Raw genomic sequence first — 144179 nt, 5'->3', positions numbered from 1 at the left:
GGTGACAGGCAGCATACGGAAGCGTCCCATCCCCCCCCCCCCCCCCCTCAATCTGCTTTGACCCATGACGTCACAAATATGGCAGAAACGACCATAAACCACAATTCCAATATGGCGCATACAAAGTCGTTACCACACACACCCACACACACACTTTCCACAAAAAGCCTAACAGCACTAACGGGACAAACACGGAAAATGGGGTGTTTTTGGGTGGGAGCAAACTAAATATAAATACAAAACACAAAAACATCACAAAACTCCCCAAATACCACTAAACACAATATCATCTGGAATCAGACACTTCCCTTGACCTATATAGTTTAACAGCAGCTCCCGATCCCATAAACTAGGATCAAGCACTTCCCTTCCGGCCTATATAGCTCAAAAACATCTCCCGATACCAATACAGACATACACAGCCACACATTGAGATCAAACACTTCCTTTGACCTGCGCACTGTTAATTTTATCCATCATAACCATTCCTGGGGAAAAAAAACAACTGATTAATTTTACTAAAATTACCACACGACATACAACGAACAACACTAAATTAACCTTCACACAAAATCGTTAGCTCACTGAAACGAATTCCACTACAACCACAGCCAACACTCGAACAATTCTGGATAATGAGCAAAAGCAAACTGTGCCCATTACACCACACAAATGAAAACCCTGAACATACCACCAGAGAGCACAACAAACCACAACACGACAACATCTACAAACATGCCACACTCACAAACCACACTCCGCGCCGTCATGACATCACATACGACAACAAAGCAGACGCGTGGGATCGGACGCTTCTGTCAACCCTGACAGGATGATAAATAGCACAGCCTACGGTTTAATTTAAGTTATGGAGTGACAATTTGGTTGAAGATTGGAAAAGCCAATGAATGTGAATGAAATGTAAAGGTTCTGCCAACAGACTGCACTCCAGTGTGACCCAGTGTCTACAGTCATGACATTTGTAACATAATTTGCATTATAAAAATTAAGACCTCAAGGTCAAGTCAGAAAAGATGCATTAGATGAAAGGTGAATCTCTGCGTATTCTGGTGCTTATTATGTACATATATCATACAAAATGTGAAGAATGCAAAAGGAGCAAGGAGGGAGAGGGAACACGGACTAACACTACATAACTGTTGCCAGGCTTATCATAATTCTGCCATCTAAGACCAATTTTATGTTATTGTTTACTGACTGTCAACGTCTTTACTGAGTTTCAATGTCAATATAACCCACGCTACATGTTCAAATAATCAGCACAACATACAGTACAAACAAGTTGGATAGGAGAGACTCAAACAATGGAAAATCCAGGATGGAATGTAACAACTCGAGAGAAGGAAAGTTGCTACTCACCATATAGCGGAGATGCTGAGCCGCGATAGACACAATAAAAAGATTCATACAACCATACCTTTCGGCCATTAAGGCCTTTGTCAGCAGTAGACACACACACACACACACACACACACACACACACACACACACACACAACTTGCACACACATCTGCAGTCTCGAGCTGAAAAGTTTCAGCTCTCTGAGCTCTGAGACTGTAGACATTTGTGCAAGTTGCACTTAAGTGTGTGTGTGTGTGTGTGTGTGTGTGTGTGTGTGTGTGTACTGCTGACAAAGCCCTTAATTGTGTGAATCTCTTTGTTGTGTCTATCGCAGCTCAGCTTCTCCACTATATGGTGAGTAGCAACTTTTCTTCTCTCGTATTGTTGGATAGGACAGAGATATTTAAACTAATAACAAATGTTACTTAATGTGTACCAGCAAATTTTTTTTTTCTTTATTAGTACCTATGGATATGAACATGTTTCTCAGACTTCAATACGCCACCTGAAGTCACAGAACAGAATGAAGAATAACGTCTTCTAAAAACAGAATAACCAAATTATTTTACCGAATTCCACAGTACTTGCTACTCTGCATACTTCTCTTCCTGCCATTTTGTGTTTTTATTATCTATCAAAACATGAATGATCCTGTCCAGACAAAACATTATGTGGAAAGAGACAGCTGTTTCCTTCATTAATGTGCCACTCCTGCCACCCAACTAACACACTTTGACCAAAAAAATTGTTGACATTGCTGAATAGTGATTTGAACATACAACATAATCTCGTCATAAATAAGAGCTGACATCATTCATCAGTGTCTACAAATAACAATTGCAAGTAGATCCAAATTTATATTTTTATAACTCCTATAAATTTAAAAATAGTTATCACCATTTGAAGTATCACCAAGATGCAATTTTATTCACATGAAATATCTGTCGATAGCAGAAGTTGAGCACATATGTTATCAGTGCTGAAAACTTCTATGGTACTCATGTTGTTATAATACGTGATTGCAAACATCAACTATATAAATTACTGTTATTAAAACATAGACTGGTCCATGCACGGAAATTATATTTTTTACATAAATGAGGGTATAAACAGATATATTTTTCTGCTTCATAACTAGGCATTTCGTTTATTACAGCAACAACCAATACCCACACGAAGAAAGTTAGAGTTACATGTGGTGCAGAAAAAGACAGCAGCAATGTTGTGATTTTCTAGATCAGTACAAACAACAAATTATACATATGACATCAGTTTATGTGAAAGCATAATTACACTACTGTTGTTCTATAAGGTATGCCACCGACTTCTCATACTTTCATGGTATAATATTTGTACAAAAAATTAAAAGTGAAACAAGAAGAATATCGGAGATAGCATTAAGTGCCAAAAGAGCTGGCAAAATAACAGCATGAACGCCATGTCCCATGTGTTATAGAAATGGTAGTTTGACACAAAACGTGATTTAGGGATGAGTGACAAGTTATAAACTAGAGCTACACCGTTTTCGCAACAATTTCTTTAACAACACCAAAAGAATGGTTAACAATCTTACATATCAGTCATGTATTTGTCAAAAGTAGTGTACTGCATACTACTGAGCATCTCGTGAACAGAAAGGTAACCCTCGTAAATAATAGTTGCACACAAGTCTCCAACAAACAGCTTTTAAATTTGTTTATGAAACTAAATAGCTGTCAACTTCTCTGGAAAATTTCTCCGTTTAAGACTATATGTGGAATCAAGTACACGGTACCCAAAAGATGGTACTATGTATCTTAAGTTATGTGCATAGCTTATCGCGTAAAAAGGCAACAGTTTGCTAGTAACCTTTCCTACCGCGAAATCTGGTGCGATTATCAAGCAATGATCTTTTGCACTCAAAAAATGTTGTTCGATAGGCAAAACATTCATCTGGTACCGTTCCATCGTAGGTTCTCAGGCATTCGCGTGGAGTTTTCTTGTGTATTTTCACACAGTCACTCTTCAGGAGGCACATTTTAAGATCTGCACGTATTCCAGCACAAGGAGACTTGTCTGCCAACTGCTCTTTATCGTCGGCGTATTCGATCATAATCAAAATTTTCTGCTAGCGACAATAACAAACACCACCATAACAATATGTCGCCAAAGTTATCACTCATCGGCTTGCGTTGGGCATCATCCAAAGGTATTCTACCTCCTCGGTGATATATCGAGAGTGATATCTACTACGATCAACACCGCGAATCTCGCCGAACTATGTGTGATGTAAGAACGCAAATATTTCGAAGATATAAAAGAAAACCAAATGAAATTAGGATGTCACTACAAAACAATAACACAAGAAACAGTCATGAGACTGGAAAGCCATATGCCACATTAGCAAAGATCCACACCAGCTACAAAACTGAGAGTATCAATTGAAAACAAATTACTCTTACAAATTGTGTGATTATCTGTTTACAATGACTGGATATTTTTGTTAACCGCATGAAAAGAAGCAGCCTGTTCTTGCAGTATACCTATCGCGGTTTATCTACAAGAAAATCCATTATAATCACATCGACATTAAAATTTACCAAGAAGTGTGCAAACCAATACAATGGAGGGATACATGAATCTACAAATTTACATCTACATCTACATTCATACCCGGCAAGCAACCTGACGGTGTGTGGCGGATGGTACCTTGAGTACCTCTATCGGTTCTCCCTTCTATTCCAGTCTCGTATTGTTTGTGGAAACAAGGATTGTCGGTATGCTTCTATGTGGGCTCTAATCTCTCTGATTTTATCCTCATGGTGTCTTTGGGAGATATATGTACGAGGGAGCAATATACTGCTTGACTCCTCGGTGAAGGTATGTTCTCGAAACTTCAACATAAGTCCGTACCGAGCTACTGAGCGTCTCTCCTGCAGAGTCTTCCACTGGAGTTTATCTATCATCTCCATAACGCTTTCTCGATTACTAAATGATCCTGTAATGAAGCGCGCTGCTCTCCGGTGGATATTCTTTATCTCTTCTATCAAGCCTATCTGGTACAGATCCCACACTGCTGAGCAGTATTCAAGCAGTGGGCGATTAAGCGTACAGTAATCTACTTTCTTTGTTTTCGGATTGCATTTCCTTAGGATTCTTCCAATGAATCTCAGTCTGGCAACTGCTTTACCAACGATCAACTTTATATGATCATTCCATTTTAAATCACTCCTAATGCGTACTCCCAGATAATTTATGGAATTAACTGCTTCCAGTTGCTGACCTGCTATTTTGCAGCTATATGATAAGGGATCTATTTTTCTATGTATTCGTAGCATATTCCCTGCACCATGCGTTAATCGCTGCAGATCCTCCTGCATTTCAGTACAATTTTTCATTGTTACAAACTCTCGATACACCACAGCATCATCCTCAAAGAGCCTCAGTGAACTTCCGATGTCACCCACAAGGTCATTTATGTATATTGTCAACAGCAAAAGTCCTATGACACTCCCCTGCAGCACACCTGAAATCACTCATACTTTGGAAGACTTCTCTCCGTTGAGAATGACATTGTGTGTTCTGTTATCTAGGAACTCTTCAATCCAATCACACAATTGGTCTGATAGTCCATATGCTCTTGCTTTGTTCATTAAACGACTGTGGGGAACTGTATCAAACGCCTTGCGGAAGTTAAGAAACACGACATCTACCTGTGAACCCATGTCTATGGCCCTCTGAGTATGGTGGACGAATATCGCTAGCTGGGTTTCACACGACCGTCTTTTTCGAAACCCATGCTGATTCCTACAGAGTAGATTTCTAGTCTCCAGAAAAGTCATTATACTCGAACATAATACGTGTTCGAAAATTCTACAACTAATCGACGTTAGAGATATAGGTCTATAGTTCTGCACATCTGTTCGACGTCCCTTCTTGAAAACGGGGATGACCTGTGCCCTTTTCCAATCCTTCGGAACGCTACGCTCTTCTAGAGACCTACGGTACACCGCTGCAAGAAGGGGGGCGTACTCTGTGTAAAATCGAACTGGTATCCCATCAGATCCAGCGGCCTTTCCTCTTTTGAGCGATTTTAATTATTTCTCTATCCCTCTGTCGTCTATTTCGATATCTACTATTTTTTCATCTGTACGACAATCTACAGAAGGAACTACCATGCAGTCTTCCTCTGTGAAACAGCTTTCGAAAAAGACGTTTAGTAATTCGGTCTTTAGTCTGTCATCCTCTGTTTCAGTACCATTTTGGTCACAGAGTGTATGGACATTTTGTTTTGATCCACCTACCGCTTTGACATAAGACCAAAATTTCTTAGGATTTTCTGCCCACTCAGTACATAGAACTTTTTCTTTCGAATTCATTGAGCGCCTCTCGCATAGCCCTCCTGACACTACATTTCGCTTCACGTAATTTTTGTTTGTCTGCAAGGATTTGGCTATGTTTATGTATGCTGTGAAGTTTACTTCCGCGGCAGTTTTCTAACTCGGCTGTTGCACCAGGGTGTGTGATATTCTGTGCAGACTCGACGGGGAGAGAAATATTTGAAAGACATTCATGGTACGAAGGGACAGGATTCTGGGACATGTTTTAAGACATCAAAGTATAAGATATATATCTGGTACTTGAGAGAACTGCGGCGGCCAAAACTAGTAGGGGAAGACAGATATTGTAATAGATCCAACACCTCAAAGACACTGCCAAGAAGAAGGGACAGGATGATAGTACATATTTTAAGATATCAAGGATTAACTTCCATGGTATTTGATGGAATTGAAGGGGATAAAAACAGAAGATTAAGACAGAGTTTGGAATACATCCCACAAATAATCCAGGGCACTTTGTGCAAGTGTTGACCTAACACGAAGAGAAGATGAGAGGAATTCGAGGTGAGCTGCATAAAACCAGTCATTGAACCGATGACCCCCTTCCAAATAAGTATTGTTCTATTAAGAGCAGTACATTGTACCCACTGTGTATATTACATCACCTTTAGATGGTGAGATCATATTGAACTGCACTGATTACAATTAAAGTCCATTGCTGAATACATTTTCCTACTGTGCCTTTGAAATTACTCACAGACAGTTTGGTAAGTTAACTAAAGAGAAGAGAACACTGTCGATATGAGACAAACTATTGTGAACTCTGGCCAGCTTAACAAATGGCTCATCTACAGTATCTCAGTTCATGATATTATCATAACATGGAGAGATTTTTAAGGAAACCTTTCTGATAGTCTTCTGAACATGAACTAAGTTGCTTTAGACATATAAATAAAGGTCAGTCATTATATTAAACTTTTTAAAACGCTGATTACATTATTGTCATTGGAAAATTTGGAAAACCATCGAAAAGCTATTCCCGCTATTTTCAGAGCAAATTTGAGCCAGTGAAATTATATCATACAAAACTATCGTAAGTTAGTTGAAAATAAAACCAGGCACGATATGCATGATGTGATATCACAGTTTATTATGTAGATAAATAACGTTTTAAAACCAGGTATGTACTTCATCAAAGTGACCAGCTAAGTCTCTGATCAGTAAAGAAACCTAGAAATTTAACTGATATACTAATCTGATTAGTAATACACACATCAAAAAGAGTTTTTCATCACCTCGGTTCCTAGAGTTCGGGAATCTGTACAGAAAATTGGAACAGAGATCAACATAAACATCATTTCTGCCCTTTTTATTGCTCATGAAAACCACACATTGCATGTTGCACCACCATACAGCAAGACCTTCAGAGGTTGTGGTCCAGATTGCTGTACACACCAGTACCTGTAATGCACAGTAGCACATCCTCTTTCACTGATGCATTCCTGTATTCATTGCACGTACTATCCACAACTTCATCAAGCCTCTGTTGGTCCAGATTGTTCCTCTCTTCAACGGCGATTCGGTGTACATCCCTCAGAGTTGTTGGTGGGTCTCATCGCCAATAAACAGCCCTTTTCAATCTATCCCAGGCTTGTTTGATAGGGTTCATGTCTGGGGAACATGCTGGCCACTCTAGTCGAGCGATGTCGTTAGCCTGAAAGAAGTCATTCAAAAGATGTGCACGGTGTGGGTGCAAATTGTCATCCACGAAGATGGATGCCTTGCCAATACGCTGCCAGTTTGTTGCACTATAGGTCGGAGGAAGGCAATCACATATTGCACAGCCATTACGGCGTCTTCCATAGCCACCAGTGCCGTACGTTGGCCCCACATAATTCTGCTCCAAAACAGCAGGGAACGTCCACCTTGCTGCACTCGCTGGACAGTGTGTCTAAGGCGTTGAGCATGACCGGATTGCCTCCAAACATGTGTCTGACGATTATCTGGTTGAAGGCATATGCGACAGTCATCGTTGAAGAGAACATGATGCCATTTCTGACCGGTCCATTCGGCACGTTGTTGGGCCCATACTTGCCATGCAGCATGGTTTCGTTGTTGCAAAGATTGACCTCGCCATAGACGTTGGGAGTGAAGTTGCGCATCATGCAGCCTATTGCTCACAGTTTGAGTTGTAACACGTCATGTGGCTGTATGTAAAGCATTATTAAACAGGGTAGCGTTGCTGCTAGGTTTCCTCCAGGCCATAATCCGTAGATGGAAGTCATCCACTAGAGTAGTAGCCCTTGGGCAGTCTGAGTGAGGCATGTTATCGACAGTTCCTGTCTCTCTGTATCTCCTGCATGTCCGAACAGCATCGCTTTGTTTCACTCCGAGATGCTTGGACACTTCCCTTGTTGAGAGCCCTTTCAGGCACAAAGTTATAATGCGAATGCGATCGAACCGCGGTATTGACAGCGTAGGCATGGTTGAACTACAGACAACACGAGCTGTGTATTGCCTTCCTGGTGGAATAACTGGAACTGATCAGCTGTCAGATCCCTCCATCTAATAGGTGCTGTTCATGCATGGTTGTTTACATTTTTGACGGGTTTTTTAGTGACATTTCTGAACAGTCAAAGGGACTGTGAGTGTGTGATACAATATCCACAGTCAACGTCTATCTTCAGGTGTTCTGGGAACTGGGGCGATGCAGAACTGTTTCTGATGTATGTATTTAAATTAAAAACAATTTATATTATAATGAGTTAGTGTTTTTGAAACACCTTCTGAACATCAGATGGAAAATATGTGTTGGTGACTGATATATAAATTTTTATTACTGTTACAAATTTTTCAATCTGTGCAATAGTCACCCACACTATCAGCTAAGTTTTCATCATTTTATTATTATTTATTATCATTTTATTATTATTTATTATCATTTTATTATTATTTATTATCATTTTATTATTATTTTAATTATTTCCACTGTGGGGAAAATTAGATTCAAGGAAAGTAAAGTAAATTTAAACTTTCATATGTATTTTAGAAGTCACAGTGTTCAAAAAAACGGATAACACATGCTATGTCCGTTTCAAAGCTGGTGCCTTATTTAGTATTGCAAATTAATTTAAAAAAGTGTTACTCAGAGGTGTCTGAATTAACATAAAACATGATTTTCTAAGAACAGGAAACAAAGAATAGGCAACGGGATTGGATACCGTATTCAAACAAGCACAAGAAGATAGTTCAAGGGTACACAAAAAGGAACTGAACTATCACCATTCCATTCTATTTAGACAAAGAAATTCCGCTCCTAGTGTAGTCTTGTTCCCAATGGATAACCACAGGCTAGTATTGGAAGATAAGACAAAGATCATGTGGTTCAATATAATCACAATCTTCCCAAAATGCTCTATAAAAATGTTTCTAGAAATCCTGAAATAGCGAAACTGCTCGCGATAGCGATTAATTACGTTTGAATACTCGAAATATTATGCAAAACAGCAGCTGAGGGCTAGTTTTGTTACTACCGACACGTACGATGTGTGCAAGTACATTAACAGAAAATACGTAATTCTACAACTATTTTAATCAGGGAATCAAATCCAAACACATTAGTTACAGAAAACTTCCAAAGTGTGTTAACAACGCCATAGTATTGACCTGATGGCTTGTTAAACAATTTTTACGAGCGCACACTATGTGGGTTGACAACAAAGAGAATTTATTAGTTCGAAGAATTTCAATGAGAAAAAACCTTACACTCACACGTACATACATACTAAAGGGCGATGATTTTAATTGGAATTACACATGACTTAACGTGCTTCCACATTCCATACTGAAGTGGAAACAAAGTAACTACCGCAATAAACTCTGAAACCAACACTGAAATCGCACTGCATCCCGATTTAAAATAATATAAAAAACATTTTCGATATAAATCTATAAGAAAAGTAATTAATATTTCAGTTAGGCTGAAAATTTCATTGTCCTTTGGACTCACCAACCACATGCTTACCCAACGATGTTACCACCTGAGAAACTGCCCACAGACCGACTAGCGTGGGCCCCGTCAGAGGGTATCCCACAGATACAATAGGAAGTGACCAGAGAGGTTTCCTTTACCAACTCGGCATGGGACGAACACAACCACACCAAGGAGACAAACCTCTTTGCCTTAGGAATTGTATCTATGTACTCAGACGCTGGTATTGCTGTTTTCTAGCAGACAAAACTTCTCTGCTACCACCAAGCATGCAACTACAAATACTCTCACTCATTCATCCATTCACACCAGAAGACAAGGAGATGACAATGTCTTAAGACATCACATACACTACGTAAAGGAGGCAGATGTGGGTATCATAGGAAACTCTGTATGATAAGAAATACATATAAAAATGTGTTTGAAAATGTTGTATGACAAGTTGTTTTTGTTTGTTGTTGTTGTTGTTGTTGTCTTCAGTCCTGAGAGTGGTTTGATGCAGCTCTCCATGCTACTCTATCCTGTGCAAGCTGCTTCATCTCCCAGTACCTACTGCAACCTACATCCTTCTGAATCTGCTAGTGTATTCATCTCTTGGTCTCCCTCTACGATTTTTACCCTCCACGTCGCCCTCAGATACTAAATTGGTGATCCCTTGATGCCTCAGAACATGTCCTACAAACCGATCCCTTCTTCTAGTCAAGTTGTGCCACCAACTCCTCCCCAACCCTATTCAATACCTCCTCATTAGTTACGTGATCTACCCATCTAATCTTCAGCATTCTTCAGTAGCACCACATTTCGAAAGCTTCTATTCTCTTCTTGTCCAAACTAGTTATCGTCCATGTTTCACTTCCATACATGGCTGCAATCCAAACAAATACTTTCAGAAATGACTTCCTGATACATAAATCTATATTCGATGTTAACAAATTTGTCTTCTTCAGAAATGCTTTCCTTGCCATTGCCAGTCTACATTTTATATCCTCTCTACTTCGACCATCATCAGTTATTTTACTTCCTAAATAGCAAAACTCCTTTACTACTTTAAGTGTCTCATTTCCTAATCTAATTCCCTCAGCATCACCCGACTTCATTCGACTACATTCCATAACCCTCGTTTTGCTTTTGTTGATGTTCATCTTATGTCCTCTTTTCAAGACACTGTCCATTCCGTTCAACTGCTCTTCCAAGTCCTTTGCCGTCTCTGACAGAATTACAATGTCATCGGCGAACCTCAAAGTTTTTACTTCTTCTCCACGAATTTTAATACCTACTCCAAATTTTTCATTTGTTTCCTTTACTACTTGCTCAATATGCAGATTGAATAACATCGGGGAGAGGCTACAATCCTGTCTCACTCCTTTCCCAACCACTGCTTCCCTTTCATGCCCCTCGACTCTAATAACTGCCATCTGGTTTCTGTACAAATTGTAAATAGCCTTTCGCTCCCTGTATTTTACCACTGCCACCTTCAGAATTTGAAATAGAGTATTCCAGTCAACATTGTCAAAAGCTTTCTCTAAGTCTACAAATGCTAGAAACGTAGTTTTGCCTTTTCTTAATCTTTCTTCTAAGATAAGTAGTAAGGTCAGTATTGCCTCACGTGTTCCAACATTTCTACGGAATCCAAACTGATCCACCCCGAGGTCCGCATCTACCAGTTTTTCCATTCGTCTGTAAGGAATTCGCGTTAGTATTTTGCGGCTGTGACTTATTAAACTGATAGTTCAGTAATTTTCACATCTGTCAGCACCTGCTTTCTTTGGGATTGGAATTATTATATTCTTCTTGAAGTCTGAGGGTATTTCACCTGTCTCATACATCTTGCTCACCAGCTGGTAGTTTTGTCATGAATGGCTCTCCCAAGGCCGTCAGTAGTTCTAATGGAATGTTGTCTACTGCGAGGGCCTTGTTTCGACTCAGGTCTTTCAGTGCTCTGTCAAACTCTTCACGCAGTATCTTACCTCCCATTTCGTCTTCATCTACATTCTCTTCCATTTCCATAATATTGTCCTCAAGTACATCGCCCTTGTATAAACCTTCTATATACTCCTTCCACCTTTCTGCCTTCCCTTCTTTGCTTAGAACTGGGTTGCCATCTGAGCTCTTGATATTCATACACGTGGTTCTCTTCTCTTCAAAGGTGTCTTTAATTTTCCTGTAGGCAGTATCTATCTTACCCCTAGTGAGACAAGCTTCTACATCCTTACATTTGTCCTCTAGCCATCCCTGCTTAGCCATTTTGCACTTCCTGTCGATCTCATTTTTGAGACGTTTGTATTCCTTTTAGCCTGCTTCATTTACTGCATTTTTATATTTTCTCATTTCATCAATTAAATTCAATATTTCTTCTGTTACCCAAGGATTTCTAGCAGCCCTCGTCTTTTTACCTACTTTATCCTCTGTTGCCTTCACTACTTCATCCCTCAGAGCTATCCATTCTTCTTCTACTGTGTTTCTTTCCCCCATTGCTGTGAATTGTTCCGTTATTCTCTCCTTGAAACTCTGTACAACCTCTGGTTCTTTCAGCTTATCGAGATCCCATGTCCTTAAATTCCCACCTTTTTGCAGTTTCTTCAGTTTTAACCTACAGGTCATAGCCAATAGACTGTGGTCAGAGTCCACATCTGCTACTGGAAATGTCCTACAACTTAAAATTTGATTCCTAAATCTCTGTCTTACCATTATATAATCTATCTGATACCATTTAGAATGTCCAGGTTCTTCCATGTATACAACCTTCTTTTATGATTCTTGAACCAAGTGTTAGCTATGATTAAGTTATGCTCTGTGCAAAATTCTACCAGACGGCTTCCTCTTTCATTTCTTAGCCCCAATCCATAATCATCTACTATGTTTCCTTCTCTCGCTTTTCCTACTGACGAATTCCAGTCACCCATGACTATTAAATTTTCGTCTCCCTTCACTACCTGAATAATTTCTTTTATCTCATCATACATTTCATCAATTTCTTCATCATCTGCAGAGCTAGTTGGCATATAAACTTCTACTACTGTAGTAGGCATGGGCTTTGTGTCTATCTTGGCCACAATAATGCGTTCACTATGCTGTTTATAGTAGCTTACCCACACTCCTATTTTTTATTCATTATTAAACCTACTCCTGCATTACCCCTATTTGATTTTGTATTTATAACACTGTATTCACCTGACCAAAAGTCTTGTTCCTTCTGCCACCGAACTTCACTAATTCCCACTATATCTAACTTTAACATATCCATTTCCCTTTTTATATGTCAATATAACATATTCCACAGCTTCGTTTCCTCCCAGATAAATTTAGAATTTAATTTAGAGGTGCAAATGTATGACGTAATCAATAAATCGAGCAAAATAGCATGAAATGAGTCTAACAGAGACCTTTCATCACAACAACACTTTGGGGAAAAACTGTGAGGGGAGTGTCCTAGCCATGCTAGGACATTCCCAAGCAGGCTTTTCCTCACAATTCAAACCAATTATAAAATGATAAAAGGGCACCAGCTATTTGATAAAAGACAATAATTTCATATCAAATATTTTTAGAATTTACTAAGTTAAACACAAATCTCTGACACCTATTTAAAGGATAATGTAGACCAAATTCAGTCAGCAAGTAAAGATAATGGTCCCAGGGTCATTAATATTAAAAACGAGTGTATGATGGCTCTCACATTTATGGGGTTCACCAGTATCTGCTCAATGCAAGAGCCAATTGATCAAAGGCAAATCTAGGATTGATTATTGACATACAGATTAGTGAAAGTAGCAAAGGTGCCACAGCAATTAATAAAAACAAAAACAAACATGAGTATTATACAATGGAAGATTAAAATCCACAACCATGTGGCAAATAGAAAAAAATATCGTTTTGCAAAGAAGTTAACTCAATAACAATGGTGCAATATTCTATAAATAAAATAATTTGCAGATTTAATAAATTAGTGGCACTGATTTAATTAGTTTACTATAGATCAGTCAGTCAGCAAAACAAATGGTCACTGTGCCCTTAAATAGAATCTAAAAATAATTAAGTGATTGTTATCCCTTATGGGGTTCACCACTATAAATATGCTCCATGCAAAGGCCAGTCGACCACAGCCCAATAAAAATGCATTTTACTTATCAAACATAGAATCAGCAATGCCACAGCAATGAATTTACGAAAAACAATTTGTAGTGGTAGTAACCTAGTACATTTACACAAAAAGAACATCAATAGATAAAAAGACATAAAAAGAATACAAGGATCAATAGCAATTCACATTAAAACATCATTGCACCAAAAATCTAATAGTTTACAGATTTAATAAATGTGTGCTACTGACAGTCAGTCAGTCAGCAAAACAAATGGTCAATGTGCCAAATTTAATCCAAAAAGAATTAAGTGATTGTTACCCTTATGGCGTTCATCAACATAAATATGCCCCATGGAAAAGCCAATCGACCACAGCCCAGTAAGAATGAATTTTAATCATCAAACTGATAAAATCAGCAATGCCACACCAATGAATTTACAAAGAACATTTTGTAATGCTACTAACCTAAAACATTACACAAAAACAACATCGATAAATGAAAACACATCCTAAAATACTAAGATAATAGCAATTCATATTAAAACATCATAGAACCGTAAAAACTGTAACTGAGCAGTCTTGACAAGATATTTTTAAGTAATTTAAATGAATAACATTGGAGCTTCACATTAAAGTTTTTCTTTCAAGTGTTCCTTGAAATAATTTTCAAAGACAACAATAGACGAATTTCCATGCAATAGCACAATAATATGAATTCTGACAATTTAATAAGATATTCAGTCTTGCTGAAAGGAACACACATACAGGCGTTGCACTATTGGACATGCAATAGTTCCACTGTAGCAAGGTACAATATAAGGGGAGGGGTTCATTGCCACAACTGTCAGTAGGGAATGGTGTCCATATGTTATGCTCGATCTCGCCGCCATTTGTGCATCTCATGGAAGTTTCTCAAAGTAGACTGTGTTATGTACATCTCGAAGTGGTTCATGTTTGTGTCTCTATTGCGATCTATTCGTCGTAGGTGTCTGTTGTACCAATGGTCGCTTGGGTGTTCCTGCACAAGGATGGCACTTTAAGAGTTCTTCTGTGTGCCCTCCTTAGCAAGCAGAGAACACCCACCAATATTTATGGTAGCTTGACAGCAAGGATGTCATTCCTGCATCTCACAGAGTCGAACGATTCCTCTTTGTGTTGTCAAATCCATGAAGTTTCGTCATTGGACTCGCTGGTTTTGATGATTCCTGCACAAGGATGGCACTTAAAGGTTCTTCTGTGTGGCAGCTTTAGCAAGCAGAGAACATCTACCCAGGGTTTACTGCTGCTTGACAGTAGGCATCCAGCAGGAAATGTTAATAGGTACCACTGATGTCTGTAAGTTCCATAAGACGATACCTGTCAAAGGGCTCCATGCCCCTTTATCACCAGTCTTCTGTTGTTTCACTGCTGTTGTGAGTGCTCTTTGACAGTTAACCTAGGCGTGTGCATGCACTTCCTGGCCGATTTTTCACTCATTATCGGTCTGTGATGGTACCAACCACTTGCTCACTTGCCGCATGGTGTGCTGCCAGCATATGGATTCCTGAGTGGCTGACCACTCTGATGTAAGAAAATATTATTATTATTATTATTAGTATTATTATTATTATTATTATTATTATTATTATTATTATTATTATTATTATTATTATTATTATTATTATTATTAACCATCAGACTGAGGAAGGGAAACAACATTTACTTGTGTGGCTCCCTTCCCCATTTAGAAAGAGCTGTGTACCATTGTGGAACAGTGAGGCTTTGTGCAAGTGATGTTCGGTTGGACAAGTAAAGTTTGCTAAGAAATTCCCGGACGTCACTCGCACTGAAAATGTACCTAAGGGCCAGTTTAAAACTGAGTTTGAGGAATATTACAAGAGGGAATATAAGTAGTATGTTAACATCAGCCTCGACTGTTCTATCCACTCAATGACACATCAGACACGGTCAGCTTTTTAAAAACGTTGGCACATGGAAATTAAATGAGTAAGCAAACACGAATTTAGAGTAACTGACACTATAATTACGAACTAGAACTTAATGTACATATAACATATTACTACTTACATAAATAACAATGAAATAGCTTGAGTGGTTTGATAAGTTTAGCAATCACATACAAATGTCCATTCATTCTGTTTTTTTTTCACATGTGCTAGTCCCACATGCAACAAAATGACAGTATTTATCTGTAGGGTTTAACAAATTACAAGTCTAATAATGAAGCCTATGTAATGGTGTGTCCATATTATACAGGGCATAAAAAAGAGTGATATTGTCCAGCAGTGGACGACAGGTTGCAGGCTTGTTTTTTTGTTTTTTAAATATTCAAATGTCTTCAGAGTCTGTCTTTAATATCGATATTTTTACATACACTTTGAATTAGTCTATACTTTCTTAAGCATGTCAGTGGAGCAGGATTCATTTCTCCTTGTAAATCGTCAAAATACATCATTACAATGAGTAGTTAAATATTATACATTGACAAATAAATGGCTCTTGGCCTCTTCCATTACTCAAACCAGTGTTTTATGTAACAAGATGTGGCTGTCAATAGACAGGTGATCTTCGTTCTTTGAAAAATTATTGTGCAACAGATTGATCTAGTTTTTATATTCTTAAATTTAATAAATTCAGTTATGTTGAAAAGAGAAATTTATGATCTAACATGAAAATCAAAGGTAAATGGCTTATACACTAATCATTGTCTGTACATGTGTACAAAGTTCTAGTTAGTTCAGGAGTTTTGTCTCTTTTGTATAGTTTCTTACGTGCGAATTGCACAGCATTTGCTTATCGCTTAAATTTACACTAATAAACTTTCATGTTGCACAGGAACACAAAACACTTTGACATTCTTCGCTGTGGATTGTCAATGGTAGTTTGTGGTCTTATCTCACCTCATCTCGACATGGTTTGATGGGCAAGACTAGGATGTTGCGAAGCTGGAGTCTCATTATGTTTAATATTCGTCCATGTAGATAAATGTCCGTGACATGTGTTCATCTTGGTGCATTTTTGTTATCATGAAACAATAAAGAAAACCCAAGTTAGGTTCTGCTTAATACTAAGCTTACATGACTCATAGGGTAAGGGATAAGGATGTGAACATCATATTTACAAACCTATCGTTAATATTAGTTCACTTCATTTATACATTGTTCAGTAATATCTTATTTTCACTCCGAAATGACTATACCACTGTTCGTGTTTCGTGTACACTCGGTACTTAACATAAGTCCTTATTTTGAAGGGTCTCTATATTCGGGAAAATGTCCATACTTTGAATTGCCACTGGGCACGCGGCCATTAAAGTCAATCAGCATTGTCAGAGGCGACACATGCCACTGTTGCCATAACTTGCCTAGCCGTTCGCGCGCAATGCAGGTTTGGAGGCTGTCGCCGGTATACATGGGTTAGCTAAGCTACTTTCGACGTATTGTCTTTTTGTTGATAATTCATTACTTGACTGCATCATGATTGTGTTCGACACATCTGCAAAGCTCACTACAGAGCTAGCCTCACTTTGTGGTCCTTGGATCGCTGCTGTGGTTCATTGTCTGCAAGCTGCAAGACTCTCCTGCAGGCAAGGACATTTCAAATTTTCAGCATGTACGCTGGAGTGAAAATATTTGTACTGGTTAGAATTCTCACTGCCAAACAAGTCTTGTGATGTTTTATGTTAATTGGAAATTGTACACTTGAACTTAATCACTTCCATATGTAGTGCCAAGAGTGAAGTATGGAGGAGTTGGTGTTAAAATATGGGGAAATCATTGGTGGTTAGGATATGGTCCCCTTATTGTACTTGACATGTCCGCCTGCTTAGCTAAGTGGTATCGTGCTTGCCTCCCATGCTGTAAGGAAATACTATTATTATTGTTATTAAGCATCAGATTGAGAAGGGGAAGCAACATATACTTGCGTGCCTCCCCTTCCCATTTCGAAAGTGCTGTGTACCATTGTGGAAAAGCGAGGCTTTGTTCGAGCGATGTACTATTTGAGAAGTAAAGTCTGCTAATAAATTCCCGAACGTCACTCGCACTGAAAATGTACCTAAGGGCCAGTTTACAACAGAATTTGAAAAATATTACAAGTAGGGGTGGGGGATAAAAGTAGTATGTAAACGTCAGTCTCGACTGCTCTGTCCACACAATGATATGTCGGACACGGTTGGATCTGTGAAAAAAAACTTGCCACATAGAAAGTAAATGATTAAGCAAATACAAATTTAGACCTTTTGATGCTATAATTAAGAACTTGGACATACGTATAACATGTTAACACTTACGTCAATAACAATGACAGAGCTTGAGTGATTTGAAAAGTTTAGAAATCATGTAGAAATATCCATTCATTAACCACTCTGTTTTTCACACATACTGGTCTCACATACAACAAAATAACAGTATTTATCAATAGATTTAAACAAATTACAAATCTTACAATGACACCTTTGTAATGGTGCGCCCGTATTATACAGGAGATAAAAAGAGAGTGATGTCGTCCGACGCAACGTTAGCGACAGCCCCAGACGGTGCACAAGTCCCGCCTTATCAAGCCCCTCCACACCAATCCATATCCTAAGCTCCATGTATGGTCTGCCGCATGTTCCAACATCAAAGTTGTTCGTATAACAGATATGCCAGTCATATCAAGGGAGAAAATCAGTAGTTAGTACGAAATACAGTTTTTCCGGTACCATTGTGGAAAGAATTAGAAATATGTTCATTGAATATGCATGTTGAAAAATCATCAATAAGAATGAAAAATAAAAATGGTATCCACGCTGTCTTTTTTATTTAATGAGCTTTCATCTGCACTGTATCAAAATATCTGATATTTGTTAATTGCAGTGAGCTCAAATTTCCATCACCTCGCGTAGTGTACGAAATACTGTTGGGAAATATTAATTGGTGCTGTCCATTATCTCGATTGTCTTAAGTCAATGTTGTGCACAAACAAGGCAAAGTCGATATCTTGGTTTGTTTCTGATTACCTCATTAAGACTAAAAAATATAAGATGGGATAATGCAGAAATGCGTAATGCAAGCAGTCAGATATTTATACAGTGACGTCCTTCATTAATATTTGCCTGTGTAATGGGTGAATTTTTGCTGGTGAACTCTTATGACTTCTTTCTTATAGCATACACGTGATTACTTTGAGTTCTTCTTCAGTGTTTAAGAGCTTTAGAGCTGCCTATTGTTAAACATATGTACATAATTTCGACAGTGTCATTCCAACACATCTTATTGTACTTTAATGTCTGTTAGATATCAGTTTTGACAGCAGTTGCCCACTACATTCAAGATTAGGTACCTTGTGTATAATAACTTTATAATATCTATGTCTCATTTTGACAGTATTACACAAACTGCTAAGAAGTACTAACAGCACAACACTGCTGGTATGAACTACTGTGGTTAAACAAAAAAGTCCATTGTTTTCACACTATTATGATTCAGTCCATTGTGGTCAGTGCCATGGTCATTTGTGTTCATCTGTATATGGACAGACAGTGACCTTCATTCCTTGGAATATAAATGTTCAACAGATTGATTTAGTTTTCATATTCTTAAATGTAATAAATTCAGTCCTGCTGAAATGATAGAAACTTATAATCTGACATGAAAATCAAAGGTAGATGGTTTATGCACTAATCATTGTCTGTACATTTCTAAGATGTTTTAGTTAGTTCAGGGGTTTTGTCTTTTTTGTAGAGTTTTTGTGTTTTTTTATGTGTGAATTTCATGGAATTTGCTTACTGACAAAATTTGCACTAAAGAACTTTCATGTTACACACAAACACAAAACACTTTGACGTTCTTCGCTTCAGGTTGTCGATGGTAGTTTTTGGTCTTGTCTCACCACATCTTTACATGGTTTGGTGGGCAAGACAAGGACATTGCGAAGCAGGAGTCTCATTATGTTAAATGTTCGTCCATGTAGATACATGACCTTGACATGTGTTCATCTTGGTGAATTTTTTTATATCATGAAACAATGAAGAAAACCTGAGTTAGGTTCTGCTTAACACTAAGCTTACATTACTGATAGAGTAAGGGATAAGTATATGACCATCAGATTTACAAACCTAGCGTTAATATTCGTTCACTTCATTTATACACTGTTCAGTAAAATCTTATTTTCACTCCGAAATGACTATACCACTGTTCGTGTTTAGTGTAGACACGGTACTTGACATAAGTCCTTAGTTTGGATGCATTATTGTTATACAGGTCTCTATATTCGGGGAAATGTCCATGTACATATTTTGAATTGCCGCTGGGCACGTGGCCATTAAAGTCAATCAGCCAGCATTGTCAGAGGCAACGCATGCCATTGTTGTCATAACTTGCCTAGCTGTTCGCGCAGTGCAGGTTTGGCGGTTGTCGTCGGTACGCGCAGGTTAGGTAAGCTGCCTTCGAAGTATTGTCTTTTCGTTGATAAATCATTACTTGACTGCATCGTGTGTTCGACGCATCTATGAAGCTCACTACAGGGTGAACTTCACTTTCTGGTCCTTGGATCATTGCTGTCGTTCGTCGTCTGCAAGCTGCAAGACTCGCCTGCAGGTAAGGACATTTAAAATTCTCAGCATGTGCTCTGGAGTGAAAATTGTAGCACTGGTTATAATTATCACTGCCCAACGTGTCTTGTGATGTTTTGTGTTAATCGATGATTATACACTTGAACTTAAGTCACTTCCGATTCACATAAGTAAATTACAAGTTTATAATTTTGGCACTCGTTGATTCACATGAGCAGTGCACATGTCCATATTTTGTTCGTTTCAATTTACGAAAAAAATTTGCTACTAGTTACAATGTTAGCTTAATCACTAGTATGTACAGTTTATTTACTAGTCAGTTCCTTTGGTGTCGGTATAGCCATTCGGTTTCGCTATCAGACTAATTTTAATTCTGAATTCTGTCTCAAAGATACTCTTTAAAATTAATAGGGTTTTTACAGATTTCTGTTACTTTCTTGTTTATGGTTTTTAAACCACTTACTTTCATTGACTGTGCATTAGAGAGAATTGTGTGCCAACAGATAAATTGCCTACTTGTAGTAGCCAGAAAGTGACTTTATCCAACTGGAACTGTCACAGCATTCGAATTTTCAATTTCATGTGTTCCAGTCGATAAAAATAATAAAGAAGACAAATGACCGATAATTGACTATTCACCGTAAAATCATATCATAATATACGCGCTCATGAAACGAAAGTTATCGAAAGGGTTAAAAGAAATTTGGAAGATGCGCGGTGTTATGATGTGTGAGAATTCTTTGGATCCAGTGTGTGTTCGCTATCTGTTTATTTGTCCTCTGTTCAACTACTAATGCTCTCTTAGGGTGGGAATAGGATAGGTAGGAATTCATGGATATATACATACATACATAGTGAGAAGAAAATGTTAAAGTTCCTTGAAATCTTGAAGACAAAATAATTTCGGTGACACTTCTGCCACATCAAAAGTATCAATGAAATCAAATTTCATCTAGATTTATTTATAATACTATTTTCTATCTATTTACTTTTTATTTACAATGTCTATATTAGGTTGCCTCCTCGTGGGTCGTGGTATTCACATTAGGCTTCTAATAGTAGAACAGTACAGATTTAAATGCGAGAGACGTTCATCGAATTGGAAAGTAAAGTTCTATGTACTGACTTGGCTGAAAATCCTTAGAAATTTTGCTCTTATGTTAAAGAGCTAGGTGGATCAAAACAAAGTGCCTAGACATTCTGCGACTGAAACAGAGGATGACAGACTAAAGGCCGAAATACTAAATGTCCTTTTCCAAAGCTGTTTCACAGAGGAAGACTGCACTGTAGTTCCTTCTCTAGATTGTCGCACAGATGACAAAATGGTGGATATCGAAATAGATGACAGATGGATAGAAAAGCAATTAAAATCGCTCAAAAGAGGAAAGGCCGCTGGATCTGATGGGATACCAGTTCGATTTTACACAGAGTACGCGAAAGAACTTGCCCCCTTCTTGCAGCGGTGTACTGTAGGTCTCTAGAAGAGCGTAGCGTTCCAAAAGATTGGAAGAGGGCACAGGTCATCCCCGTTTTCAAGAAGGGATGTCGAACAGATGTGCAGAACTATAGACCTATATCTCTAACGTCGATCAGTTGTAGAATTTTCGAACACGTATTATGTTCGAGTATAGTGTCTTTTCTGGAGACTACAAATCAACTCTGTAAGAATCAGCATGGGATTCGAAAAAGACGATCGTGTGAAACCCAGCTAGCGCTATTCGTCCACGAGACTCAGAGGGCTATAGACACGGGTTCCCAGGAAGATGTCGTGTTTCTTGACTTCCGCAAGGCGTTTGATACAGTTCCCCACAATCGTTTAATGAACAAAGTAAGAACATTTCGACTGTCAGACAAATTGTGTGATTGGATTGAAGAGTTCCTAGATAACAGAACACAGCACGTCGTTCTTAATGCAGAGAAGTCTTCCAAAGTAAGAGTGATTTCATATGTGCCACAGGGGAGTGTCATAGGACCGTTGCTATTCACAATATATATAAATGATCTTGTGGATAACATCGGAAGTTCACTGAGGCTTTTTGCGGGTGATGCTGTAGTGTATCGAGAGGTTGTAACAATGGAAAATTGTACTGAAATGCAGGAGGATCTGCAGCAAATTGACGCATGGAGCAGGGAATGGCAATTGAATCTCAATGTAGACCAGTGTAATGTGCTACGAACACATAGAAAGAAAGATCCTTTATCATTTCGCTAAAATATAGCAGGTCAGCAACTGGAAAGAGTTAATTCCATAAATTATCTGGGAGTACGCATTAGGAGTGATTTAAAATGGAATGACCATATAAAATTATCGTCGCTAAAGTAGATGTCAGACTGAGATTCATTGGAAGAATCCTAAGGAAATGCAGTCCGAAAACAAAGGAAGTAGGTTACAGTACACTTGCTTGCCCACTGGTGTGGGATCCATACCAGATAGGGTTCATAGAAGAGATAGAGAAGATCCAACAGAGAGCAGCGCACTTCGTTACAGGATCACTTAGTAATTGCGAAAGCGTTACGGAGATGATAAATGAACTCCAGTGGAAGACTGTAAGAGAGACGGTCAGTAGCTTGGGACAGGCTTCTGTTGAAGTTTCGAGAACATACCTTCACCGAGGAGTCAAGCAGTGTAATGCTCCGTCGTACGTACATCTCTCGAAGAGACCGTGAGGATAACATCACAGAGATTGGAGCCCACACAGAAGCATACCGACAATCTTTCCTTCCACGAAGAATTCGAGACTGGAACAGAAGGGAGAACCGATAGAGGTACTCAAGGTATCCTCCGCCACACACCGTCAGGTTGCTTGCGGAGTATGGATGTAGATGTAGATGTAAATTTGTAGATTCATGTATCCCTCCTTTATATTGGTTTGCACACTTCTTGGTAAATAGCAAAAGATTTTGGTATTCATTCTTGTAATGCTAGTAGCGTGATCATAACTTGAAATGTAGGAAGTTTCACTTTGAATTTGCATGGTCGCATTATCCCGTCCTCCTGCGCTGTGTATTATTCGCTTCTCGTGGCGATCCGTAAATACACTCCTGGAAATTGAAATAAGAACACCGTGAATTCATTGTCCCAGGAAGGGGAAACTTTATTGACACATTCCTGGGGTCAGATACATTACATGATCACACCGACAGAACCACAGGCACATAGACACAGGCAACAGACCATGCACAATGTCGGCACTAGTACAGTGTATATCCACCTTTCGCATCAATGCAGGCTGCTATTCTCCCATGGAGACGATCGTAGAGATGCTGGATGTAGTCCTGTGGAACGGCTTGCCATGCCATTTCCACCTGGCGCCTCAGTTGGACCAGCGTTCGTGCTGGACGTGCAGACCGCGTGAGACGACGCTTCACCAGTCCCAAACATGCTCAATGGGGGACAGATTCGGAGATCTTGCTGGCCAGGGTAGTTGACTTACACCTTCTAGAGCACGTTGGGTGGCACGGGATACCTGCGGACGTGCATTGTCCTGTTGGAACAGCAAGTTCTCTTGCCGGTCTAGGAATGGTAGAACGATGGGTTCGATGGTGTACGGCCAGTGTAGGAGATCGCTCCCCACACCCTGATGCCGGGTGTTAGCTCTGTGTGCCTCGGTCGTATGCAGTCCTGATTGTGGCGCTCACCTGCACGGCGCCAAACACGCATACGACCATCATTGGCACCAAGGCAGAAGCGACTCTCATCGCTGAAGACGACACGTCTCCATTCGTCCCTCCATTCACGAATGTCGCGACACCACTGGAGGCGGGCTGCACGATGTTGGGGCGTGAGCGAAAGACGGCCTAACGGTGTGCGGGACCGTAGCCCAGCTTCATGGAGACGGTTGCGAATGGTCCTCGCCGATACCCCAGGAGCAACAGTGTCCCTAATATGCTGGGAAGTGAGGATCCTACGGTCTTGGCGTGCATCCGTGCGTCGCTGCGGTCCGGTCCCAGGTCGACGGGCACGTGCACCTTCCGCCGATCACTGGCGACAACATCGATGTACTGTGGAGACCTCACGCCCCACGTGTTGAGCAATTCGGCGGTACGCCCACCCGGCCTCCCGCATGCCCACTATACGCCCTCGCTCAAAGTCCGTCAACAGCACATACGGTTCACGTCCACGCTGTCGCGGCATGCTACCAGTGTTAAAGACTGCGATGGAGCTCCGTATGCCACGGCAAACTGGCTGACACTGACGGCGGCGGTGCACAAATGCTGCGCAGTTAGCGCCATTCGACGGCCAACACCACGGTTCCTAGTGTGTCCGCTGTGCCGTGCGTGTGATCCTTGCTTGTACAGCCCTCTCGCAGTGTCCGGAGCAAGTATGGTGGGTCTGACACACCGGTGTCAATGTGTTCTTTTTTCCATTTCCAGGAGTGTATTTAAGCTGGGCATGTCAAACGTGTACTCGGTCTTCCCATAAGTCTTCTGTTGGTTTAGTGATCTTTTCTCCAATTAATTCCTCATGTATATCTGAGATCTGATCATAGCGTATGATATTTATTGACTCCAACATGAAGTCGCCCTCTGCGCATTCTGCAGCCAACTCACGCAGGCTTGGACTAGCTGCTTCTAGTTTTCCTCTTTCCTTTGGGCTGAGCTACTACCGTTTGACGTAGCACTCGTGTTATTGTCTTCAGTTATCGTCACGGCAGAGTTTGGATACCATGTTCCCGTTGGTACGAATTCCGGTTGGTTGCTAAAATTAAAGTTCGGTGGCAGATCGACCTGGGCGTAGAACATGGGCAGATTGTTCCACGCGGCTTCTGATTTTGTTTAAACTGCTGTTGATTATTTGAATTCATTGCTTGCTGTGGTGGCGCATTTCGTTGGTATTGCACGACTTGGTTCTACTGCTGAAAGTAGTTACGATTTCGCTAGCTATTTTGGTAGCCTCCATCCTTTTCATCTCCGTATTGGTTCCCACCATAGTTGTTACATTGGTATCTGTTGCCACATCTATTTCGTTTGTAGATATTGCCATAGTTTTTCTGATTGTCATTATAAATGTGGTTGTGTCTGTAATTATTGTTATGTCTGTTCCGCTGGTTTCCATTCCTACAGTTGCCATTATTCTTTCCGTCGCTTGGCTTCCAGTTTGCGTTTCCGTATTGCGTACCCTGACTGTTCCCACTAGCGCTGCCGTGAATGTTAGCCGCCGGTGCGCTTGGAATTTTATATTCGTAATTGTGGTTGTTCTGAACACTCATGTCTTCATGGGTGAGGTCTAAACTGTCCAACACGGATAAGAACATCTCCTGGTTGTCATCTGGAACGTTTACCAATTTTTCCCTTATCGATATAGGCAATTTCGACATGAGAATCATTATTACACCTTTAGTGGTGACTGGGGTATCCCAATAGCAAATCTTCGTCGAGTACTTCTCGAAATACCTCCTTAGACTCCCCAAATTGGCATGAAAAGTTTCGGCATTGTACACTTCTTTCCAAAGTCACTGCTGTACTCCTGAGCTCCAAAACTTAGACAAAAATTGGTGTTCGAATTCGGCATAGGTATGACATCTATCGAGCATCACTCTTCCCCATAATGCATTTTCTCCGTGAATGAATCCGATAACAAACTATATGCGTTGGCAGTCTTACCAACTTTCTTAGAATATGCCAAAAAATCCTTTTAGAAATACGACAGGGTGAATGTTTCTTTTCTCTGGTATGAATGTTTTAAGGACTCTGTGCTTCAATGTGCTCTCTTCTTTCAGTAGATTCACGAACGATTTGTTCCGGCTGTAAAGGTTGGTACTCCTGCTTAGGTAGTGATCGTGTAGAAGCTTGTTGCTGGCGGTCGAAATATTCCAGCGAGTTGTTTACGGTTGGTAATCCGCTCTGGAATTTGCCCTGTGCGTCATTGTTTTGGAGATAATATAAGCGGTGTAGCATTGTCTCAATCTGACCATCAAGTTTGTGTTTCCACTGTGTTAAATCTTTCATGAAGATACGTCGAATCTGCCCTACTCGCTACAGATTGTGTCTCCTGAAGTTCTGGGAGCAGCTAAGACTTCTAATGTGGCTGATCTTACTGTGTCTTTGAGATCATTCGTTACCTTGTCAGAAATTTCTCTGTGTTTGGTCTCCACCCAATCTTCGTATCTCTTATTTAGTTCTGTGGTGTACGTGTCAAAGTCATGCTTTATTTTACTTTCAATATTCAACTTACACATGTCATCTGACAATTCTGTCATTTTATCGCCCATTTTCTTTATATTATCTTCAAGCTTGTTGACCTTTCTAGATCATGTCTTCACACATTTTCAGTGCCTTCGCCGCCTCAGTCTGGCAAGCAGTTACTTGAAGCTGAAGTCGGTCGGCGATTCATTTCATGCCATTTTCCAACTTCACAATTTGGTCAGCTACCATGGAAATGTTACTATCTATTTGAGCATGTGAGTCTGTTTTAACTGCATCTACTTCATGTTTGAGATTTTTTTGAGTTCGTCCTTTACCAAAACTAACTTGCTTTCCACTGTACCAAACTTAGTTTTCATATTACCCTTTACTGAGTCGATTTCTGCCATTACTGTAACCATTTTTGATCCGAGTTTATTTTCAATATCCACTTTTAATTTGTCCTTCAGTTTACTATTCATTGAGTCAAGTTTAGTTTGTACATCTGCCTTTAAGTTACTTGCCATAGAATCAAATTTAGTTTCCATGTCGGATTTTAAATTGGAGAATAACAAGGCTTGTTTCTCGTCCTGCTCCCTCTCCTCTTCGCATTGCCTTTCCTTCTCTCTGTTTTTCCTCTTCCCGTTCGCGTTTTTTCTCTGCCACATTTCAATATACATGTTAAGTTTATCCAATTGACTCATCTGCGATGTTTGTCCGAATGTCAGCTCATGCTCCTCGTTCTCAATATTTAATATGCCTTGCCGGTACTCGGGGCGATTAGAAATTAAACGGGAGCGGAGCTGGTATGTAACCAAGTTTCTTTCACAAAAAGTTCATCTGTGAAGTTAAACATTCGCTAGTCTTCTGCCATGTTTGCAACCAAAGATTTCCCAATAGAACCAGTGGTAATATTTTTAGATATACTACTGTACTGCTCACATTGGGTATCTATCTCTATATACTACTGTATTGCTCACATGGGGTATCTATCTCTGGGTTACTAAAACAGTCAACTGTCACTGGCAGCAATGAAAATTGAATAGCACAACACGAAAGAGACAATATGGATTCCACTAAATGTAAACAATTGAAGACAATACTGCTGTCTGTCAGCAGCGCCATATTTCCACCATCTTGGATTTGAATGACAAGAATGACAACAAGAGAACATATACAGACAATTACAGGAAAACAATAAAAGTTTAACACTTTAACAAAATTGACTTTAAAAATTGCAAAGTAACGTTTTGATATAAGTAATCTGAATAAATTTACGAAATGAAGCAGGGTTTGACGGGAAAGCTGGATTTTAAATGAGCACAGCACTTGAATATCAGAAAATGCACTACAGAAGAGGGGTTTTCGTAAACACAAAGGATTCTACTCACTTTGCGTTGTCTTGAAACAGCGACTCGCAACAGCAATTACGGCCTCCAATTGTATTTCATCGTTCTGTTAGTACTCACCAGAATATGATCCACATCTGTCCTTTCCAGAAAATTTCCGTCTCCAGTTAAAAACAAGAGGATTAGCTATGATTTTGATTGAAGTCCCTGTTCAGGAGCTACATCTGATGTAAGGAATTATTATTATTATTGTTATTATTATTGTTATTATTAAGCATTAGATTGAGGAGTGGAAGCAACACAGGCTTGCATGGCTCCATTTCCCGTTTAGAAAGAGCTGTGTACCATTGTGGGACAGTGAGGCTTTGTGCAAGTGATGTATGGTTGGAGAAGTAAAGTTTACTAAGAAACTCCCGGACGTCACTTGAACTGAGAATGTACCTAAGGGCAAGTTTAAAACTCAGTTTGAAGAATATTACAAGGGGGCAAAGATGAGTAGTATGTTAACGTCGGCTTCAACTGTTTTGACTTCCTAAACGGGCAAGGGAGCCACGCAAGTATATGTTGCTTCCTCTCCTCAATCTGACACTTAATAATAATAATAATAATAATAATACCTTACATCAGACCACTCGCTGCCTCAGGTCATCGGCTCCACAGAGGGTCGTATTTGTGTGGTGGTTCATTAGCTGTGGGTGTAAGGTAATTTGGTTCCCCGCACCCTTCTTTTGTTGTCTAGCATGCTCCAGAAGTGGCCTGGCTGGCAGCATGTCCTGCTGGGAAACCAGCATGTTTGCGGCTAATCCCTCATCAGGCTGCATCCCTGACTTGTAGGAATTTAGCTGGTTTGTTTCACCTTCTCAACTGCACTCACAGAAGTTGTTCATCATAGTTATGTGATTGCAAAATGTCATATATAATACCGCTTAGTATTGTTTGTCACAGTTATATATATATACAAACACTCATACACACACACACAAATATATATATATATATATATATATATATATATATATATATATATATATATATATATATATATATATATATAAGTGAGACTTATTTTTTGCAAGTAAAAGTTAAATGAACTGAATATTTAGAATTATCTAAAGCTACATCACTGATGTGATGTGACTCATAATTAAACACTGAAGTTCTATTTTAATAAAAGAAATAATTATGTATACACTAAAATAGGATCATGCCTTGTGCAAGGATGGGGCAGGACAGCATAGGGTTCACATGGTATTTACACACACACATGCACACATGTTGTCTATTCTACTAACTAACTATCCATAAACGTGAATTACTCAACAATTTTACTTCATCCACTACTAGTTACTCCAACAAGCTACTTCAACACTGTGTTTCGATTTTTTTTATACCTCTGCTACATTGGCCTTAATTTGGCCTCTTCTTGAGTATTGTGGCATATGTTTTGTCACATGATAAATTTGGAGAAACTTTCCTTAAACACAAACAGTAAAAGGACAATGGTTATCTACACGTAAAAAAAAACATTTATACCAGTTAACACTCCTGAGAAACTTTCCTTAAACACACACAGTAAAAAGGACAATGGTTATTTACACGAAAAAACACTTATACCAGTTGAGACACCTGATAAGAGACTCACAATTATATATTTACCATACACATATGTTTATAGATAAAACAATTTCAACCAAAATTACATTATCACAACAATTAATCACACAGATGACTCTGAGAAAGTTAGAAATATTTTCGTCATACAGGTTATACTACCTTTTATTACCAGTTTTGCTTCCACTTCATTTGACCTCTTTAAGTTACCATTCTATTACAGATCAGTTATTACACCTGTGGTGGTTATGCTGGATTCATTTCTCATTAATGGCAGAATTGTGGTCTCCTCTATTCTGTAAAACAGTTTCATCTTAATAGCCTATTGATCTTACAACTGACACAAAAGATCTGAAACGTCCTATAGTTTGAATGACAGATGTTTTGCTTCATCTTTAATACATTAAACGAAGCTTTCCTTCGTTCCCATAATCAAAATTATTTAATCCTTTTCTACCTTCAGGAGGGAAATATCATAAATTCAAGCTGGCGATGTATACATTTCTACATCTTTTGAAATATATGCAACACTTCAATTTATGCTGAAAGCTCTTGACAAACTTGCTGAAGGCATTCAAGTGGCTGGAGTTTTCCTAGACTTATCAAAGGCTTATTATAGGGTTGACCATAAGGTACTTCTGTCAAAATTGGCCAGAGATGGCATTAGTGGAAAACTATTGCACCTCATCGCATGTCTGAACGAACAAATACCATCTTCATATAGTTAAGGCTAACCGGTCGTTAATCTTCTTCTTCTGTGTGGATGCACACATACTGCCCGAACTCTTATGGGACTCGGTAAGATTGTGTGCCACGAGTAATGAGTATAATGGGCAGGGGCACTATGAATGTAGTGAGTGGACATTAAGATGGGAATGTGGGTCTCACGGGGTGTGTGCGAGAGGACAGTGAGGCTCTCGCAGCCGAGCGAAGCGGATGTGCGGTGTGTGCTCTCCGCTGGCAGAGAGGGCCCGCGCGCCTTGTTTACTTTCTTCGGACGACACTAACGTGACGACGTAGCGCTACAAGACCATGGCAAACCAATACAGAAGATCAACCTTGAAATTCACATTTCGGAACGACTTTACCCAACCAAAGGCGCTCGAAGTCGAACGTTTTTTAAAAGAGGAAGCCAAGATCCCGGCTGCCGACATTGTCGGCATTCACTTTTCGATCGTCAGTAGCACGGTCTATGCAAAGCTCATAAACGAAACTACTTGCGACAAAGTGCTTCGAGAGATGAAACAAGAACTCCGCTTCTGCCACGCAGATGGCAATGTTGGCAACGTCGAGGTCGGCCATGCCGCAATGGGACTGCGGACTACACGCATCTTCGAACTTCCATTTGAACTCCCGGCGGCAGAAGTTGTAGCGGCGCTCCGCCCCTACGGCACGGTACACGAACATGTGGCTGAAAAATGGACCCAGTTTAAGACGTATCCAGTACTCAATGGAGTACGCCAAGTGCGCATAGATCTCCAACGACACGTGCCATCCTATCTACAGATAGGTGGATGCCGGGCCATAGTTATTTATGACGGCCAACCGAAGACGTGTTCCGGATGCGGTAAGGAATGTCACCTTCGTTCCGAGTGCCTCCAGCGTCGGATCACACAACTCCCACCGAAGGACGTTGCACCAGCAGCGGCGAAGACTATTCTACCCGTTACTTACGCGGCGGCGCTCACGACGTTCTCCACACAACAGACACGGCCGACCGCTTCAGCGGTACAAGAATCACTTTCCACGGACAAAGACCTGGATGATCCGCCGACCTGGCCAGTGGTGGAAAATAGTACTATGACTCTGGAGCTACCGAACGCGACAGACATTGACGCCAGTAAGATGGCAATTGATTCCCTTATTGTACCGACCGATGCGTTTGTTCCGGCGGAGCATGAGTCAGTGCCGTCTTCTGACAACGAAGGCCACGTACGGAAACAGCGATCACCGAAACGCCGAAAGCGGCGTCGTCGGACCGTGTCGGAACACAGCGGTTCGCATTCTGCCGGGGAAGAACGACTGACCACTCAAGAAGCCAGCCGCGAAGCTGAAGCTGTTTTCACTGACTCCAACCTTGCAGAACAGACAAAAAAACATGCAGCTTTCGACCATCAGCCCATTGACAGAAATAGTGAGCAGCGGGAAGGTACCAGTGCCGGCAGCGAAGTCGCCCGGTCCCTTACTATCAAACATTCCGAGCTATGGACCATGAACAGACATCCGCGCCCGCTTCGTGGGCCGAGGACGTCGAGACACAAGATCCCGACCCGCGGCCGGCTCAGGCGCCGCCGGATCATGCAGCATAAGCAGCACAAGGAGGACCGCGTTCGGCGGGGGGTGACACCACTTCCGATGTTCGCTTCTCTCCACCTTCACCATGGATAACCTCGCCCAAACAACTCGTTGCCAGGCTTACCGCCTGGCGACAATGAATATCAACATGATCAGTTCTCCTGTCAAGATCCAACTTTTCAAAGAAACCATACGAGCCACGGGGGTTGACTTTGCTTTCCTACAAGAAGTGAAAACGACTGCACTCCCGCACTTTTACGGGTACACCACACATGTGACGCCCGGTAGCCCTGCAGATACCGGAGTGGCAATATTAGTGCGTGAAGGTATTGAAGTTACCGACATCACGTTTCTTCCCTCCGTGCGAGGGATAGCATTTACGGCACTCAACACCCGATTCATTAATGTTTACGCGCCGTCGGGTACCACAAGACGTCACGACCTCGCCAGATTCTACTCCACAGATGTCGCTTCCCTTTTCCTTGGACGATACGACCACAGCGTCTTCGCCGGCGATTTTAATTGCGTACTTCACCCCAAGGACCAAATCCCACATTACATGCCTTGTCCGGAACTGGGTGCAATGATCCAAGAACTTCATTTGTGCGACGCGTGGGAAAAAGTCCACCGTAACCGCTCTGGCCACACTCACCTTACCAGTCATTCGGCCAGCCGACTCAACCGCATATATGTGTCACAAGATCTCACACAAGGTGTGGTGGACGCCGAACTATGGCCTCAAGTCTATTCTGATCACAGTGCCTATATCTGCACTATACACCTACGCCCCCAACAAGTCTGGCGCAGCAATGGCTTTTGGAAGCTCAACATAACTCATCTCCAGGACCTGGATTGCCGTCGGCAAGTTGCAGCAACGTGGACTGACTGTGAACGCCGCCACCCTCGATACACCTCGACCCTGGAGTGGTGGCTCCTCTGTGCCAAACCAGCAATCCGTACGACACTTATGCAATATGGCAAGGACGTGACTGCGTGGCATCGACAGACCCTCGATTTTTACTACGCGGCACTCAGGGACCTCGACTCCTTACCCCCTTCCCCGGAGAGACAACATGATCAAAGCAGAATCAAGGCTCACATACTGTCATTGACGAAGAGCCGAGTAGAAGGTGCAGCCGTCCGCTCGTGACGGCACAACCGAACGGTTGCTGAGGAACCCACTATGCACCACGTTGTGGCGGACAAGTGCCGACAACGCCAACATTTAATCACACAACTCAGGAAACACGACGGTCGCTTATGTACGACCCAAGCAACCATAGTAAAGGCGGTGGAGAATCATTTTCGCCATCTTTACAAGGAAAGAATCGTCGATGACGAGGCCACTACTGAAGTGTTACAGCAGGTAACACGTACTATCCATGAGGCTACCGTGAATGCATTAACAGAGGAAATCTCACTCGAAGAAGTCGAAGACGCCGTGGACAAAGGTGCGGCCAATAAGTCTCCTGGACCTGATGGATTGCCCATCGAATTCTACCGGACTTTCCGTGACATCATGATGCCTCGCTGGGTTATAATGTTCCGCGAACTTATGTCTCCAGACTGTGTTGTGCCGCCAGCGTTTGTAGAAGGTCTCCTCATACCGGTACACAAGCCAGGTGGAGGGCTATCGATTAACGACTATCGGCCGCTTACAATGCTGAACGCCGATTACAAGATTTTCACCAGGATTATGGCGAGCCGTATTAAGACGACTTTGCCGATGATCCTCGCTCCAGAACAGACGTCGCAGGGGGAGAAGCCAACATACACATGGCCACCGGTGACTGCAGGGACTTAATAGCAATCGCTTCTGCGTGCCGTCTGAGAGCGGCGATCGTCTTCGTAGATTTCAATCGCGCCTTTGATAGAGTGCACCACAACTTCCTCCTACGAGTGATGGACTGTATGGGATTTCCCCCGGGCCTCATCGACACCCTACGGCGTCTTTGGACCGCAGCCAGCTCACACGTCCAGGTCAATGGAAGGACGGTAGGACCAGTACCCATTAAGAGGTCTCTACGACAGGGTTGTCCCCTTTCTACCTACCTTTATGCCATCACACTCGAGCCACTCCTAGGGGGCCTTAACCACCGCCTATCTGGCATCACGCTGCGGGACGTCACCTTTCGCTATAGGACATACGCTGACGACCTGCTACTGTTGGTTCGTTCCAATGACGAAGTTCAAAGCTTACTAACCTGGATTGAGCGATACGGACAGGCCGCAGGCAGTCTTCTGAACATCAACAAGTCGGCGACGTTGGATATTGGGCGTGGTCTCGGACCGGAAGCCCTCGCTCCCCTCCCACCAGTTTCTGATCTGCGATATTTGGGAATCGCGTTCAAGAAAGATGTACGTAAAAGAGCTGCAGCAAACTACCGACGGTTATTACAGATCATACGCGCAATGGTGCGACAGAACCTGCTCCGGGACTTGAATCAGCTACAACGTGTTGAATACCTGAATCTCTATGTGGCATCAAAACTCAACCACGTGGCACAAGTCCTCCCACTACTGATGCAGATAGGTCACCGGTTTCAGGCGGCCTTCAGTTACTACGTTTCCGCAGGTCATATCTTTAAAGTACGATACGACACTCTTACCCTCCCAGTGCACAAAGGAGGGCTGGGATTGGTCAACGTCAGGGCGAGAGCAGCTAGCCTTTACATGAGCAACATGAGGAAACGATGGAAAAGTCAATATACCTCTCTCACGGGTCGTTTACTACAGGTTCTGATGCCAGTCTCTAACGTCCCGCCGGTGTCGGTTGTGCACGTCGCACCACAGCTCTCCCATGTGTCGACCTTCATTCTTGATTACAGCTATGTCAGCTCGAACCTCTCCGCCACGCGTCCACCAAAGGCGAAAGATTTTTATACCAACCTTCTGCGTGCTGTTCCCCATAACGTGGTGGAAAACAAGTACCCTACGGTTCACTGGCCAAGAGTGTGGAAAACGATACACCACAACTTTCTGTCCTCCACGGTGCGTTCGAAGTGGTATCAGATCGCCAACAAAAAATATGCCACACTACAGCGACTTCACACTATTGGACTGGCAGACTCCCCTTATTGCCCAGATTGTCATCTTTTGGATACTGATGAACATCGTTTTACTTGCGCATCATCGTCCGGAGTTTGGCGACTAACACAGAAGATATTGGCTTGTTACCTCCGGGTCACACCTGATATGATTGACCCTCAGACCCTACTCTGTCCCGATGGAACGTACTTTCCGGCTGCAAAATATCATGCGCTTACATGGTTCAAAGGACTTACCGTCGCCTATATCTTTAGCGACGGAGAGAAAGAGCAGCTTGATTACTGGTGGTTCCTGCAAAATGCTCACAATGCCCTCGAACGCACACCGAAATACCGTACGCTCTTCGCAAATTATTTACGCAGCGTTTTCGTTAACCCCCCACTCAGCTGGGGAGTGCCGAGCTGCGGTTAATGTTCTGTGCCGCATCACACAAACGGCTGAACGTTCTGCCTTGTCAGTCATGAGCGAAGGAATAGACAAGCTGCTGCAAGGATGCTGTTTTCCTTGAGGCACTAGCGACGCTGAATGCCTCCGTTGCAGATGCCCTTCAAAGGCGCAGTTGGAGATATCAGATAACGATGACGAGGCTCCAAGTGGAACCAGTTACATTATTGAAGAACCTTTTAGTTGGAATAACATCAGTGATTTATGTTTTTATTTCTGGATTACTCTTTTATCCCACCTTTGTTGTTGTAACACTTACTTGTAACACTTAGTTACTAGAATTCTCATTTGTACACGTTCCCTAAATGCAATCATGTAAAAGAAAAAAGTGGCGAAGGATAGCCCTAACCTTGATTTCCCATATTTGCCCTGATATATAGGCAGCTCTCTGGGATGGGTTTGCTCAGGAGCCAACGCCTGAAGTGGATCAGATTTTTTGTTATAGGATGAAAAGTGGCGGTGTAAACTAAAAATCTTATTAAAAAAAAAAAGAAACGATCGGTAGAGCATCTGCCATGTAATCAGCAGATACCGGGTTCAAGTCCCAGTTGGGGCACACATTTTCAACTGTCCCCATTGACGTATATCAATACCTGTCGTCTGTATAGGATCTTGATTTAATTATCATTTCATTCTCAAGTGCTGCATGGTCACCGATGGTATCTGTTCTTTTGGACATGTCTGAAAGAACAGATACCATATTCATATAATGATTTTAAAAATTATCATGGAATGTTGTCTATCCCTCCTGCCTTACTTGATCTTAAGTCTTATTATTATAGATTAATGTATATATTATAGATTAATGTAATCCTGAGGCTGTCCATCCAGAGTTGGTCATAATTGGTCATAACAAATGGTTGCTTCTGAAATTATCGACCTAAGTAAAATATGGGAAACGGAAACAGAGATTTTTGTGTGAGAACAAACTGAGTGTTTGATCTGCATGTATGTTTACGTGGTCAAGGCATAATTTTTTTTACAAAATTACGAATATTATTTACCGTACAGCAACGTAAATTTTATATAAATCTGAAAAAACACGAACAAAATACTGACAAAGTTTTATTTATCACAGAAGGATTATATACGGTACTCATTGGCGATACACAGTTCACGGAGGATACATATACCAACGAACTTTACAGTAGTATTGATAACGACTTCAGCATCGTGTGTTTATTATTAATCGTTTAAGAAACCGAGTAGAACGTAACCTTTTGTAACTGTTTTTGATTCGAAAATGAGAAAAACAAAAATACCCCAGACACACAAATATATAACACCATGGGAATTACTACATAAAAGTGCTTCTGATTACATCGTTTCAAAGTGAGTAAAAAAATGTACTATAACTGCAGACAATGTGATCAACACAAAGAAATTTCTACTATTAAATTTTTTTATCTAAAACCAAGTTTAATACCAGTTCAGAGCGTTTCAGCTGTGAGCTACATGTAGTTCACACGCATATGGGAACCAATAATGGGGATTTACTGCTGGTGAATCCCCGAGGAATTTAATGGCCTACATTATTAATATATCTACATCGGTTAAATTACTAGGCCCCTGCTATGTTGATTTAAGGCCGTTCAATCGGGTTGAGACAATGTTTTATTCATCATGTCAGGAGGATGGATTGACTGAATCATATATCAGGAAAATATTCTATTCCACTGAGACGAAAATTAGTTACATAACATGTATTCCATCCTCTATCAACTAATGTCAATTACAAACTAAAGCAACATTTGTAATTTCATTACAATGTAGGCTGGAATGAAGTTTTAGCATAGCAATTTGTAGCATATTTTCTATTGTTAGAAGCCTTGAGGATCCTGGTGCATTCACTCTTACTGATCTGTGCAGTGAATGAATTGTTAGCTTAGAGTAGCTAGCTACTTGTGTGAGGACTAGATTGAGTTAGGCATTGTGACGAGAGCACATCTCCAAATGATATGCATATATAAAGTGTATAAATGCACTGTTGTGTCTGTTCGCGAGCGTGTTTAAACAGCAAGCCTTATGTTCTTTCGTGGTTATTTGATCATGTTCAAATTATTATGCAATTACAGTTATTAAACTGCCGAGCATACTGTCTTAAATATTAATGTTTTGGTAAGCCCCCGTAATGGGATTTTTCCGTGTTGTGTATCCAGATTTTTATTTCATCTTCAGGTTAGCCATATCCCGTAAGTTTTTTTACGGTTGATTGAGGTGGAATTGCATGCGTTTCTCGCTTACGTTGTTTAATTTTGGTGTTATCGATTGCTTAACCCTATTCGTTTCGCAACATCGAAAATACCGAAAGATCACAAAAATATTTTGGTAACTGAAAAACACGAATCCTTCTGGCTCTAATGATAATTCAACCAAGATACTAAAACCAAACCTGCTACAAAGATAATAGCGTTCCTCCTTTCCTTGAGATAACGTCCGTAATTAGTCAATGAGTTCAGAGTTGCATTTTCTAAAAGACCGAAATACATATTATAGCATACATTTATAAAAGTGAATGCAACCAACTATAAAGTGACCTCGACTAACAGACTTTTCTCCCTCCTAGTTTATTACAAAATACTTAACCAGCTTTCCGTTAAGAAATTTCTCACACCTTTGCTTGGATTGTATAAAGAGAAAGCAATGCTTGACGTCACAAATTCAATTCTGGCGAAACTTAACAAAAAAAGGTATCGTTTCTATCTCTCTCTCCCCTCCCTCCCTCGCCACTTCGCCACCTTCAATCTTTCTTGAGGAAGTAATTGGCAACACTGGGCCTTCCCATTATGCAATACTACTTTACTTTCTATGCCACTAGTCCAAATTGTGGTCACCTCAGGGAATTCATCCAGCTTGGCTGGTTCAGGTTTGACACATCTAGTGTTGCAAAGTGGGGACCAGTAAATGCAATCAATCCTCTACACATCTGTATGCTCTGGGCATGGTTCATGAGACCACCAGAGGTGGTGGAACAGTGATGAGGTTGACCCAAACAAGTGAGGCTCTGTGTAGATGCACAGTTCTCTAGCTGCTAGTGGGACTTACCTGGAGCATACACATTTTGACAACCACACTCCCAGTGAAATGAATGGACTGCTGGAAAGCACTTCAACATGTCCAACAAGAGCTTGTGAATGTAGCCCCTCTGAGCATGCTCTCTCAAAAATTAGGAACTGTTCTTTTATGATTGTTTAGAAGGAAGCAGGTATCTTAGGTAAGGTGTCGCTATTCTACACATAAATAGGTCTAGATGCCAGTACACACAACTTGAAATTAGTTAAGGGACTCCAAAATGGCACTCCTTGATTGAAACTGCCACTTCAAGACCAGTGATAAAGATTCTGAAATCTAACTAGCATGACAAGTTTCCCATTGTATCTGCACTATGCAAAACCCAATATTGTAGCTGTGAGTTGGTAACAGGCAAGGAATTTAAAAATAAGGATCTTTTTGAGCTACAAAAAGAACTGAGTGAACAGATATATCCACACACAGCACATAATGATGAGTGGGAATGACTGCGTTCATTTCATCAGTTCTAAACTGTGACATGAAGGCTAATTTCTTACACTAAAGTATCTGTTCATTGTGACTCGTCAAAGATTTGGGCACAGAACATTTGAATGTATTGGTGTTGTTGCTTCTGGGAATCATGTCCAACTAGCTCAAGAACCATGTGCAGGATGCAAATTTTCAACAGTCAGTGTTAACTGCTCTGGCAGATTTACACTTTTGCTCAGAGAGTGTCCAGCCTAGACAGAAGCGATGGAAATACAATAAATATAGGCTACAAAACTGCATATGCTGAACTTCCTCATATTGCTGCATAAGCTAAGCTGGTCAGCATACACTTGCTAGAGAATACTTAAGAAGATTTCAGAGGCCAAGAGTGTTTGCCAGTATCTCCAAAAGTGAAGATCTCACCTGCTACAGTTGACACGTTCACTCAAAGACTTTCCATTATTTCTTCCCAAAGAACAAATCGGTAGGCAACAAAATAGAGACTAAGGCATCAGATGAAATCAACAGTCACACTTGATGTTGACGATTTGGAATTGGAAGTAGCCAGTGTAAAAGAACTGGAAAGTTACTGAGCTTATCTCCAGTAGCCTTAGATTCCTTAACAAATCCTGAAGAAAGAGAGAGAGAGAGAGAGAGAGAGAGAGAGAGAGAGAGAGAGAGAGATACTATATTTTAATCAAAATGGCTTTAAAAAATACTTGGAAGAACTAAAACTCCCAGCACTAGATACACGTGTGCCAATATTTCTTCTAGACAGATTTTAAGTCTTTTGATACACATGTGGTTCAAGAGTTACATCCACCCCCCGTAGCTGAATGGTCAGTGTGACGGATTGTCAATCCTCTGGCCCCGGGTTCGATTCCCGGCTGGGTCGGGTAATTTTCTCCGCCCAGGGACTGGGTGTTGTGTTGTTCTCATCATCATCCTCTCCTCCTCATTGACTGCCATCAAATTGAAAGACCGGCACCCGACGAACGGTCTGCCTGACAGGGGGACCCTAGCCATATGATTAAATAAAATTAAATAAAAAATCCCCTATACAGAAAATATGATATACATAATGAGAGGGCCAGGGAGTAGTGGCAAAATTTGTCACTGACACACGTTATTTCTCATCTGTTACCTTAACTACCACATTACGAGCTGTCAGTGCCACAGTACATGGCTGTGTCATTCAATAATAAAAACTTCCATTTATCTTGTGGCCAAGGAATCAACAGATGGTGAGATGCCCTTTTTAGCTGCTCAAGTAGTCCCCCCACCATTCCTCCCTTTTGAATATTTCAATTTACATAGTACTAGATAGGGCTATAACTCTGTTTGTCCCAACAGTCAAGACATTGGCAGTCTCTTGAAATTAGACTAGTCCGAGCTGCCAGAAATGGGGGTTATGTGTGTGTGTGTGAGCTGTGCTTAGTTGTGTGAATGAATGTTTGCATTGATATTTTATCTACCCAGTTAAATAAATTTATACTATGTATCATTTTCATTTGGAAAGTGTCTTTATCTATATCAGCATGTAACTATACAGTAATATATTACCCAATACAAACTGTATTTGAACAGTTGCAACACAACATAATCTATGTAATTATGGCTGGTGCTTTCATCACTATTCACTATTTCACCAACATTGTGGTATTTTAATTTAATTAAAAACAAAAAGCTTCAGTCTATTAAGAGCATGTGTGTATACAACAATTCTGAATGACATATCTAAATTTACACTGAGTATCATATTTAATTGAAAAGTGTCCTTATCTGTATCAATGTGTGACTATATACAGTAATATACTGTCTGATACTCTGATACACTGCATATCTAATGTAATTATGGATGATACCTTATATGGCCTGAAAGCTGCTTCAAGGCTAGTAAATAAATAAAAGATAAAATGAGTAGAATTATTAGAATCTCTCTGCCTGTGCTATCTGCATGGAAAAGAATAATCTGGAATGAATATAAAATGTAGAAGAGTTTATTTACTTACCAGGCAGAGGCAGATTGATCCATACCTATTGAAGATGTTTTAATTATTAGATTTTGGAATCTAGGACCCCAGTAATTGGTAAAAAGGGAGGAGAGTTGGCGGATATGCGATTTTAAACAGATCAGCCAAGACAATCACTCATCATTATGAGCCAAAATAGGAACAGTAGTACATAAAAACATGAAATCTTCCTCCCCTTTCCACCTCCATTCCCCATATGTCTTACGCTGGGGTGACAAAAGTCATGGGATAGTGATATACACATATACCAATGATGGTAGTATTGTGTATATAATATATAAAAAGGCAGTGCATTGGCAAAGTCATTTGTACTAAGGTGATTCATGTAAAATGGTTTCAGGCATGATTATGGCCACATAACAGGAATAACACACTTTGAACATGGAATGGTAATTGGAGCTAGACACATAAAATATTCCATTTTGCAAATATTTAGGGAATTCAATATTTCAAATACACAGTGTCAAGAGTATGCTGAGAAACCACATTTGAGGCATTACATCTCACCATGAACAATGCAGGGGCCGATGGCACTCAGGTAATGACCGAGAGCAGCGGAGTTTACATAGAGTTGCCAGTGGTAAGAAATAAGCAGCACTGCATGAAATAACTGCAGAAATTGGTGTGGGATGCATGACAGACATATCCACTATGAGAGTGCAGCGAAATTTGGCATTAATGGGCAATGGCAACAGATGACTGAAATTACTACCTTTGCTAACACCGCAACACAAGTGCAGTGCCTCTCCTGGATTCATAACCATATTGATTGGACTCTCAATAACTGGAAAACTGTGGCCTGGTCAAATGTGTCCTTATTTCAGTTGGTAAGAGCTGGTGGCAGGGTTTGAGTAAGTGTAGATCCCATTATGCCATGGATCCCAGTTGTCAGAAAGGCACTGTGCAAGCTAGTGGTGGCTCCATAATGGTGTCAGCTGTGTTTACATAGAATGGAGTTATGCCCTCTGGTCCATCTGAGTTATTAATTGACTGGAAATTGTTATGTTTGACTTCTTTGAGATCATTTTCATCCATTTATGAACTTCTTGTTCCAAAACAATGATGGAATCGTCCCTGGGCCACAATGGTTCGCAACTGGTTCGAAGAACATTCTGGACAGTTAGACTGAATGATTTTGCTACCCAGAGTGCATGACATGAATCCCATGAATATTTATTGGACATAAATGAGAGATCAGCTGGTGTGCAAATTCCTGCACCAGCAACACTTTCGCAATTATGGATGGCTGTAGAGGGAGCATGGTTCAGTATTTCTGCAAGGAACTTCCAATGACTTCTTGAGATCATGCACATCAAGTTGCTGCTCTAAGCCAGGCACAAGGAGGTCCGACATGGTATTAGGAGTATCTCATGACGTTTGTCATCTCACTGAATAAGCAAGTTTAAAAACTATATCCACAGTAACTCAGCTTTTTTGGAGGCACTTTATAGCATTATGTACTGAACAAATTACTGAGTACTATATTTAGATTTTAATATAAACAGCTAGCCCTTAAAATTTCAGCACAAGGAATTATAGCAAATGACAAAATTTTAACTACTGTTCATATATGTAACAGAAGAATACATGATTAAATTATTAGGTGAATTGTGGGTGAAATTTAGTACCCAGAGTTGATCTCTAATGTGGCTGGGCACAAAGCCTAACTGAGGTTGGATGGACAGATACCAGTACATCATTCCATGCTGCTTTAAAGCTGTGCCAGAGTTCATTAACAGTAGTGGCCGGTGAGTGGTGGCCTGCCATTTTCTAAGCAACCCATGATCAGATGATTTCACTGGGTGAGATGGGGAAAATGTACTAACCAGGGTAACAATCAAACACCCTGTGTATTGAAGGTAGGTCAGGAAAGCACAGGCAACATGTAGTCTTGTGCTATCTCGTGAAAGATATATCATGGAGACCTCAAAGACAGGGCACACTGGTGTTAACACATCACAAATGTAATGGGCGCTGTACAAATTACCAGGTATCAAAACCATAGTTGATCGCGCTGTGCCTCCTTACTGTTATGCCAGGTGCTGACAATTATGATTATGACAAAAACAACCCAGCAACATTCATTGTTTTTTGAGGCCCCACACATGGATAAATCCATTGTGATGCTCCGTGCATAACTAGAACTCATCTAAAAAGACAACATGTGCCAACTCCTCTGTTGACTTGTTGCTGGCTGCACCATTGTTAGCACACTTCTCTCTCCTGCCACGTCAAGGAAAGCTCACATGATTTCCGACGCCAGCATCTCTGGCTAGAACCAGTTCCAGTCTAAGATGCTGGAGTCGGTGATCGTGCATGCATGATTCGTGCTTCTGTGTGTGTGTGTGTGTGTGTGTGTGTGTGTGTGTTTCTTTACTGACAAACGCTGTGACCGAAAGACACATGCGAGTATCTTTTAATCGTGCCTGTCTGCAACTTCATGCGTCTTCTTTATGGTAAGTAGCAGTCTATCTTTACCTACATTGATGAAATTAGGTCAGTAATATATGGTCTTTTCTTTGCCTTATAAAGTGTTTTAATAATGTTTCAAGGCCATAAATCTATAGACAATTTATTGAATAAGATAGCTGCAGCAATCAAAATGTTTCACAGTTCTTTAAGAGTAAAATTTGTAGTTATTTATATGACATGTACGTCAAGAATAAAATACAATTTCCTTTCAGACAAACAGAAAAATGGCCAATGAAGGCTCCCTTGATTGATAGTGCTCCTGCTACTACACTTTTATCTTTTATTCATGCTTCGTGTGATGCTCAAAGTGTTAGTGAAGATCCACGTCATGATTTGAAGGAGCAAGCAGCAGATTTGCAGAAGTTTTTGGGCGAAATTATTCATAGCAGTGAGCAGCTGAAGAAGTATGTATTAATTAACTCAAAGCTTTTTCTGCACTATTCTTGTATTCAATTACAAACTGAAATAACAGAAGTCACAGGATTCTTTTTGTTTTAAATGACATTATATTTATTGTTGTAAAATCAAACCTTCATTCAATTATTTCATTTTTTTGCTTTTGTTATATTTTGGCAGACCAAAATTGCATTTAATTTTAACACTTTATACAAAAGATTTCTTGAGCTGCACAACTACTGACGATGACACTTATGCTGCTGGTTTTGATAGTGTGGGCAAATTTCTAAGCAGAAGAATTCTCATCTGTTGGGCAGGTCTCATACTTGCAAATTCAATACAAAGTAGTGAAAAGTGCAGTGATAGCTGTGAATATTTCATACATTATCTCCTATAGGAGTAAATACTGAAACAAAATAAATTCTTAAACTATGTGACTCATCAAAGAATCAAAATAGCTTTAAATCTCTAATAGCTCTCCATGATCAAGGATTTACAGGCTTTTTGGGGTGAGGATGATGTAGTTTGCTCACTCTGTAGTGTTTTGAAAAACCTGTATGTACTCAATATGCCATTCTAAATAGTGCCTTCTTCAGGAGGTTCAGCCAGTTCTGGCAGGTACAGTTTTGGCAAAGCCAGGGTTCCTGAGCTACGGCTAGTCAGTGCCATAAGCCCTCTTGTACACTAAATTACGAGCATGGACATCCATCAAATGTTGTGTCTCCCAGACAGTAGAGTTCTTGGCCTAGTACAGAGGGGCATGTAATTAGCACTGTGCTCTCCAAGCCACTTATGTTAGCTTTTCCAAACTAGAGTCACTACTTCTCCTTCAAGTAATTTCTCACTTACCACAATATGTCTAATCACCTTCCATGCCAGCACCTCAACAAACCTAAAATCTTGGGGGGAGGGGGCAGATATCAAACCTGTGTCCTTAGCTTTGCAGTCATATTTCTGACTATTCAGATATGGAGATGGGCAAATGTCACGGAAATCTCTTTAAAAAATTCAGTAACATCAACCCCAATATGAGCAACATGTTGACTGAGTGGCTGGCTGTTGAAGTGGAACAAGTGTTAATGAGAAATCTGTGTGGCACCTGCAATACTCCATTTATATTATGAAGGCAAGATATATGTGGCTGTAGCTGGGTTGGCCATCATTGTCACACCCATAACCTATTGTATAATGGTGAAATAACCTACAACTAAATATATTGGAAAAAATAAGTGAAATAAATATAATGAAGAAAACTCCCTATCCACTCTGGTGGGGCACTGGTATGTAAAAATGCCTGACCAAACAATACATTTCAGGGGATTAGTCCTCTTGAGATGGGAACCAGAAGAATTCTTTAATGTCTGTAATGTGATGAGAAGGGTAAATCATAAACTGCCAGATTTATACTCATTTTTAACTTTCCTGTTCTTTGATACATGAAGCTTGGTTCTGTCTGTATAAAAGTCAGGGTACAAACACCAGCTGTAATTAACTGCTTGTAGTGCTACAAATGTGCATATATAGACTTAGAATGCAGTGGATAGGCAACATTTGGAATATATGGTAGCAAAGCCCCTGTCCTCAGAACTTAGGTAGTCTCTAGCATCACTGATACATGTTCTTATAAGTGTAAAGAAATGAATATGAATAGGTGAAGTCTATAAACATAATGTGCATGATTATTTGTAATTACGTACACAACTAACTTACTTCCTGGAAGATCTATGTGTTAGCCCAACATATATGGTCACTACTCCAACAACAGGAAGACTATAATAGAACAATCGCTTGCATGAGTGTCTAAGTGAGAATATATGTAGTAAAAAAGAAAGTTTCTCAATACTCATCTTCCACAGTATCCTCAAATTCAAAGTGGGTTGAATAAAAAAAAGTGCAATACTGATCTAAATGATAATATAGTATTACAAAGTTTTTTTTTTAACATTTGGGTTCTTTGCTGTGGTAATAACCATCTAAGTTCTTTGTAAGTAATTATGTATATTATTATGCCAATCTGCCCCAAACATCGCAAAAAGACTTTGCAAAGGCAAGCAGTGTTTGTCTTCTTCCTTGTAAGTGTTGGGCCTCTTGCCCTGTAAAGGTCTTATCAAGAATCTCTCCTACCATCTTTTCATTGGTCTTATGTAGTGGTCTTGCACCACTGAGGTGGAGACATAGCACAGTTTTTGGGATCCTTTTTAAACTCATTTGTTGAAGATGTTTTATGCTTTTCTGTATGTAATGTGTAACAGATTCCATTTGGAGTTCCTTAAACACTTCTTCATTCCTTTTGTGATCACATTTGGTGTAATCATTTTTTGTGTCAAGAATTTAATTTCAAAGGTTTCTAGTCTGTTCGCATCTTTTGCCTGTATAGCCCAGGCTTCTTCACTATAGCACAGCACAGGTTTTGCTAATGTCTCATAATGTTGTATTCTTGTGTACATCAGGATGAGGGAATATTTTATCAGATTATGACTCTCATTGTTTTGTATTCCCAATGGCTTTTTCATAATATAAATGGACAGATAAAAAATCTACTCACCAAGCAGTGGCAGGGGAGCACACACACAAAAGGCTCCGTCTTATAATTCAGAAAAGTCACCCTGAACCCTGAATCAGGGGAGACTTACCAGATGGGACGAGAAGGAAAGACTGATTGTTGGGGATATGCACCAGACACGATTTGAAGATCTGAGAGCTTAAAGATGGACAACAGGGTAATATGCAAGACAGAGATAACTACTAAAACATCGTGTATGAGTTAATAAGAGTGAAAGCTAAGTGCATTGTACATAGCAGAGGTGGGATGGGGGATGACAAAAAATAGACAAGTCAGAAAATGAAAAATGTAGGAAACCAGAATGGAGTGAAGAAAAGAGTACTTACTGTAAACAAGTGCTGAGACAGAAGGAATTAATGTAAATTGAGGCCATGTGGGTTGCGAAACCAAGGACATGTTGTAGTGCTAGTTCACACCAGTGGAGTTCTGAGAAACTGGTGTCGGGGGAAGAAACCAGATAGCGCATATTGTGGAACAGGCACCAAGGTAGACAATGTTTGAGTAGTACTCTCTGTCTTGTATGTTACCCTCTCTTCCCCCTTTAAGCTCTCAGGTTTTCAAATCTTGTCTGGTACACTCCCCAACAATCAGTCTTTCCTTCTCATCCCATTTGGTAAGTCTCCCATGTGGTGCTGGGTGACTTTTCTGAACTGTACCCCTTTCCCTAAACCTCTCCAATCCTTTTCCTTGACCCCTCTTCCTTCCCCTTCAACTCTTCTGCCAGAAGAAGGAGCCACTGGCTCTGAAAGCTTGCAAAAATTTAAATGCTTTTGTGTGTGTGTGTTCCCCTACTGCCTTTTGGTGTGCAGATTTATATTATATTATAAATAATTGTTTATTTTCGTTGTTCTGATGGCGTTTTCAGCTAGGTCTGTTTTCTCTAAGAAAGAATATCTATAGTCTACATATGTGAATGTGTTCACTCTTTCCAGAATTTTATTTTTCAAACAGATCTTCCTTTGTACTGGGTATTTTCCACAGAAGGTCAAAGTTTTTCTTTTTTCATCGTTGATACCCATGCTGCATTTCTCAGGTATAATTTTGTAAATTGCATACAGAATGCTGAAGGACATTCTTTGAAAATGCCACAAGAGCTAAAGCATCTGTAAAAAAGCAAAGCACTTAGTTCTATGTTTTTGATGATTTGAATGAAGCTGAATGTATTTGTCCCCTCTCTTGGATGGTTTTATTCACATAAATAATAAATAAGAGGGGTGAAAAGCTGTATCCCTGTCATACTCCAGCATGGAATCTGCATTATGAAAATGGTATAAAATACATCAATAAAATATGCACATAACATCACATAGTACACACACACACACACACACACACACACACACACACACACACAGAGAGAGAGAGAGAGAGAGAGAGAGAGAGTAAATGAAGCAGGCAAAAAGCAATACAAGCGTCTCAAAAATGTGACCGAGAGGAAATACAAACTGGCTAAGCAGGGATGGCTAGAAGACAGATGTAAGGATGTAGAAGCATATATCACTAGGAGTAAGGTAGATACTGCCTACAGGAAAATTAGAGAGACATTTGGAGAAAAGAGAACCACCTAAATGAATGTCAAGAGCTCAGATGGGAAACCAATCTGAAGCAGAAAAGAGAAAGCAGAAAGGTGGAAGGGGTATATAGAGGGTCTATACAACGGCGATGTAATTGAGGGCAATATTATGGAAATGGAAGAGGATGCAGATGAAGATGAAATGGGAGATATGATACTGCATGAAGAATTCAGCAGAGCATTGAAAGAAAAGACCTAAGTTGAAACAAGGCTCCAGAAGTAGACAACATTCCTTTAGAACTTCTGGCAGCCTTGGGAAAGCCACCCATGACAGAACTCGTCGATTGGTGAGCAAGATGTATGAGACAAGATAAATAAATATCTTCAGACTTCAAGAAGAATGTGATAATTCCAATTCCAAAGAAAGCAGGTGTTGACAGGTGGTTGCAAAATACTAACACAAATTCTTTACAAATGAATGGAAAAACTGGTAGAAACTGACCTCAGGGAAGATCAGTTTGCACTCTGTAGAAATGTTGGAACACACAAGGTAATGCTGACCCTAAGAATTATCTTAGAAGATAGGTTAAGGAAAGGCAAACCTACATTTCTAGCATTTGTAGACTTAGGGAAAGGTTTGACAATGTTGAATGGAATACTCTCTTTCAAATTCTGAAGGTGGCAGGGGTAAAATACAGGTAGCGAAAAACTCTTTACAAATTGTACAAAAACCAGATGGCAGATGTAAGAGACAAAGAGCAGGAAAGGGAAGCAGTGGTTGACAAAGGAGTGAGACAGGGTTGTAGCCTAGCCCTGATGTTATTCAATGTATGTATTGAACAAGCAGAAAAGGAAACAAAAGAAAAGATTTGGAGTGGGAATTAAAATTCAGGGATAAGAGATAAAAACTTCGAGGTTTGCCAACGACATTGTAATTCTGTCAGAGACAGCAAAGGATCTGGAAGAGCAGCTGAATGGAATGGACAGTGTCTTGAAAGGAGGATATAAGGTGAACACCAACAAAAGCAAAATGACGATAATGGAATGTATTCAGATTAAATCAGGTGATGCTGAGGGAATTAGATTAGGAAATGAGACACTTAAAGTAGTAAATGAGTTTTGTTATTTGGGGAGCAAAGTAACTGATAATAAGAAAGTAACTGATGATGGGCAAATAGAGAGGATATAAAATGTAGACTAGCTATGGCAAGGAAAGTATTTTTGAATAAGAGAAGTTTATTAACATCGAGTGTAGATTTAAGTGTTAGGAAGTCTTTTGTGAAAGTATTTGTATGGAATGTAGCTATGTATGGGAATGAAACTTTGTAATTTGTAATTATTTGCATGAAACATGTAATTACATGCATAGTCATTGGTAGTACAATACAACAGTATACAATCTAAATTTACTTTATAATTAGAACTGAAGCTTGTAGTCCAAATTATTTGACATAATAATATTTTAGATTTTTGTTTCTACAGTAGGCTTGTCTAGTGTTGTGATCATGAATTTCTGCATTACAATATGTATATTTCTTATCTTCATTTCTGGCCCCGGTAGCTGAGTGGTCAGCGTGGTGGAATGTCAAACATAAGGGCTCGGGTTCGATTCCTGGCTGGGTCGGAGATTTTCTCCACTCAGGGACTGGGTGTTGTGTTGTCCTAATCATCATCATTTCATCCCCACTGACTCACAAGTTGCCAAAGTGGCGTCAAATTGAAAGAATTGCACCAAGCGGATGGTCTGCCCGACGGGAGGCCCCAGTCACACGACATTTTTTTCTTATCTTCACAATTAATACTGTTGTTTCAAACATCTACATAGAATAGATAGTCAGAATTTTATAATCTATAAACAATCCCTTACATGATGTTCTAGAATCTTTTTTGCCTAATATTCTCAAGGCTCTTTTCTGGAGTTTAAATACTCCGGTCTGCGTAAGTTTTGGAAGCCCCGCCCCACAATGAAAAACCATATGCTAGAAATGGATGTATTAAACCAGAATACAATATCCTTATTGTTTGGGTATTGATGTATGGAGCTATTCTTCCTAAAACATATAGGCTAGATGATAGCCTTGCACATACATTATCAATTTGTTGTGTCCATAGTAGTTTGCTATCTATGCATATACCTAGGAATTTACACCCACTGCAGATTTTCCCTAAAATATTACTGTCTTGAGAATCAATACAAGTTTGCAAATCACCAACATTGAAGGGGATTATATTTGTTTTTTGTAAGTTGACTATTAGATTGTCATTTTCAAACTTTTCCTTTGCAGTATCTATAATTTTTTTTTACTTCTATGCCGAGATTTAAGTATATCATTTCCCCAACAAAGGCCTGAAGTGTCATCTGCATACATTGTAATTAAAGTGTCATTTTTAACTATCTTTTGGAAGTCATTAACGTAACATATAAAAAGGAAGTGGCCAATTATCGATCCCTGAGGCACACCAAATTTAATATTCCTGACCCTTGATGTATAACTTTTTAATGTTTCTCCATTATTGTGTGAGATTGAGGTACACTGTCTTCTGTTTTTTAAATATGATGTGATGAGGTGCAATAGTTTTCTACTTATGCCATCTCTGGCCAGTTTTCACTGAAGTACCTTATGGTCAAACCTATCAAACTACTTGCATGCCTTCATTAATTTTGTCAAGACCTTCCAGCATAAATTGAAGTGTTGCAGTCATGGTGTGACGACCAGTTCTGAATCCATTCTGAAAATCTCCCAGGATGTTGTGCTTATTATGATGCTCTACCATATATTTCAGAATTATTTTTTCAATTAACTTGCTAAAAACAGAAGTTAAAACAAGTGATCTGTAATTTCCTACTAGTTGTTTATCACCTTTTTTGTAGAGAGGTTTAACAATGGCTAATTTTAATATGTCATGGAATACTCCTTCTTTTAATACACTATTTATTAGATGCACCAAAGTATATGCTAGATTATTTTCGCACTGTTTAAGTAAAAATGGGGAAGATGGAGAAGTTTCATCCCAGCCAGCGAAATTTTTTGTTTTTACATTCTCTGATGAGCTGCAGAATATCCTTGATTTCAAGTTTATGGAGTTGACTAGGTTCAGAACTGTCCACAGCAAGACTTCCAACAGGTACTTTATCTGTGGTACAAAAGTCAGATTCAATGATATCTATGAAATAGTCATTGAAAATGTTACCGATCTCCTGAGGATTGGTGGCATCAGTATTGTTATTAGATATCTGTATGTTGATGTTACCTTTAGTTTTGTTTTATTGTCTATTATTTCATTTACTATTGACCAGCAGGTCTTAGAGATACTATCTGAGTTTTGTATTTTCGAGTTAATCTTTTCAGCCTTCAATCTTTTGACTTTGCTTGCAAAACTGGTACTTAAATCGTTTGTATTTATCCTTGTGCTCAGTTTTTTGGTCTCTCTTTGTATCATATACATTTCTTCCATTTTTTCTTTCAGTTCTTTGGTAGAATTATCAAATTCTATGGGTCTTGACTGTCTTGCCTTATTCTGATTAATATTTATCTTTCTGGTGGGAATAGTATTAATTAGATGAAGAGATAATGTACCTAGGAAGGCATCCCATTTATTATTCACTCTTTCAGCTTGAAATACTAGATGCCAATATTCATGACCAAGGTTCTCTCACAGTTTGACAATGTTGATAACAGAGAGATATCTTTTGTATTCATATATTTTCTTTGGTTTTAGACCAGGATCTTCCTTTAGCACTAATAGTTGGTCTAGATGGCCAGAGATGTGCCATTGACAACAGCAGCTGTGGCAATATTTTCACACTTACTGATAACATGGTGTATAGAGCTTACACTAGTTGGAGTGATTCTAGTGGTTATGTCTCCCAACAGATCTTTTGTGCCATAAAGAATAGACACAGTCTTCAAAGCATTTGCTTTCTTGGGAATCTGGCAACATGTTGACATTATTATTCCCTAATAATATAACATGTGTATGTTCCTCTTGGACATTACTTTACATAATACTGTATCAAAGGAATTTTGAAATAATTCAAATTTTCCATTTGGTGATCTATACAGTGCTAAGATAAAGTATACAACAGACAAGAATTTCAACTTAATTGCTACAGTTTCACAGTGCAAATAAGAGGAATAGTCTTTTACCCAAGCAATATCTTTGTAAGATTCTAAAAAATTATTTGTTTCTCAGGTAGATAGCTACTCCTCCACCTCTATGGTTAGAACGACAGTAAAAATCAGTAAATAAATAATTTTGGATTTTAAACAAGTGAATGTTATCTGCAGATTTTTGGTGTTCACTGACAACTAGTATGTGGGGTGTAATATCTGTAAGATAGTGATTGAAAACATCAATCTTATTACCTAATCCCTCTACATTAAAATGTAGGAAAGAAGTATTGCTTTCTTCAGGTACATTTTGTGCATGATTATCCCCTCTTCTCCTTATTAGTTTCCCTTATTATTTATAAAGTTGCAAATATCAGTAATCATCTTACTGAAGGTCTTGGAGCCTAACCTGTTTAAGTGAGTACCATATTTCCCCAGACATTTGTTGCCTAAAAACTTATTTGGATTGATAAATATTGCTCCTGCTCCTAGATTATTACAGATCTCAAGAATATTACAATTTATCCACTCTATATAAGTATCACTCACAGGCCTTCTGTAGATTATTCTGCTGATTACAATTCTTGAAGACCTGTATAAGTTTCTTGCTGATGGGATTACGTTTCTAGTTTCACTGACAATTTCTTTCTCAGTGGTGCTAAAGTGAATTTGTTCATACATGAATGTAAACACCTTTGTAGATTCTTATGGCTTCGCCAGAAGATCCCTGATTTGAATTTTGAATATTGATTAAGTGATTATTTAATTGATGGATCCTGATATCAGGACGAACGTCGAGTCTCGAGTGTGGCACATCAACATTTTTTAGTAGTGAGTCACCTACTATGAGAAAGTCTTCTTGATTTGCCTTTTCAGTACTGTGATGACTAATTCATTTTTTTCCCTTATGTGACATTGTTCCAGTGATATTTGTCTCTTGAATTTGTGTTTTCACTTTGCACTTCTTCATAAACAGTGGATATTAAAGGTTCAGAAAAAAGGGTGTCATCACTTCACGAGTTTTCACTGTTAAGGTTGCTTTCAACACCTTTCCTGCTTTTGATAGAAGATATTTCAGTTTCAATATGAACATTACAAACCATGGAACTTAATGTTTCAGTAAACTGGATATCACCACTTTGCAAATTTTCATCATTAAGTTTGCTTACTACACTATTTCTGCATTGGAAGGAGGTTTTTTGAGTTTCACTTTCATCTTCTACACATAAAGCACAGCTAGAAGATTCCGTAAACTGGGTGTAGCGTATTTCCAAGTTTCCACTGTTAGGTTTGTTCACAAACCTGATACCACTTTTGAGATGGTGTTCTTCATTTTCGCATTTTTCACAATTACTTTTTTCAAGTCTCATCAGCTCACTATTTACAATTTAGACAAGAAGAGATAGAAGCTTTCAAAATATGGTGCTACAGAAGAATGCTGAAGATTAGATAAGTAGATTGTGTAACTAATGAGGAGGTACTGAATAGAATTGGGGAGAAGATTAATTTGTGGCCAGAGGAAGGTACCTAGAGTTTATTCATCAGGTATTTGAGAGTGAGAGCATTTAATGATTAGAAACAAACTTTACACATCATTTCAAATCTTTATGAACCTTTTCCTTGCTGACATTTCCCACAACATGATGAAAGCAGAAAAGTTTATTGCTTACTATATTTTTCCTTTCTATGCAGTAAAGCTGCCACATCAGACATGATATTAAAATTTATTATTTATAAGATGAACATCAACAAAAGCAAAACAAGGATAATGGAATGTAGTCGAATCAATTCGGGTGTTGCTGAGGGAATTAGATTAGGAAATGAGACACTTAAAGTAGTAAAGGAGTTTTGCTATATGGGGAGCAAAATAACTGATGATGGTCGAAGTAGAGAGGGTATAAAATGTAGACTGGCAACGGCAAGGAAATCATTTCTGAAGAAGAGAAATTTGTTAACATCGATTATAGATTTAAGTGTCAGCAAGTCATTTCTGAAAGTATTCGTATGGAGTGTAGCCATCTATGGAAGTGAAACATGGACAATAAATAGTTTGGACAGGAAGAGAATAGAAGCTATCGAAATGTGGTGCTACAGAAGAATTCTGAAGATTAGATGGGTAGATCACGTAACTAATGAGGAGGTATTGAATAGGATTTGGGGAGAAGAGAAGTTTGTGGTACAACTTGGCTAGAAGAAGGGATCGGTTGGTAGGACATGTCCTGAGGCATCAAGGGATCACAAATTTAGGATTGGAGGGCAGCGTGGAGGGTAAAAATCGTAGAAGAAGACCAAGAGATGAATACAGTAAGCAGATTCAGAAGGATGTAGGTTGCAGTAGGTACTGGGAGATGAAGAAACTTGCACAGGATAGATTGGCATGGAGAGCTGCATCAAACCAGTCTCAGGACTGAAGACCACAACAACAACAACTTCTTTACTAACTGTATACTTGATACACTTTACAGACAATATTCACATATGCTGCTGAATAGAACTCCACTGTATGACACATGTTGTTGTTGTGGTCTTCAGTCTGAAAACTGGTTTAATGCAGCTCCCCATTCTGCTCTATCCTGTGCAAGCCTCTTCATCTCTGAGTAACTACTGCAATGTATATGCTTCTGAGTCTACTTATTGTATTCATCTCTTAATCTCCCTCTATGATTTGTACCCTTCCCCCCCGCCCAATCCCATGCTGCCATCCAGTGCCAAATTGATGAACCCTTGATGTCTCAGAATGTGCCCAATCATCTGATCCGTTCTTCTAGTGAGGTTGTACCACACATCTCCTTTCTTCCCAATTCTGTTCAATACCTCCAGTTTGTTATGTGATCTACCCAGCTAACCTTCAGTATTCTTCTGCAGCACCACACTTCAAAAAATTCTATTCACTTCTTGTCTAAACTGTTTATCACCTTGTGTCACTTCCATACATGGCTACACTCCTTACAAGCACTTTCAGAAAAGAATTCATGACACTTATATCTATACTCAGTGCTAACAAATTTTTCTTCTTCAGAAACAACTTTCTTCTAATTTCAGGTCTACATTTTATATCCTCTCTTCTTTGACCATCGTCAGTTATTTTGCTGCCCAAGTAGTAAAACTCATCTACTACTTTAAGTGTCACATTTCCTAATCTAATTCCATTAGCATAATCTGATTTAATTCGACTACATTCCATTTCCCATTTTGCTTTTGTTGACATTCCTCTTATATCCTTCTTCAAATATGCTGTCCATTCCATTCACTGCGCTTCCAAGTCCTCTGCTCTCTCTGATACAATTACAATGTCATTGGCAAACTTGAAAGTTTTTATTTCTTCTCCCTGTACTTTAATTCCTACTCCAGATTTTTCTTCAGTTTTCTTTACTGCTTGTTCAGTGTACATATTGAAAAACATCAGGGATAGACTATAGTCCTGTCTCACTCCCTTCTGAACCTCTGCTTCCCTTTCATGCCCCTTGACTCTTATAACTGCTGTCTAGATCCTGTATAAATTGTAAATAACCGTTTGCTCCCTTTATTTCATTCGTGCCATCTTCAGAATTTGAAAGAGAGTATTCCAGTCAATGTTGCTAACAGTTTTCTCTAAGGCAACAGATGCTGCAGATGTAGGTTTACCTTTCTGTAACCTATCTTCTGTGAGAAGTTGTATGGCAACTATGAGTTCCTACATTTCTCCGGAATCAAAACTGATCCTCCTGTCAGCTTCTGCCACTTTTTCCATTCTTCTGTACAGAATTCATGTTAGTATTATGCAACCATGACTTATTAAACTGATAGTTCAGTAATTTTCGTACCTGTTAGCACCTGCTTTCTTTGAAATTGGAATTATTATATTTTCCTTGAAGTCTGAGGGTATTTTGCGTGCCTCATATGTACAACACATAGATCAGGAGATGTGATGTCATAAATACTGAGATACATGAGAAACTGCTGCATCAAACATGATGTTTCAATTTATTATTTTTTTGCTACTAACTCTGTTCACAACACATTTTGCGGACAGTCTCCACATAATCTTCATTGATCCACTATGGACCGTGGGACAACGGCTGGCATGTATTTCTTGATGCAGTAATTTACCAACAGCCATATGTGTTGCAGAAATTTATTTTATGATCTTCTCATGTGCTACCAGTTTTGCTATTACATTGATGCCATCTTCAGGCCCCACACATCATAGTCATAAAAACGCTATACACGGTAGGAGCCATATAACTGGATCCATGAATCAAATCGTTATGCAGCAGCTCTTGGTGGCCAGGCCTTGTGTGAGATGTCACAGGTGAGGCATATCCACTTACTGTGAATCACACTTTTTCCTGCTGGAAGAAAAGAATTAAAGGGTCTTTTGGTTGCTGTATGATACTGCAAACTGTATGTAGCCTCACACCTTTCCCTTGTTGTTGAACTTCAAAGCTTACTCTTATCATTGGGGCCACATGAAAGATGCCATGTATGCAGAGCACATGAAAATTTCACACTGCCTATGACGTCAATTTTAAAATGACTGGCAGGTGCCCAGTTGAAATATTATGCAAAGTATTGAATGACGACCGGCTGCAAGCCCAAAATTTTTTGAACTGCCTATGACATCATCTGAATGCAGGTGAAAGCATTTGGATAAGTACTGCAGAACCTATTGCGGCATATGCAAAGAAACTTTGAGGACCTTCATTACCAGTTAAAGACCTCCTCTATGTCGTATGGCGGTAAAAAGTGTTGTGTTGGATCCTGCATGATATGAATAAAACGGCCACTAGCATGTAAACCATTCATTTCTCAACATACAGCATACTACTACATTTTGTTTGTCCCATATCTTCTTGAGGGTTGTATCCCACAGTTTGGCCTAATTTCTCGAAATAACTCTATACATCAATATACTATGTACATTTCACTTCTTCTTTGACCTTGACAGATCTATTATTGCAAGTGAAAAGTTAATAACTCTAAGTGAAAATGAACGTGAAAGATTGAAACGAAAGTTATCTGCATTTGATCCAACGAGAAGATATCATGGTATTGAAGAGACTCAAGCTGCTGTTGACCAACTGGATTCTGTTGCACAATCAATGGAAAAGCAGTTGCAGTCTTTGTCCATCTATGAGGAATTCCTAAAAAAGGTCTGAGTGTTTCCATTATGTTAGTTCTACATTTTGATATTTGTCAAATATTATCTTTTAACTTGAACTTAGCTTCATATTTGTCAAGGTTAGATTGAACTAAACTTAACTTCATTTGATCCCTTAGAATTACATTGTGTACAACAGGTTTATCTTGAAATGTACCTGGCTTGTTAGGATAGACACATTATGAAATACCTGATACCAGATTCATCTAGGAGTAAGCATTACACCTTTCAAGTATATGACATTTTTATTACAGTAACCTAAATTTGCTGTTGTCTCTCTTACTGGCACATTATCATTGTCCATTGTCAGAGATTATTTAAAGTAATTTAATGATCTGAAGATGGCTAAGTTCATCATCCAATTTCATATACTGAACTTCAGAATTGTACAGATCTAAATTTCGCATATATGTATTTCAGTTTAGTTAATTTTGTAGTTTTAAATCCAAGAAAACACAAGTCAGTTTTTGTAAAACAATTTTTGAATAAAACACACAGATTTATACTATATAAATATCTAGAAAATAGGATAAAAAACTTAGATATTTATTCAAAAAGTAAACATTTTGAACTTTCACAATATTTGCTGAAATTTTGAAGACTGTTAGTGCATACTAGAGTCCTCCAGATGTGTGTCCCATAAAAATGGTCTACACAAGAAGTACTCTAAAATCTTTTCAGAACAGTTCACACAAACAGTTCTATCCCTGATGCTGTGTCATTTAAAAGCACTTCACACATTAATGCGTTATAGTTGACTGATATCACTTTGCCTAATGACACAGGCAAGTCAAGTGAGCACTGACAGCTGAGTAAGTGCTGTCTGTGGCTATGTGTATGTCACATGGTTGCACTCATTTGCATATGGCTACAAATTTGGAGTATGTAAAGTATGCCCATGCCCTTCCCTTAGCACTGCAGTGTAGTTTAGTGTAGTCACTAAATCTTGCACTTCTTTGTTCTTACCAGTCAGTGCCCTTGACATTATGAACTGTAATGAGTCGTACTAGTTCCTTTGTTTGATTTACACACAAAGGCTTACTGTGTAGTTGGACTGAAGTCTTTTCTTTCTTTTTTTTAATTATAAAATAAGTTGACAGTTAGTAATCAGTTGTCATTTCCACCCCCCCCCCCCCCCAAGTAAATCTATTTCATTTGTTCTGTCAAAGTATGTCTTATTATCAGTGCAATTTTAACCGCAGATTGATTGCGAGCATCATTTCATCAAATATTCATTCACTCAAATTTACAGTTCCACAGATAAATCAGTGAGCTTCAATACATTCAGTATTGTGATTATCACTTTAATTTTCATTATACATAGTAATACGCAGTCATTGTAATAATACTTGATGAATTTCAGGTATACAGCTTACATATTCTCCATACAAAACATGGAAACACCACAGATAAAAGAAATTCTGATTTTCAATGGATTCCAGTTGTTAACAGACCCATTATTACTTTTGAGTTGTGATGAAGCTTAAGGCCCATTTTAAGCATGAAAAATGTGTTTACACTGAATGATGTGATAACAATCTTTCCAAAACTTATATTTTATAAAACTGCTAATCTTCAGACGCAGATGCAATTAAAAAGTAATACATCATTATGTTCCTCACATTATGTGTTGAAATTCCTCCATGTATTCCATTTACTTGTTCAGGATGCATCACTATGTTCCTCACATTATGAATTGAAATTCCTCCATGTACTCTCCAAGTGCTGCGTGCACTTGTTTAGGCCAGGTTATTGATAATATATTTTCACTTGCATAGCTATCTCTGTCAAGCACAGAGTTATGCAAAAGACACAGGCTTTTACAGTATCAACAGAAAATGAATAAATCCATTTTATTCTGTTTTACCTTCTTCTTTTTGTACAACATTAAACTAAAACATATTCTAGCAATTGTCCATGTTCCATTTCACTGAGACTGAGCTGAGAGACTGGGAAGGAATAAAATGAAGGGAGCTTCCAAGTCATACACAGCAGCAGTGGATAAATGTGAAAATGCTTCAGTGGCATGCTGTGTATACAAAGCAGTTTAGATTGCTTTTGGACAAGAGTAAAATGGGCCTACAGCAGGACGCCCACCAGAATAATGCAGCAAGTGATGTCATTTGTGATATGGCATAAGGCTTGTATCCAGCTTCAAATGTCAGGTGGAACAAACACAGTCTGATGGGGTAGAAGCTACCACATTTATGTGATGTAAGGGTGCTGTATGGTATGCCAAATTAGTGCAGTGTGTTGCACTTTTGCCATATGTCACATCTGTACCATATAGTGACAGTTTCTGCTTTAGTAGTAGACTTACCTCTGAACCCAGGAGAATAAAAAAACAATCCTGAGTTCCACATTCATTCTTTTGTCTTGAGGAGGAATATCAATGTATTTATAACCACAGAAGTGCTAAATGGAGCAACAAGAATGCTGAAGATAAGGAGTGGGAAATGATTACGAGTGAAATACCAGAGACAGGTGCAGTAATTGAAATCAGTTCTTTTTTTTCTGTTTTGTGAATTTGTGGAAAAGAAAGGAGTTATACAACTGAATAAAAACATATAATGTCATTTTGTATGAAACAACATCCAGAACCAGACCCACTTCCCTTAGGTAATCTGTAAATAAATATGGGCCTTTCATCAGTTAATTGATTATGAGGATGATACCTCATAACTCATTTTGTTAGTGAAAAAGCTTCATCCACTGCAAAATATTTTAAAAATTCACAGTCCTTTTGCAGTAAAGGTGTAAGTCATCTCCAAACACCAGTTTGTGTGATTTATTTAATTTAAAAACACAATGTGTTTCAGGAAGATACGATCCCATTATGACATGGCTTAATAATGTTTAAGAACTTGATAATGGAACTATGTCTCACTGAAACATGTTGTATTTTTAAGTTAAATGAAGGATACATCTGGACAACTGGTGCATCGTATTTGCCTTACAGACATCATGATGTAGCTGTACTATGGTTTCACAGCAGAGTTCTTTTAACACTCTTGCATGACTGTTGTGGCCAAACTCTCCAAGAGCAGTTTATAGAAGTAATACATCTGTATCTGAAACACCTAACAAACCAAGGGAAGGAAAATCTTTGTAATTATGAAATGGTAATCCAGATTTAGAAAAAGCTGTAAGTCTGATGTGCTTTCCATTTAATCTACCAATGCAGTTTGGTAGACTCAATAGATCCCAGTAGTGATCAGCCATTTTCTTCCAGAAATATGAGTTGGTGTTGCTAAATATTCAGGATGAAAATACTCTACACAAAATTTGTGTACTGCTCACTAGCATATCCAGACAAGAAGACATCCATAGACAGAAAGAAATTAAACCAAGTCATATAAAACAAGCATGGGGTGCAGATTATAATTTTTTTGATGAAGATAAATTAGACAAGCTAAAATTAGTAAATTTACTTCAAAATAGTGATGGACACTACATTTGTTTTCAGTTTTTCTGGAGAAATCCATCTCTGAGAGACATGTTTGCTGTGTCCAGAAATAGTGATGTAATTTGTTCACTGACTACCTGTATTATATGATTTGATATTTCATCATCACCAGCAGATTTCCTGATCTTTAGTTTCTGGGTTGTTTTCCTCAGTTCATTGTTTGTGACTGGTTTCAAGATCATGATGCTCCATGATTTTTTAATACCTTAGAGCCTCCTTGTTTGGACACTTTCTATCCAATTTTAAGTGCTCAGCCACATTTTTGTTATTATCATTGAGTATGTTTGCTATTCCTCTGTCAGTTGCAAATATTGTGTTGTCTATTTTCATTAATCTGATCTCTGTTTCTTTGCTTGATCAATCTTTTTACTTTCTCTCAGCATTAATTATATTCCAAACTGTGTTTTTTTTTAGTTCAGTGTGATGGTGTTAATTGCTCTTACCTTTGTCTCCCTTTATTATTTTCCTATACTTCATTCGTCATACTTTCTGATTTTTAGTTTTGTCCATCTGTCTCAGTCCTGCAGTTTTTGTGTTCTTTAACTTTTCACTGGTGTTCAACTGTGTTCATCCTGTACATTCTGTAGCTTTTGTTGTCTCTTTACTTTGGGGAATGGTGCATTAAAATGATATTTAACTGTAGTAATAAATGTATCATACTTTTTGTTTTATCCTTCCATGACATACCAACCATAGTATAATATAAGATTCATTAGAATAACATTTTCCACTCTTACCCTCTTAGGCTGATGAAAGATATTTGTGAGAGCTGAAACTGCAGTTTAGGTAGTTGTAAAGGGTAAAATGTCTCACTGTGCTCGCCCTCGTTTTATGTCTGTCCAAATAAAGTATAAGTAACATCAGCCCCAGACATCAGTGAGGTACGACAGTGAATAAACCTCTCCACTTGCTGTGGCGGAGCACATCTTCTTTGCTATTCTCGCCACCTTGGAGGTCAAGAAACAGAGAGACTTGCTCAGGTATGTCAATGAGCAGGAACACATGAAAAATTGAAAAACTGTCATGGTTTCATTCAGTGGCTAATGCCCAAGTAAGACACATGTATGCTATAATGGGTTATCATAACCTATGAGATCTGTTCACCCATCATTGTAATTGAAGATATGTATAAGAAACAATGGGTGTAAAATACAGAAAAGTTACCAGTAAGCTCTTTACTTCATGTAGCATGGACAGATTAAAGCTCTCTTCCAACATGCGCACATCTCACCAGAAAGAGGTAAATGAGATTAATTGACCATAGTAACCTGGTGAATGACAAGAAATAGTTAAGCATTGAAATAAGCATCAGTACATTAGTCAAAATCATGATGTTGAGGAAATGGAACATGTTGGCATGCTGATTCCAAGGCTAAGAGTGCAACAGTAATCTCCGAGAATGACTTTGCAGCAGCCGATCAATGCAACAGCAGAGTGGCTTCATTTCACAGAGCAGTAGCCAGTCAACACAACTATGTGATAACTGCACACCAGCTGATCCAGTATTACTTCACCCGAGTTTAATGTACTGGCAGCATTCAGAGTGTCCAATTAGGTGAGCTGCAAATAGTCCCAAGACAGAGAATGGTGAATTTACCAGTGTAATGACAAATTCTTTTGACAATATTGTAGTACACTAGAAGGAATTTATAAAGGTCAAACCAGATGGTTCTACATGCACAGTGAAAATTTTGAAGCAATTTTATGAAATATTACCAAAAGATTGGGCAGATACAACTAAAATTAATTTTATTCTTATTCATTCACAACTGGAAGAGGTGGTTCCAAATACCAGTATAAATTTAAGGGTTTGTGTCAGTTCAAAATAGCATTCACAAGAGAATTTTTGTATCTTAGTGTATGTCCTAAAATTTATGATGAGAGGAAACCAATCTTTGCAAAATATTTAAGACAGAAAGAATGTGATACTGATGACTTGAGCTTTGATAATATCATATCTGAAGAGCATATAAGTGCTTGTAGCATATAATATTAACATGTATTTGTGTTTTAAGACTGATGATAATAAGCATGTGAACTTTATGGATTACTTGAGAGAAACTTTACGTTAGAAGTATGCAGTAAAAAGCTGTCTTCTTGTTTGCCATTGATTAAAAAAGGGAAGTTTATTAGTAGTGAGCCACGTGCTGCATCAGGCATCCTATGTTATTTAGATGAATTGTCTTACTAAGGAGAATCTTACTAATTAACACAAAGATGGATGGGAAAAATTTATGATGCATTTTCTCTCCACATCCAGGAGGAGGTTAGAATAGTTAATTAGGAGGACACCAATGTATCATTACAGATATAGTATGCCTTATGTTACCAGTCATGGAGCTGGAAGGCCAAAATTTATTTATTTAGGAGTTATTTACAAAAATTATGCAATGATAATTATTTTAATTACTTACCTGAGACAAACTGAGCCTTAATTTCTTTTTTCCTTATTTATTGGTTTGTAAATGAATATAATTGATTAGAAGAGGGTAATTTATTTATGTTCATAATTAATGTTGTAAGATATTCACCTGTTCTCTTCTGCTGCAACAGAAAGTCAAATGTTAAATATAATCACTAGTTCAGCAACAGGGCATAAGCTTAATGTTCAGTATATTCCACAAAGATGTTAGGGCATTATTACTTGTAAAACATGATAATTACTTAATTGAAACTGAGTATTAAATGAAAATTATAGTCAGCTGAAAGTATTTTAGTGATACATAAGATTATCTAAGCTTTGTGCCCTTGCAACATATCTAATAGACCCAGAAGAAGACCCTCAATAAAAGATATTGTACAAAATTGATATGTTAAAGAGTCCTCAACGGACTCTGCCACCTTTTCAGATTAGGCTGGGTGACGACTGCCAGTTTCTGAGTTAGCTGCTAAGGTTTCATATTTAATTTTCCCTAGAGTAGTTTCTTCTACTTTCTTCTACTCTCACTATCCTATAATCTTCCACTTGACTGTGTTTCTCACTGTCCTACACTCATTTCAGTCATAGAACTACATTAAAATTAGCACTGACATATTACAAAGTATTTGACATAATTTTCTAATGAATGAAAGAAATGAAAATATTGGTATAATAAAAATCTATTACAATTATATTATGTGACAATGTAGAATGAATATCATACATAACTTACGTGTAATGAGAATTTTATATTTTTTCTATATTATGACACATTATGGTTGGGTTTCTACAACCTCTGGCAATAAAGTTCATTGAATGAAGTCAGAACAGTTGATTGGGCAACACTGGTGACTCCCAACAGTGCATGTGCATAGTGGCTGGTGTGGACAACCTGCCCCCACCATAGTTCAGTTGAGCATTGTGTGTGTTCTGTATTAGACCCTGTTGGACAAAGTGCTTGTTTAGTGCATTGGTTCTGAACAGAGAACAGGACAACGAACAAGCAAATAATCAATTTAAAGATTTGTTTTAAGCTCTGCACAACACCAAAAGAAACATATGCAACACTGATACATGTTTTTGGGGATCAAACACTGTCCATGAATTGTGTGTACAAGTGGTTCGCCTGTTTTCTAGGAGACTGGGAAAGTGTTTTTGACAATCCCCATAGTGGACAACAGGCAACCACTGTCAATGACGAAAACATTGAGAAAGTGAGGACATTAATCATGAACAACTGTTGATTATCTGTGTGTATGATAGTGGATGGTCTGCAGATGAACCATGAATCCATGCAACAAATCCTTACCTAGGAGTTTGGGAAGAGGAAAACATGTTGTCACCTTGTGTCACATCACTTGACTGACAATCAGAAGCAAGCACATTTAGAGGCTTCAAAGGATTTTGTCAAAATGATGGATGCGACACCCAATTTCTTGAACTGTGTTGTCACTGAGGATGAAACCTGGTGTTCTCTGGTACAACCCTGAAATGAAACGACTAAACATGGAATGATGTTCTCTGAGATCACCTCATCAGGAAAAGGTCAGAGCCAAAAAATCATGTATCGAAATGATGATCATCACCTTTTTTGATAGTCAAGGCATTATCCACAAGGAATTTCTACCTGAGGAAGCAATGTTGAACACTGCATGGTACGTTGAAATTTTGACCTGTTTCATGCAAGGTCTATGCAGGGTATGACCCCAGAATGCACAACAAGGTTCCTGATTTTTTGTTCACGAAAATGCTTGTCCACACACAGCAAATATCGTCAAATTGTTCCTGGTGAAGAAGGGGGTGGTGCAGCTTGAATATCCACTATATTCACCAGATCTCAGTCATCCAGACTTCTTCCTATTTCCTCAACACAAACTTGCATTGAAAGGAAAGAGATTTTATGATATTCCTGACATCCAACAAAACATGACATGGCTTTTGAACACCATCCCAAAGGAAGACTTCGTGTAAAGTTTCCAGGACATGTATCGCAGAGCTCAGCAGTCCATAGTTTTGGGAGGTGACTATTTCAAAGGACAGTAAGGTAACTGTAGTTCATAGTTCATCTATGTTAATGTTACAGGACTGTTCACCAAACTTTATTGTTAGAGGTTGTATACATTTTTATATGGGAGGTTACGTTCCATGAGTCAGCTTGTGGAGATAATGACAATAGACTGACTGACTTGTAATTATGACTGTTTGACAAATTTCAGATGTGTAGTTACTCAGTAATATCATGCTTACAATAGTGGCATGTTAGGATCAATTTTTTGAGGTCTATATGGGTGAGATCAAGAACAGTCTGTTCTGAAGGCATGTCATTGAAGAGTGAATTCTGTCCTTGGGGCTTCTAAGAATTTTTCTTTCTCTTACTTCTCTGACTGTAGTGCCTGTTCTGTTGCCCCTCTTTCCACATTCATGTGTTTGTATTGCAGAAGCCCTTCTTTTCTGCAGAGCACATTGTGGTACTTACCACCAACATAAGATAGCATGGGCAAAAACACCTGTATAGCAACAAGAAACACATGCAATACTGTAGTGCCTGTATTATTCTCAATTATGATGCAGTGTCAGAACGAATACTGCATTGTAATTCAGAATAACACAAGCACTGCAATATTTTATTTATCCGTGGACACAGGGCAAGCGGCTTTCAAGTATAATGTCTAACCCTTTAAGGAAATATAAATAATGGATGTACAAGTACTGGTTGTAGACACATGGTTGACAATATTTGGAAGTTCGGATCTGACTGTGAGTCATGCTCAGGTAACCAAATGGTGAGGCAACCACCCATGATAAGTGGGAAATCCAGGTTTAAGTTCTGATGCAGCAAAAATTTTCATTGTTGTCATTCCATTATACATTTGATGGTTATCCAGATTTGTAAATGTGAATACATTTTATGAGAAACACAAACAGTTAACTGACAGAAGTTATACATACATCAACCATGTCACAAAAAACAGGGGGGAGAATGGGAACAGAAATCAAATACGTAAAGGTAAAGCATTGGTTCAGAGAGAAAATCATCTGGCAGCTGTATTTGAGCATGTTATTATCTCTAGAGAATCACAGGACTGTTATCGAAAACAAAGTAACAAACATAGGAAGAATACCATGAGAGCTGCCCTTTTATTAGGTACTTTCATATATGTAAGGTACTTTCATATATGTAATGTACAACATTGCAGGGAAAAGTAGGTCACACTTATAAAATAAGGAGTACGGAAAGATGTATGTGGAATAAACTGGAAGAATTGGTACACTACAGAGAAACTCTGTCATTAGAATGTAGAAGGTAAAGGGGTTAGAGGCTTTGTGTAGTGCTAAGTAGTTACGATGGGTTGTGCCCAATTTTGGGTTGGTATTGGAGATTATAGGGTAGGCCGTCCCATGGAAGGGATGGGCTACGCCTAGGTTAGGTGAATCCATAGGTGGAATGATTTGAAATCTTTCTTTTATGTAGAGAGGTGACAGGAGGGACACTCACACCAGAGAACATTTAATATAGAACAGCATGTCAGTGCAGCTGGGGACATAAATATGAAGCTGTACAGTGACAGTTAGTTATGCTGTTAAAAGTGTTCTCCAAAATGGTTGAAGTACAATATATGTACATGAGCACTTGTATTTACATTGCTGCAAATATTAACTTACAACAAATCTGAGATTGGAAGTTGTAAAGAGGGCTGTAGTTTTAAATGTCAGTACGAAACTCTTTAAGGTGAAGAAGGAACTGATCCTTTTTTATCTATATAAATTTGAGAAGCTTATGCTCTTATGATTAATGATGTAAAGAAGCAAAAGGACAGTTACACCTGAGGAACAAGTATATAATCTGGGTAAGCAGTACTATTTTTTTCATATTCTTTGCTACAAAAAGTGGAATAATGTACATGGAAATCCCATACAAAAAAAGCAAAAATAGTCAAAGAGCAGAAATTATTTGCTAGAAAAGAGGATGTGATGAACAAAATATGTACACGAATATTCCCATTGAAGTAGATTAGGTAAGACTTGATCCTTTGTTGAATCAGTCTGGATTAATTGATAGAGGTTCACTTTCAGAACAAGGAAAAAGTGGATTTCGCTTTAAGAGACTATGAGTAATGAAAATCATGACAACAGAAATGAAAATAAACCTATTATTATTTACAGAATATTCTGTTGTTATGCAATGCTGTAATTAGTTAAGTGTGTTGAGTAGCATAACATCTATCAGCTAAGTGGAAGGATCTGTAGTATAATACAAGATTCTTTGGAATAACATGTTCCAGTGTACGTAGTTGTTAAGGGTAAAACGTCCCACTCTGCACACTCTTATTTTATGTGTATGTCTGTGTAGATAAAGTGTAAGTCATATCAGCTCCAGACATCAGCAAAGCACAACAGTGAGCAATCCTATTCACATGCTGTGGCAGAGCACTTGTTCTTTGCCCGTTGTGGCATGGCAATGCCTGGGAGGTCAAGGAACAGAGAGATGCATTCAAAAATGTAAACATGCAGAAGCGAATAAAAAACTGTTTTCAGAAGTGTCATGGTATCGTACAATGCCTACTGTCCAAGCAAGATGCATATATGATACAATAGGTTACTATAAGCTATAAGATCTGTTCACCCATCATTGTAATTGAAGCTGTATGCCAAAAACAATGGGCATAAATTACAGTAGAGTTACCACTAAGCTGTTCACATCATTTAGTAGTTTGGACAGATTAAAGTTCTCTTTCAACAAGCACACATCGTAACAAGGAAAAGAAGTCCATCAGCATGGCACCGTGGTGCTGCATAGTAGGACCATAAAAGTAGTTAACTTTGAGAATGGTGACCAGAAATTATTTATGAGGTAAAACTGGCATATACATCAGAGTGACAGTTCATACATGGAGTGTAGCCACCAATCAAATGCACAATGAAGGAACACTTCACAATGTAGTAAGACATGGGGCCAGGAGTAGTGGAGTGGCAAACTGTCACCATCAGTTATCTGCACAAGAACAAATAATTAATGCATACCAGTAGTTAATAAACGTATCTTTACTTAACTTGAGTGAGTCCTGAAGTAGAATCCAAAATCAGAGTCCAAGGTTCACAGCAAAATGCATCAACACAAAACACACAGTCTGCAAGGCAAGACACTGTGTAGTCTGATCCCCAGTCCATGACCAACTGAAGTGGACCTTAGTTACCACAGAGCTATCCTTTACCCAGTCCACAGAGGTCGCTTGTGTCAGTGCCAATGGAGGCCGAATTCTGGGAGTGTGCATCTTTGACCACAGTGTTGTCTTGCCCGACTGCTGTCAGCATCTGCTGAAATCTTACAATACTTTACCAGCTATCACTGTGACATCACACTTCTCAGTTACATTCTGTGCCTATAGGATTTCATTCCAGGATTACTGTGTTAACATTGTTCTGAAGATGTTCATGTATTGCTCATTGATGATCCTGACTTCTTTAGTAGCTTGTTTTCGATTCTGATATTATTTCATTACTTCTGCAAAAACAAATCAGCTGTCTACAATGATCAGATATTTCTGTTTGAGTTATACTTATAGACACTTCTGCTAATATTAGTAATGACATAATCAATAAATGTCTAACTGTGAGAAGTCACTCTTGTAAGTGTAGATATAGTTGCTTCTGTATTGTAATGTATTACCAGTTCTTCAAAATTGTGCCTTGGTTTGGGTTTCTTCCTCATATCAATATTATAATTTCTACATATCCTGAAACAATATTTCTCTCTATATTTATTTACAGTAAGTTAGCAATATGCTGATGGTGCACTTGTACTATATAAACAATGCATACATGGATACTGTACAGCAGAAATTGACTTTATTAGCACAGCTGATACTAAAGCACCTGTCAATCATTGGCAAATAACATACAGAAATAAGAATCAAAGAATGTAATTTTATAAAGGTGCACTGCACTTGGTGCAATGTTATATTGATTGAGCATGTGAAGTGTTGGAAATGGGAATGTCAGAAGCACCCAGGGATGCTCCATGGAAACCTTGGTTGGTTTTTCCCTGGAAAAGAGTGTCAGTCGTGTTTGTATCACGTTGTAAAACAGGGTAAGGGCTGGTGTATGGAGGCTATGGAAGGTAGTGTGCAATGTTTATGGAGACATGATTTGGAATAATTCTTGACATTTGTTCACTAAAATTTGATGCGTACCACACTCCAATGCTGGAATAGTACAAAGTTTTGGAACATGCATCTGGAGCTGTCACCCCAAGTTGGTTAACTGCACATCATCAGAAAGTGGAGCAGGTGTTACAGAAATTCCTCTGGGACATGTAGTGTTTCTCTGTATACCAATTCTGCCAACAAGCAACCAACACCAGCCTTCAGCATAGTACATAGATGTAGCAGCACCAGTGGCAATGCATGCATCTAGGAATCTTCTTGGCACATAAGTGCAGCCTTTTAGTTGCAGTGCCACCTTTCCATTATTCCATTGCTTGCTGGATGGTAGCTTGTGGTTTGACTGTGCTAAAAGCCACATACTTTCAACAATTCCTGGAAAAATGATGATTCAAATTTGCATGCCTGGTAGTTTGTTATGGAAATGGGGCACCCAAAGTGTGCCACCCAAGTTTCAATGATTGCCCATGATGTTGTCTCTGTGGGGATGTTTTTGATCAGAACAGTCTCTGCCCATTTAGTGCAATGGACCTCCACTATAAATAAGTACCTATAGCCCTCGGAGGGTGGAAAGGGACCAGCTAAATCAATGTGGACAAGCCCAAATCGGCACTGTAGATATCAGGAGCATGCATGTGGTGTCCCTCTTTGCAATGTTGGTACTGGATACAATTATGGACACAAGCCTATGAACCTTTCTTGATTGAAGGCCACTTGAAATAACCTGTCATCAGATCCACTATGGTATTGGTTCCAGGATGTGGCAGGTTGTGGATGCAGTTGAAAACCGCTTGCCAGGACTTGGGTGTAATGTATGGTCGATGTGTAGTAGTAGAGATGTCACACCATTATATTGGCTGTGCCACACAGTGCCTCTAATAGCTGTAAATGTAGGCTGGTGGATGAGTCAGTCCCTCTTCAGTTGCAGGTCAGAAACCTGGTCAATGGCAAGTTCTGTATAGTCCAACACTGGGGCTCATCCACTAATGTGTGAGAAATATTCTGCCATGATATTATCAGCTTCATGGTTGTGATGCTGTAATGCATGTCCAAAGTAAACTTGCACATGTACCCTAAATGACAAAACTGACTAGGAAACTACTTGTCAATGACTTTCTGGAAAGCAGCCATGGTGGGTTTATGGTCGTTGAAAATAGTGATAGGTCTGGCCTCTATGAAGAGGTGGAAGCGTTTGATACACTCATGCATTTTGAGGAATTTCGTGTTGTAAGCACTCCAAAGAGTTTGGGTGGCTGGAACTTCTGTGAGAACAAATTCAAAGGCTGCCAGTGTCAACTCACATTTTAATGACATGCTGTGCTGATAATGAACTGGCTGGCATCCACTATTAAGGTCAATGTGCTCCAAGGGCAAGTTGTATGAGAGCCACCATGTCAGCTAGGCTATTTTTGCAGCTTCTTAAAGGCAGAATTCATCTCCAGTGTCTACAGAAGGGGGCATTTGCTGCTTTTGTTGTGTCCACCTAACATATTAAGTAGAGGTATCGGAAGAGCAGTAGTTCTGGGAAGATGTTGGTGATAAAAGTTTACCAAGCTGAGAAATCTCCTGAGATCTTTATAGTTCTGAGGTCAGTGAAGAGAACATAACACCTCCAGCATTTCGGGTAGAGGGGAGATGCCTTGGGCTGACACTCTGTAACCAAAGGAAGTTACCCCTGTTTCATTGAACATGCACTTACCTTCATTTAGTTTGACTCTGTGCATACTTAGCCTGGTTCACACATCATTAAAATGTTTTTCATGGTCCAGGACATTTCTGGAAAAACCAAAATGTCAGCAAGAGAAGTGAAGCAAGAAATTATTCCCCCCAGTACACAATACAGAAAAACGCTGACAAGTCTGTGCAGCATTTGTAAGCCCAAATTCAGATAGTCCAAATGGGGTAGTCAGTGCGTCTTTGGTATGTCCAGCTTTGCTGTTACATGTTTCTGTTTGACAGCTTTATGACAATCTAACACACTTAAAACTTCTACCCCTGACATTGAATTTGTGAAGTCTGGATGTGTAGTCTTGGATATCTGTCCAGAATAGCTCTAAAAACATCAGCCCTGTAAAGCAATTAGAAATGAATGGATTTGTGATGTCATGTGTCTGATTACTGTTTGATCCATGGAGAAGTAACACAGAGATCATGAAGGAACTGAAATGAACACTCTTGAAGATAGATGTAAACTATTCTGAGAAACTCTATTAACAAAGTTACAAGAACCATCTTTAAATGATGTCCCTGAGATTATACTACAATCCCATACATATTGCTCACATAGGGATTGTGAGGACAAGATTAGAACAATTACTGCCTGCACAGAGGTATTCGAACAATATTTCTTCCACTGCTACATGAATGGAATAGGAAGAAACATTAATAAATGGCACAGTGGATATACCCTGCGCCATGCACCTGACAATGGTTTACAGAGTATGAAAGTAGAATTAGAATTAGAAGATTGTTGGGAAAGTTGACTCACATATTGTAGCACCATTCTTAGTTATTTGTGCTCTTGCTTCCCAACCGAAGCTTGTGCTCTCGTACTACATAAACAATGTGTACACTGATACTGTACTGCAAAAATTGACTGTAACACAACTGATACAAAAGCACAAGTATATGGACATAACTTGCAGTGTGTTCTCTCTTTTTCAAATTGCTAATGTCTACAATAGTTACATTTTCAAATCATCTGCATATACACCCTTTTAGAGGTTTCCAATTTACTCAAGATTTATTGTTGTAACAGTGCATATGGATTATATGAATTGATTACATTTACAGATTAATAGCACAAGCAGTACTGAGATACCAGGAATCGATCCATGCTGAAACACCTTTATTAGTACGTGGTGTAGCCTCCACAGGCAGTGAATCTGACATCCAGTTAATCATACAGACTATAGATACTGTCCTGGGACATGTTATGCCACACCTGCTTAACCTGTTCCCATAGTTCTGTAAGAGTTTTTGGTTGACAAGTCACGTGAGTCACCTGTTGTCCCTTCATACCCCACACATGCTTTGTTGAAGATGAGCCTGGAGATCCAGCTGGTCAGGGTAGTTGCTGCAGGTCTTGCAGAACATGTTGACTTTCAAGGGCAGTCTGTGGGTGAATATTATCCTGTTGGGACGACCCATCACCTTCCTTTTGCAAGAATGGCAAAATAACAGGTCTTATAAAATTCTGCATGTACTTGAGTGCTGGTTAGTGTCCCCTCCAGAAACACAAATGTGGACAAAAGTTATAGCATATTGTACTCAGACCGAAGGCCTGAGATGAATCCAGTGTTTTGGATGAATGCACTCTATAAGACAGTGCCCACGAGGTCTGCATCCCTTGCATAGAGGCAGAATATGCTTTCATCGCTAAAGACTGCTGTACACCACTCCGTATTCCAAGTGAGTCTGTGACAGCACCAACTGATCTGTGTATGTTGATGCTTGGTGTGAGTGAAATAGGAGCTAGAGGTGTGTGTGCCCATAGTCCCACTGCCAATAACCAGTTCGCAAAAGTTTGTATTGACACATCTGGACTCACAAGCCCTCTTACCTGTTCTGTAATTGCTGTATGATCTGCCACCGCTGCTCTTACAATGCGAAAAATGGGCATCTGTGCTGCACAGATATCCAGAACCTCATCTACAGCTGTGAGAATGTTCAAGTGATCACTAATACCAGCATCATTTGCACAACTGATGCAGCATATCCAACTTGATTGTCAGTTCTCCAAAAGAACAATCCTGCCACTTTGAAGCCCACAATTTGACCCATTTCAAATTCACTCAGTTGTCTATAGGAAGCATGAGTGCATTTCTATGGCATGATTGCCGCTTGCTTCACAGCTTTGCATCACAATGAGTCTTCTGTCTGTGTGCATTCTCTGCTAAAGGGCAGATGCAGATGGCTCTCTGGTAAGTATGTCACTATACTATCTGTTAGCAGATAACACTGAAAACATTATCAGTACATCTACTGTCCCCCAGCTGGCATATGCCATAAAATTAAAACTGGCATAGTCTTTCCAGCTTTACTATTTTTTATTTATTTGTTTATTTTTTATTATTTATTTTTTTATTTATTTTGCAGCATATATTTTATCTCTGTGTTTGCTTTTTCCATGTCTTTGTTTATGAAGAACTATTCCGCCAGATCATGGCGACTTCTTTTTTTGAGTCACAGCCTATGTCTTTAGACTGGTTTGACGCGGCCACCAAAAATTCCTCTTCTTTGCCAACCTCTTCACCTCAGAATAGCACTCACAACTTACTGCCTCAATTATTCGCTGGATGTATTCCAATCTCTGTCTTTCACAACAGTTTTTACCCTCAACAGCTCCCTCTAGTAAAAAAAAGGAAGGAAGATTGGGTTTAATGTCCCACTGACATCAAGGTTATTAGAGACAGAGAACAACCTTGGCTTCTATCAAGGATCAACATCAAGGTCATTAGAGACAGAGCAGAAGCTTAGATTGTGTCAACGATAGGGTAAGTTAGTTTTATGCAATATTCTGAGCACAAGTTGCAGCCAGGTGTGGGCTGGATTGCAGTGAGTTACGCATACCAACAGTTCCAAAGCAGAATAGAGGCCACAGGGTCGTCAAATTGCTGAAAGACTATGCGTAGTGGTTTTGCATGTCACAAATCTCAGGCAGAAAATGCCCATGGGCCAACCTAGGGTGTTATGAGTATGTGACGTGAAGCGGCGTGTATGGCAAAACAGAGGAGCATTTGGAAAGCTTGGATGAGTCTTAATACAGTGCCTTCTACCTCTTCTTGATACATTGGTGGCAGAAGTTCCCACTACATTTGGCATCAGAATAGCGGATGTCGTCTGTCCAGTACAACGTTTGAGCCAACCGCCATCATTACATTCACAAGATGTGGTGAGTTTTGACCAGATTTTCTTCTGAATATTGGACGTTTTTGTGTTTTTGAGTATGGATCATGGCAAGCCATTTTAGATGGTTTGCGTAGGCATATTATTATTATTATGGGTCAGAATAAGTGTTAGTGTATTTGGGACAGTAAGATTTTTTTGTGGCATCTAATTACTTATGTATTGGTTTGAGTATGATGTTACCGATTATGATGATATTGAGCTGTAGGGAGTTGGGTTATTCTGTTACTTAAATGTTTTGTTTCGGAACTAACTGGGAATGAAAGCAACTCAATGACAGAGTCAGGAATGCAAGGTGTGTCAGAACCAGAAGCAGTATGAATTTTGTAGGAAAAAGTAGCACAATTGACAGCAGACAACACGCAGTTGAGAAATGAATTAACATCTAGAAGTGAGTGGGAAACCACATCTGATCAGTCGTTGTCTAGGCTGAAGGAGACTGATCCAGCTGCTGCAAGTTTGATTATTCTGTTTTCTGGCAAGGCATTTGAGGATGTGTGTTCGTTTGTGGAGGACTTGGAGACTTCGGTGGTGATGAATGGTTGGTGTGATGAGTGGTTGTTACATATAGCCAAGATTAGATTAACGGGTGAAGCGAAAACATATGTAAAGTGTTCTGAGATCTTAAGGAAGGCAGGACAGTTTAAACAGTTAAAGTAAGGGCTTTTACAAAGGTACAAGAAAACAGAATAGCACTTGGTACTTTAGAGAGAGGTTAAGTACAGTGTCAAAGAGACAGGGGGAGCTGATGGAGAAATTTGTAGACAAGTTAAGGGAAATTAATGAGTATACTTATGAGTTGGATCCGAGCGATGAAACGAATAGCATTCTGTTGCAGGAGGCCAAGCAAAGGGCACGTGATGCATTTTAGAGAGGGTTACTGGCGCATCTGTCATGGAAAGTGCTTGAAGGGACTCCAAAAGATTTGTATTTGGCCATTCAGCTCGCAATTCAATGTGAGGAAATAGACATGACAACAAGGGTACGTGAGAGGCAAACAGTGTTTACAGCAGGTGTGAAATGTTTTAAGTGTGGTCATATGAGACATGTGCAGAGGCAATGTACCCAGTCACCAAGGAATAAAGGAAGGGGTGGAAATCGGCCATGGGGAGGATGGAGAAGTGGAGATAGGAGAGGTGGACAAGTGTTAAATGGCAGAGGGGGCCCAAGGCCCACCTAATGGAGCTCCCGTTTAATTTCAATGGTATGAACACATATGCACAGGTGTAATGTTCATTGGTAGGACCCATAGGAACTAAAAAGTTTAAGATTTTGTTGGACACAGGGGCGGAAGTGTCAATGGCTACTGGGAATATAATGAGAAGAAGGGAGTTAAACCCAACATGTTATAGGATGCGTGGAGTGGGGGATAAGGAGTTTATGCCTTTGGGGTTGGTGACAGTTGACTTTTAAATAGAGAAAGTCTGATTTAATGCATGTGTGGAGGTAGTACCATGGGTAAGTGAGGGCTATGACATGATCCTAGGAGTAGATTTCTTGCATCAACATAATGCGAAAATTGACCTTGGACATTGAACTGTGGAACTCGGTGGAAAGTTAAGTCAGCTAGGGGAAACTGTTGTCAATGCAGAACTGTCGCGAGGGGTGTTCAACGTAATGAACAAACCAATTGAACTGCGTACATTAGCATTAAGGCTTAATTCACATGAGTGTGTGTTTAGTGGCACTGGGATGTCACTTTGGGTAAGTGTGGAGTCAAATCTACCTGTGGGTACAGTATGTGTTATTGCACCATTGGAGGGTAAGGTAGTTTTTGGTCCATTGGGTTGTTTTGTGAAATGTAGTGTTGTACGCGTACAGGAGGGGAACGATGGCTGAGTAGTTCCTGTGAACATGGATAATTTTAGCACTGTAGACTTGAATTTGAGGAAAGGAGTTTTAGTAACAAATTTGGATGTGCCAGATGACGAAGACTGGTGTTCAAGGGGTAGGCGAAGCGATCAGTGACTAACTGCCATTAGAACTGCATTGCATGACAAAATTAAGCATTTGAAAGGAGGAGAAAGAGAGCATATGGAAGAATTATTGTGGGAATTTAAGGATTTGTTTTTTCCACAAGGGCCATTGTCACCAATTCCATTAGTTCAACATACAATACAATACCAACAGGGAGTGAAGCACCTGTTTACCGTAAACCATACAGAATACTGAGATATTTTCAGCCAATTGTGGAGGATTTCAGAGATCAGCAACTTGTGTACAGTATTATAGAGCATAGTAAAAGTTGCTAGGGAGCGGGCATTGTTGTAGTGCCTAAAAAATCTATGGCTGGAACTAGGAAATACAGGTTCTCTTGTGACTACCGATACCTCAATAATAACACAGTGACAGACGCATACCCCATTCCAAACATATCAGAGACTTTGGATCACTTAGGACAGTGCCAGTACTTTTCTACAATGGATTTGACAGTTAGGAGTAGCTCCAGAGGACCGTCCAAAAATTGCTTTCTCCACTGCTGGAGGCTATTACCAGTACATTAGCATGCCATTCAGCTTGAAAAATGCTCCGGCAACATTTCAGAGATTGCTACACAGTGTCTTGAGAGGCTTGAAAGCATGACAGTGTCTGGTCTATTTGGATGACATTATAGTGTTTTCAAGTAGTATCGAGCAACATAGGCAGCGGTTAAGGGAAGTCTTTATGAAGTTATGAGGTTAAGAGCAGCTCGTTTGACGTTGAGCCTGGAGAAGCGTCTTTTTGCATTAGAAGAAGTAAAATATTTGGGTCATATTAACAGTAAGGACAGAGTGCGAACAGATCCAAGTTGGTACAGGCTGTAAGGGATTTTTGGGAACCAAAAACAGTCAAGGAAGTGCTGTCATTCATCGGAATTTGCAATTTCTATCAAAAGTTCATGAAGGGTTTGCAGATTTAGCACAGCCGTTGACGTGATTGTTAAGGAAGGGTGTGAAATTTGAGTGGACAGAAGAGTGTCAGAAAGCATTTGACAAACTGAAAGAAGTGTTAACATCAAGTCCGGTTCTTGTGTTTCCAGATTTTGAAAAGGAGTTTATATTAAGCATGTGATGCATTGAATCAAGCATTAGGGTGTGTTCTGATTCAGGAAATTGATGGGAAAAAACATCCTGTAGCCTATGCGTCTAGGCAGTTGAACGCAGTGGAGAGGAATTACTCAACAACTGATAGGGAGATGCTTAGCGTAGTCTATGGGATCACATATTTTAAATGTTATTTATATGGGCGAAGATTTCGTGTAGTGACAGATCATGCTGCAGTGAAGTGGTGGTTGGGGTTGAAGGATCTGTCCACTAGACTCGCTAGATGGGCTGTGAGGCTTAGTTAATTCGACTACAAGATGGTGTAAGGGAAGAAGAATGGTAATGTGGATGCACTAAGTAGGAAAGTGGCAAAAGTGGAAGTCATAGGTTATGACCTAGCAGTATGGCAAGAATTACAGGGCGTGGACAATGATTGTAAATTGTATTGGACACAGCCATAATTTAATGTGTACGATGGTCTTCCGTGCAGGGAAACAAAGTTAGGGCCAAGGGTAGTAGTGCCAGCGAAGTTGAGGGATGACGTTTTAAAGGAAGCACATGATCATGTGTTATCTGGTCATGGAAGGTGTAGAGTGATGAATAGGAGAGTGGTGGAGAGGTAGGATAGGACATGTGGATCAGTATGTCAAGAATTGTATACCATGAGCGCAGAGAGCAGATTTGAGTTGGAAACAGATGCAGCTACAACAATTACCGGGAGTGACATGTCCATTCTCTTTGCTGGGGATTGATGCCTTAAGACCTTTAAGGTGAACACCATCAGGGAACAGATTCATTCTGACAATAATAGACCATTTTACAAAGTATATGGAGATCTTGGCTATGCCAAATCAACAGGCAGCAGTGGTCGCACAAGTGTGAGTAAACAACTGAATTTTGAAGTTTGGTGTACCAGGGACAATAATAACTGACCAAGGGACCAACTTCATGTCAGATTTAATGAAGGAACTGTGTAAATTGTTGAATGTGAAGAAGTTGGAGATGAGCGCATTGCATCCACAGGCCAGCGGAAGGACAGAACGGGTACACAGAACTATTGGGAAGATGCTGAGTTTTTTTTTGTGAATTCTCCTCACCATCAGTGGGACAAGTATTTGAAGTATGTTGTATGTGCATACAATGCAAAAGTCCATACAAATACTGGTTTGTCTCCATATGACGTAGTATATGGATGAAAAATGCCATCACCGTTTGATTTGGTGAGGCTACAGAAAGGAAGGACCGGTGAATCTATACGTCAATTTGCAAGGACAATTTGGGATGTATGGAAACGGGTACAAAAGGTGAATACAAAGGCTTTGGAAAGGCAAGAAGACGCAGTAAAGTGGAAAGGAAGTTTACCGCAGTATAGAGTGGGGCAATGGGTAATGCTGTTCAGCCCCTATACACCAAAAAGGGAAAACGAAAAAGTTCCTCACGAGGTATGAAGGGCCATATCAAGTTGTTTAAACCACATCCCCCACTAATATTAAGCTTCATCTGCCAACTACACATTGGGTGGTTACAGCCATTTAAGGGTTGCTGGGATGTGATTCCAGGTGTGTCACAGGAAGGAAAGAGGAAGAAAGAGAGAGTGAAGGTAGGTGCTAAGCACAGAGATAACCAGGAAGATAGAGTACAGCATGAAGTACCGTATGCTTTGTGATCCAGTGTTCCAGAAAGTAGTAGAGTATTTGTAATTTTTTTTCCCCCAAATATAGCCTCTGCGGACAGCAGTCCTTTTGAAGAGGGAGGAATGATGATGGTGATCCCCATCCTCAGGTCACTGAAAGGGGGAGAATTGGTGGTGATTCATCTCTTCATCATCGTGGTGGATGCCTTACGGGTGCAGCACCTGGATGGGGGTGTGCTGTACTCAAGGCAGGAAGATGTGGTGGTGTCGAGTCACCAGTGGGCATAAAGGTTGGTTTGGAACATATGGGAAATGCGAAATGAAGGAAGGAGGCTTGAGGAAGTGTTCGAAGAGCATAGGCAATGTGCAGATGGCAAGGGAATGCTGAAGGAAGTTGCAGGAGAGTGTAAGGAATTGCATGAGGCTTATAAGATGCCATGGAAGCGGGTCGGATGGATGGAGGAAGTGGTGCCACGGGTAAGATGGAAAGGAGAATGGCTGTACGCAGGGGTAAAAATTTTAAAGACAGTTATGGAACTGCAGATGAAAGTGATATAAAAGAACTGAATGACACTGTGGTAGCGGTGAGGCAACTCGCAGAGGAGAGTAGGGCAATGGAAGCTTGACATGCAACTCAAATAGCGACATTGGAAAGCCCTGAATAACACATGGTTGTTCCACGCATTAGCAAGGCAGGTAGTGGAATATGCTAAGGTGTTGGAAGATGTAATAAATCGTAACCTGGGAACCCTATAGGGGCATTTAGAAGTGCTAGATAGCAGGGTGGTGTTAACCAGACTTTTGCAAGGAGTAGCTGACTGTGTGTGGGATGTGCAGGGAGTAAAAACGAATCTGCAAGAAGCGCTGCATCACACATTGCAAAGCTAGATAAGTACCGATTTGTTACTGCTGAACCAATATTTGTGCAGGTTGCACAAGGCGCAGAAGGAACTACCATCAGGGTTGTATTTAATAATGGAGCCGTGCCAGCAAAATTTGCCGTTTTGCTACCACGTCACAACAGTGTAACAACCGACCACGGACGAGTGTATATTTTGGTCCAATTTCTGGTTATGGGGAAGCACGCAAGGTTTCAGTGTTACATGGTCCACCCATATCCAGTGAAGTGGAGAGCATTGAACAAGTTTGTGGAAGTGAAAACTAAAGAGGTATTTGCTGATCTCGGCAACTAGAAACCGGTACGTTGAGATGCCAAGGGAGTAATTACAGAGCTGCCATAGAGGGAAGGTAACGGTATGTCCAGCCTGGGTAGTAAGTACCAATCTGCAGACATGCACGGTGTAGTTATTTTTAGCCAGGGGGAAAGGAATAGATTTGCAAGGGACATTGTGGAGCCAAAATTGAGCTTGCAATGGACCAGGATGCATTGGAGCTTCTTCACCTACGAGAAACTTGGTAGTAGTAGCAAGTTGTTTTGAGTGGGGAGTATTTGCAGGAGTGAAATCTATAGAACTCAAGGGGAGTGGAATTTTAATCAATGGAACTAAGTGTAACATAATAGGACCAAACTTCCACCTGCCAGCATTATTTCAGGAGTCACGCAATTGAAGGTTACGCAGCCACAGCTGTACTGGCTAGAAGCCACTTTAGAGTTTTTGCCAAGGCAGAATCTGACCTTGTTAAGTCAGACTCTGGATCCAGGTCTGTTGAGATCCATAAACCAGTCCATTTTAGAGCAAGAGGGTCGCATATCAGCTGAACAGCTTGAGCAAAATGTTACTCAGTATAGGGAAAGGCAGTGGCAAATAATGATCATTTTGAGCACTTCTGTGCCAAGAGCCATCACAGCCTTAACTTTGTTATGTGTTATTTTCTTTCTGATCAGGCAAAGAGCTAATTCCAAGAGGGAACCAAGGGTAGTCCAAGTCCCAGTGGATTGGATAATGAGGGCATGAGACGAGTAGATAATGGGTTGATCGAGCAGTGGTCACCCAGTAAGGAATTTTTACATTTTGTTTCATGTCATGGTTTTAAGGGGCACTAGGCCATATTTAAGTTTTCTAATAGTGAGGTGCCGACCCAAAACAAGTTGTATTTAATAATGGAGCCGTGCCAGCAAAAGGGTCGACCCAGGGACCTAGTATTTCCGAAGAGGGGAATAATGTAGTGGCACCACCGTTTAGGATAGGGAAAGTTAATTTTGTGCAATATTCTGAGCACAATTTAAAGCCAGGTGTGAGCCAGATTGCGGTGAGTTATGCATACCAAAAGTTGCAAAGTAGAATAGAGACCACAGGACCGTCAAACTGCTAAAAGAGTATACGTAGCGGTTTTGCATGTCACAAATCACAGGCAGAAGGTGCCCAAGGGCCAACCTAGCATGTTAAAAGAGTACATGACGCGGCATGTATGGCTAAACAGAGGTTCACACCTTCGTATAAATAGATGCGGGTTTCTAACAAGATTCATTCACCTGGATCGCAAGGCATGTCACACCACCAGCTGCATGCAGCACCAGGGCCGATGCGGGGTCCGTAGCCAGCCAGCGGCGGGCCACTCCATGGCTCGTTAATGTGGGCACCTGTCCTGGCTTCCAACACATGCTAGAGGGATCCCGAGGCGAGGGCCGTAGATTTGGACGCCGGATCATGGGCACTTGTTGTGTTCCATGATCTCAGGCACGCCGGCAAGACGCACACAGCTGGCCCCTGCAGCTGAGTTGGCAGGAACACAGACTGCTGAGTCAACTGGTGGCATTCTGATGACTGCAACTCGGCTGGCATACATGGCTGACGCACAGTGCACGCATGGGCTGCTGAGGCAACCATTCTGTGCCAAGCTATTTCACAGACAGCAGAGTGGTGTCCTCAGGATTGCAGGACCTGGTGACGTAGACAGAGGGGAACATGGCACTGTAGTTGGAAACAATAAATCACTTGGAAAGCTCAGATGAGTCTTAATATGGTGCCTTCTACCTCTTCCTGCTACATTTGGTGATCTTGATACATTTGGTAGTAGAAGTTCCCACTACACAAGGAACCATCCTGGTAGTTGCATGGAGTGAATTTGGCAAATTGTGGAAAATCTAAATCCAGATGGCCAGATGCCTGTTTCAACCATCATCTTCCCGGATGTGAGTTCACTGTGCTAACTCCTGCGCCACTTCACTCGGTACTTCCCTCTAATACCATGGAAGTCATTCCCAGATGTCTTAACAGATGTCCTACAGTCCTGTCCCTTCTTCTTCTCCTCAGCATTTTCCATATATTCCTTTCCTTGCCAGTTGTATGGAGAACCTCCACATTGCATATCTTACCAGTCCTCCTACTTTTCAATATTCTTCTCCAGCACCACATCTCAAATGCTTTGATTTTCTTCTGTTCCACCTATCTGATTTCTCATCTGCATTTAACATGGGAATTCCATTGCATTCTTAATGTTACTACCTTTGCTTTTAATTTCACCAAAGGTTGTGTTGACTTTTCTATATGGTGTGTCAGTCCTTCTGACGGTCATTTCTTTTTTATTTCTTCATATTTTTCATGCAGCCATTTCACCTTAGCTTCCCTGCACTTCCACTTTGTTTCATTCCTATGTGACTTGTATTTCTGGATTTCCATGAACATTTTTGTACTTCCTGATCTCATTGATTAACTGAAGTATTGCTTTTGTTACCCATGATTTCTTCACAGTTACCTTCTTTGTGTCTGTAGGATGATATGGCATTAAAAAAGATGAAATTTGTATTGCTTACCTCATGTCTTCTTTTAAGTTAGAGCACCATATTTTTCATTTCTTGCAACATTATTTTTTCGCATCAAGAAAACAGAAAAATCTTTGATGCTTAGAGAGGAAATTTTGTCATGGCTTATTAAGGTATCTGTACAGAATATTGCACCTGATTTCACTATGCAAGTTAAATTCAGGCTGCTTCTACTTCAGAATTCAGTAGCTATGTTTCACCCTTGGCTTTCTGCGTGTATTTTGATTGTACTAGTTCTTGTTGATTTGAAGCTGTTGATATTGTGTCTACCTTTGCAGTGAACAGCATCTCATTTCGCATTGTTTATTTTATCCTGTTTGATTGCACATGCCAGTAGTCCTTGTGGTTAGCAAATTTTCATTGACCATAATCACATTTGATTCATTATTTATCAGTATCATACATTTTCTTGTTCTCTCTTATTTTTACTGTGCTGTATCTTTTCACACGTCTTGCACTACACTTCCATAATTTGTAGTAGAAAGAACTTGAATGTAATTACTACACATAAAACATTGCTTTCATGGTTTTCTTGATTTTGTACTTCCTGTATGTGGCTATTGAACTTCAGTTTTGACCAGTTTTAGCAGTTGTGCTCAATTTTTTCTTCTTGCAGGTTCAAAATATATATTTTCATAGCATCAGTTATAATTGTTATCTAGTTATCCATTCATTTAGCCTGATAATTTCATCCTTACAGTTATCTCATGTTTTCCTTTTAGCAATAAAATTCATATTTAAGGGGAGACACATGCTGTGCTTCTATCCTAGCCCCTTGATAAACCCCCCAAAAAGTGATTTACGTAATACGAACCATTTCTCTTTATACCATTGTCATGTGATATTTTAAACTTGGTGACACCAGAATGACCACAAATGCGAAAGCATTGCTGAACGAGAACTCTCTCTGTTGCAAACATTAGTTAGCGCAAATGAACAGCCATGTCTGCAGGGAGAAGGTATTTACATAAAATTCTGTGATCATCTTCAATGGCTAACTTTTCACTAAACTGTGTGCATGATGTTCTACAAGCCATCAAAATGCAGTTCCTGCACTATTGTACCAGAGTAGTGGATTTAAAGTGCTTCATGAATTACAAACCATGCTGAGTGTGACATTAGATTATCATTGGTTTTCTTTGCCTGAAAGAGCAAATTGATACTGTGATTTACTGTCTGCTTCCTTCCATTTATGATGAAATTCTCATGATTAACTGAAACACAACACAATTGTGTTGTGAATTCCAAAAGAAAGGAAGTGATTATATTGATGACAATAATAGTAATTGCTAGTCTACTTGCACCAAATACTGAAGAAAAGACACAAGATGTTAATATTCAATTAACTTCCTGAACACTGTCCAGAAGCCTCAAGATCTGTTCTTTATTGAAAATTTATCAGAAATAGTGCATGATGTGTGCAGGAAATGCTGACTTGCTACATTCAAGACTTTTTCACGTTTTATATGGATACAATGTTTGCAAGTGGCAAGTTAATACCATGTGCCACAATGGGATTCCAACTCATATGCATCACACAACCTTCCTCTCAGAGATGCTAGTGGGTGTGTCTGCGCTGTTTTTTAGAGAAATGAATGCAGCTCTTGACTTGTTCAATCTGGAGACTCAGTCTTTTAGACTGCTTACGGGAAAGTATTATATAGTTTCCTCACAAATACACACACTACTCCACTCTCACTATATGGCACATTCTTCATCCAGTTATTTCTGGTTTGCATAGCACCCTCTAACTCTCATAGGTAGACCATAAAAAGCATCAGACACCATGTTTTCTTAACCTGGTAAATATTTCAAATTTAAATCAAATTCCTGGAACAACAATGATCTGTGTGCCATTCTTAATTGTTTTAATATACTAAACAGTAAAAATAACTCTGTGTAACATCCTGTAGTGGTATACATTGGCACAGCTTATCAACAAACTGTCAGCTGATTTGTTTGTTGTAACTGTCAATCGAGTTCACACTATGGCCACTGAGAGCACTTTGGTGCAGTGCAACGTTCTGTGACAGTTGATTACTGATATAGAACTTTAGTTAGTTACAGTTCAAGCTTGGATAACCCATTAACTTCTGTAGCGATTATATCTGCTCTTGATTCAATTCATGTTCAAATTATAGCACAACATGACTGTTCGGCACATCTGTATAAGCTTTTCTGTGGTTTGCTTTTAAAAAATTCCTTGATCATAGTGCATCGGTGTTTATATTTCATGTCTTTAACTTTCTGAGTTCATTTCAGAAGTCTATCAACAGGTCTTGCCACACTGGTGACCCCAACATGAGCCATCTAATGTGAGTAACCCAGTGGTACCAGAGGAACTATTGCAAGAGTCAAAATTTTCAAAGATGGTAGATTTACCCACTGTATCAAGACTCACAGTGCAACTTCCCACATTCTGGCCACACAATCCAATACTATGGTTTGCTCAAGTTGAGACCAGTTTTTTCTGCACTGGCATAACCACACGCTCCATAAAATTCACTCTAGTGATCAGCCAACTAGACCATCAATATGCTGCACAAGTCCATTATATAATAAACTCACCTCCTGGGCCAGAGTCATACAAGAAGTTCAAGGCAGAGTTGATATGCAGAGTATCCACCTCACATGAAGTATGTGTGAGGCAAGTACAGGAAGACGTTGAGAACTGAAAGCCTTCTCAGTACCTCCAACACCTGCGCAATGAGGTCATTGTAGACACAGTAGCAGACACTGCTGTGCACACTATGGAGACACTGACTGCCAACACAAGTAAAGGCCATTGTAGCATCCCAGACAGAGATGTCACTAGATGCTGTAGCAGACCTGCCAGATAGAATTCAGGACATGATCATGCTACCTCATCCAGTGCAGCAGTGGCAGCGTGTAACAGTCCATCGACAGTTACAGTGGCAAACATGGGTTATGACTGGTTGGTGAAAAAGGTTGACACCCTGAGCAAACAAATCAGTGAGCAACACCCTTCCTGGAATGTTAGAGGGCACCTGCATAGAGGATCAAGAAGTCATTCCTCCAAAAATTCCTCAGCAGCAAGTTGCAAAGCACAGCCATCATATGACATTTGTTGGTGTCATTGGAAAGCTGGAGAACAGGTGCACAAACGCATTTTGCCATGTGCTTCCCCAAGCAGCAACAGCAAACAGACATAGGTACATCCATTTGCCAGGTGTCATCCCTGCATATCTTCAAAAGGGATTGAAAGCTTAAGAGCTATGGAATCAGGGATACTGCTTTACACGGTAATTCAATTCTTATCTTACAGCAAGGAAACAAAGAGTTATTTTAACATCAAATTCAGTTAGCTACTACTCCAAATGAAAAAAAGTTTCTCAAGGGGACCCACAGGGTTCAATACTCAGTCCACAAATTTTCTTGTTGTGTGTCAATGATTTACCATTAAATATTGATGCTCATTCAGCCTTGTTTGCAGATGACACCTCTGTCCTAGTAGAAAATGGCTACTGAAAAAATTCAAGATAGTGTACAAAATTTTCTAGGAAAACTTGAATCCTGGGTCCATAAAAATGGACTAAAATTTAATGTCACAAAGACACAGATAATGCAGTTTGCCTCTAAATCGCCAGCAATAGGTCCTGTAAAAATAGCTAGTAATAATTAGTTGATGACAGAAGAAAGCCATGGGAAATTCTTGGGCCTAAACCTTGACAGAAGTCTTAACTGGACGCCACATGAAGACCTCTTGACAAAAAAAATGAAATGCTCTAACTTTTGCAATATTTATTTTATTTGGTGCCACTCATATTTTGAATCAATTATTCAGTATGGAATGATTTTCTGGGGAAATTCTACAAACAGAAGAAAATCATTTAGAACACTGTATGTCACCCATAAAAATAAGTTATGTCACCCATTACTGAAGCAATTAAAAATGATAACCATTCCTTCATTGTACATCTTTGAAATTTTGATTTCTGTATAAAATAACCAATGTAGACTGGAAAAGTAGTGCCTTAACTATAGCTGTGGTACTCATTACAAGGAGAACTTAAAACTTCCATCATATTATTTAAAGCTTTTACTCCCTAACATTTTAGTATAAAAATGTTACTATACCACTGAAAAACTCAAGGAAGACAGTTTTACAGTTTGAACAATAGAAAGACAAACATGATTAATCTGTAAAATGATAATATATAAGAAACATTGTAGTATTATAGGTATTTTTATTAGATGCACTTGCATATTTGTTAATCTCTAATTCATAACTTCCTAAAAACAATGTAAAAGGGTCTTTTGTAAATCATTAATTTCATTTCAATCTTGACAGAAAGTCTGGTGCACACAGGATCTAGTTTACATATTTACCAATGGACCCTGTTGCATAAATATTGGCCACTGGCTTCATTCTGCTCTCTGTGTCCAACAACTTGACCATAACAACTTATGGTATGCAACACACAGTATTAGATTTTGGATTATGCCATGCTTTTGCTTGGAACTTTCCATGGTGGTTGTGAGTGAACCCATCACTGTAGCTGAATTCCCCTTGCATTACCATCTGCTGCCAGACATTGCCAATACACATTTCATCGATGACATCACTGGACTGGCTGCTACCATGTTTCATCACAGTGTTGTGATGCACAACAATAATTTATCCAGTCGGCAGGCAGCAGATATGCCAACCTGCTGGAGCAGCTCCGAGGTATAACAAGGCCTCCAGGCACTCTGAAAGAGGTTCATCACAGCAGTGTGCACTATATTATTAAGACTAGTGCAGGCCAACCAATTTTATGTAGGCCAAGGTGCCTTGAACCTCACCATTATGCTACTGCCAAGGCAAGATTCAAGACTATGCTGAAGCACGGCATTATTCACCCTTCTAGTAGTCCATGGCCATTGCCTCTACTCTTCCTGCCCAAAAAGAATGGCAAATAGTGCCCATGTGGAGATTACCACACCCTTAATGCGAGAACAGTTCCTGACTGTTATGCTGTACACCTGTTGAGAGATTATAATTAATTACACTTTACATGGCACAACTATATTCAGTGTGCTAGACTGTGCTCAGGCCTACACACAAATTCCTGTGGCTGATGAAGACATGTTGAAGATGGCTATAATTACACCAATTGACCTCTTCAAGAGTATTTTCAGGACATTCTATTTTGCGGTGCTGCACAGACTTTACAGAGATTTATATATTTGGAGCTGCAACGTTTGTTGTTTTGTTTCATGTACCTTCCCAATATACAACTTCAGCTAGTTACTGTTCAGGCTTGGACAATCCAGTTTAATTCTGTATCAGTTGTATATGTCCCTGATTCACTTCATGTTCAGAGCACAACTCAATACTACTACTTAGCGAGTTTGTACAAAGGGCATTCAAAAAGTTTTGCGCAGTTATCTCTAATGTTGTTGTTTTTTTTTGTTATTTTTTTGTTTTTTGCCGAAGGAGAATGAAATTTTTTGTGAACGTACTTGAAACATTTAGCTACACATTGAGCCTACTCATTGTATCCTCCATCAGCTGTGACACATCTGGCTCAATGTTCTTTCCATGATGTAAATGAACTTTGGTACAATTCTGGGAATTGACTTTTACACCATCGCTTGACACAGGAAATAAGATCTTTCTCAGTATCAAATGTTTTACCACTCAGGTGGGCCTTCAGATGACCAAAGAGGTAAACATCAGATGGAGACAAGTCCGGTCTGTAGGGAGGATGAGGAACAATTTTCCAACCGATTTTCCTGATATTCTCCTGCGTCATAACGGCTGTATGGGGTTTGGTATTATCATCATATAGTCTGATGATCTGACCCTGCAACTGTGGCCTGTGAGTCTTGATGGCATGTCACAGCTTGTCCAATGAGAAACAGTAACGGTCCCAGTTAATTGTGGAGCCAGGTTCCAAAAAGTCAATGAAAATGACACCACACTGATCCCAGAAGGGGAGGCCATCACCTATTGGCCTGCTGACGCCACTCCATGGATTGGGTTTTGCCCTCAGTTTCAGACAAAAACAACCATGTTTCTTCCTGGGTAATGACACCATCAAAGCACTGTTTCCACTCTTCAGTAAAGGTCTTCATGAGAGCCTCACACACATTCTTCCTCATTTTCATTTCTCTTGTAAATGATCTAGGCACCCAACATGTACAGATTTTTCTGCACCCTAGTGACTGTACCAGTGATACCACACTACCCAATGCCAAACGAGTCATTTCAGCAAGCTTTCGTGTCATCACAGATCTGTCATTTTGGATGATTTGATCAATGGTCTCCGTATTGACAACACTCACTGCCTTTGATGGTCTACCACATTGTGGATTGTCCAGTAGAGAGAAATCACCTTCTTTAAACCTCTGAAACCATCACTGGATACTGCTGCGATCCATAAACATGGAGCAACTCCCTGTGAATTGATGTGGCAGAGTCATCGCCGGTCCTGAAGAGGAACTCCATCACTGACTGTTCTCACAACCTGACATCTATTTCACGGTCCTTTATGGCTCACCTGTAAATAAAAGAAAATACTTTTATGTACCAACTAATAGCTAAATGTTTCAAGTATCTTCAAAAAAAATTCATCCTCCTCCTGCAAAAAATAATAAAAAAAATAGCGACGACTGTGCAAAACTTTTTGAATGCCCTTTGTATTGGCTTCACTGTAATTTATCCTGATTGAATTTTTTGATCATAGTACACTGGAATTGATATTTTGTGTCTGTGACTGACTGAATTTACAATTGTTCATAATATTCAGTTTGCAAGACTATCAACTAGTCTTGCAAAAAGCCCATCACTACCACTGATTTCCATCTTGATATGTAGTACCTCATTGCTTGTGTTTTTTTCCATGATTGAGTACTACTGTTTGTAACCCCCCATTGCTTGACTTACTGATGAGACTAATATAATTGGCTACATCATTTTACACAGCCAAAACACATTTTTTCATTCGTAAAAAAATACTTTTAATATACTGCATATTGTTCAATTTGTTGTTAGTTCTAATAATAATAATAATAATTATATGAACTAAAACACTTATTTATTGTGGTTGCTTTTCTGTAGAGGTGAAGTAGTTATCACTCAATCTTCTTACTTCTTCAGTTCCCTTAGATGGGCTTTTTATTGCTGCAAATGCTATGTTTTTTGAACAGTGAAATTCTTCCCAGAATAGAGCTGTAGAATCATTTAAGTAATATACTTTATTTTATTATTAATATATACACTGTTTGATGTACTGAGCTTCCAACAAGGTGACTGATGCCTCCTGCTACCACAGTAATTACTGCTACTATTACTCCCCACTCAGCTCAGCTGGTGCTTACATAACTTGTGATACAAAATGATTCTGTAGCATATTTACAACATACAACTTGACATTATTTCCACATATTCTACATAATATTAGTTTTATCATTGGATCAATATTTCCTCATAGAATCACAAAGTGTATTACATTTGTAAATTGACATTCTACATCACAGCAAAATATCTATTGTTAGTTTCCTACTTAACATCTGTTATGCCTTTCTCTATTGTCATCATATTATACAATGTGGCGACAGAGATAAATTTGTAGACAATACTCCATGCCAATAAACATGCCCTCTTTTATTTGCTGTGCCATTTCTTTCTCTGGTCTCTGATCCTTTCTGTTTGTGATAATATTTGGCACACTTGGTATTCTGTCTCAGTTAGCATCCAAACTAATTTGACCTAAACTTCATATGGCAATACCGTCCAATGTATAATGATTCATGCTTTGTATAGAATTGTTGAATATTAATCTCTTCCCTTTTCTAGATATTCAATATATGACCCTTGTCACTATATATTTTCCTTTTCTTATTCCTTGTGACTACTCTCTCTCAACCTTTCTTTAACTCTGATCTTAGCATTTGGTCATTCTTAGGAGTTGCCTTTACTTCTACCACCACCTTTCTTTCACATGTATATTTGTAATCCATTGCTGCATATTGGTCATACTGTTTCTATCTCAGTCTCCTTCTTGGCATGCAGCAGCATCTTTCTTTTAGTTGTTTGACTTATTTTGCTGCTTTCAATGTTGGTATCCATTCCAGCAGACTCTGCTCTAATCATTTTGATACAATCTGAGCCTATGAATCATTCTGGTTTCCTGAGCTCAATTTATTGGCTTAAAAATTGGAGCATTCTCTGACAATAACAATATTACAAGAAGGTTAGATTGCTCTTCACCACATCGAGGAGGCTTTGAGTCTGAGACAGCCACAATGAAAAGACTGCTTAACCTTGGATTAAAACTTCAGGCAAATTTTTCTTCCTCCAAAATAGAAAACACAGACACATTTATAGAAACATAACTCACACACTTATGGCCACTGTCGTCAGCCCCTGTGGCCTGACTGTGGACTGCAACTGTGTCTGTCATGAGCAGCAGTTAGCATGTAACCTAATTTGCTCTAGACTTCCTGTGGGGTGGGTGGTGGAGGTAAGGAGGAAGCATGGGGCACTGTGCTGCCTGTGATGGCGTGCAGAGACTTGGTGGGGACAGGATAGTGCTTCTGGGTGCAGAGTTGAGAGGCTGTGCTGGGGAGGGCACGGAGGAGAGAAGGGAGAGGGGAGAGAAGTATAGAAGGAGAAAAGACTGTAGGTGTGTTGGCAGAGTATAAGGCATGTGCCATGATGAAGTGGGAGTTGGGAAAGGGATAGGTAGGTGGAGGACAAGGCTAGAGAAAGTTAGGCCAGGTGCCTTACGGGAACAAAGGATATGTTGTAGGGACAGTTTCCGCCTGCACAATTTTGGAAAGGTGGTATTGGATGGAAGGATCCAGGCTGTGAAGCAGCCATGAAGTGAAGCACATCATGTCTGGTGATGGGTAGCAACTGGATGATCCAGCTGTCTGTTGACCACTGTTTGGCGGTTGCAATTCGTGCGGACAGACAGCTTGTTAGTTGACATACATATCTAAAAAGCAGTGCAGTGGTAGCAGCTTAGTATGTAGATCAAATGGCTGCTTTCATAGATAACCTTGCCTTTGATGGGATAGGAGAGGCCTGTCACAGGATGGAGTAGTTGGTAGGGGGAGGATGTGTAGGACATGTTGTGCAGGTCTAGTGCAGGGATAAGAGCCATGAGGCAAGGGATTTGGAGCAGGGGTGGATTAGGGATAGACAAGGATATTGCATAGGTTCATCAGGCAGCAGACTATCCCTGTGGAAGGGGTGGGGACAATAGTGAGAAGGATATTTCTCATTTCAAGGCATGACGAGATGTAGCCAAAAACCTGATGAACAGTGTCATTTAGTTCCTCCAGTCATGAGTGGTACTGATTCGCGAGAAGAGTGCTCCTTTACGGTTTGTGATGGCTTTGTGGGAAGCAGTAGGTGATGAGAAACAAGGCACAGGAAGATAATTTTGGTCTGTGAAAGTCTCAATGAGACCCTTGGCATATTTGGAGAGGGACTGCACATCGCTACAGACATGATGACCGCAAGTGGATAGGCTGTATGGAAGGGACTTCTTGGTATGGAGTATTCTGGCTCAGGATGACTAATTTGTAGTGCAAGCTTGGAGCTGAGCAAAAAAATCACTGAAATCTGCAGTGAACATCTTGGAGTTCAGCAACGGCAGTTTCACCACAGTCAGAAATTATTCATTCATTGATAACCAGGCAGTGACTCTGTTCACCAGCATTGAGAGTTCCTGAATTGGAGGGCACTGAAATATTTCTAAGCCCTAACAGACTGAAGCCCAAGAGACTCTGTGGTCACACAGTACCTTTGAAACACGTTATCAATCCAACTGCACACTAATGAAAGCCCTCAATTCTGGCTTGCAATGTACATAAGCTGAAGGACTGTGGCCACACAATGCCTTCAAAACATATTATCAGTTCACTAATGAAGGACCTCTAAACTCTGGCTGGCTTGCCTGTTTAAAACCTTAGTCACATAACCACTATTTTTGTCAGCCTAAAGTCTTTCAACCTAACTACCATTTATGAAATTAGATGTATCATAACATTTAAACAAATTTAAATATATACAGTAAACACTCTTGATTAAATTTATGATTTTGCCTTACAATGTTCTCTCTACATTTATCATTTACAGTTTGAAGTATTTATATTCCCTGTCATATCCAGAACTGCAGCTAAAGCTAGTAAATACATCTGTATACACATTGGCACTGTAGTCCTATATTAATCAAACGAGAATGTTACATACTACATATATGTAATATTACATTTACATATATAAAGTTATTAAAGTATCATTAAATAAATGTGTGGATTGATGCAATAATGGGATGGGATTCTCACACTGGTGATAATCAATTCGTACATGTGGAGAAATCTTTTTTTAGGCATCCTTTTTCATGTTAGTGACTAAATAATTTATAACTGCCTGATAATTTGTTTGACAATAATGGAGACTTATTCATTCCAACATCTGCTTTCTAATGGTGTGTCACCTGTATACATTGCACACCTAGGGTTGCCATAATCCAAGGATGAAATCAAGGACAAAATGCGGTGATTATAAAGATGTAGTTGAAACACAGACCAATATGTTGTGCAAGTGACCATTGGTTTGCATTTCAGTTGAAGCTTCATCAGTACTTTACAGTGGTAATTATGAAGATGTGGTTCAAACCTGGAATCACACAATGTCCTTTCACCTTTCTGCACATCAGCCAAATCTTCATAATTACCATAATTCAAACAGTAATTCTGCCAGAAAAGAAGTTGTAATTAACAAGGAAAATTAATCCAACCATTAATGGTGTCTATAAAGCACTGAACACAAATTATTAACATGTATACAATCATGCTACAACAATTGATATATATCTTTCACTTTATGCTTTAAACCAATCGTATTTCTCTGAGCCCTGGACAGAAGAAATAAACTGGTTCCGATTCTAAATCAGCCTGTGAAAATCTGTGCAATTTGTGTTTTTCATGTTGTATTGGATTTGCAGCATTGCATTAACTGAATGTTAAAGCTACCCTGTTTCTTTCTTCTGTCTATTGTGCCTTCACTAAGGAAAACACTCTCTCCACATTGGCATTATGCCCTGGAATGGAGAAATAGTACTGCACAATAGCAAGCAGTTTTGAATACTGCTCTTTAGAAACACAATCATCAAAAAATTTAACCCACTTTTTATGAGGCATCATCTCCAAATTCTGGTTATCTTCCTGTGCTAAAACACATTTCAGTATAACTATCTCGTCAAATAGCGACTCTCATCCACTTTGCAAGTTGTGTTTTCTTGCACCCACTTCAGTGTACATTCAACTTTTTCCCAATTAGGTAAAGCCTTCAACATTCTCCAGTCAAAATGTTCAAGTTCGGATAAAGGCTTGCTTCATTTTATCAGATAATCTGTAACTGCCTGATAAAATGCCATGACATCCTCTTGAAATTTTGACTGCTGATTCTGGGAGGGATCTGACATTAACTCTTTTAATTTTGCAGTCATTAATTTACATTTCTTTCTTTCCTCTAAAACATGCACAAAGTTTTTAAGTTCCAACCTAACCTCATTCACAGAGATGTCCTCTTTCTCAATGTTGGCATTAGCCTTTTGAAATGGACTCATCTGAGCAAGCAGAAAGTGTAAATACATCTCTCCCAAGCATCAGAAAAAAAGACTTGATAAGACTTGGACACTTATCGAGAGACAGGAAGTATGATTTAAGAGCTTGAAACATGTATATAGATCTTTCAATTGCAGGAAATAAGCTCATCCACCTAGTTTTCACATGCCTAAGTAAATCTTTGTGAGTCATATGGAAGAAATCACAAAAATCCCCTAATGCTGCTACACGAACAGTATAAATTGAAAAGTGGTTATAAACCTTAATACTTATACATTGCACACCTTGTGAAAGTATGTCAGTTCCCCTCTGAATAGCATTATGCTGTACATGAACTGGGCAACATACCCCTACTATGGACCTGTTTAGTTTGTGATCAAGTTTCTTGAATACATTGTTTCCCCTTTTCTTTCAACATCTCCAAAGTTAGTATTTGTATTATCCCCACCAAAAGCACAAACTTTGTCACTAAGGTCGAATTCTAAAATTATTTTATACGCACACTCAGACATTGTACTGGAGGTTTCATTGTCACACTCATTCAAATTTAATAAATTACTTTGAACACCTTGTGTAATGTCAAAGTATTGGACCAGAACAGGAAACATTTTACATGCTTGTGATTACTAGCATCTGTACTGATCCCAACATAGTTAACTTTTGATACACCATTTTTAACATTGTCTTTTTATGAAAGGTGCTATAACATTGTTAACAATTGCTTCAGTTTCAGTTTTTGCACTTGAAAACTGAACTGCTACCTTTGAATCACTTTGCAGATAGCCTCATTTTCATTTCTTCCATGTTTAATACTTGGTAACGCATCAGTATATTCTTCTCGAAAATGTACCTTTCGTTTTGACATTTTAAATTTCAAATTCTGTGCAATAACAACACCAGAAGTACACTTCGCACAGCTGAATGTTAACTTTACACGACCAAAGAATATCAGATACCGACAGCAGAGACATTGTAGACCAACAGCAGAAAACTGAAACAATCACAAAGAATCAATTATTGCACTGCTTCCACAGTCAGTTCTGAAAATAGCCGAATGTTTCTGAAGTGACACAGAATATCAGCACAGGTTTCAACGCCTATCATCAAGTTTGCAGGAGTTATGAAACACTTGATCGGTGGCCAGTGGCAAAACTTGGATAAAAATTTTTTTTTTACTTACCAGACACTTTTTTGCGGACATTTTCTCTTTGTCCAGGACACCCGTCTTCGAGCATAAAATCACGGATGGTCCGCAAAATCCACAACGTATGGCAACCATATGCACACCTGCATGATTAATTATGGGTTTTATAAACAATATTACTTTAAATGTTAGTAATGTTATTAATAATACTTTTATAAACATGGTAATAATTATAATGAACATGTGTCACTATTGTGAATCAGGCACTGTCTTAAGATTTTACATAGGACGCCTGTAAGCAGTTTTGGTGTTTCCACAAATATGTTGGGTTTCAGTTTTATAGATCCAGTTACTTTGCCATCTTGACTTGCCTCGTCAAACATACTGTGGTACACACTCTTCCCCCTACATTCAGGATTCATAACCAGTCTAATTTCCTGTAGCTTTCCAATAAGCCTGCTCAAGGCTTGCTGCAACAGTCCAGGACCTCGGATTTACCTTGATCAGCCACATTATGACAGTGTGCCAACCATAAACAGCTCAACCAAATATTTTATAGGTGAAGTTATATATGGTTCCAGGGCCCTTCTCAAGTCTCAGACATGTTTGTTGTGTATGTGCAGACTGAAGCAATGAATGAAAGTTTGTAACATCACTGGGATTCGAATGCGTATTGCCTGCTCACTAAGCAGACTTGCTAACCACTACACCACCCTGATGCATTGCTTTGCACAACTGCACAGATTATCCTAGCACACCTTCCTCCTCGAACAACATTCCCATTCACAGCTGAGCCCACTAGGTATTCCCCCCTAAACTCAAACAGCATTGCAGAGGCTCCCCAGCTGTATTGTATTAGTACCTCAGCATCAAATGGAAGAGAGGATTTTGCCTCAAACTCAGGCATATGTGCTTTAGTCAAATGAAACTATATATAGTTCAAGAGACCTTTTAAAGTCTCAAACATCTATGATGTATATATTCAGACTGAAACAATGTTCCATTTGATTGCCACAACACATATGAGGAATAGTTATCAAATTTTAGTTATAATCTCATAAATAATGCCACTTAATTAATTTTTTGTTAGTTTGCAGGTAAAGGTCTGCAGTTCTGGTGCACATAGAAACTCTATCCTTTAGCACCACAGCACACCATGAGAGGAATGAAATCAAAATGGCGCAGCTCAATGGTAAAATGGAATATATTGCAGTTATTCATTTCCTGCATTTCCCACATTTGATGAGAAACAATGCTGCAACAATCCATGCTGAATTGATGGAAGCTTATGACAAAAATTCACCATCATATGCATGTAGCCCAAATGTTACCAGTGTGACTAAACATGCCCAAATGACAAGAAATGAATAGAGGCTCTGGTTACCAAAGATCTGTGTGTCACAACTAAGTGAGAAGTGGAAAAAATTAAACCAGTTTTCAACATGCTTGACATCATGAACATGACAAAGATCAGCACTCATTCGGTTTCTTGACTGCTCACACCAGTTCACAAAGCCTGCTGAACTGAGGCAGCTGATGAAATGTGGCAACTCTGTCAGACTGATCCACATGGCTTCTTTATCCGTACAATCACCCTGGATGAATGTTGGATTTATCACCATGACCATGACATAAAAAGAGCGAAGCAAGCAGTGGATACTTCACCACTGTCGCATCAGGCAAGGTGATTCAGAGTGTTTTTTAGGGCTGTCATGGCGTGGTGCTACCATATTCTGCTTGTAAGTGGCAAACAGTCATGTGAGTATACAATGAAAGTCTCCTGATGAGGTTATGGGAAACTTTCAAGATAAAGTATCATTGGTATAGTGCCATATGTAAATATGATTTAGACATTCGCCACGGCACTGTAGTGGGTTGCAGCAAGCCTATAATTACTTGTGGAGGAGGTAAAGTGGATACTACAATAAACACAAAATATTAGGTCACTTTATTAACCCTAGGACACCTAAGGAGGGGGGGGGGGGGGGGGGTTCATTGAACCCACAATTTTTTATGTCCTCTGCTTTTGCCCAAGTAACTTTCATACTACATATTCCCTTTGAGTTATTGTTTGTTGGCTATTTTATGAAACGCTAGTGTCAATATATTTTATAGAAAATTCCTGCTTTGAAAGAAAAAATAGATAAACTTATTATGGGTCTAACCCCCCCCCCTCCCCTTACACTTCCATGCTATATAAACTTTCCCTTAGTAGGATTTTGTATTTCTCATCTCTACAACAATGCAAGTTAGTTTCTTGTTGGTTGGGATTCTTGATATTCACAACAATCGGGTTACTTCCAGAGGAAGTGATTGTTGATGTCAGTCAGCTGTTATTTATCTTGTAAACTTGCAGTGAGTTGTGCAGTTCCGAACACATAGGCCTCCAGTAACTTTGGTGTTCTACACAGCAAAAACGAAACCAAATAAAAACTTACTGATGTTGTCAACAATGCACCAAGATAAAGGCACTGTTGGAGGAGAGAAGATTAAAACCGAGATAAATGCATATTATAATTCCACTAAAGGTGGAATTGATACCATTGATAAAATGGCGCGTATGTACACCTGCAAGAGGGGAACAAAGAGATGGCCTCTATCTGTATTTTACTCTCTCATTGACATTTGTGCTATCAATGCAACCACCATATTTATCCAGCAACATCCAAGATGAAATGGAAAGAAACACAACAAACGGAAAGTTTATCTTCTGCAAGCTGGGATGGAACAAGTGAAATTGAAAATAGAAGAAAGAAGTGCCAATGCAAGAGGGTTATCTAACCAAATTGTTCAATCAATGGAGACTATTCTACAAAAGAAAATCAAAGAAGTGACAACAGAAGCACGTCAGCCTCCTGCAAGGAAAGCTCGGTGCCATATTTGTGTAAGAAAAGCTAAAACAAAGAAGCAGAAGTACAACAATCTAAGTAAACCAAAACAGTATTGTGGACAGTGTCATAAACATGTGTGTAACACACATTCAGAAAAAATTGTGAAGTGTGTCTCTTGCCTTGAAGTTGAGGACTCAGAGTAGTCTATTGTATATGAACACATATGTATTTTGTATTGTAATATGTCAATTTTTATTCACTCAATCCAATATTTATAACAATTAACAACATTTATAAACTGATGCCTTAGTTAAAATACATAAACCATTTTGAAAGTTGTAATTTTTCATCAGTAAACTTCTTTAATACCTATGGGCTCACCGAACCCCCCTCCCCTGCTTTTAGGCATCCAAGTTAGAAAAAAAGGCTTGGGTGTCCTTAAAACTTTGAAAGAATCCATGTCCATAGGAACGTCTATGTATTTGTTACAGTCGCTGACCTCTGTCACTCGATACAATATAGAATGGTAGACTCATCACAGTGTATAGTTGTCTGTAAACATCACTACAGTTCTGACTTCTAATAGAACTTGTGCTGCTGGTCTAAAGTAATAAAATGCTGTCATTGTAAGCAGTGATTGCAGTCTTGGCCGAGTGGCACTGGACTTCGACATAGGTATTCCTGTGGAAGTGGTGGCGTATGGAAGCTCATAAGGACATGTGTATTCCCAACGTCTCTCATTTATTGCTGCATCAGGCAGTGACTGTCATTACATGTGTTTCTGTCGTGAGGTACCAACTTTTACATGGGACCTCATTCTTCAGGACCATCACAATTGGAAGATCTCCAATGGAGTAATTTTGCTCCACAACAACATCCAGCTAATTCTGCATAGACACAGTCACACATGATGCTTCTGGGCTATCAAATTTTGTTTGGGTGATAGTTAAAACTTCTGTGACTATCCCTCATACGCAGATACGTAACCAAATAAAACCTTTTTCTACTTTTGCACAGACCATTGATGATATATTTTGCCCTACACTAAGGGATATTTTGTAGAGCTAACCAGCAGCTGTGCTTAACAGGTAAGTTGGAGTTTTTGACTAGTGTCCTTTCTATGGGTACATCCAGTACTACCATAGGAGGTTATGGGCAGCACTGACAGCAATTTCACACTGTGTGTTATGGTATATTCTGAATGGCACACAGAGATACATCTACTGATTTCAAATATTTAAGTGCAGCTACAATGCTTCAATGAACGTTCTGTCAAACCAACCATAGGTGAGTTTGGAATATTAAGGGAGGACCAAAAATTAATGCTTTTCGTAAGAATGACTTTAGAGGACTTACATGTATCATTGTCAATTGTTTGGGATTGGAATGTGGAAAGACCATGGGGAGGGGGTGAATACTACATTTAATCAGCAATATGATTGCAACAGGGACCATAAAACTCTAAAGTACCCTGTAGAAATCAGCTACCAGATTTTCTTCTCAAATGTTGCACAGTATCTCCAGTGCAACTCAGGTACAGAACTCACTGAAATATTACTGATGGTAGTGCCACTAAATTGGAGGCATTAAACACAGTTTTCCAAAATTCCTTCACCAGAGCAGATGAAGTAAACATTTCAGAATTTGAATAAAGAACAGCTACCAACATAAGTAACTTAGATATCCTCAGTGTAGTGAAGCAGCTTAAGCCACTTAAAATCAAGTCTTCCAGTCCAAACTGTTACATTTGGGTTCCTGCCAGTGTATGCTTATACTGTAGCCCCATACTTTGCTATCACATAATGATGACTCAATGAGCAGCAGAGTTTTGGAACATATATTGTGTCTGTACATTGTAAATTACATGGAAGAGAACAGTATATTGATGCATAGTCAACATTGCCATGGAGTCAGAAAATATCATTCTTGTGAAACACAACTAGCTTGTTATTCACACAAAGTAATGAGTTCTATTGATTTGAATCTCAAACTGATTTCATATTTCTAGATTTCCAGAAGGCTTTTGACACATTTCCTTACAATCAATGTCTAATCAAATTGCTTGCCTGTGGAGTATCATCTCAGTTGTGTGACTGAACTCATGATTTTTCTGTCAGAAAGGTCACAATTCACAATAATCAACAGAAAGTCATAACATAAATGATATCCGGCATTTTTTTGCAGATGATGCTGTCATTTAGCATCTAGTAATGTCATCAGGAGATCAAAATCAATTGCAAAATAACTTAGAAATTACATCTTTATGGTGCAAAAAGTGATAGTTGACTCTAAATCCACATGAGTACTAAATGGATTCCATTAAATTTTGTTTACACAGTAAATCACTTAAATCTAAAGGCTGTCAATTCAACTAAATATCTAGGAGTTACAGCTGTGAACAACTTAAATTGGAATGATCACATAGATAATGATGTGGGGAAGACAAACTAGAGACTGCATTTTATCGGCAGAATACTTAGAATATCAATAGGTCTACTGAACGGACTGCCTGCTCTACACTTATCCATTCTCTGCTAGAGTACCGCTCTGTGCAGAATGGAATCCTTATCAGATAGGACTGATGGAGGGCATAAAAAAATCTGAAGAAGGCCAGCTCTTCTTTTATTATCACAAAATAGGGAAAAAAGTGTCTGCCCCCATTAGCTGAGTGGTCAGTGTGGCAGAATGCCTTGTTGAGGGGCTCGGGTTCGATTCCCAGCTGGGTCAGGAGATTTTTCCACTCAGGGACTGGGTGTTGTGTTGTCCTCATCATCCTTTTATCCCTATCTTCAACATGCAAGTCTCCCAATGTGGGGTCGAATGCAATAAATACTTGCCCTCAGTGGCCAAACTTCCCCATATGGGGGACTCCCAGTCCACAATGACGTATGCTCATTTCCATTTTTTTTTCCAAGGAAAAAAATGTGATGGCTATGATAAGTGAGTTGGGGTGGCAGTCATTAAAATACAGGCACTTCTCATTGTGGTGAGATCTTTTCATGAAATTCCAATCACTAACTTTCTCCTCTGAATGTGAAAATATTTTATTGACACCAACCTTCATATGGAGAAATGATCATTATAATAAGATAAGAGAGATCAGAGCTTGCACAGAAAAATATAAGTCTTAATTTTTCCCATACACTGTCTGAGATTAGAACTGCAGAGAAATAGTCTGAATATATTTCAGTAAACCTTCTGCCAGGCACTTAACTCCAAATTGAAGAGAAGTTATGTGAAAATTATTTAATTGGCTAGCTAGAAAATCTACTCACCAAGCAGTGGCAGAACACGCACATAAAAGACAGTTGTAATTGGCAAGATTTTGCAGCCATTGGCTCCTTCTTCAGTCAGAAGGGTTGAAGGGGAAGGAAGAAGAGTGAAGGAAAAGGACTGGAGAGGTCTGGGAAAAGGGGTAGATTTTGGGAAAGTCAGCCAGAAGTGTTTCCTTCTCATCCTGTATGGTAAGTCTCCCCTGACCCACGGTTCTGGGTGAGTTTCCCAGAATCTATCCCTTTTCCTGGACCTCTCCATTCCTTTTCCTTCACCCTTCTTCCTTCCCCTTCAACCCTTCTTCCTGAATTAGGAGCCACTGGCCTCAAAAGCTTTCCACTTAAAACTGTGTTTTATGCGTGAATTCTGAAATAATTTTGTCAATAATTAATTGTTTTTGTTATTAAAATATTATGTAGATGTAAATGTAGATTATTACACTGAGTTATATATCTAAGTTACACTTGATGTCATGTGCAACACTTGTCAGTTAAGTTTAGTACTCCTTCCGTCTTTCCCATTGCAATCACAAAAAATGGGCAGTGATACTTGTAAATTCAGTGAAATCATTATGGTGGAAATCTGAACTTCTTGTCTTCTCTAAGTGTTCCAGACTCCAACATTGATTAATTTTACAGAGAATTCATTTATGGTGTTGTAGCATTGTAGCTGCACTTACATCTTCTTGCTTGAGCACCTTGATGCCACATACAATATTCAATAGGTTATCTGGAGATGTTGGCCACATACTGTACTACTGTGAATAGCCGTAAGAGGAAAGCTTTTGATTTTTGGAAGTACTAACAGAAACTTTTCTGCTACTTAATTAAGACATTAATTTGTATATTTTTAAAGCAAAGAGTGAACTGTGGTAAATATTTTTGACAAATTATATTTGCTTACTGTCTTTAGTAACTATTATACACTATCAAAGGAGTACCATATCTTTTATGATGCATTTGATGATTTGTTCTGCATTGGCAGGATTCTTCCTAAAGATAAGATGTACAGAAAAAAAAATGTGAATTAATTATAGACAGTATGAAGCATTATTATGTTGGTATCAATAAGCACAATATTGTTACTTTACCTGTTGCTAAGTTCATCTGTTTTTGGCTCATCCGTATTATTCATGATAAAAATTATATTTCTGTTTTGTGCTGTTTTGACACAGGATGATAGGTTATACAAAATTAAAATAACTCTTGAATAAATTGTTCTGGAATATGTGCTATCAACCAAAACATATTTTTATAGGTTGTGCACAGTGATTCTATGTTTAAGAAAGCAAATACATCATTCAAGAACCAGGATGATATAATACTGCGCTACATGGTGCTACTCGATGCACAGAAGCATGCTGCGGAAAGAGCTAACTTGTTAGATTGTGATGCAGATGGTGCCCGTGCAACAATGGAAAACCTACATCAAAATCATGCAGCAAAGCTCACTGGATTGCGAACAATTTGGGCCAATCTTCAAGAAAAGAGCAATGCTACCAAAGCAGATGTCTCATTTTGGGAGGGGAACCTTGCAATAGCACTGAAAACAACACTGTCTTGCAATACAGATACTGAAAGGGTGAGTGAGATATTCATTTTTTTGTCATTTTATAAATTCTGTGAAAACTAATTAACACTATTGCTAAAAGTTTTAATGCTAAACATTATTTATGAACTATATAAACAATAGCCATCCTAATCTCTTATATGTAAAACTGATTATATATTTCCAAATAGCACTTACAAAGATGGCTAATCATGAGCATGAGCAATAATACCAGAAGAAAAATAAAAATAACTAACTGTTACCAGTTTCCACAGAAATTTAATATCAGTGTACAGTTTTAGTCATACTTGTTTTATTATATAAATTGTCTATCTTAGATTTGTCTTTGGTTCTGCACTTTTTGAGATTATTTTAAAATAAACTGCTACAGGCTTTTTATGCTTTTAAAATAAACTGCTACAGGCTTTTTATGCTGTCACTGTTGACTGTAAAATGAGAAAATATATGTCTGTGTCCACAAAACAAGATGGGAAAGTTAAAAGAGCTGAAGGAAAAGAGAAAGGAAGGCTAGAGATTAATGTTTTTTAGCCTCAGATGTAATTACCATTAGATCAATCAAACAAAAATCATGAAGGAAATCAGCCCTTACCTCAATGACTTGACCATCATGACAGTCACCTCAAGAGATATTGGAAAGCCACAGAAACTAAATGGATTCTTAGATACAACAGTGCAAATTCTACAAGAGACTGAGACAGGAGAAAGAACTATATCAAGAGAATGTGAACAGCCTAACAACATATGTTGAAAAAAGAGTAGAACAAAGTAAGCATTTAAAAATGGTAACATGCTGTTTGTAGGGACTATAATACTTATAAACACATTTCACTTAGCAACTTCCAGTTGTTTCAGTTGGGTCATTTACTCATCACAACTTTATTTTCTTTTCATTTAGACAGCAATCTCCAAACATTGTATATTACAACATGTAATAGAATGTAAACTACCTGAAGATGGGCACAAGCCTGAAACCAGATTTGCATTAAATAAAATCAGCTGTTGTGACTATTAACAGCTATTATTCTACACTCAATACCATCATTGCCTGTAAATCTACATTGTTACTGTCCCACACTATTCCCTACTGTTTCAGCAGCATTTCCTATGACAAGAAATTTGCAAACTGTTGTAGATGAAACTGGTAAGGGATTTTTAGTTATTATATTTGACTGTGGAAATAAAATAACAGCATGCCTAATTTATAAAGATTATTGGTGGGCATTAACACTGTATGACTAAAAATATAACAGCAAAGTTCTGATTTAGTTTGTAACTTTTAACATTTAAAATTAGAATTGTAAAATCTGTACATGTTTCTTGAACACCGCAGTTCTTTATAGTATCAGTCAAATATATCACCTGTAACTTCTATTTATCAACTTATAAAGCTGCATAATCAAAATCACTAAATATGTCAGCCACAAAATTCTGATAGTGTTCTTTTAATCAAGTACAGACATCTAAATTTTCAGCATACCTTGTGTTTGAGAACATCCAAATTTCTGGCATACTTTGTGTTAGAGAAGACAAACACCAACAAAATGTGATGAAAACACTAGCTTTGATGCTTAAAGATTTCTTGATTTGGTTTAGCACCTCAGGCTTGATTTAAAACAATGAATAATTTCACTGCACATATAAGCTTTAATGATGTCTTAATCCTAAATAACAGTAACTGAAACCATATAAAACTGGTATTAGGAATATAATTATAAGGAGCAGTCAAATCAAAACAAGACAGATGGAAAGAAGTAAGTAAACTATTTATTATTTCAAAAGTGATTGCCATAATTGTTAATTCATTTATTACACTGTGAGACAAAATGGTCAGTGTCTTCATGGAAAAATATTTATGGTTGCCTGCAGAACAATGATGTACCAAAACACACACCTGAAGCCAACTGATGGACACAAACATTTTTGTTCAGGGATCCAAAAATATGGAAATTGCATGGGGAGAGATCGAGACTGTATGGAGGATGTATAAGGACTTCCCAGTGTAACTATGCAGCGTAGTTGAAGCATCCTTGGCAACACGTGGGACTGACCACCTGTAGCTGAGGCTTTTCTATATTTTTGGAACTCTGAAGATTTGTGGCTGCTAGTTTTCTTTGGATGAAGAGATGCATGCCTGGGTACAATCATGGTTCTGTAGGTCAACGCAAACTTTTTTACATGAAGGATCTGACCACCTCATCTCATAGTGGGATAAATATGTTCACAATTATGGTATTACTTTTGAAATAATGAACAGTTTACTTTCTTTTTTCCGAACTCTCTTATTTTCAATTGACTGGCCCTTCCAGTTACAAGTCGTTACTGGTGAGACAATTAGAAAAACGCTTTATGTGACATTGGGATCCAGCTGGATGACACATTAAAATTAACCAACACAAAAATTAATGAAAACATTTATTTTAGCATCTTTTAGCCTTAGAAGCATCTGGTATTGTGTTGAGCTAAAGAGTAGGTAGTCTGCTTATTGTGCATACTGTCACTTTTCAGTGAGTTATTGTATTATATTCTCAAACAATTTACCTAAAATATATAATGTATACATGTTCTACCAACCGATCCCTTCTTCTTGTCAAATTGTGCCACAAACTCCTCTTCTCCCCAATTCTATTCAATACTCCTCATTAGTTATGTGATCTACCCATCTAATTTGCAGCATTCTTCTGTAGCACCACATTTAGAAAGTTTCTATTCTCTTCTTGTCCAAACTATTTATCATCCATGTTTCACTTCCATACAAATACTTTCAAAAACGACTTCCTGACACTTAAATCTATACTTGATGTTAACAAATTTCTCCTCTTCAGAAACGCTTTCCTTGCCATTGCCAGTCTACATTTTATATCCTCTCTACTTCGACCATCATCAGTTATTTTGCTCCCCTAATAGCAAAACTCCTTTACTACTTTAAGTGTCTCATTTCCTAATCTAATTCCCTCAGCATCACCCAACTTAATTCGACTACATTCCATTATCCTCATTTTGCTTTTGTTGATGTTCATCTTATATCCTTCTTTCAAGACAGTGTCCATTCCGTTCAACTGTTCTTCCAAGTCCTTTGCTGTCTCTGACAGAATTACAATGTCATCGACAAACCTCAAAGTTTTTATTTCTTCTCCATGGGTTTTAATACCTACTCTGAATTTTTCTTTTGTTTCCTTTACTGCTTGCTCAATATACAGATTGAATAGCATCGGGGAGAGGCTACAACCCCGTCTCACTCCCTTCCCAACCACTGCTTCCCTTTCATGTCCCTCAACTCTTATAACTGTCATCTGCTTTGTGTAAAAATTGTAAATAGCCTTTCACTCCTTGTACTTTACCCCTGCCACATTCAGAATTTTAAAGAGAGTATTCCAATCAACATTGTCAAAAGCTTTCTCTAAGTCTACAAATGCTAGAAACATAGGTTTGCCTTTCCTTAATCTTTGTTCTAAGAGAAGTCGTAGGGTCAGTATTGCCTCACGTGTTCCAACATTTCTACGGAATCCAAACTGATCTTCCCCGAGGTCGGCTTCTATCAGTTTTTCCATTTGTCTGTAAAGAATTTGCTTTAGTATTTTGCAGCTGTGACTTATTAAACTGATAGTTCAGTAATTTTCACATCTGTCAACACCTGCTTTCTTTGGGATCGGAATTTTTATATTCTTCTAGAAGTCTGAGGGTATATCGCCTGTCTCATACATCTTGCCCACCAGGTAGTAGAGTTTTGTCAGGACTGGCTCCCCCAATGTTGTCAGGAGTTCTAATGGAATGTTGTTTACTCCTGGAGCCTTGTTTCGACTCAGATCTTTCAGTGCTCTGTCAAACTCTTCACACAGTATCATATCTCCTATTTAATCTTCATCTACTTTCTCTTCCATTACTATAATATTGTCCTCAAGTACATTGCCCTTGTGTGGACCCTCTATATACTCCTTCCACCTTTCTGCTTTCCCTTCTTTGCTTAGAACTGGGTTTCCATTTAAGCTCTTGACATTCATACAAGTGGTTCTCTTTTCTCCAAAGGTCTCTTTAATTTTCCTGTAGGCAGTATCTATCTTACCCCTACTGAGATAAGCCTCTACATTCTTTCATTTGTCCTCTAACCATTCCTGCTTAGTGGTTTTGCACTTCCTGTTGATCTCATTTTTGAAACGTTTGTATTCCGCTTGCTTGCTTCACTTAGTTCATTTTTGTATTTTATCCTTTCATCAATTAAATTCACTATTTCTTCTGTTACCCAAGGATTTCTACTAGCCCTCATCTTTTTACGTACTTGATCCTCTACTGCTTTCACTATTTCATCCCTCAAAGTTGCCCATTCTTCTTCTACTGTTTTTCTTTCCCCCATTCCTGTCAATTGTTCCCTTATGCTCTCCCTGAAACTCTGTACAACCTCTGGTTCTTTCAGTTTATCCAGATCCCATCTCCTTAAATTCGCACCTTTTTAAGGGATCTGACATTCCACGCTCCGATCCCTATAACACCACTTTTCTTTCTCCTGATAACGACGTCCTCCTGAGTAGTCCCTGCCCGGAGATCTGAATGAGGGTTCTATTTTACCTCTGGAATATTTTACCCAATAGGACACCATCATCATTTTGGTTTGGTTAGTGTTACAATGCCAGATCAGTCAGTTATCCAGACTGTTGCCCCTGCAACTAATAAAAAAGGCATCTGCCCCTCTTCAGGAACCACAAGTTTGTCTGGCCTCTTAGCAGATACCCCTGCATTGTGGTTGCACCTACGGTATGGGCATCTGTATCACTGAGGCATGGAAGCCTCCTGACCAACGGCAAGGTCCATGGTTGTTACAGACAGTGAAAATAACTTTCATCTAAACTATGATTTGCACAAACATAATAAAAGACATAAAAAATGTTTTCATGTAGACACAACTGCATTGCCTAGGGTTCATAGTGGAATTAAGTAGAGGAAATCAACAAATTTCTGTCTTCCATAAAACAAAAAATTGGGTATTCCTACATACTCAAACAATTATAAACATGCCTCATTGTCCACTTCTGAAAAAATTGTGTAGAAGCTGAGGTGATGATGCAGACATCAGTTGTGAGTTAAATGAAGCCATCCTTTGTTTGCTGGATATAGATTTTCAATTGCAAGACAGCAACACTACCACCTGTGCTCACATCTAGTTAGCAATGTTTTGAAGACTGTAGATACTCAATTTCTTATTGCCTCAATGGGAAAACACCACTCACTATCAAAGTAAGATACTGACTTAACTGATCTCACATTTAGTTCATTCAATTGCTAATATCAGTACTAAGCACAGAGCTCAAACATGCTGTTATTTCAAACCTGTGTGTTTTAGAATTTGCATATTTATTTTGGAAGCTTTTAGTATGTTAGACCAGGCTTCAGTTACATATATTTAAAAAACTTAAAAAGTTACATGAAATTAAAATCAGATATTGATTACAAGAGGCCAGTATGTTTCTTTGGTTTAATGTATGTCAAAATTTTCAGTTGCTTATAAAACCTGTTAAGTAACAAATTGGAAATCCTCCTTTACAAGGACTGTATGGCACTATGATACTGGTCAACAGAGGAAAAAAACCAAAATTTTTGGGCTTGTCTTTTCTGGAGGTTTTTAAAATAAATATTAGGTATCAGCAAAAATACTTAGCCATGTATTTCTGAACTGAGAACATAATTTTAAATGAAAAATTATTATCTTACAAATTAAAAAAGTGACAGGATACCCTGTACCGTTCCAGAAGAAGAGTGTTTAATATTTTACACATGTGACAAATGTTGCTAGAGGTTTCTTTAAAGGCCTGTAATCAGGAATGTAGTACATAATAAAATAAAATTTTTGGGGCTGATGTTTTTGGAGAACTGTATTGAAACTACAGCAAAAGAACTTGGCCACGTATTTCCAAACTTAGAATATAGATTTAATCAGTAAATTATTATATGTAACATTAAAATATGACAAAATACCTTGAACTGCTCCAGAGATAGAGCATTCAACATTTTACATGAGTGACAATTGTTGCCCAAGTTGTCATCTGTAATGGCCTGTATCTCAGACTGAGTCATTTTTGATCAGAATAAAGAAATATAGGGTTAATTAGATTGTTCCTTACTCATTCTACACCCTAAAGTTTCTCCTTCTTGTTAGACACTATAGAAAACAATAAATGAATGAATTGATCCTCCCGCCTGATTTTGGTACCAAGACAAGACCTGAGCACCATTCTGTCAGTTTCTCCACATGTTCAGTGACTCAAGGAGTACTATGTTGCAAAGATTTTTTCTAATTTCATACTTCAGAGGAATTGATGTACCTGTGGGAAAGTTTCAAGCATGAAGTACTCTGTCTTGTTTCAGGGTTACGTTGGTACAGAACTTCCAAGATACCCAAAACCATTGAACAGTTGCAGATGCATTTAACTTGGATCGGTGGATATTTTCTTTGTTTCACGTTAATGTATACCTTTAATGTTAATTCTTGTGATAAAGCCAAGCTCCACAATCATATTGTTATGAAACAGTGAATGACCCACTCCCACTATGACATTTTACTGATTCTCTACTGTAACTGTTGTTTTCTTAGAAGCTTCCCAACGTTTACAATAATTACCGTCTGCTTTATAAGGTCATTTATTTTTTACTATTGTTATCTTTTATTTATTTATTTCTGTGAAACATGCTCCATTACAATATTTGTAGTACTACTTGTATATATTGTGTGTGTGTGTGTGTGTGTGTGTGTGTGTGTGTGTGTAATGTTTGTGTTGTATGATGATGCTGCTGAGAGAAAGTGAAATCTGGTGCTGGCACATAGCCTACTCCTTATGAATAGCTCCAAGAGGGCCGCCATGCTTAATGTCCCCATCCGACTGACAGATCAACATCAACAGTGTCCAAACCCTCACTTCAAGAGACACTGTGGGAAGGTCTGGTATTTAAACCAGGACACTGGCGCAAAGTCTGGTGAACAGGAACTTTACACCAGCACCACTTCTCCCCATGCAGGCCAGATATTGCCAGTGAAAATTTTTTCACCACTAGGATTTGAATCAGTTTGTACCCAGGTCAAGTGCCACCACACCATCAATCTTTAGTGACCTCTGCTGTGGAGGCAGGTTTATCTTTTATTGTTGAAGAAAAATTTATTATGTTTCTCAGAAGCTGTTCCAGCTCGCATGCCCACCTGAGAGCAGCCAGGCAGGCATGGGCAGAGGGTGGACAAATGGCTGATGCCCAAGTAATCTTGCAGTTGTACTGCAGCATACATGATCATAATCTATTGGCCAAACTTAGGTGGTCAGGCATGGTTGTGCAAGTACAGAATGCATGCAGTCAGGTCATTTGACAGTTTTCCTACACTACCTGCACCTGCCTGCAGCTGAACTGAAGTGTGCTCGTGGGCACCCATGCCCATGGGGCAGCATTGGAACAGCCTACCATATCATGTTGACATCTGTCTCAGCTTTGAAGCTAATCTGACAGTTTGCTATCGTGATCAATATGTTCAATGTTCCCAAGTTGTTGCGCAATCTCTGATGCAAAAATTTTGCCAATATGTAACTCCTGTAATGGAATAATGTGTCAAATTGTATTCTCTGTACCACGTATGGTATATTTTCTGCATTGCAAGGCTGGCTGCTGGTTGGTTCAAATGGCTCTAAGCACTATGGGACTTAACATCTGAGGTCATCAGTCCCCTAGGCTTAGAACGACTTAAACCTAACTAACCTAAGAACATCACACATCCATGCCCGAGGCAGGATTTGAACCTGTGACCGTAGCAGCCCTGTGGTTCTCGACTGAAATGCCTAGAACTGCTCGACCACAGAGGCTGGTGTCTGCTGATTGCCCCAGTCCTTTCCATGATATTTGTTGTTGTTTGACTTGTTGTAGTTTGTGACTTAATAATTGAGTTATTTATAACTCTGAATGCTGTGGGTTGTGCTGTGGTGCTGCATTATGTACAAACAGGGTAGAGTCCTTGAGTGCAACAAGTCAAGGGCCACCACACCACCATGCTTTAGTGACCTCAGCCACGGAGGCAGTTCAAGGCAATCGTAAAGTGCATTATAGACAGGTACGTGTCGAGTAAAACTGTGAGGGTCAGGTAAAACCCACCGTGGTTCAACAACAAACTTAGGAAACTACTGTGAAAGCAAAGGAGCTTCACTGCAAATTTAAATGAAGCCATAACATCTCAGACAAACAGAAGCTAAACGATGTCAAAATTAGCGTAAGGAGGGCCATGCATGAAGCATTCAGTGAATTCGAAAGTAAAATTCTATGTATCGACTTGACAGAAGATTCTAGGAAGTTCTGGTCTTACGTTAAACCAGTAAGTGGATCAAAACAGCATATCCAGACACTCTGGGATGACAATGACATTGAAACAGAGGACGACACATGTAAAGCTGAAATACTAAACATGTTTTTCCAAAGCTGTTTCACAAAGGATGACTGCACTGCAGTTCCTTCTCTAAATCCTCGCACGAATGAAAAAATGGCTGACATCGAAATAAGTGTCCAAGGATTAGAAAAGCAACTGAAATCACTGAACAGAGGAAAGTCCATTGAACCTGATGGGATACTAATTTGATTCTACATAGAGTATGTGAAAGAACTTGCCCCCTTCTAACAGTCATGTACCGCAAGTCTCCAGAGGAACGGAAGGTTCCAAATGATTGGAAAAGGGCACAGGTAGTTCCAGTTTTCAAGAAGGGTTGTCGAGCAGATGCACAAAACTATAGGCCTACACCTCTGACATTGATCTGTTGTAGAATTATTTTGGAACATGTTTTTTGCTCGTGTATCATGTCATTTCTGGAAACCCAGAATCTACTCTGTAGGCATCAACATGGATTACGGAAACATCGATCGTGTGAGACCCAACTCGCCTTATTTGTTCATGAGACCCAGAAAGTATTAGATACAGGCTCCCATGTAGATGCCATTTTCCTTGACTTCCAGAAGGCATTTGATATAGTTCCGCACTGTCGCCTGATAAACAAAGTAAGAGCCTATGAAATATCAGACCAGCTGTGTGGCTGGATTGAAGACTTTTTAGCAAACAGAACACAGCATGTTATTATCAATGGAGAGATGTCTACAGATGTTGAACTAACCTCTGGCGTGCCACAGGGGAGTGTTATGGGACCATTGCTTTTCACAATATATATAAATGACGTAGTAGATAGTGTCGGAAGTTCCATGCAGCTTTTTGCGGATGATGCTGTAGTATACAGAGAAGTTGCAGCATTAGAAAATTGTAGCGAAATGCAGGAAGATCTGCAGCGGATTGGCACTTGGTGCAGGGAGTGGCAACTGACCCTTAACATAGACAAATGTAATGTATTGCGAATACATACACTCCTGGAAATTGAAATAAGAACACCGTGAATTCATTGTCCCAGGAAGGGGAAACTTTATTGATACATTCCTGGGGTCAGATACATCACATGATCACACTGACAGAACCACAGGCACATAGACACAGGCAACAGAGCATGCACAATGTCGGCACTAGTACAGTGTATATCCACCTTTCGCAGCAATGCAGGCTGTTATTCTCCCATGGAGACGATTGTAGAGATGCTGGATGTAGTCCTGTGGAACGGCTTGCCATGCCATTTCCACCTGGCGCCTCAGTTGGACCAGCGTTCGTGCTGGACGTGCAGACCGAGTGAGACGACGCTTCATCCAGTCCCAAACATGCTCAATGGGGGACAGATCCGGAGATCTTGCTGGCCAGGGTAGTTGACTTACACCTTCTAGAGCACGTTGGGTGGCACGGGATACATGCGGACGTGCAGTGTCCTGTTGGAACAGCAAGTTCCCTTGCCGGTTTTGGAATGGTAGAACGATGAGTTCGAAGACGGTTAGGATGTACCGTGCACTATTCAGTGTCCCCTCGACGATCACCAGAGGTGTACGGCCAGTGTAGGAGAACGCTCCCCACACCATGATGCCGGGTGTTGGCCCTATGTGCCTTGGTCGTATGCAGTCCTGACTGTGGCGCTCACCTGCACGGCGCCAAACACGCATACGACCATCATTGGCACCAAGGCAGAAGCGACTCTCATCGCTGAAGACGACACGTCTCCATTCGTCCCTCCATTCACGCCTGTCGCGAAACCACTGGAGGCGGGCTGCATGATGTTAGGGGCGTGAGCGGAAGACGGCCTAACGGTGTGCGGGACCGTAGCCCAGCTTCATGGAGACGGTTGCGAATGGTCCTCGCCGGTACCCAAGGAGCAACAGTGTCCCTAATTTGCTGGGAAGTGGCGGTGCAGTCCCCTACGGCACTGCGTAGGATCCTACGGTCTTGGCGTGCATCCGTGCATCGCTGCGGTCCGGTCCCAGGTCGACGGGCACGTGCACCTTCCGCCGACCACTGGCGACAACATCGATGTACTGTGGAGACCTCACGCCCCACGTGTTGAGCAATTCGGCGGTACGTCCACCCGGCCTCCTGCATGCCCACTATACGCCCTCGCTCAAAGTCCGTCAACTGCACATACGGTTCACGTCCACGCTGTCGCGGCATGCTACCAGTGTTAAAGACTGCGATGGAGCTCCGTATGCCACGGCAAACTGGCTGACACTGACGGCGGCGGTGCATAAATGCTGCGCAGCTAGCGCCATTCGACGGCCAACACCGCGGTTCCTGGTGTGTCCGCTGTGCCGTGCGTGTGATCATTGCTTGTACAGCCCTCTCGCAGTGTCCGGAGCAAGTATGGTGGGTCTGACACACCGGTGTCAATGTGTTCTTTTTTCCATTTCCAGGAGTGTAGAAAGAAAGATCCTATATTGTATGATTATATGATAGCGGAACAAACACTGGTAGCAGTTACTTCTGTAAAATATCTGGGAGTATGCATGCGGAACGATTTGAAGTGGAATGATCATATAAAATTAATTGTTGGTAAGGCGGGTACAAGGCTGAGATTCATTGGGAGAGTCCTTAGAAAATGTAGGCCGTCAACAAAGGAGGTGGCTTACAAAACACTCGTTCGACCTATACTTGAGTATTGCTCATCAGTGTGGGATCCGTACCAGATCGGGTTGACGGAGGAGATAGAGAAGATCCAAAGAAGAGCAGCACGTTTCGTCACAGGGTTATTTGGTAAGCTTGATAGCGTCATGGAGATGTTTAGCAAACTCAAGTGGCAGACTCTCCAAGAGAGGCACTCTGCATCGCGGTGTACCTTGCTGTCCAGGTTTCGAGAGGGTGCGTTTCTGGATGAGGTATCAAATATATTGCTTTGCCCTACTTATACCTCCCAAGGAGATCACAAATGTAAAATTAGAGAGTATGAATGTAGATGTAGATGAATGGCACAGATGTAAAAATAATTATATTTCTATATTTTACTTGCAAAGTGCACATTCCAAGAACAGAGATACTTTCACTGTTGTAGATAGATCATAAAGTGTAGATATAATTGTTGGAGTTGAGTGTGTCCCATTTGCACATAACTGTTTTTATTAATCAGTGTGACTGAAGCACTAGTATTGAATTAATATGCAGCAGATTGATTGCAAATCTGCAGAGAGATGATCAATTTGAATTGGTTTTCTCAATTTGGGTATCTGTTCTGACATTCAGAAGACAGGCTTTGTCTAAATTGTGATTGACAAAGTGTTCAGCTGTATGTTTATTGAAGGAGAGTTGGTTAGAATGAGGCAAGTTTTGCATTTAGCATTTTGCTGTGTGATTAGGTTGCCGTAGCCCATGGCTCCTGAGTGGATTGCAAGGAGTGGATACAGACTGAGAATGAGATGCCATATTTATTTCCATATTATCAAACCATCAAGATTTATGTGAAACAAAATTTCCTTTGCATTTCCTTTGCACACAAACTTGCTGCGTGTGTCCTGATTTTTTGCAGTGTTTGTATTCCATGTGGCAGAAAAATCAGTTTTTGCAGTCCTGCATTACATAGTATTTTACACAAGACTTTTGAAGGTTTGAATGAGCCAATGAAATAGCTGTGCGTACTGCACAGTGTTTATGCTGTTGCTTACTGTGGAAGTTTTTTCATTCCATGCAAAACTGGGGCTGCTGCAGTCTATTGACAGTCAGTGTTGCAACAGGCACATTAAAGTTACATTCAGCAAAGTCTTGAATTTTCTGAGTTTTGATTACTTTAAGCACATCACTGAAGGCAGGGTTGAACTGATTTAGAGCTTCAGCCTTTATTGTGTTACCAGCAGTGTTTTGAATAATGGCATCTCGAAGCATTTCATCTTCAAATGAAGCTTCACAAAAGCAATTAAACTTACAAGTCTTAGTCATTCCCATGAGTTCGGTGATCCATTCCTTGTAATACTGATTATTACAAGTAGCAGCTACATGAATCTGTGTTACTCTTTTCATTCCTCTTGTGCATTGAAACATAGGGATGGAGGAGATGGCACCTGGCTGCTGGTATCTGTGCCTCAGTCATCATACTTTGCAGAGGTCGTTGTGTTTCAATAAGTCTGCCAATAGCAGTGAGCAACGAGTTAATCTGTTGGCTCTAAATCTGAATAAGAGCAGTGGAGGATTGCTTTCCAGAAATGGCCACATACATAAATTAAAGACACTTGAAATAGATCTGAGTTCCACACCAACAAGGAATTATGAAAAAAAAAATAATTGTGATGGGCTGAACACAGCCAATTCAAGAACCAGACACATCATCAATTGATGAGTATAATCATATTCATTACCAGTCAGTGGAAAAATCAAACTTCTTGCCAGTTGATGTCTGATGTATCAGTAGTTGAGGCAGCCAGTAAATACAGTCAGACATCTGCAAAAAGCTAATGCATTAATAAGTTTATTTACACCCTGTACACCTACTAATTGAGTTATACATAACTTCTGCAGTGAGTTATAGACAAAAACAGCAAAGTCCTTGATTGTAGAGTTGTATAAAGGAGAATTAGGTTCCTGATTGTAACAAATAGTCTTGAAATGGATATTATTACTACATACTGGGTGTTCAGAAATTCCAATTACTAACTGCTAGGACTTGTAGAGAAAAGGGAGTATATAACATTTTGAATAGAACCTATGCCTGGAAACATATTTTTTCTGTCCTATGATAGTTTCAGTTCAGATCCACTTCTGCTTGAGAAACTCAATTAGGCATGATGCAGTACATATATTATGTAACAATTCTAAAGTTAACATAACAAGACATCCATTTATCACTTAAGCACATTTGTTTAACACTTAAACATTATGTTCTGTACATACAGTATGCTGAGTTCTTTTTTGTTTTGGAATAATGTAAACACAAAATGCTAAAGTGTTAATACAAACAAATGTGCTTAAGTGAACAATGGATGTTTTGTTATACTTCCTTTCAAATTGTTACCTGATAATTGCACTGCATAATGTTTAATTCAGCTCTTTAAGCAGAAGTGGATGAATTTAACATCTGAATTTAAACTGTCATAGAATGGAAAAGGTACTGTTCAAAATATTATGTACTCATTCCCCTCTACAGGTCCTAGAAGTTTGTAACGGAATTTCTGAACACACTGAACTTCAGTCTTTCAGGAAATATATTTGCTGCATTGGCTGATTACAAAGATCTGCATCTACATCTTGATTACAAGGTCTACATCTACATCTGTACTCAGCAAACCACTGTGTATTGCATGATAGAGATACATCCCACTGTACCTGTTATTAGGATTTTTTCCCATTCCATTCATGTATGAAGCATAGGAAGAATGATTGTTTAAATGCCTGCATGCGTGCTCTAATTCATCTAATCTTGTCCTCACAGTCCCTGTGGGAGTGATACATAGTATATTCCTAGAGTCACAATTTAAAGCCAATTTTTGCACCACATCGAAATCTTATCAAGATCTGATTGAATATTTATGCAGCCTCTTTCAGATAGTATTCACTATATATAACTGCATCATCTGCAAAAAGTCTGAGGCTACTATCAGTGTTGTCCGAAAGGTCACTAATATACAACATGAGCATCAATTCCCTGGGGCACACCTAAAGTTACTTCTACATCTGTTGATGACTCTCCATCAAAAATGAACTTGCTGTGTCTTCCTACCAAAAATTTCCCAATACAGTCACAAAAATCACTTGATACCTCTTTATGATCATTCTTTTGATAATAAGCGTAGCTGTGGCACTGAATCGGCTGTTTTTTGCAAACCAAGAAATCATTTACTTGACAGCCATGATCAAAAGCTTTCAGTATATCACGTGAGGAAAGTGTGAGTTCGGCTACATGACATCGATGTTTTCAATACATGTTGGCTGGTGTGGAGGAGGTCATTCTGTTCAAGGTATTTCATTATGTCTGAGCTCAGAATATGTTATAAGTTGCTATGAGCAATCGGTGTCAAGGATATTGGACAGTAGTTCTGCAGATCACTTCTACCAACCTTCTTGTAAATGGGTGTGATCCACACTTTCTTTCAGCTACTGGGCACAGTTTTTTTGTTTGAGGAATCTTTTCTTTCAACTACTGGGCACAGTTTTTTGTTTGAGGAATCTGCAGTAGATTATAGTTAAAAGAGAGACTAACACAGCCACAGATTCAGTATAGAATCTGATAGGGATTCCATCATGCCCTGAGCTTTGTACAATTTTGACCACTTCAACTGCTTTTCAACACCACTGACACTAACACTTATTTCACCATCAAAAGAAGAACAGCTACTGCTTTTCAGTGACCTAATGATATTTATGACACATTTAACAAATAATTTGAAAAATGTAATGTTGCTTGTGGACTATGCAATGCCTGTCTAAGTAAATGTAATGAATCCTTTTTTAAGTTTCAATTTTTTTCTCTCTGTGTTTTCCACTATTGTATGGAAAAATACATTAAGTTTATTAGTTAACAATTTGAATTAATAGACAGCTGTCTTGCTACTTTTCTCATCTGGAGTTGGAAATCATATACATATTCAAGTTAATATGGATCATGGTTAGTGATGATCAGATATTCCCTTTGGTTGGTATTTGTAATTTTTAATTTTTTGCAAATGTTTGTTTTAATAACACAGTGGGGTATTTTGCAGTATTGTTTGAACTTACTTTTAAATGCTGATTAGAGTTATTCCTCTGCATTAAATAAAGTCCTCTCTCCATGGGACAAGATTAAACATTACTTATTTGGCAGCTCCTCCTTTAGGAAACTTCTACTATGGAACATGTCTAGTGAAAATATGTGAATCCCAGGGGCTGGACAGAAAGTGTTCTTATACTGAAAGCATCTGAAAATTCAACATCTTACTGGAAACATTCAAATGCCATGTGTGTTATAACTATGTAATGGTTATGCATGAATCATATACATGTATACATGTATGATCACCCCTTGCTCAAGTTCTGCATCCATACATTCAACAGACCACCACACCAGTGGCTTGTATCACCGCTTAAAGAATGACACAGTCTTTACATAAGAGAGAGAAACATTCTCATTGATGTGTTGTGATGTTATCCTTGATTGGATACTTTTATTTTATTTATTTATTTATTTATTTCTTACTCCATTGATCCATCTGTGATAAACTCACAAGGATATAGAGTGTCAATAAACAATCAATGCAAAGGTAGTAGTAAAGCAGTCAGTCAGACAAAAGTAATACTACATGTTTGCTATACACATATGTGGTAAGAGTGACAGATTACACCAAAAATTACACATAGAAAGTGAAAACAAATTAAAAACTATTGAAAATTACTATGAATGTTACGTGGGTATGGTAACTACATCATTGCTCAAACTTAAACTGTGGTATGTCATACTCAAAATATCTCATCCACAGACCTAGGTGGTTTTTTCATTGTGGCTAAAATACTCTTCTAAACTGTAAAATGGTCTTTCCATTAGATATTGCTTCAGATGCTCCCTAAAAGAGAAATGGTTATTGTAGTAACACGATTCACGTTTTCCGTCGCATTTCATAGTAGACCGGGAACTGTCTCATAGGCACACGCGATGTGAACTGACCGGGCACGGCCCATGCTGCCTAAGTTGTTGTTATTGTTGTTCCACTGGCAGAGGTCACAGCCAAATTCTCACGTGTCCTCTGGTGGACAGGACTACTTGCGCCAACTACCGTCCGTGACGCGCCGTGCCGATGGGTGCCTCCCGTGATCTTTCTGGTGGCTACTGCACTCCTCCTCCTTCGGAGGGGGAAGCCACTATGATCCACTGCGTCGGAAGGTGGAGCGTCATCCAGGAGCGATGACCTCCACGTCCATCGGAAGGCTGGAGTCGAGGGGATCTGCCAACCCTCGAGCCGGAACCTTCGAATACAGTTGGAAGTGACCCATAAAAAGAGGCCCCCGTCGTCCCACCACCGGAGCCCGGGACAGAACGGGAGACAGGCCATCGAACTCTGGATCCTGGTCCACTCCGGAAGAGGCAAGACCCAGTGGCGGGGATGATGGGGAAGGGACAACCACAGGTGAATCAGCCTCCCGAGAAACCGGGCCTGCGAGGGGGGCTGGCACCCGCTGGGGCATCGCTAACGATGACAATGCCGGTGCTGGAGCTACTGGAGGCTGCCAAGGCTCAGAGCCATCACAGGGGGGAGGGGTGGTAGCGTCCCCAGAGAAAGCAACACAGGTGCCGGCAATGAGGAAGCCAGTGCCTGAGGTGTCGGAGGCTGGGTGCCCAAACGTGGACGTAGCTGATTTTGGTGACGACGCACCTCCCGGTCCCCCATCTACAAGGTATAGAGCCAGTGGCCGTTTCGGTGCAGGACCACAGCAGGTATCCAACGTGGATTGCGACCAAACCCACGTGCCCAAACCGACATACCTGGTGGAAAGCCGGGTACTCCGTTTTGCGAAGACTGGCGAGGACCGGGCTGGAGGAGGTGCAGCAGAGTCCTAGGTCTGCGCCCGTGAAGGAGCTCTGCCAGGCTGCGTTCTCCCATTGGTGTGGTCCGGTATGCCATCAGGAATAATGTCAACACCTCCTCCACAGGAAATTCGTGCACATACTTTTTCATCTGCGTCTTAAATGTGTACACCATGCACTCGGCTTCCCCATTCCCATGAAAGGGGGGAGAGTAAACATGCTGAATACCAAAGTGCCTACAAAAATCCTGGAAGGTCTGTGAAATAAACTGAGGTCCATTGTCTGAGAACAGGGTGACTGGCAGACCTTCCACACAAAAGATTTTTGCTAGTGCCTGGATTACAACTTCTGAAGTGGTTGAGGAGCAGCTAACCACATATGGAAATCAGGAATAAGCATCAATGACAATGAGCCAAGAGCCATTGAGAAACGGGCCAGCAAAATCAATGTGAACACGTTCCCATGCCTGGGTTGCCGGGGGCCATGAAGAGAACGCTGACCTGGGAGATGCCTGTTGGCTCGCACACTGGGAACAGGCACCCACCAAGTGCTCAATTTCTTTGTCAATACCAGGCCAGTACACATGTCTGCGAGCCAAGGTTTTAGTACAGGAAACACCCCAGTGCCCCTCATGTAATAATGTGAGGACTGCCTTTGCAAACTTGCAGGAACAACCACGAGAGGAGCTGTGTCATCGGTAGCCAGAAGGAGAACTCCTTCCAAGACGGAGAGGCGGTCTTGTAGAACAAAATAATTATGAAGAGGTTTCCGAGGCCCGGCCTGGAAGTCGGGATGACCACCCCTGCTGAATGAGGTGAACTACTTGCCGGAGAACCGGGTCAGCTGCCGTTTCCCTGACGACTCGAACTAGTGATTGGGAAGCCATCAACCGCTTGGCGGGATGCCACATCCAAATGAAAACACATAATCTCCTCTTGATCGAACATAGGATCTGGGCCCACCAGAAAATGGGAAAGAGCGTCTGCGTTGGCAGGCAGTAAAGGGGGTGGGCGATGGTGGAGGGATTGTCGACGTGACATGCTCAAAATAACGCTGGAATATCGCCGGGGCACTGGATATTCCGAAAGCCAACCGCTTTGGTAAAGGCCAAATGGTGTATTGACAACTGCCAGCTGTTTGGAGCCCTCATCAAGAGGTATCTGATGACAAGCCTCCGAAAGATCGATTTTCAAAAATATTGGCCTCCCGCCACGGCGGAGAACACTTCATCAGCACGAGGCAAAGGATAGGTGTCCACTACCAATTGGGAATTAATGGTGGTCTTGTAATCGCTACAAAGACGTAATTTTCCCGAGGGTTTCCTGACAATAACGAGGGGCGAGGCCCACTCACTAGAAGAAATGGGAAGAACGACCCCTAGGGCTGTCAGTGGGTCTTTTACCTGAGGGCGGAGAGCCAAGTGGATCTGCCTTGCGCGTAGAAAACTTGGGCGAGCCAAAGCCTTCAATGTTAAGTGAGCTTCAAAGTCTGAAACACACCTCAGGCCCTCCTTAAAGATATCCGGAAAGTCAGAGATCAAAGATTCTAATGATTGATAGGGAACGTCTTCGGAGACCAACTGTATGGTGTCTGCGATAGAAAAACCAAAAGCTTGAAAGGTATCCAAGCCAAAAAGGTTAGCGGAGCTTGCATCACTGACAACAATAAAAGTAATAGGCTGAGTGACGGATTTGTGAGTCACGTCGGTTGTGAATTGGCCCAGTAGGGGAATTAACTGTTCACCATAACCACGTAGATGCCGGTAAACTGGCGCGAACGGGGGCGACCCGAGGTCGGAGTAAGTTTGTGCATTCAACAAGGAAACTGCCGCGCCCGTATCTACTTGCAGTTGTAATCCGCGCGCGGCTGAACCAACACCTCAATAAAGAGTTTGTGTGCCGATGCATCAGGAGCCTGGCCTGATGAAACTTCCTGAATGTCAATATCCATATCCTCTGTAACTGCTTCCTTCAATTCTTTTGAGCCCTAGCGGCAAACTTTAGCAATGTGTCCTTTTTTATTACATTTGCGACAAACGGCCCAACGCTGGGGGCACTCCGACCGATCATGATGTATATAGCACGACACACAGGACGGTAACAGGGGCCAGCAGCCGGAACTCTGTTTACGTGCCATGCGGGAACAGCCGTAACGGCTGGATTGTACCGCTCGCACGTTGTCCACCCCAGACGCAGTGGACGCGGCCACGCCGCCCTCAACAGCCCCGACGTCGCACCACGCTTCCAACTGTTGACCAGCGGCATGAGAGACTTCCTCAAGGGAAGGGTCTTCTAACTCCAGGGCCCGTTGCCGGACCTTCCTATCAGGGGCCGAACGAAAAATAACATCGCGCACCATAACGCGGGCATAGGACTCTCGCGACTGCTCTGTGACAAACTGACACTTGCGACTAAGACCGTGCAGGGCAGTGGCCCACGCCCGGTAAGACTGATGGGGCTGTTTCTTGCATTGATAGAACTCGACCCTAGCCACCACAACACGTCTGCTGCGGCGATAATGTGAAGACAGTAATGAACACAATGTGTCAAAAGACAAGGACGAGGGTTCCTGCAATGGCGATAAACTTGATACAGCGAGGGAGATACCCAAGACAAGAAAAGAGCATGACAGACCTCCGCATCGGCAACATGAAATGCCTGGAAACGCTGCCGAAGGCAATGTTCATACGCCTCCCAATCCTCCGCCGTCTCGTCATACGGGGGAAAGGGAGGAGGGAACTGCGTGGAGAGCAACGCCGGAAGCACTTGTTTCATGGTTGCCATGAGCTCCATCTGCTGCTCAACCAAAACCCGCACTAAATCCTGCATGCCGCGGATAAGCTGCGAAACCGGAACAACAACGCAACACGCGAAAGAACGACCCTACTCGTCGCCTATTGTGTAGTAACCCGGTTCACATTTTCCGTCGCACTTCACAGTAGACCGGGAACTGTCTCATAGGCATGCCCGATGTGAACTGACCGGGCACGGCCCGTGCTGCCTGAGTTGTTGTTGTTGTTGTTGTTGTTGTTCCGCTGGCAGAGGCCGCGGCCGAATTCTCACATGCCCTCTGGTGGACAGGACCGCTTACCGCAACTACCGTCCGTGACGCGCCGTGCCAATGTGCACCTCCTGTGATCTTTCTGGTGGCTACTGCAGTTGCCAAATTTGTTTTTAATATCTGAAGGGAGAGCATTAAAAACTTTTGCACCAGAGAATTGCACACCCTTTTGCACCATGGTCAGGTTTTTACATCAAATGCTTTCTCCTAGTATCATATCCATGGTATTCACTATTTCTTTTATGAAATTCAGTGTTTTTGCTGATGAACCCCATAAGAGAAAATACGTACTGGAACATGACAGTAAGAATTTTTAGTTTCCAGGAAAGGTTTCTACAATTACATCTGGAGTCTACGACGCTCATTATTCTTATAACATGTTTCTGGGCCAGGAGTATTTTCTTTGCTAGTGTTTGGTTCCCCCAAAATATAATATCACACGTTATAAGAGAATGTAAATATCCACAGTTGCTACTTTCATTGCATGTATGTTTCTGCTCTTGGAGAAAACACTGAGGGCGAAAATCGATGAGGTCAGTCTCTTCTGAAGATTTATTATATGATGAGACCAGTTTACTCTGGAGTCAATTAAAACGCCTAAAAACTTTGTTGATTCAACTCTTTCTATTGACTCTGTTCCACTTTTCACAGTTAATTCATCCTTCATTTTAGCAGTTGCAGTGAACTGAATTTAATTAGTTTTATTAAAATTCAGCGAGAGTCCATTGAAGCTAAACCATTTCACTAAATCAGTAAGAATGTTCTTAACAGATCCTTGAAGATCTTCACATGTATGACCATCAATCACAATGTTGGAGTCATCTGTAAAAACGGTAAAAAAGCACTGCAACATTGTACATTGAGGTAAGTCATTTATAAATATGAGGAATAGTAGAGGACCACGAATGGGTCCTTGGGGCACTCCGCATTTAATGGTTCTCCATTCAGATGAAACCTGACCACTATGGATCTCATCGGTACTACCTACTGCTACGTTCTGCTTCCTATCTTTGAGGTATGATTCTAACCACTTATTTGTTAAGCCATGTATTCCTAATAGGTCTGCTTTCTGTAATAGGATTTGGTGGTTCACAGTGTCAAACACTTTTGACAAGTCACAAAATAATCCAGTTTTTACTATTTTGTCATTAATTGATTCCAGAATTTTATTTGTGAAAGCATAAATTGCTTGTTCAGTTGACCGTTCCTTTTACTGAGAATGCTATATTTATTTAGATGTTCCAAAGTTCTCAAATACATAAACTTTTCCAGTATCTTAGAGAAGGCCATTAGAAAGGAAATTGGCCTGTAATTTGTGACTTCAGTTTTGTCACCTTTATAGAAATGGGGATTTACAACTGTATATTTGAGTCTGTCAGGCACAGTTCCTTGTAGTAAGGATGCATTAAAAAATTGGCTAAGTACATCACTAACGTAGGCACAGCACTGTTTTAGTAAATTATTAGAGATATTATCTACCTCAGTGGAATAAGAATTCTTATGTGAGATGAATATTCTTTTAATTTCAGATTTCGTGACAGGTCTAATGTGAATTTTACCTGTATTTTTGGCTATAGTCTTTTGCATACAACTCAAAACTTCATTAACAGAGCTCTTGCATTCTATTTGTTCTGAAACTGACAAGAAGTGGTTGTTGAAAATATAGGCTATGTTATCAGGATCGTATACTAGATTACCTTCATGTTTAATTTTGAGTTCTTCAGTAGTTCTTATGGTTTTCCCTGTGTTCCTTCTAACAATGTTTCAGATAGTGTTAATTTTGTTATGAGAGTTATCAATTTCTTGATCATAGTACAATGCTTTTGAATTTTGTATTACATTCTTTAGTATCTTACAGTATATTTTGTAATGGTTAGTTTTCGTAGTGTCCTTACACATTCTAGTTAGTAGTAGTAGTAGTAGTAGTAGTAGCTTTATTCATCTGTAGATCTCTTTTTACAAGGATATAAGACATGTCAAAATATTAACAAATTTAGATCAATTTAAAATAAGCTAATTCGTATACACATATATTTACAGACTCCTAGTTAAAACAATCATTAGATTTACTCCTGGTGTATAGTACTTTTTTTACAAATAACTTATTAAATAATGTAGTGCCATATTGTTCACTCATATCTCACTATCAGTCACTATTGCTAGAAAGGAAAAAAAGAAGGGAAAAAGTAAAGTGAAGGTGTTATGAGGAATGTTGGATATTTCATAATCATTATTATTATTATTATTATTATTATTATTTATTTGTATAACATTTTTTATCAAACCCTTACTCTGTTTTAGCTAAGTAATCCTTCAATGTATAAAATTTATAGCATAACAGTTACTTTTTAGCTGCCTTTTTAAATAAGTGTATTTTTGCAATTTTATAAATCTCTTTTGGTAATTTATATTAAAAACAAAGATTCTAAGACTTACCAAGCGGGAAAGTGCCGGCAGACAGGCACATGAACAAAACACACAAACACACACACAGAATTACGAGCTTTCGCAACTGGCAGTTGCTTCGTCAGGAAGGAAGGAAGGAGAGGGAAAAATGAAAGGATGTGGGTTTTAAGGGAGAGGGTAAGGAGTCATTCCAATCCCGGAAGCGGAAAGACTTCCCTTAGGGAAAAAAAGGACAGGTGTACACTCGCACACACACACACACACACACACACACACACACACACATATCCATCCGCACATACACAGACACAAGCAGACATATTTAAAGGTTCCTTTGGCCTTTAAATATGTCTGCTTGTGTCTGTGTATGTGCGGATGGATATGTGTGTGTGTGTGTGTGTGTGTGTGTGTGTGTGTGTGAGTGTACATCTGTCCTTTTTTTCCCCTAAGGGAAGTCTTTCCGCTCCCGGGATTGGAATGACTCCTTACCCTCTCCCTTAAAACCCACATCCTTTCGTCTTTCCCTCTCCATCCTGAAGAAGCAACCATCGGTTGCGAAAGCTAGCAATTCTGTGTGTGTGTTTGTGTGTTTTGTTCATGTGCCTGTCTGCCGGCGCTTTCCCGCTTGGTAAGTCTTGGAATCTTTGTTTCTAAGACAAACTTATATTGACATTTGATGTTTGTGAATTTATTCACAAGCCACTGAACTATCACTACTTGATTCCCCTCAGCAAAACCTTCTGAGGTATCTCCTGCATTTTCTTAACTGCAATGCAGATACTGTGTACAAAATCAGTTATGACACATCTTCTGTTAATTAAATATTTTTGCTATAATTATTTCTCTAGATGTATTCACAAATACACATGGATTTCTATGCTACTTCCAACGTACTGAAAGTTTTATCACATGACTTCCTTACAAGGGTTATATATATGCTCACAGGTGTAACACATGATGAAAATAAGGTATTAATATTAGCAGTAACACCATTATATCTATAATGCAGGTGAAACAAGCAATCAAAGACCTGTATGAAAAAATGTGTGCACAAGAAGATATTGAAGAAACAGATAAAATTGTAGCTTCTGAGGAAAACCAGGACAAATTTGAGCCAGAATATTATGAAAAACTGCTCACAGAAATAAAGGCTGCTATTAAGAGAGTAGAAAGAGTTTTGAAAATCAGCCTCAGTGAAGCACAATCTGCAGGTTTGAATGTTATAGCTTGATACTCTTTCTTTTTTTTTTTTTTTAGCCCTGTGCCTAAATTACGTATGCCAAGCAGGTTCTATGGTAACCAAACAAAATTTATTAACTAAGAAGATGTACATTTAATATTATTTTACTGAAATAAAACAGTGCTATCAAGACTTAATTATGAGACTTTTGATAAAATAATGTAACTTAAAACTCTTAAAAAACAGCAATTTTAATTGATAACTATGATTGAAGGAAGCTTTTTCATTTACCAACATCTACTTACAATATATCAAGATACTGCTACTTAATGAAACTAGTTTTTCAGTGCTTTATATGATTTACCCAAATTTCTGCATATATATGTTATTATTGTCTTCAGTTCAGAATGGTTTTATGCTAGTCTATCCTGTGCAAGCCTCTTCATTTCTGCATTGATTTGGACATGCCAAGACCTTTGATTCTGCGAGTCATTCAGTACTTTTATGCAAATCAGAAACTTATGATGTAAGAGGATTCGTGCTAAATTTCTTAAATTCTCATCTCTTAGATAGAAGACATTTCACTTATGATGTAAGAGGATTGGTGCTAAATTTCTTAAATTCTTATCTCTTAGAAGACATTTCGCTAAACTATGCTATAAGAATGAAAGGAAGATTGTAACAGTAGATTCAACATACAAGACTTAACTATGGGATCTCAAAGGGACATCATATTGCGCCATTTTTGTTTCTTGTATACAGGATGTATCGTAAATTAATGGCATAAATGCTTGCAGTGGAAAGTAGATGATAGTAGAAGCAAAAAAGTCTCAGTAAACATGGTCTCTAAAATGCATACCTTAAGAGCTAGGAACACTTCATCTTTGCTACTGTGGAACACATCTCAACTGAACAAGAGCTCATAGCTCTCAAGGTCTGTGCTTTAGAGCCCGTGTATACTGAGACTATTTTGCTTCCAGTGTCATGTACTTTCGGTTGTATGCATTTATGTTATTAACTGTGATACACCCTGCACAGGGTGTGGCAAAGGTTTGCCCAAACTTCCAGGAAACATTCCTCACACACAGAGGAATAAAATATGTTATACAGATATGAGCCCAGAAATGCTTTATTTCCATGTTAGAGTTAATTTTCTACTTCTCTGCATGATCACATTGTCACGTGAGACACAGAAGCAGAATGTACCAGCATTTCAGGAAATGTTTCTCTGCATGTAATGTTCAAAATGTCCTCTTGGTTAGATTAGTATGTACAGTATGTTGTGTTGACATATGTATTCATTACAGACTTAGTTTCCTGTGCAGTGCAATACAGGGGTATCCAAATGCATAGTTGGCAGATGCCCATTTGCTATGTGGGTTAGCTGATGGTAATGGACCTAGCTGACAGTAATGGACCTACCGCTCAATGTTTTTATCAGGAGAGATTTCCAAAACAACAGTGCCCTGACAGGAGGATGTTGGAAACAATTAATCATAATCTTAGGAAGCATGGCAAGTTTAAGCCTACTACTCATGGCTGGGGGAGTCCTAGAAGGATGAGGATGTCTCAACTGGAAGAGGAGCTTCTCCATGCAGGTGATGACAACTCTTGTGCCGGCATAAGACAATTACTGCAACAAGCAGTGTTGACCACATGACTCTCTGGAGAGTGCTACATGAGAACCTGCTGTATCTGTATACTTTGTACGGGGCGTACAGGTGCTATTAGTAGCTGAGTTTCATGCACAGGTACATTTATGTGAATGGTTCATTCAACAGTGTATCAACCCTCACTTTAATGAATATGTGCTGTTCATGGATGAGACTTTGTTTCAAAGCAGATTATCACTGTGTTGAAGATTTGTAGAAACTGATCTCTAACATGGAAATAAATTGTTCCTGGGTCAATGTCCATGTAGCATATCTTCTTCCTCTGTGTGTGAGGAATGTTTCCTGAAAGTTTGGCCGTATCTCTTTGTTACTACCCATATATTAATGTCATAATATGGTCACAAAACTTGAAGTTAGTGAACTGTGTTGATGATACATTATTTACTAGCTGGGGCTATACAAAACAGATAGCTTTCCAAAACGGCAAAGAGAAGACTGCTCTGATTGGAGAATATCTAATTATGAATAAAAGGATAGATTTCCAGAACAGATTTTCACTCTGAACCAGAGAGTGTGCTGATATGAAACTTCATGACAGATTAAAACTATGTGCCAGTTCGAGACTTGAACTTGGGACTTTTGCCTTTCATTGGCAAGCTATCCAAGTACGGCTCATAATCCCTACTCACAGCTTTATTTCCACCCATACCTCATCTCCTACCCTCCAGAAGCTGTCCTGTGAAACTTGCAAGAGTATCATTCCTGGAAGAAAGGATAATGTGGAGATATGGCTTAGCCACAGCCTGGGGGACTGTACCCAGAATGAATTTTCACTCTGTAGTGGATTGTACACTTATATGAAACTTCCTGGCAGTTAGTAGAGCACTTACCCACGAAAGGCAAAGGTCACAAGTTTGACACTTGGTCCAGCACACAGTTTTAATCTGCCAGGAAGTTTCAAAAGGATAGTTTGCTACTCATCACATGATGGATGTGTTGAGTGGCAGTTAGCCCAAATGACAAAGACTGCTACATATTATTCAGCTGTCTGATAAAGGCCTGTATCTGTTCAAATTCCATTACTCCATAGTCCTAACCAATCTAATCCTGCAAAAACACATAAATCAGTCTCAAACCTCCTTGCACTACATCTGCTCCCTCTGTAATCTCAAATTCATGCATCCCATCTCCCAAGTAGAAACACTTGTCCTCCATGAACTCAATTTGTCACTTCCTCACATGATATCCTACAAACCATGGATGAGGGAAACTGGCAGATTCCATATTCTAGGCTCTCTGGAAAGCATTTGACATAGTGCCTGACTGAAGACTGATGACGAAAGTCCGAGCATACAGGTTAGGTTCCCAGATATGGGAGTGGCTCAAAGACTTTTTCAATAATAGAACCCAGTATGCTGTTGTTGACAGCGAGTGTTCATCAGAGACAAGGGTATCAATAGTGCCCCAGGAAAGTGTGACAGTATTGCTGATATCTGTACTACTATATAAAGGCAAGTCATCACTTAATGTTGTAACCAAAAGTCCCAGAAAAGGCTTCACCAGTTTACTTTACATTTTTATGTGACACTCTAATAAATATTTGGCCAGACATATGGTACTTATTTAACATATGAAGAGCTCAGAACAAGTCTAGCCTAAGCCATAAGAAATAAACTTTACATGAGAACAAACTAAAGATTTAGAAAAATCTATAAATCACGTTAATAAGTCTTGATGATGTAAAAAATGCTTATGTTAGTGTACAATCTGGTGAAAAATCAACAAACCACTTCATCAGTAGATGCACCTAGCTAAACTCAGTTGATAACATATGAAATCTCATTTTTCGAGACAGTGAGACAATGGACAGATTTTTGTTAAAACCAAACGTAACAAAGCAAATTCTGTGCTATACTATGCTGCAAAAATGTGGTGTTTTCTTTCCTGCAGTCAGTTTTAAGTATAGTAGCAGGGCGTTTAAACTATTAGACAAATTGTTTCTTCCATGTACATTCTTTCTTCTTACATATCAATATGGCCTTTTCATTAAAACATATCAAAGTACAACATTCAGCCAGAAAAATTGATAACAGGTGGATCACGAAGGGTATAAGAATATCATGTAAGACTAAGAGATCACTCTATGAGCAGAGCATTAAAACAGATGATACAAATTTCCACAACTATTTCAAATATTACAAGAAGATACTTGGTAAAGTAATATCTGAAGCAAAACGACTAGCAAATAAAGCATACATAAATGAGTCTAATAACAAATGTAAAGCAATGTGGGATATTGTCAGAAAAACTTTACAAACTGACATCAAACAAAAAACACCGAAATATCTTCAGCACAATGACCAAAAAATAATGAACATCAAACATATCAGTGATACATTTAACAAACACTTTTCAGGATAGCTAACAGCCTGTCATTTGGTCGCTCTTCACCAACAAAATCCTATCCTCCAAAATGTGTAAGATCTGACAAATCAAATTTTCTAATGCCTGCAACTTAGAAAGAGGTTCTGCTAACTATTAGAAATATGAAAAGTTCCCTCTCATCTGGTCTTGATGGTTAACCTGCCTCTGTAATAAAACAGGTTGCCAATGAAATAATACAACCACTCTGCAACATAATCTACTGTTCAATGAATACTGGCATTTTCCCTCAAGCTCTCCAAACCTCCTGTTACACAAGAAAGGGGACAAACATGAAGTCAACAACTGCTGACCCATACCCCTTCTCCCAACTGTGTCCAAAATTATTGAAAAAATTGTATATACCCATATAATGTCCTTTTTTGTAAACAACTCCCTACTAACAGCACAGCAGTTTGGTTTTGGTAAAAATAAATCAATCAATGAGGCTCACTTTTCGTTTACTGATGAGATAATAGAAGCATTTTATGAAAAACAATATGCTTCTGGACTTCTTATTGATCTGACAAAAGCATTTGATCTAGTCAACCACACACTACTACTCCACAAACTGGATGCATATGGTATAAGAGCAGTCTGTAATGACTGGTTCCAGTCATATCTATCAAACAGAGGGCAGCTGGTAGAAATAGCAACAAATGACGAAAGAACAGCCCATTCAGATATAATACCAGTCACATCAGGAGTCCCACAGGGTTCAACCTTAGGTCCCCTCCTCTTCCTTATCTTCATTAATGGCCTCCCAGAACACATACCCTCAACAGTACCTGTGTTATTCGCTGGTGATAAAAACCTCCTCTCTTGCAACATTTCTCCACACCAGGTGAGAGCTGACCTAGTTGACAGCAGTGAAAGGCTCCTATACTGGCTCTATAAGAACAAACTCCTACTTAATATGGAAAAAACGACTCATATGGTCTTCTGCCCATCAAACAACCATACAACACACATGGAACCACTAATTATGGCCAAGAAAGTTATTGAACAAGTCAGTGAGACTAAATTCTTAGGCCTTTGGATAGATAACACACTGCAGTGGAATATCCACAGAGAGAAACTACTGTGTAAATTGAGTAGCCTGTGCTATGCCTTCAGATTTCTTAGCCAAAGCTGTGATGTGACCACCATTAAAACTGTATACTTTGCACTAGTGAACGCAGTCCTCTCGCATGGCATTCCATTCTGGGGGGCAATAAATAGGAAAATATTCGTTATGCAAAAGCAAATTGTCAAGGTCATGTTAAGATTGCCACTGCACACACCTACCAAACCAATCTTTAAAGAACACGGAACATTACCTGTACCATGTATATACATCATAGAGACTGTTTCATTTGTCAGTAAGAATCTTCATCTCTTCAAAACAAATAACGACATTCATTATCTTTAGTCCTGCGGTATAAGCAACATTCATCTAGATAATCAGAGACTTAGTAAATGCCATGATGGTGTGAGTCACATAGGCAGCATACTTTATAATAAATTACCTTGCTCAGTCAAGAATAATAAAAACTCTTTCAGGATGAAATTTAACATTATATTACTCCAGCATTGTTTTTATTCTGTTGCTGAATTTATGGAGACCAATTTGTGTCATGTGTAGCTTTAATTTAGTCTAATATATCAATCTTGAATGACTGTAATGTAGATATTTATTTTATGTATTCTTTCATATAGTCAATGTAAGAAAAAGTATTATGCTTCAACGATTCATTGCTGTAACTTGTATCCCTTGTCATAAACATGATTTCGTGGATAAATAAAAAAAAATAAAAAAAACATAATTTTAAACAAAAATTGTATACACTACTATGTGCTGTTTTTTCCTTCCTCGCATTTGATTTTAACAGAAAACAGGAAAGCTGTAATTATGGGTTACGGGCTTACAATTAGAATACTGCTGTGAAATCTGAGTCATCTGAAACTTTTTAATCCTACCCTTTTGCAGATTAAAACTGTGCAAAATACTGTTACTGAAGCTACTATTCTCACAGATCTAGCAGCAGGAGTAGTCTCTCCTGCATCAATGACCCATCTGATTTACCCATTTATTTTATGTGACTTCATTTCCTAAACAAGATTTTGTTAGTTATAGCAATAAATAGTGCTTGAGGACTGCAAGGGTGGGGGTGGGGGAAGAAATGGACAGAGATGATGGGACAGAATAGATATAAAGAGTGGGAAGGAGGAAATGGACAGTCAGGGGAGGGAGGAAGAGGTGGAGAGGGATTTTTTTGGGGGGGGGGGGGGGGGGGCAGGTGAGAAGATGGACATAGAGGGGGAGGGGGGAGCAGGAGATAGAATGTATATCCAGTTCATAAGGAGGTATATCCAATTCCCATACTTATTTAGCAATTTCAAAGCATTGCCGGGTTCACTAGTTCGCCATGTATGTAAATCACCTGAAGGACAGGGTGAGCAGTATCTTACACTATTTACTGATGACACTATGGTGTACATGAGCATCTCATTATTGAGTGAATGTAGGAGGATACAAGATGACTTACACAGAATTTCTGGTGTGTGTGATGAATGGCTCAAAATGTAGAAAAATGTAAGATAATGCAGATTAGTAGGAAAAACAATCCTGTAACATTTGAATACAGCATTAGTAGGCCGATGCTTGACATACAGTGATTAAATATCTATGCATAATGTTGTAAAGCAGTGTGAAATTGAATGAGCATGTCAGATTGGTCGTAGGGAAGGCAAATGCTTGACTCCTGTTTATTGAGAGAATTTTGGGAACGTCTAGGTCATCTATAAAGCACATGGTGTATAGAACACTGCTGAGACCCAGTCATGATTTCTGCTTGAGTGTTTGGGATCCCCACCAGGTCAGATGAAAGGAAGATATCAAAGCGTTCAGAGGTGTGCTTCTAGATTTACTATCGGTTGCTTCAATCAGCATGCATGTATTAAGGAGATGCTTCGTGAATTCAAATGGAAATTCCTAGTGGGAGGATGACATTAATCTTGCAAGCCATCATTCCATAAATTTAGAGAACTGGAATCTGGGGACAACTGAAGAAGATCCCACTGCTGCCAACATACATATTGCTTAAGGACCGTGATGATAAGACAAAAGAGATCAAGGCTCATGCAGAGGCTTATAGATAGTCTTCTTTCCTTCCTCTGTTAGCAAGTAGAACAGGAAAGACAATGACTAGTAGTGACATGTATCCTTGGCCATGCACCATGTAGTGGCTTGTGAGTTATGTTTGAATGTGTAGATACAGGTGAACTAGAGCAGCATGCACAATGTATCCTCAAAAGATCGTCCAATCTATTCCCATTCACATTGAACTTCCCCCTTGGACTACTACAACCACCAATAGTACAAGAGCCTTCATCAAACTTTCCACACTTCCCCTCATAGCCTCCAAATCCTGTCTTGAAGATATATTGCATTTATCGCACTCTCAGAAACTCCCTCCTACCATCAAGAAAACCAAGATCCTAAATGGACCTGCAACACAGTCATGAACTGTCCTCCAAAAGATGTGTGAAAGTGGGTGACCTCTATTTTGTCTACATCTGATGAAGAGCTTAGTCTGATAGCTTGATAATATGTGGTGAGTTCTGCCCTTTTCATATTGTTGTTATAGAATCCCAGGCTTCCTACTGCTAATTGTGAACAAATCTCAAGACAGTTGTGATGAAGTTCTTGTTAAATTATAATAAATCACACGTGGACATAAATCAGGCTAGATTAGATTAGATTCAGTTTACATTCCATGTTGTTGTTGTGGTCTTCAGTCCAGAGACTGGTTTGATGCAGTTCTCCATGCTACTCTATCCTGCGCACCCCCTATTACCTACTACAACCTACATCCTTCTGAATCTGTTTAGTGTATTCATCTCTTGGTCTCCCTCTACGATTTTTACCCTCCACACTTCACTCCAATACTAAACTGGTGATCCCTTGATGCCTCAGAATATGCCCTTCCAAACCGATCCGTTCTTCTAGTCAAGTTGTGCCACAAACTCCTCTTCTTCCCAATCCTATTCAATACCTCATTAATTATGTGATCTACCCATCTAATCTGCAGCATTCTTCTGTAGCACCACATTTAGGAAGCTTCTATTCTCTTCTTGTCCAAACTATTTATCATCCATGTTTCACTTCCATACATGGCTACACTCCATACAAATACTTTCAGAAATGACTTCCTGACACTTAAATCTATACTCGATGTTAACAAATTTCTCTTCTTCAGAAATACTTCCCTTGCCATTGCTAGTCTACATTTTATATACCCTCTACTTCCACCATCATCAGTTATTTTGCTCCCCAAATAGCAAAACTCATTTAGTACTTTAAGCCTCTCATTTCCTGATCTAATTCCCGCAGCATCACCCGATTTAATTAGACTGCATTCCATTATCGTTGTTTTGCTTGTGTTGATTTTCATCTTATAACCTACTTTCAAAAGACTGTCCATTCCGTTCAGCTGCTCCACCAGGTACTTTGCTGTCTCTGACAGAATTACAATGTCATCGGCGAACCTCTAAGTTTGAATTCTTCTCCAGGGATTTTAATTCCTACTCTGAATTTTTCTTTTGTTTCCTATACTGTTTACTCAATATACAGATTGAATAACGTCTGGGAGAGGCCACAAAGCTGTCTCACTCCCTTCTTAACCACTGCCTCCCTTTCATGCCCCTCGACTCTTATAACTGCCATCTGCTTTCTGTACAAATTGTAAATAGCCTTCTGCTCCCTGTATTTTACCCCTGCCTCCTTCAGAATTTGAAAGAGAGTATTCCAGTCAACATTTTCAAAAGCTTTCTCTAAGTCTACAAATACTAGAAATGTACATTTGCCTTTTCCTAATCTATCTTCTAACATAACTCATAGGCTCAGTACTGCCTCATGTGTTCCAACATTTCTATGGAATCCAAACTGATATTCCGTGAGGTCGGATTCCACTAGTTTTTCCATTCGTTTGTGAGGAATTCGTGTTAGTATTTTCCAGCTGTGGCTTATTAAACTGGTAGTTTGGTAATTTTCACACCTGTTGACACCTGCTTTCTTTGGGATTGGAATTACTATATTCTTTTTGAAGTCTGAGGAGGGTATTTCGCCTGTCCCATACATTCTGCTCACTAGATGGTAGAGTTTAGTTAGGCCTGGCTCTCCCAAGGCTGTCAGCAGTTGTAATGGAAGTTGTCTACTACCAGGGCCTTGTTTCGACTTAGGACTTTCAGTGCTCTGTCAAACTCTTACCGCAGTATTATATCTCCTATTTCATCTTCATCTACATTCTCTTCCATTTCTATAATATTGTTCTCAAGAACATCGCCCTTGTATAGACCCTCTATATACTCCTTCCCACTTCCTGCTTTCCCTTCTTTGCTTAGAACTGGGTTTCCATCTGAGGTCTTGATATTCATGCAAGTGGTTCTCTTTTCTTGGGGATCTCTCCAATTTTCCTGTAGCCAGTATCTATCTTACCCCTAGAAATATGCACCTCTACATCCTTACATTTGTCCACTAGCCATCCCTGCTTAGCCATTTTGCCCTTCCTGTCGATCTCATTTTTCAGACATTTGTATTCCTTTTTGCCTGCTTCATTTAACTGCATTTTTATATTTTTTTTCTTTTCATCAATTAAATTCAATATCTCTTCTGTTACCAAAGGATTTCTATTAGCTCTCGTCTTTTTACTTAATTGATCCTCTGCTACCTTCACTATTTCATCTCTCAAAGCTACCCATTCTTCCTTTACTGTATTTCTTTCTCCCATGCTTGTCAATCGTTCCTTAATGCTCTCCCTGAAGCTCTCTACAACCTTGTTCCTTTCAGTTTATCCAAGTCCCATCTCCTCAAATTCCCACCTTTTTGCAGTTTCTTCAGTTTGAATCTACAGTTCATAACCAATAGATTGTGGTCAGAGTCCACATCTGCCCCTGGAAATGTCTAACAATTTAAAACCTGGTTCCTGAATCTCCGTCTTACCATTATAATCTATCTGAGACCTTCCAGTATCTCCAGGCTTCTTTCATGTATATAATCTCCTTTTATGATTCTTGAACCAAGTGTTAGCTATGATTAAGTTAAGCTCTGTACAAAATTCTACCAGGGCTTCCTCTTTCATTCCTTCATCCCATTCCACGTTTCCTTCCTTCTTTTTCCTACTATCGAGTCCCACTCACCCATGACAATTAAATTTTCATCTCCCTTCACTATCTGAATAATTTCTTTTATCTTATCATACATGTTGTGAGGCAATACTGACCTTACGACTTATCTTAGAAGAAAGATTAAGGAAAGACAAACCTACGTTTCTAGCATTTGTAGATTTAGAGAAAGCTTTTGACAATGTTGACTGGAATACTCTCTTTCAAATTCTAAAGGTGGCAGGGGTAAAATACAGGGAGTGAAAGGCTATTTACAATTTGTACAGAAAGAATGATGGAATTATAAGAGTCGAGGGGAATGAAAGGGAAGCAGTGGCTGGGAAGGGAGTGAGACAGGGTTGTAGCCTCTCCCCAATGTTATTCAATCTGTATATTGAGCAAGCAGTACAGGAAACAAAAGAAAAATTTGTAGTAGGTATTAAAATCCATGGAAAAGAAAAACTTTGAGGTTCGCCGATGACATTGTAATTCTGTCAGAGACAGCAAAGGACTTGGAAGAGCAGTTGACGGAATGGACAGTGTCTTGAAAGGAGGATATAAGATGAATATCAACAAAAGCAAAAAGAGGATAATGGAATGTAGTAAAATTAAGTTGGATGATGCTGAGGGAATTAGATTAGGAAATGAGACACTTAAAGTAGTAAAGGAGTTTTATTATTTGGGGAGCAAAATAACTGATGATGGTCAAAGTAGAGAGGATATAAAATGTAGACTGGCAATGGCAAGGAAAGCTTTTCTGAAGAAGAGAAATTTGTTAACATCGAGTATAGATTTAAGTGTCAGGAAGTCATTTCTGAAAGTATTTGTATGGAGTGTAGCCATGTATGGAAGTGAAACATGGACGGTAAATAGTTTGGACAAGAAGAGAATAGAAGCTTTTGAAATGTGGTGCTACAGAAGAATGCTGAAGATTAGATGGGTAGATCACATACCTAATGAAGAGGTATTGAACAGAATTGGGGAGAAGAGGAGTTTGTGGTACAACTTGACGAGAAGAAGGAACCGGTTGGTAGGACTTGTTCTGAGGCATCAAGGGATCACAAATTTAGCATTGGAGGGTAAAAATCGTAGAGGGAGACCAAGGGATGAATACACTAAGCAGATTCAGAAGGATGTAGGTTGCAGAAGGTACTGGGAGATGATGAAACTTGCACAGGATAGGGGAGCAAGGAGAGCTGCATCAAACCAGTCTCAGGACTGAAGACCACAACAACTAACAACATCTGATCAATCTCTTTGTCATCTGCAGAGCTAGTTGGCATATAAAATTGCACTACTGTGGTAGGTGTGGGCTTCGTATCTATCTTGGCCACAATATTGTATTCACTATGCTGTTTGTACAGGGTGTTTCAAAAATGACCGGTATGTTTGAAAAGGCAATAAAAACTAAATGAGCAGCGATAGAAATACACCGTTTGTTGCAATATACTTGGGACAACAGTACATTTTCAGGCGGACAAACTTTCGAAATTACAGTAGTTACAATTTTCAACAACAGATGGTGCTGCAAGTGATGTGAAAGATATAGAAGACAACGCAGTCTGTGGGTGCGTAATTCTGTACGTCGTCTTTCTGCTGTAAGCGTGTGCTGTTCACAATGTGCAAGTGTGCTGTGGACAACATGGTTTATTCCTTAGAACAGAGGATTTTTCTGGTGTTGGAATTCCACCGCCTAGAACACAGTGTTGTTTCAATAAGACGAAGTTTTCAACGGAGGTTTAATGTAACCAAAGGACCAAAAAGGGATACAATAAAGGATCTGTTTGAAAAATTTCAACGGACTGGGAATGTGACGGATGAACGTGCTGGAAAGGTAGGGCGACCGCATACGGCAATCACGGCAACGCGCAGCTAGTGCAGCAGGTGATCCAACAGCGGCCTCGGGTTTCCGTTTGCCATGTTGCAGCTGCGGTCTAAATGATGCCAACGTCCACATATCGTCTCATGCGCCAGAGTTTACACCTCTATCCATACAAAATTCAAACGCGGCAACCCCTCAGCGCCGCTACCATTGCTGCACGAGAGACATTCGCTAATTTTTATTATTTTTACAGTACCTGGACGGCTTCATCAATAAACAGAACTGGTGCATATGGGGAACCAAAAAACCCCATGTTGCAGTCCCATCGTCCCTGCATCCTCAAAAAGTACTAGTCTGGGCCGCCATTTCTTCCAAAGGAATCATTGGCCCATTTTTCAGATCCGAAATGATTACTGCATCACCCTATCTGGACATTCTTCGTGAATTTGTGGCGGTACAAACTGCCTTAGACGACACTGCGAACACCTCGTGGTTTATGCAAGATGGTGCCCGGCCACATCGCACGGCCGACGTCATTAATTTCCTGAATGAATATTTCGATGATCGTGTGATTGCTTTGGGCTATCCGAAACATACAGGAGGCGGCGTGGATTGGCCTCCCTATTCGCCAGACATGAACCCCTGTGACTTCTTTCTGTGGGGACACTTGAAAGACCAGGTGTACCGCCAGAATCAAGAAACAATTGAACAGCTGAAGCAGTACATCTCATCTGCATGTGAAGCCATTCCGCCAGACACGTTGTCAAAGGTTTCGGGTAATTTCATTCAGAGACTACGCCATATTATTGCTACGCATGGTAGATATGTGGAAAATATCGTACTATAGAGTTTCCCAGACCGCAGCACCATCTGTTGTTGACAATTGTAACTACTGTAATTTCGAAAGTTTGTCTGCCTGAAAATGTACTGTTGTCCCAAGCATATTGCAACAAACGGTGTATTTCTATCGCTGCTCGTTTAGTTTGTATTGCCGTTTCAAATATACCGGTCATTTTTGAAACACCCTGTAGTAGCTTACCTGCATTGCTATTTTCCTATTCATTATTAAACCTACTCCTGCATTACCCCTATTTTATTTTGTGTTTATAACCTTGTAGTCACCTGACCAGAAGTCTTTTTCCTACTGCCACTGAACTTCACTAATTCCCACTATATCTAACTTTAACCTATCCATTCCCCTTTTTAAATTTTCTAACCTACCAGCCCGATTAAGGGATCTGACATTCCACACTCCAATCCATAGAACGCCAGTTTTTTTTTTTTTTTTTTGTTTTTTTTTCCGTTCCATAGACCCGAAAAATGAGATGATTCTCGAGGGTGTGGAAGATCATGATCATTTGCCAGAAGATTGTCAAAGTAGGTTAATACAATGCAGTAAACTGGAACAGCTATTTACAGAATTAACATACTGTCAGAATGAAACACTGTTATGTACTATTAATAAATTGATCATACAAAAATAACTGATCTTGGCTGTTGTGACCAAGTGCTGTCAAAACAGAAATCTAACAGATATTTTTACTTAAGCTGACTTAACAGTCTCTGTTAAGATATCTGCAATATCCTCACAATGAGCCTGAACTGCAGTCAGTACTAGGCAAGATGACTTACTACATTCGGTTCATATCGCATGTTGCTCATATTTTTGCTACAATGCATTGTTTGCGTCACAAAAATGTGCCTTTCGTGTAGACTAAAGTGTGTCAAGACACATTTCAGAAACTCAAAAATGCTTTGCTTAGTGGTAGATATTCAGTGCATTTTGACCCTGCCAAACCAGTAGTTTTGCAAGACGATGCTTATTCCTATGGAATCAACACTGTGCTTTTGCACAGAATTGGTGCACAAGACAGTCAAATTGCTTTTGCCTCAAAGTTGTTAACTCAAACTCAGTGCTGTTATTCTCAAGTTGAAAAAGAAACTCACTCTATTGGTTATGGTATGACAAAATTCCATCACTATTTGTATGGTTGCAAGTTCTATTTAGTGACACATCGAGAGCCTTTGCATCCTTGTTTCATCTGTCAAAGCTGGTTCCTACACACCCTGCTCAAAAATTACAACATTGGGCTTTGTTGCTTTTGCAGTTTCAGTATGAAATTGTGTAGAGATCTATGGCAAAGCATGACAATGCAGACACTCTACCTCGCCTTCTGATTGATCCAGACTCTGATTTTGATGCACTTGCTGCATCTTGTTGCCCACTTGATGCACGGGACTCTGAATTGCTGGAATCTTTTCCCTTGCACTGCAGCAAAAGTGCTCAGGCCACGAAAGCAGAGCCAGACCTCAAGGTTTTGCTGCATTACATTCTTGTCTTGGCCTTGTTCATTGGACAGTGTTCAGAACTCAGTTGTGCGCTGATATTTTGCACATCAGCATAATCTTTCAGTTCAACAGGGTGTGATTCTCATTCAAACTGACAGTGAACAATTGTATGTGCTTACTCCCAAAGTGTTGCAAAAGGATGAGTTGCAGTTCCTCCAAGGACATTGGAAAATTGTTCACACTAAACAGTTAGCGTGACGGCACCGTACTTAGCAGGGCATGGACGTCAACATTGAACAGATGACATCACAGTGTAGTGCATGTGCAGAGAACTAGTCCGCTCCTCTGCAGACATTATCAGCTTGGCCTAAAGGTACTATTTCGCTGCGACTGCCCGCCTTAGCAGCAGACAGTAACTGCCAGCCGTAACTGCTGACCATCACTGCCTGTGTATTTCATTGAGACTGCTGACTGCAGCAGCCCGCCACTCAGTTAGTTACCTCTGTGAAAGGAACACGCACGCGAGTCGCAACATGGATGCTAATACCATTCTAGGTTTTTTGGTGGACGAGGAAGAAGAAGAGGAAATTATTGCAAAGCTTACAAGGTCTTGTCTCCACAGTGTTTTCCAAACATGGAAAAGTAAAGGAATTTATGCTAACCGGTTACTTGCGAAACGATGAAGAGAGGTTCAGAAATTTCTTTGGACTTAAAGCATCTCAGTTCAATTTTGTTTTAAGTCTGTGAAAGAAGATATAGCAGGAACAGCTACCAGTGCAGTGCAAACTCCAATAGAAGCCGACAAAAAAATGGCAGTGACTTTATGGTAAGTAGCTGAATAAAAACATACGGATTCATCAACAATGGTTTAAAATGGATAATTCTGTATCTCTATGAAATAACATAAATTTCTATTAAAATAATAGGTTTATTTGGAAATGACTCAGAGCCTGCATAGGTTGTTGTTTATTTTTTCATTATCTTTACATTATGATTAGTAATTATTTTCAAAAGTAGTATCACCTGCTTGTGGTTCGACATTTATTAATGGGGTGAAAGTGTATATATCGTCTCCAACCGATGAAGTTCGTTCGAATGGGGATGAAAGGGAAGACGAGCCAGAAGGACTGATACTGACAGGTAGTGGCACAAGAGATGATTCTGAAGAACTGTCAAGTCCAGTAACATAGCTTAAAATGTCATTTTCTCTTTATTAATGAAGTGATGTGGTAGTTTCCTAATGGACACTGTGATGCTTCTCATGAACAGCCCCACATCATCTTCCGGGTCCCGATTATTAGCCAAGCGCTGCAGCAATTCCAATCGTTGTTGGCCCCTTTGGTTGATTGAGTCCTAGTGTGTTTTCCTCGATCTGATGGAAGAGTTGGCAGCAGGTGCATCACTGGAGGACAAGGAAGCAATGGCTTGTGTAGTGTCAGGCCCTGTTTCATTGGCAATTTGTCTGTCTTCATCAGATAGCAGTCCTTCAACACTTGTTGACTCCTTTAGCGGAACACTACAAAAAGACGACCGCTCCCTTTCTACATCTCTCAAAAAGCCTAGTCTGTTGAACAGCGCCCATTTTGTTGTTGAACTTGGTGCTGCAGAACCTGTTTGCAGTTGTTCTTTTTGAACTGTTTTCCAGTAGTTATCTCTAATGTCTTTCCATCTCTTCTTACATTGGTTACCTAAAACAGAACGATATTTGTTTAGCTGTGTAATTAGGACAAGACATATTATTTATGTTTCATGTATTAATAATAATTATGGTTTGTGTTACAGGTTTCTAGCTACAGGGGGGAGTTTTGTGTCCCTTGGATATGGTTTCCAGATATCACCAAGCTATGTGAGCATCATAGTTTGTGAAGCAGTAGAAGCTATGTGCCAACACTTGGCACCTATCTTCCTGCCTCCTCCGTCTTGAGAATCTTTCAGGGAAGGTGTGAAAGAATTCTACACTCTTTGGGGTTTCCCTAACTGTTGTGCTGCGATTGATGGGAAACATATAAGGATACGGTGTTCTGGAAAAACTGGTTCCCTTTTCTGGAATTACAGAGGATACTTCTCCATAGTACTTTTGGCATTCGTTGATGTGAACTGTAAATTCGTTGTGGCATTCCACTTGCAAAAGCATGTTCTCAAGCCATACACTCGGTCGTCTGCCCAGCAAACTAAATCAAAAGCAACCTTCAACTATAAATTGTCACGAGCGCGCCGAGTTCATGAAAACGCTTTTAGACTTTTGTGTCAGGTATTTCGAGTGTTCTACACAAATCTGAATCTGCACCCTAACACATGTGATAAACTCGTTACAGCTTGTTGCTGTCTACACTATCTCCTTAGGGACGCCTATTTAGAAAAAAAAGAGGATGACCTTTCTATGAACTTGACCATGACATGAATTTACCACAAAACAGTATTACCCTGTACTGAACAGGGGGATGTTACCAAGCTGAAGGGTTTCAAGTACAAGATACATTTAAGAATTACTTCTGTGAACCTACAAATCAATGATTACAACCTGGAAAAGAACTAAGGCTCAAATAAAGGAAATAAATTATTGTTACTACTCGTAACGACTATTGTTGTTTGGTGACAGAAAGAATGAAAGCATTGTTGTAGTCTCCATATCGTACAGTTTGTCACAGTAGGAAAAAAACATAAATAAATGAATGTGTATATGCAAAAGACTTACCATCTTTTTTCATTGCTTCTCCTATCTTCTTCCACACCTTATCCTTTGCCATCACATTTCTGAAATCTGTATGCCTATGATCATATGGTATAGAGTATCTGCTCACATACTTCACTAACTGTTCGTCGTCGTCATCGTGAAAACCTTTCTTCGACATAGCGCGTCGTTGATTTTTGTCATAGCGCGTCGTTGATTTTTGCGGTCATCACACAAATGGCAGTCGCAGTCCAACTGCTTGACTGCTTCTGCTGCGGCCGAGATGCGGCAGTCGCAATGACGTCCCGACTGCTGACTGCCGAGCAGTTACGACGACATATGTTCTTAATGCCGGCAGTTGCAGTGAAATAGTACCTTAAGACTCAATTGCTATGGCAACAAGTGCACATAGGCTTTGCAGGCCCATTTTGGAACACTTTTTGGCTCATAGTGGTACACTCTTTTTAGCAAGTTTCCACTAGCGATGCCTATGAACTCTACCCCATCACATAGCACCATTCAAGCGTTATCATCCATATTTTGCATAGAATCTTTAACAGAAGTACTTCTGTTGGATAACAGATTACAGTTCATTTCACATGATTTTGAACAGTTTTGAGAACAGTATGGCATTCGTTGTCTAACAAGTGCTCTGTTCTACCTCCCCTCTAACGGAGACGTAGAATGCTTTGTACGCACTTTTAAACCACAGATAGCCAATCTTCACACCACCCACACACAGGAACAAGTGCTGCAACTCTTACTCGCCTCCCATCGCTCCCACTCTTGAGATGGACCATCACCTGTGGAACTTCTGCACGACCACCACCATCGGATGCTGCCACACTTGCTACACCCATCGCAGAATCTGGCACCACCAATGGTCTGCAAGTGTCACTTTGCATCGCGTGATCTTGTTCCTTTCAGGGTTTACGGAAACCATGGGTGCTGGGAAAGAGGCGTGATCAAGGAACTCATTGGCTCTTTTACATATTTGATTGCAGGTCCCAATGGTTTGCAGCACAGCCACTAGAACCACATTTGTGCGTTTCAATTGCCCCATGATTCTGCTGCTTTTCTTCCGCC

The 144179-nt window shown here is 39.6% G+C and overlaps 1 protein-coding gene across 2 annotated transcripts; it reads left to right on the top strand.

The window, feature by feature from the left end:
* The first annotated feature begins 36285 nt into the window (after window positions 1-36285).
* On the top strand, window positions 36286-142232 carry LOC126267004 (uncharacterized). 2 transcript variants are annotated; one of them, XM_049971766.1, is made up of 6 exons: window positions 36323-36508; window positions 43395-43586; window positions 56694-56898; window positions 102335-102658; window positions 125963-126164; window positions 142205-142232. In XM_049971766.1, the coding sequence occupies exons 1-6, from the start codon at window positions 36420-36422 to the stop codon at window positions 142210-142212; spliced, it is 1020 nt and encodes a 339-aa protein (XP_049827723.1). In that variant the 5' UTR covers window positions 36323-36419; the 3' UTR covers window positions 142213-142232. The 2 variants fall into 2 exon arrangements, with proteins under 2 accessions (XP_049827722.1, XP_049827723.1); XM_049971765.1 differs by lacking the exon at window positions 142205-142232 and having other exon boundaries at window positions 36286-36508; window positions 125963-126331.
* The last annotated feature ends 1947 nt before the right edge of the window (window positions 142233-144179 follow it).

Source organism: Schistocerca gregaria, chromosome 4, assembly GCF_023897955.1.
Source record: "Schistocerca gregaria isolate iqSchGreg1 chromosome 4, iqSchGreg1.2, whole genome shotgun sequence".
NCBI lineage: Eukaryota > Metazoa > Arthropoda > Insecta > Orthoptera > Acrididae > Schistocerca > Schistocerca gregaria.
The sequence above is the reverse complement of the archived record's forward strand: the minus strand, read 5'-3'. Positions and strand labels throughout refer to the sequence as shown.

What these genes read in the sequence shown, in the direction of transcription:
- LOC126267004 (XM_049971765.1), top strand. Translation starts at nt 36,420, where the DNA reads ATGAGAAAAACAAAAATACCCCAGACACACAAATATATAACACCATGG. An exon ending in AGCAGTGAGCAGCTGAAGAA is followed by an intron (nt 43,587 to 56,693) that starts GTATGTATTAAT and finishes TGACCTTGACAG; the next exon opens with ATCTATTATTGCAAGTGAAA. An exon ending in ATGAGGAATTCCTAAAAAAG is followed by an intron (nt 56,899 to 102,334) that starts GTCTGAGTGTTT and finishes ATATTTTTATAG; the next exon opens with GTTGTGCACAGTGATTCTAT.